This window comes from Gobius niger (assembly GCF_951799975.1).
Source record: "Gobius niger genome assembly, chromosome: 9".
NCBI lineage: Eukaryota > Metazoa > Chordata > Actinopteri > Gobiiformes > Gobiidae > Gobius > Gobius niger.
Window position 1 is genome coordinate 1817963 of NC_136860.1, and position 121896 is coordinate 1939858.

Consider the following 121896-nt stretch of genomic DNA (forward strand, 5'->3'; position numbering starts at 1 on the left):
TGAGTTTAGCCCTTCATTCCCGGAGTTTAGGGACGGCTCCAGACAGGAAACGCTGGGTCTGAAAACACATTTACATTCACAGACCAGACATTTCTGAAGGATTTAAATGAAAAACCACGGATTAACCGGGTCACAGCGTTTAACCGGAGTCTGAAACGTGAAACATTACAGTCACAGATACACCAACATTACAGTCATAGCAGACATTACAGACATTCTTCAGCTTTTACTCACCTCAGCGCTCCAGTCCTGCGGATATTGGAGTCGTTTGTGATGATGCAAGTCTGTCCTACATCCTTTTAATTACACAGATTATTACAGTTTAACCTCTTAACCCCCACCTGAACCGAGCACATCGTCTCCTGTTTGGCTTCACTGGACCCACATCTAAAAGCTTTGTGAAAAAAAACAACGTCAAAATAGGGACAAAAACGCCATAAAAAAGTGATGAAAAAGCAGTGAAAGTAAAATGTGATAAAAATGTCTCAAAAACTCAACAAAAAAAGTCTCGAAGATCAAGACAAAAGTCTGAAAAAATCAAGGAAAAAGTCTGAAAAAATCAAGAAAAAATCAAGAAAATATCAAGAAAAAAGTCTGACAAAATCAAGAAAAAAGTCTGAAAAAATCAAGAAAAAAAGTCTCAACTCTAGAGTCTCAACTCTCATAAACTATATAAAAAAAAAGTCTCACAAACTCATCAAAAAAGTCTCAAAAATGCAACAAAAAAGTCTCACAAACTATACAAAAGGTGTCAAAAACTCAACAAAAAAGTCTCGAAGATCAAGGAAAAAGTCCGAAAAAATCAAGGAAAAAGTCTGAAAAAATCAAGAAAAAAGTCTGAAAAAAGTCTGAAAAAATCAAGAAATAAGTCCAAAAAAATCAAGAAAAAAGTCTGAAAAAAACCAAGAAAAAAAAGTCTCATAAACTATAAAAAAAGTGACAACCTCATCAAAAAAGTCTAAAAAATGCAACAAAAAAAGTCTCACAAACTTTACAAAAAGTGTCAAAAACTCACCAAAAAAGTCTCGAAGATCAAGAAAAAAGTCTGAAAAAAGTCTGAAAAAAATCAAGAAAAAGTCTCAAAAAATCAAGAAAAAAAGTCTCAAAACACTAGAAAAAAAAGTCTCATAAACTACAAAAAAAAGTGTCAAAAACTCACCAAAAAAGTCTCGAAGATCAAGAAAAAAGTCTGAAAAAAGTCTGAAAAAAAATCAAGAGAAAGTCTCATAAACAAAAAAACAAAAAAAGACTGACAAACTCATCAAAAAAAGTCTAAAAAATGCAACAAAAAAAGTCTCATAAACTATACAAAAGGTGTCAAAAACTCAACAAAAAGGTCTCAAAAACTCTTTGTCATAAACATGGGCCTCTCATATATTTGTAACAAAATCACCCATTATTATCTTTATTTTGAGTTAGAAGCTTAGCGTAATAACTGTAAGCCTTGAGGGCACTGAGTAAAGCCCCCTAAGGCCATTACTATGTATTTAGCTTGTATTCATTATATAGTTTATTCCTATACACTGAACGTATTATAATCTTGTGGATTGTATTAACCTGTGTTTGACCGTTAAATCACCTTAGCGTCTGCCTTATATGGAAGAGTGAGCGGCTACACCTGTTTATCTGTTCTGACTTATGCGACGATGACACCGGGACCTGTCTGTGACCGTCTGGACATTGGTTTCAGTCTGACTGCAGTTCCTGATCGAAGTTTGAGTCAAACGGACACTAGTTCCTCATCTGAATATCAGCTAAAGGTCCCTGGGGTTTATGTCTGTGATGTATAGAAACCACAATGTAAGGCTATATAATGTGAGGTGAGGATAAATAATGTGATGTGAGGATATATAATGTGATGTGAGGATATATAATGTGATGTGAGGATAAATAATGTGATGTGAGGATATATAATGTGATGTGAGGATATATAATGTGATGTGAGGATATATAATGTGATGTAAGTAAGGGATAATGTATAGAACGCTGGTCATTATCGGGAAAATAAGTACCGACAGGGCGAACCGTGAAGGTACTTATTTTACCGATAATGACCAGCGTTCTATACATTATCCCGCTTATTATACGGCCATTTGCCAACTGAACACACACAACATAAACTTCGTACGCTTTTATGAAGGTCCAAAGGTTTATTTAATGACACCCGCGACAAATAGTTCCCAAAAGTTTGCGCGTTGCGCTGCAGCGTTTGGCTAGGCTAGAAGCAGCAAGGCTAGTAGCTAGCCTAGCTACTTAGTTGAAGGCGCAGTTGGAGGAATGGTGGTGAATCTTTGGGTAAATTGAAAGTCAGACTCACGCTAACTTCACGAGCAATTCCCCCAACTTCTCTCTCAGTGACGGGGACAGAGAGAGTGTCCGCTACTACGTACGCGCGGAGTGATATGAAAGCACGAACTCCGTTGCCATTGGCAGCGTCATTATTTTTTTCAGAGGTCCTTTATCAGAAAATAATGACCGGTAGAACGTTGGGAAATCCCATTCAAATCAACGGAGCTTCTACTTATGTTGTGAAGAGCCGTATAATAAGGATATATAATGTGATGTGAGGCTATATAATGTGATGTAAGGATATATAATGTGATGTAAGGATATATAATGTGATGTAAGGATATATAATGTGATGTAAGGATATATAATGTGATGTGAGGCTATATAATGTGATGTAAGGATATATAATGCGATGTGAGGATATATAATGTGATGTAAGGATATATAATGCGATGTGAGGATATATAATGTGAGGTGAGGATATATAATGTGATGTGAGGATAAATAATGTGATGTGAGGATATATAATGTGATGTGAGGATATATAATGTGATGTGAGGATAAATAATGTGATGTGAGGATATATAATGTGATGTGAGGATATATAATGTGAGGTGAGGATATATAATGTGATGTAAGGATATATAATGTGATGTAAGGATGTATAATGTGATGTGAGGATATATAATGTGATGTGAGGATATATAATGTGATGTAAGGATATATAATGTGATGTGAGGATACATAATGTGATGTAAGGATATATAATGTGATGTGAGGATATATAATGTGATGTAAGGATATATAATGTGATGTGAGGATATATAATGTGATGTGAGGATATATAAGCGTTGTGAAGGCTGGTTACTCGTCTCTCTGCCAGCCCAGTGCGACCTGTAAATAAAGCATGGATTAGTAGGAAGAAATCTTAACACTCATCAAAAAAAGTCTCAAAAAATGCAACAACAAAAAAAAAATCCCCAAAATCATCCACAAAAAGTCTCAAAAACTCATCAAAAAAAAAGTCTCAAAAACTCATCAAAAAAGTCTCAAAAACTCATCAAAAAGTCTCAAAAACTCATCAAAAAAGTCTCAAAAACTCATCAAAAAGTCTCAAAACTCATCAAAAAAGTCTAAAAACTCATCAAAAAGTCTCAAAAACTCACTTTGGGTTGGTCTTAGCTTTCAAATGAGGCGTAACACTGGCCTATAGGCTGTAATAGCCAGTCCAGAAGCTTTTAGATTCGGGTAAACCTGGAAAATATGCTCGGTTAAGGCGGGGATTAAGAGGTTAAGACAGTAAAGTTTTCATGTTTCGCTAATTACTTCAATATTTACTGATGTTAACTCCTAATAAGATAGATTTAGCGTATTTAATCCACAGGAAGGCAGTGCTATTTGACAGATAACGTGACAAATGACCAGAATAAAGGCTAATGTTCTGATTTCCGCACCACTTCTTTTGTTGATCTCTGGCGCCCCCGTGCGGCCGCTCTGTCGTCACAGCACTTCCTCTTCCGTATGTGGCGTTTTCTTTGGAATCCGCGCTTAAACATTTATGTGTAATATTTTAAGAAACACTCAGCTCCCCAGCGCTCGCTATTTCAGCAGCTTTAACGCGTTTTAAGCGCGATGTCGAGGAAAAAGCTGCCATTTAAATGACGTCACGGACACGTTAGTAAGAATCAAGTCACGGTGGCCGAGAGGTTAAGGCGTTGGACTCGAAATCCAATGGGGTTTCCCCGCACAGGTTCGAATCCTGTTCGTGACGATTCACTTTTCACCTTTTTAACCTTTACAAAACACGCAGGATGGATCACGACGTACGTTTTACGTTCTGTGTTTTATATCAACGCGTTAAATAAACGACCTCAGCAACGTAACGGCAAACGTACTTACTTTTTCTGTTGTTAATGGTTTATTTAGTTAGAAGTTTACCAGCCGCATATTTGAACTATTTGTTGTCTTAACCCCCGCCTTAACCGAGCACATTTCATCCAGTTTGGCTTTACCCAAATCGAAAAATCGTGAAAAAAAAATAGCGACAGAAAAGTCACAAAAAAGTGACAAAAACGTAGCGAAAACCCGACAAAAAAGCAACAAAAAAAACGATGGAAAAACACCAAAAAACGACAAAAACATGGCAAATAAGTTGCAAAAAAGACAAACACAAAATCATGATTTAAACGCAATAAAAATGCGACAACAATTAACATAAACACCAAAAAATCGTCAAAAAAGAGAAGAAAACAAGACAAAAAACGCTTTAAAAATGTGACCAAAATTCGGAGACAACACCACAAAAAAGTTCAGTTTTGTAGGTCTTAGCTTTCAATTGAGGCGTTACTCTGTTGCTCTCCAGTCTAGAAGTTTTTAGATTTGGGTAACGTCAAACTGGAGATAATGTGCTCGGTTTAGGCGGGGATTAAGAGGTAAAAATGCCATACAACTAATTAAAAGTCACATTTATTTAGTAAAACTTCGTAGCCTCTTCGACAGCACCAGCTCATCGAAGGCAACGTAATCCTTTCACAGAGGTGTTTGCAGGGACTACCTAACAACAAATCGCTCTTACTTGAATGTCTACTACCACCATTCTGTTATAGTGTTGTTAAGATGTGTTATTGACACACAAAAAGTAACTTAACCCGCTTTAAAATAGGTACAAGATACATAGAAAAGTTAAATCATTGAACACGCACCCCTATTTTCGGGAATAAAATGGTACAGCCCGGATTCTATAAAGTCAACCGGCAGCCGCTGCTACGTAGAGTCTGTCCTGTACTGGAAGCATGTGAACTCTTTCTACTTCTAGACTCAATTTTTACGGCGTTTTTAGGCCTTTGAACCACAATTTCGCCTCTGGCCTACGTGTTTAATATCTGCCTCTGTGACTGACTTTGCACTTTGGCCATACGAGGCTTGAATATCTGTAAAAAGCAGTTTAAAGGCGGCTAACAGTTGGCAGCTAGCAGTTAGCGGCTAAGTGGGGCTACACAAAAGGATGCGTTTGTCAAACTATTTCTAGTTCCAGACTCAATTTTTACGGCGTTTTTAGGCCTTTGAAGCACAATTTAGCCTCTGGCCTACGCGTTTAATATCGGCCTTTCTGACTGACTTTGTACTTTGGTCGTACGAGGCTGGAATATTTGTAAAAAAAACAGTTTAAAGGCTGCTAACAGTTGGCAGCTAGCTGTTAGCGGCTAAGTTGCTAAGTGGTGCTACACAAAAGGAATCCGGTTGTTTGCATTGACAATACAAACAGATGTGATCGAAATAGTTACATTAGCTTGACCTCAATTTTATTTTCAACTATATTTGCTGTTTGCCCTTTTGGTGAAGCAGAAACACCGATTTTTTTCAGCAACTGTCAGCTCCCTAACGTGACAGCAACGCCGGTTTAAAGGAAATGAAGCGATTGATATGGGCATAACTCTTAAAATGGAGCTTTACAGACACAAACGTCCTGACAGAAGAGGAAGCTAACGAGAGGACAGCTCGTTTTGACTCGTCCCAAAAAGCCTGTCAATGTTTCCGTGGCGCAAAGTTGAAGGAGAATTGCGTTATTTGGCTGAAAGCTGAAGTTCCTTGACACATTTGCATCCCCGGAAGAGACTCGCACAGCTGTTGAATTATTGAGGAAAAACAGAAAGCCATGGCCACCACAGCAAACGAGGGCCTATTTCTGCTAAAGGACGTGAAGCCTGGATCTAAAAATCTCAATATTGTGTTCATTGTTTTGGAAATAGGTGAGTAGCTGTGCGATACAGGTGGGCGAGAGTGACGGGAAATTATATGACGATAGTTTTGGGGACGAAAGATGATAATGAGGTCATAAATATGCATATATGTGTTAGCAAGCATCTTAATTTATATTTATTTGTCCCTCAAGAAGATAATTGACCTGACAAAAAAAATAAAAAATTGGTGCCGATTTTGCCCAATTTACTCCCCATTTTTTCCATTTCATGTATCATTATTTTTTAAATTATGTATTTTTTAAACACATTTTTCAAAATTTCTTCAGAGCTATTTTATGAATTTTCCCCCAATTTTTTTTTTATTTTTTTTTTATTAACAGTTTTTCTTTTATTACTCTTTTAAGTTGACAGGACAGTAAGTAGATACAAACAACAATTTTCCCCCAATTTAAATTTTTTTTCACAATGTTTTTCCCCCTTATTATTTTTAAAACCTCATTTTCTACCATTTTTTTTCCACATTTCTTAGCATTGGAGATAAACTCGATATTGTAAATTTACATATCTTCCAAACAGCTATTTCGATCATTGCCTTGACAGCTTTTTTCCGACTCATAGGTAAAATGTCACTCGTTGTCAGGTGGTACAACCAATGTAAATGTCGGAAAATATTATTTTATTATAAACATTTTTAATTAGTTTTAAAAGTAAATGCTTACCCATGCTAACAAATGCTAAAGCTACTGTTAGAGTCCACTTACAGGCCAATTTAGTTTTAAATTAGTTGCTAATGTAAAGAGTCAAGTGGTGCAACTGCAAAAAAAAAGTCAAATTACCATGTAAACATTGTAGGGAAGCACTGATCCAATACTGGTGTAAGTATCAGAGTCAATACTAGGGAAAAAAAGATCAGATATCGGTTTAAAATATCTGAGACTGAACCGATTACTGTTTTGGGCTGACACCGAGCCCGTCCCCTGATGCTTGAATCAGCAATAAAACCAGTCAGTTACGAATTACAGATGAAATGTTCAGAGGAGAAAGGCTCTAAGACGGGGGCAACATCAGGCCCGGCCCTCCATCATCAAACTCTGGCCCTTGAGATGATTTTGAGGAATGTTATGACCCAAATCAGAGATCAAACGCCTGTTAAATACTCTAGAAATGTGAAAAATACTGTCAATTCCTTCAAATGTCTCAGCAGAGCAGCCTTTTACGGTCATAATCCTAAAAGAATAATCATCTCAAAGGAAGACATGACTTAAATCTACTTGAATTTAGAGATTAAATCTAAAGATTGAGTAGATTTGGTCTGGCCTTAGAGCAAATAAAACTTATTCTGGCCAATTGAACAAGTACAAGTTTCTTAATTCAGGTTATTTTGTATAATTTCAAGTGAAAAATGAATATTTTTTGACAGTAAAAGTTAATTTGTCTGATTTCCAATGGGATTTTTATTTGTTCCATTGGCATTAGCATTTTTTTTTAGTTCAAAAAATAGTTCAAACCGACTCTCATTTCAAATTTATCTAATTTCAAATGGACATTTTTCCAGTGTATATGATGCACAACACTGGCATATGTAGAAAGTGATGCTTTACTTGGAGTGTCCGGCCCTTGGTCTTTTAACGATGAAGAAAACCGGCCCTCCGCCGAGCAAACTTGCCTACCCCTGCTCTAAGATAGACTTGGCAAATATTTTACTTTGTACAAAATATTGGAAACTTTTTAAATTTTAGAAAAAGCTCGGTTGCGCCACCTGACACTTTTTATACAGAGAAACTACAAATGCATAAAAAAAATACTTGTTTAAACACGTAATTATGGACTCAAACATATGCATGACACCAGTTTTAGACCCTTATGCGTCATTGACCCATATACAGAGATAACAGGGCTCTTGTGCTGGAGAATGAAAATCCGCTGAGGCTTTGGCTGCAGTTCAGTGGCACTAAAACATTTAATGGATTTGCAGTGACTCATTTTTCTACTATAAGTAGTTCAGGATGATTCGGTTTATGTCCCTGACCTCACTAACGTCTCTTTGTGTGTCTGTCTCGTTTCAGGCAGAGTGACCAAAACCAAGGACGGGCACGAGGTTCGCTCCTGCAAAGTGGCCGACAAAAGCGGCTCCATCTCCATCTCGGTTTGGGACGAGCTGGGCAGCCTCATCCAGCCGGGAGACATCATCAAACTCACCCGAGGGTAAAACACATTTCGAACCATGAGGGGCAGAAAAGTAAATAAGCTTTCATCACTTTAAAGAAATAGGCCACCGTTTTTACATACTGAGATAAGTTCTTACCTAACCTTAGACGTGTTAATATATCCGTGCGTCGTCCGGGGTGAGTTGGAAATCTGTGAAACATTACTGCACTATATACTTTCTGCTTGTTATCACAGCCCGGCACGATGCACGTAAAAGGCATCGTTCACAAGTTATCCACCTCCTTCAACTGTTCTCTGCAGCTCTACAAGTCACGCAGCTTCTACTGACGGAAGTGAGCGGGGAAGTCTTTAGGAGTTACTGCGCGGACGCTGTGCTCCTGTATCATTACGCCTCACAATATAGTTCCCCTTTTTATTTGCTTATAAAATCCACGTTACATTTCTGTGTAAATATACTTCGCATGAAAACACTTCACGTAACTTTATTTAAATAGGGAACACGTGGAAGAGCTTGGTAGCTTCTATCGTGAGCTTTTTTGGAGCTATGTGACATGTGGGAGAGGCTGCGTATGTGCTCCGTTTGCCTGACAGAGCGCACGGACAAAGACCAGACGGGGATATATTAACTCGACTAAGGTTAGGTAAGAACATATCTTAGTTTGTAAAAACGGTGGCCTATTCCTTTAACAATCAGAGCACATTTACTCCAGTTTGGCTTTACCCAAATCTTAAAGCTTCTTGAAAAAGAAGGCAAAATAGAGACAAAAATGAGCCGAGAACGAGGAACAAAACACAAAAGAGTGACAAAAACGTGATGACAAAGTGACCAACAACCAGATACAACAGAATAGAGACAAATGTGTTGCAAAAACCGCCACAAAAGAGCAAGTAAAAGGTCAAAAAAAGGCTACGACAAAATGGCAACAACGCAAAGAAAAAGATCAGTTTAGATGAGTTTTGGTTCCATGGACTGTAATACAGGCAAATAGTAAAGTAACTGTAACATGCCAACAAAAAAGGCCATCCATCCATTTTCTTCCGCTTTATCCGGGGCCGGGTCGCGGGGGCTTCAGTCTGAGCAGAGATGCCCAGACTTCCCGATCCACACACTAGGACAGGGAGAAGCTCATTTCGGCCGCTTGTATTCGCGATCTCGTCCTTTCGGCCATTACCCAGATCTCATGACCATAGGTGAGGGCGGGAACGTAGATCGATCGGTAAATCCAGAGTAAATCCCCCCGACTCAGCTCCCTCTTCACCACGACAGACCTGACGCCGCACCGACCCGTCTGTCCATCTCACGCTCCATCCCTCCCTCACTCCAACATAAAAGCACATTTTCTTTTTTAGCTTGGTCCTGCGATCATGTTCCACGCCTCCCTCTCCTCTGACGTTCACCGATTATCCAAGTCAATGCTCTCACAGTGCGTCGCGTTGGAAACATGGCGGCAGCTTCGTGAGAGCCCAGGGCGGCGCTCAGAGGCAGAGCAGGGACTGCGCCTGGACCTTCAGTGCGGCCTTCAACACGTTCCATCAAGTCTAAAAATATTCTGTAAATGACTGGAATATTTGACCTTGTTTTGAGAGATTCTGACTAAAACCTCTGCAAATAGAATCAGATGTGATTTTCATCCATTACAAAAGTAGCGTTGACTATTTTAATCATCCAAACCAAACACATGGACCGTTTACTTTGGGGATTTTATGGAAATGTCGTGGAGTAAAAGTGAGTTCTCGACACAAACACTACTAGAGTTTTCTGACTTGTGTTGTTTTTCCTCCAGTTATGCGTCGCTTTGGAAAAACTGCCTGACCCTGTACACGGGACGAGGAGGAGACCTGCAGAAGATCGGAGAGTGAGTCCCACACACTTTATTGCTTTATACTTAATGTGGGAGGAATGACTTTTGTTTCGATCTGTGGGAAAGAAGTGACAGTAAAATGGAGATCAGATGGTTTTCCAAAGTAATCCATATTTGTCTGACCCTGAACTCTGTAGTATTTAATGTTCTTCCGTCTCTGTAGGTTCTGCATGGTTTACTCAGAGGTGCCAAACTTCAGTGAACCAAACCCGGACCTTCTGGCTCAGACCAATCCATCAAACAAACCCGTGAGTCTTTTCTTTAACTGGAGCCATTCTGGCCTGGGTTTACCTCCCGTGAGAGTCGTTTCATTGTCCCGTTTTAACTGGAGAAGCACCGATACCGATTTTTCTAAAACCGATACAAGTACGAGACTTTTTCACAGCAGATTGGTTTGTAATTAGTTAATTTACTCATTTACATTTCCTTGAGTAAAGTCGGCGACACATTTAAGAGCAGTTACATCACAATTGAACAGACGCCATTTTGTTTTTATGTCTCTGTCCATCACAGACAGAACAGCTCACGTCCTAAAGCTCCTCGATGCTTGTGCTTTATTCATTTACGTTTTTATTTAACAATAGTTTTGAGACTTATTACTGCAGATAAATGGTCTCTTTTCTCCTTTACTTCAGCTCCGTGTGGATTTTCTCCTGTGTTTATAGAAACTTGTCCAGTAGCTTCAGCATTTTGATCAATATAAACATGCTGTATCTCTTTATTTTGGATTTTCTTAGGACTTTTTAGTCGCTGGGTTAGTTTTTCACATGAATAAGCCCCTGGGCATGAAACTAGACTGTTAAGAAGAACTGTTAACGGCTAGTTAGCGGCTAGTTAGCAACACTAGCCTGTTTCTTGTAAACACTGCAGACTCCACGCTGTAACTCGTTTCTCTTTTGTGTCTCAGGGAAAACCCGACCAGAACCAGACGCAGAGGGGGAACTCTCCTCCGAACCAGAGCTCAGGTACATCCACAACCCCAGGTACGTCCCGGCAGTGTTTTAGAGACATTTTTACACACATTTTTAAGACCATGTACGAAGAATTGGACTTGGCACATAAAAAGAGATAAAAACTGAAAAAAAGAGTGCAGTTTTCATGTTTGTCTCCACAGCAGAAGTTTCACATTAGCTCTACGTTTATGGGATTTTCTAGCTCACTCTTTAGCCTGAACCTTCTGCTGCATTCAGGTGATATTTCCAGTATAATCCCGACCTCTGACCTTCTGTGTCTCCTTAGGAAACGGGGCGGCTCCTTCCTTCTCCAACACCGGGCCCCCCCCTCCCTCCTCGGCGACGCCCGGCGGCTACAGCACGTCCCGACCGAACGGGCGCGCCCCCGGCAACGGCGCCTCCCAGGGCCCGGCGGCGGGACTGCCCTCCAACCCCGCCTCCAAAACCTCCGTCTCCATTAGCAACGGCCGAGACCCGCGGCGAGCCAAGAGATGAGGCGCTCGGGGGCGGAGTCACGGCGGCGTCCGGCAGATCCGTTTCTGTGACGTAGTGTTTCTATGTGAACAAGTAGAGACTAAAACACAAAGTACAGAGGCCCGGGAGGGACATGAGGAGAAGGGAGGGGCTTAAAGTGCTTCAGGGTCGTCCAAATATGGTCATTTCCTTTCTGAAGAAATGTACACAGGGACTAAACACTGAAAATATCTGCAGTTTTAGCCATTTTAATTTAAAAACATGAAATGACAAAACGCATTATTCCCCCATATTTATGTCTAATCTGTCACTAAAGTTGATTTCACAAATTTAAATGTTTTTTTCACCTGCAGAGTCTCGCCTGAAAATGAACCAAACACAAGTGGACTTTTATAGAAATGTAGTGGAGTAAAAGTAGGAACTCAGTACAAATACTACTCGAGTAAAGTACAAATTCTCACAAAGTCAAAGTATATTTGTCGCATGGGTCTCATTTGGTTCTGACTTTTATTTTCCATTTGTGCACAGATTCCACCATAAGCTAGACACATAATGTACAATAAAACAAACCATAAACAAGTAAACATGTTGCATAAAGTGGCTTAAGTATTACGTTTTTTCCCTTCACTCTGGAGCTAAAATCAGGGCCGTCAAGTTTCAAATTTAAACTTTAACACTTCCTGACTCTGCCCACAGGAAGTGATGCCATAGGACAGGAAGTACTTCAAAATATTAAGTTCACTACAATATTAACTTCATTACTAGGGCCCGATCAGTGTTAATTTCGTCGGCTAAAATATTCAGTCTTAATTTTAGTCAAGGTGTTATTTTTGACGAGTAAAATTAGACTAAAACTAAATTAAAAGTTTTTCATGAGACTAAAAATGAAAAGGAGAGACTAAAATCAGCCAAACTTCTATTGAGCGTCTGAAAGAGCCTCAGATCATGTAAATTCTCTGCTAAAGGATCAGCTCTGAGCTTTGTTCATGTGGAGCAGCTCCATGAAGCAGAGGAACAACATTAAATATGATTATCATGAAGATTATCAATGCAAAGTCGACTAAATTCGTTTTAAATTTAGTCTAAAATCGAATTACATTTTCGTCAAAAGACTAAGACTAAAACTAAATTAAAATATGATGTCAAAATTAACACTAGGCCCGATCGATATATCGGCTGGACGATACTTGGATAATTTCAACATCGGCCGATAAAAAGGCTGATATCTCCAGAAAGAGCTCAGAGCTTTAGAGACGTCCCACAACTTCCTCGGCCTCAGGGGAGAAACGCGACGGTGAAAATAGTTTTTACACCTGTTTTATATGTTTTAGTTTATAAACCTTTATGCATTTGGAACCATGAGAGACAGAGACTTAACATATTTGTTTTGGAATCCACTGATTTTTGTCTTTCGAACAAGCTCCCTCTGAAGTAACTACTAAACATAAGTACACAGCGCCCCCTGCTGTCACAGGTCAACACTGACACAGAAGCTTCATACACAGGATTATTGACAGTTATATGATATCAGTGGTGCAAACCAGCCTCTGTCAATTAAAAGAAAAAGATAATTGTTTTGTTTAGTTTATTGAAAGGACAGTGCCGTTACATTACAAAGATGCTACACCAGATTCGACCCATGTTTCTATATATTTCTATGATTGAAGCCTTTACTATAACAATAAATGTTTAACCTCTTAACTCCCATCTGAACGGATCCCATTTTCTTTTAAAAAATTAGAAGAAAACAAGGATGTAAACGCAACAAAAAGTGACAAAAATTCACCAAAAATTCAACAAAAATGTGACAAAAATTCGACAAAAATGTGACAAAAATTCGACAAAAATTCAACAAAAATTCAACAAAAATGTGACAAAAATTCGACAAAAATGTGACAAAAATTCAACAAAAATGTGACAAAAATTCAACAAAAATGTGACAAAAATTCAACAAAAAATAAACAAAAATTCAACAAAAATTCAACAAAAATGTGACAAAATTCAACAAAAATGTGACAAATTTTCAACAAAGATGTGACAAATTTTCAACAAAGATGTGACAAAAAGTCAACCAACAAGTGACTAAAAAAAAGTGACAAAAACTCAACAATAACAAAAAAAAAACATAACAAAGGTGACACAACACTGCAACAAAGCGAGGAAAAAAGATCAGTATTGTGGGTCTTAGCTTTCAAATGAGGTGTTACACAGGCCTATAGCCAAAGAGGACAGAATGCCTTCGGTTTAGGCGGGTGGTAAGAGGTTAGGTTAAATTACTTAAAATATCGGCCTTTATATCGGCCAGGCCACCCCCCCTTCATATCGGTATCGGCCCCTGAAAGTCCGTATCGGTCGGGCCCTGTTTGTCCGTGACTCTGCACTTGATCTCCCACGTCCTTCTCGCTCGTGTCGCCTCCAGGCCTCTCGTAAATCAAACTAAAACCTTTCATTTTCCGATGGCGGTTTAGTCGCCGACACAAACACGGCGTGGAGAAAAAGCTCCTCCTCTTCACGGAGCTCGAGCTTTTTTCTAGACTCCCAAACTCCAGAGAAGAAACGTCTGGAGCCGTTTCAGTGCCATAGACTCCGTCACACCAAATCATTTCTGTTTATTTCACGGCTCCTTTATTCCTTTGCTTCTGCTTCATTTCCTCCACAAAAGTCAAACTGTGCCCGACTTGAAACACTAGACGCACTTTTTATTCCAGAGAGAACTTTGTGGCCGAAGGAAGCGGGCGGTGGATGTTTTGGATGTTTTTGTTTTTGAGGAGAGAGCGATAAACGTGTCGTCGGAAAAGGGTCGCTGGGTTTGTGTGACGTACGACGGGAGTTCTGGTTTGTGATGTTTGAAGGAGCAGACGGGACGAGACAGAAACAGGATGAACTAGAGGAGGAGGAAGTTTAGTGTCTGGTTTATCTCCAGTGTCGAGAAGTGTGGAAGGAATGGAGGAAAATGGGGACAGTTGGGGGGAAAAAATGGCCGAATGTTGGGGGGAAAATAGGTAAAAAATTGTGGAAAGTTGGGGACAGAAAGTGGGAAAAAATCTAAAAAATGGGAAGAAATTGAGAAAAAATTATGGAGAAAAAATGAGATGAAATGTGGGGGAAACAAATAGTTTTCTGCCCTCATTCTGTCTGTCCTGGACCATTATATTTGAGAAACCATTTTTACATATTTCTAATGACTTCCAAAGATAATTGCTTCGTCATCAAGAGTCCCAGATCAGCAGCCATGCTTCTGTCTGCCTGTCCCACGGCAGCTGTAGCCATTAGGAGATTACAGAAGCCATTTTGAGCATCTCTGTTATTAGGAACATCATCGTTCTTATAATCTACGGTAACACTTTATTTTATGCTACTCATGACATTGTTCCTGCCAAATTTAGCACAATGTCATGTGCTTGTAACAAAGTGTAATAACTTGTACCTTCATTTTCATTCAAACTTAACTTCTATTGCAGAGAGATGTATTTTCTTTACTTAAGTGTGAAAAACTGGCAGATTTCTTTGACTTAACCCCCCAAATCAAGGGTGAATTTACTTATTTCAAGCCAATTATATTATATTTAGAGTAAATCGTTTCTTGCTCTGTGCCTCCCGTCTGCTCCTCTAACTCTGCCGTGACAAATAAAGCCTTTCCTCTTGTTCTTGGACGTGTGTGACTAAAATGTGGCCCGTGGGTGGACTCGCCTTGTCTCTTTTCACAGGTGAACGTAAACCAAGCACTCGCACACATAAAACGATAATAAAAGCTCATTAAAAACCTCCCCCGAGTCAAATAAACTGTGCTCTGCCCTGTGATGGCCCAACAGCGCCTCCCAGTGGAGACATGACTGCAGCAACATGGAGTCACAAAAGCATTTAGTGAGAAATAAAGGAAGTGCAGCTTTAGCTTTACGTTTCAGAAGCTGTTCATGAGTAAATGTTTTTCTACTAAATGATGAACCTCTTTTTGAAGGGCCTGAACAGGAGCAGGAGAGAGTGGCAGGAGTGGAACCAGAGACGACTCAGGCAGGGGCAGAAATGAGGCCAGACTCAGAGGCAGAGACAGACCCAGGATCAGGATCAGACCCTCAGCAGCAGATAAGCAGCAGAATCATCCCTCTGTTATTACAAACGCACAGTTAAACCTACAAGAGTCCACTTTACACCTTTCTGAACATGAAGGTTTTACTTAGATTAACTCGGTTTTGAGTGATTTTGCAGCTCAGGGTTTTGCACTATCGTTGATACGTGGAAAGGTAAGTCTAAAAGTATCTGTTTATTTAACCACTTAACTCCCGCCTGAACCGAGCACATTTTCTCCAGTTTGGCTTTACCCCCAGTCCAAAAGCTTCTGGAAACAAGGTGTGAAAATTGCAACAAAACTGAGACGAAAACAAGGATGGAAATGTGACAAAAATGTGAGAAAACATTGACAAAAAAGTGACGAAAAATTGATGAAAAAGTGGCAAAAATGTCACAAGAAATTGACACAAAATGGATGAAAAAATGACTAAAATATGACAAAAAAATTACAAAAATGTGATAAAAATTTGGCAAAAAAATTGATAAAACTTTTACGACAGAATGAAAAAAAATGCGACAAAAAATGACAAAAATGTGACAAAATGTGATAAAAATGTGACAAAATGTGATAAAAATGTGATAAAAATTTAAAAAAAGACAAAAATGTGACAAAAATGTGATAAAAATTCAAAAAAAAGACAAAAATGTGATAAAAAATGTGACAAAAAAAATGACAAAAAAGTTACAAAAATGAGTTGAATACCCAACAATAAAATGATGGAAAAAAAATCTGATGTGAGGAAAAAGATCCTCTCGGTTCAAGTGGGAGTTAAGAGGTTAAATTAACCTGGGTTTTGAGTGATTGTGCAGCTTGGTGTTTCGTACTATCATTGATACGTGGAACGGTAAGTCTAAAGAAAGTATCTCTTATTTATTTAACATTGGACAGACCAGATTTTAAATGTGCTCAATGTGCGCTTATGTCACTAGATAAAACTCATGATTTAAAGCAGTAACTCCTGCCCCTAGAGGCCGTAAGCGCCACTGCAGGTGTCGTACATGTTGTGTTTTTTCCTCATTAATCGTCCGTGAGAGTAAATCCTACACTGACAGAAAAGACAAAGGGACAGAGGGATATTGTTCATCCAGTTACACAATGGAGATCATTGTTTTCACTCAGACAGAATTATTTAGTTTTTCTGGGAATTTTCTTTTAAATGTCACAGTTTCCACAGGAATGTTTTGTTTTGTTTCACACAATTTGGCGTCATTGAAAAGAAATCAGACTTTTTTGCTCAGTTACTCACAGTAAAGTACTTATAAGTTATAAGTTATAAGTGATTTGCCTCAGGTGCTCTGTGGAGCGGGTCAGACTGTTTTTAACCCCTTAACTCCCACCTGAACCGAGCACATTTTCTCCAGTTTGGCTTTACCCCAATCCAAAAGCTTCTGGGAAAAAGGTGAGAAAATAGCGACAGAACTGAGACGAAAACAATGATGAAGATGTGACAAAAAACTGACAAAAAATTGACAAAAATTAGACAAAAAAATTATGAAAAAAAGGCACAAAAAAAAGGGCACAAAATGACCAAAATGTGACAAAAAGTGACAAAAAATGTAAAAAAAAAAGATGAAAAAGTGGCAAAAATGTCAGAAAAAATGTACAAAAAAGGACAAAAAAAATGTACAAAAAATGTACAAAAAACTGATGAAAAGATGATGAAAAAGTGGCAAAAATGTGATAAAAATTTGACAAAAAGACAAATGTGACAAAAAGTGACAAAAAATTTACTATTTGACAAAAAAATTACAATAAAGTTAAAAAAATGAGTTGAAACCCCCCAAAAAATGATGGGAAAAAAATCTGATGACATGAGGAAAAAGATCCATTTAGATGAGTTTTGTAGATCTTAGCTTTCAAATGAGGCGTTTCACTGGCCTACAGGATTTGGGTAAAGCTGAACTGGAGAAAATGCTCTCGGTTCAGGCGGGAGTTAAGAAGTTAAGATGGTGGTAGAAACTCTAAATGCATCTTTATTATTTTTTACTTTTGTGAGATTAAAAACATGGAGTTGATTCAAAGCATTAAATTCTGCTCCGAACCCTGATGTTTCTGAGATCACAGCCGAGACAAAAGAGACTTTTTAAAAACATTTATTAAAAATATACTTTCAGCACAAAAACAGGATGAAATGATCTGTATGGAAACCGTAAGAAGGAAGCGTTTACTTGAACTTTACACAAGCTCCGGTTTCTTCACAGTAAACATAAAACCCTCAGCAGACGTGTTTCTACAGTCGGGCTGTTCGTGGAGAAACTCTGCGGTGAAATTGCGTCGGAAACTTGAGAAACTGCGTCTCAGTTCCACAACAACAAACCTAAGACTTTACATTATTACGAAAACGTTTACTGTAAGAAAAACATAAATGTCACGGGTTCAGGGCGAGACTCTGCAGGTGAAGAAAGAGAAACTTAAAGGTTAAAACATCAATGTGAAACTCCGGCTGTACAGACTGAAGGTCAGGTTTAAGTGTGTGGTTTTATTTTGTGACATATTATTCCCACACTGTCGTCGTGTCCTTGGGCAAGACACTTCCCCCTCCTCGCCTCCAGTGTCTGGTCTGTGTGAGTGAGTGAGTGGCTCCATGAATGTATGTGGAAGAGCTCTGTGACCTCCAGTGTCTCCAGTTCTGCTTTACCGAAATCCAAACGCAGCAGCAGAGCCACAGTGCCATGCCTCATTTGAAAGCTAAGGCCTACCAAACTGATTGTAGCATTTCTGGCGAGTTTTTGTTGCTCTTTGGATGCTTTTCTGAATCTCCCAAACCGTGGGAGTCTCTGTGGGATAAATCTCAAAGCCACAAAACGTCAGAGACTGTTTTTTGCTCCGACTGAGTTAAAACTAAGACGTTCAGGAGAAAACTCGGGCCTTTCCGAAGTGGGTGAAAAGCTCCTTCGCAGCGAGTCTGCATCGATGCTTAACAGGCGGGGAAGGACTGGGACTGAAAAACAGCCCTGGACTCTGACCAGCCTGGCCCAAATCAGTGTAATTGTGACTTCCACAAATCCATATTTTAAGCTCTTACCACACGCCATAACAATTGGCTTGTTGCACAATGTGGCTACGCTAGTTCCTCTGAGCTGAAGTTGTGGGTGCTAGTACTTCCTGTTCGTATTAATTTCCATTAAGATTAGCTTAGACCCGTTCGAATCATCGTATTTCATACAGATTCTGTGGTGGACAGTGAGTTCCTGGTAGATGATCACTTGCTGTACAGTGTAAATGTTTCCGTAGAGGAGACGTCTATGTTTATGAGGATCAGTGAGTTTGTCTTGAAGCTAAAGGCTAACATTCATTTCATGTAATATACAATTTGAAATAGTGCCGTTTATTCAATTCTTTTATAGCATGCTAGCCTTTAGCTTCAAGACAAACTATCAATCCTTTATGATCACAGGCGTCTCCGCTGAACTCGCTACATCAAGATTTGAACACACAGTAAATGATCATCGACCGGGAACTCACTGCTCACAACATCTTCAAAATCTTAGAAAATATGATTATTATTCCAGGAAAATAATAAAGACAGGAAGTACTGGCGCTCACAACTTCAGGTCAGAGGAGCTAACATAGCCATACCGTGCAACAAGCCAATAACGAGTGCTTTTTTTCCCAGTTCGGCTTTTTATTATTATTTTTTTGACTGGTATCATCAGCAAAAAGAGCGGGAAAGGCGGTCGTAGAAACAGAAGCAAAATCATTCATATAAATAATAAATAATAATGGTCCCAAAACTGAACCTTGTGGTGCACCATACTCCACGGAATTCCTTTTAGATTCATGTTTTTTTATACTGGGCTTTACCCAAATCTAAAAGCTTCTCGACTGGAGATCAACAAGGCAACGCCTCAGTTGAAAGCTAAGACCTACAAAAGTGACGGAAACTTTTCGTCACGTCGCCACATTTTTGTCATATTTTTGTTGTTTTTTAAATTATTATTTCTATTATTTTTTGTCCGTGTTTTTCTCATGTTTTTGTTGATTTTTCATCCTCTTTTTCTCGCTATTTTGATGCTTTTCTTTTTAGCTTTTAGATTTGGGTAAAGTGTTAAAGCGACAGTGAGACCTGATATGACTTTACTGGGAGAGGGAAAGTTCTCACTTGTGAGTTTGGAGAAGTGAAATGATATAATGTAAATACGACATATTTGAATCAGAATTACTTTGTAAACTCATAAGGGAACTTTTTTTTTTCATTTAAAAGTATGATCAGTCAAACTTGTGATTTTTGCCACATTATGAAGTAACAGCTGTGCAGTTTGTGAGGGTGAGAGAGACTGAAAGGCACAGCTCGAATTCTCCTGATGAGTGAAGCTCTGAAGGCCATCACTGAGGCCTGAGGGGAGGGTGATGGGGAAGGGTGTAGGGGACGGGTGTAGGGGAGGGAGGAGGGGACGGTTTCGGAAAGGTCCCTGAACAGTAACAACACTGCAGGAAAAATCCATGTGTTCACCTGCAGCGTCTCAACTTAATGTGATCGAAGAAAACTTTACTTTTGACGATAGAAAACCTTTCCAAACAGACTTTGTCCTTTGAGTCTTTCGGTTTCACATAAACGAGATGATTTCGGACGACACCGAAGTCCGACTGGAGCGCGACACCGTCTTCTTCCTGACGATCCCGACCTTCCTCAGGATCTTCATGAACCTCCTCCTGAACTTCTCGCCGACGAAGGCGTAGAGCACGGGGTTGACGCAGCAGTGGAGCAGGCCCAGGCTGTGCGTCCACACCAGGGCCTGGTCCACGGCTAAGCGTGCGGGGCAGCCATACGGCACCAGCTTCGTCCGGAAGAACGTGTCCGCCATCACCGCCACGTGGTACGGCGTCCAGCACAGCAGAAACCCCATGACCACGAAGACGATGACCCGCATGGCGCGCTGCTTCTGGAAGCCTCCGCGGATCTGCAGCAGGCGGCGGATCGTCACGCCGTAGCAGACCAGCATGACGCCTAACGGGACCAGGAAGCCCAGTGTGTGGCGCAGGAGCCGGGTCGCCAAACGCCAGGAGGCGGCGCTGGTCGGGTCGAAGCGCTCGCCGCAGACGACCTGACTGGAGTTCTGCGACGCGTAGGCGGAGCTGAAGAGTCCGGGCAGCGACAGGAAGGCGCCGAGCAGCCACACGGCGGCGCACACGGCCCAACTCAGCAGCTTCCTGTTCATGCGCCGCGCCTCCATCGCACGCACGATCACCAGGTACCTGAGGGTACACAAGTATTTATATATATGTTCAAGCTCCTAAGTATTTTATCTGGAGCTGGACACGTCAATGCGAGCTAGTGCTGTGATGCTAATCCGGATAAAGCTAATGGATCGATGCGAGCTAGGCTACTCCCGAATGCTAACATATCGGATATGAGCAATAAAATAGACCTCTTCCACCTCCACCTCGGGTGATGCAATAGATCGCAGAGCTACTGACACTGTGACTCTGCATATGTACGATTAGCCTGCTGTCACGCTGCCATTACGGTGAAAATGCCATGTCAATCACAGCCCAGGCCACGCCCAACTCTTAGCCCCCCTCGCCTGGTCCGCTGACCAACGCCCCTTTCAGATAGAATTTTCATTTTTTTCTTGAGGGCGGAGTTAGGCTGGGCCCTGATGTTTAGTTTATCTTTAAAGAGGGGGTGTTCTGCTTTTTTCAGTCCCATAGCACCAGTCTATATCTCACTACAATGATGACAAACCTTCTGTTGGTCTGTAAATGCAGTAAATTAGAATAACTGCCTTGTCTAAAATGTCTCTATCAAAATGGCTGTAGTGAATGTCTTGAAATAGGCCTCTGTCTCTTTAAGAACCTCTGAGCCTTTAGACACGCCCCCTCCACACGCTGTCTGTGGCATCAGTGGGGAGGGGGTTCTGCTGAGGAGCAGTGGTTGGTTACTCGGCTGGTGATGAAAGCTCGGAGGCGTCTCCAGGAGGTGGGGGCGTTCCTAGGAGGACTCAGGCAAACCTATCCCTAAAATGGCCGCCGTCAGAGTTTTTACAGATTACTCCAAAATACGTGAATGTGCCAAGGCAACACTTCAGGCATGTTTTTAATGAGGGAATGACAGAATAACATGATGGAAAGCTTGAAAAAGTCAATTTTGCATAATACCCCCCTTTAAATAAAGTCGTATGTGTGGAATAGATGATCACCACATGATCAGTGAAAGTCTCACCTGTCGAGGCTGATGAAGGTGAGGAACAGGATGCTGGAGAAGAAGCTCAGCTCCTGGAAGACGGTGATGACTTTACAGGCGGCGTCTCCGAACACCCATCCGTGCGTGGTGGACGTGGCCCAGAACGGCAGCGTGGCGGCGAGCAGCAGGTCGGCGAGCGCCAGGTGCAGCAGGTACAGGTCTGACGGAGGCAGCGGCTGCTTGGTGATGGCGATGACCAGAGACACGCACAGGTTCCCGGGCACGGCCAGCAGGAACACCAGGCCGTAGAAGGCGGTGGTGAGGATCGTGGCCATGTTGGACATGGAGAAGTGCGGGCACGGCTGAGTGTCCGGGTCCAGCACGAAGTCATCAGTGTAGTTATACAGCTCGTCGTAGAAGTCTACGATAAACGAGGTGATTCCGTCTGGAGGCACAGAACGGACAGGTTTAAAGTGTTAAATATGTTTCTGTAGCGTCGTCTTACAGGTCAGTCACAGACGGCTCTGACTGGATCATGTTACGCTCATGCTGACTCAGATCATTATTAAATAATCAATCACAAAAGTTTCTGTTAGCAGATATTGAGCCCGATTTTTCTTTCATCAGTTAAAACAGTATTAAGTAACTCTTGCCCCTAGAGGCCATAAGCGCCACTGCAGGTGTTGTAGCATGTTATGGTTTTTTACTCATTGATTGTCCGTGAGAGTAAATACTACACTGACAAAAGACAAAGGGACAGAGGGATATTGTACATGCAGGGGCGGATCTCGAGGGGTGGCACGGAGGTCTTTCCACCCCAGCTGCCACCCCACTGATGTGATGTCTCACATCTGCTCTGAAAGCTCCCTCTCAGTTAGTACTTTTTTGGCAGGATAAAGAATTATAACAACTTTATAGCTAAATAAGGAGCCAAGTTCCAGCTCCTGTGGCTTTATCTGAGTTAGAAACACCCAGCTTATATTATGGACAATGTTGCTCTTTGTATATCATTTTAGGAAAAATTGCCTTGCGATCAAGCAAAACCTGCGTACCCCCGCTAATAACATTCCACATTGTAAAATGTGTTGCCACCCCAGAAATGATCCCTGACCTGTTTGCAACTCCGTGATTTTTTTTCTAGATCGTCAATGGAGGTAATTTTTCTCACTCAAACATGGCTGTAAATACTGTTTAAGTGGTGCTAGCCCACAGTTAGCTTTGCCCGTTAGCCTGTTAGCTTCTTCTTCATGATTCCATTTGTGTGTATTGGTGACTCCGACCCGGTGGCAGGGAAGCTGCAATTGTGGTTTTCTGGCCCGAGACATCAGGGGGAGATGAAAGACCCTCCAATCATCCCTTTAACACTTGTATTACCCCCAGAGGGACTACGGGAAGGATTTATTAAGGTAAACACGTCACTTAGTGCTGCTTTAAAAGTTTCATTTGGTTAAATTCACTTTGGACGCGATGGCTCCCCCTATTGGATTTTATATAGACAGTAAAAAATGTAGTCCAAGGTTCAGCTTTATTAAAAAGACCCTCGTGCTCCGTCAGGCGCGTTTGTTTCATTTGAGGTTAAATCCTGATATTCATGAGCAAATTCAACCCGACTTTGGAGCAAAACATTGTGTATATTTTCTTTACAATTTCAGCCAAAATTGCAGCTGAATGTGTCTGTGGATCATCTTTGCGTTTTTTCTAAATATATACTATAAATATAGTTGAACCATGGAATTCATTAAAAACAACAACATTGGATTCAACACCAGCGTGAATCCAATTTAAGGCTTTTTATTCATGTTTAAGAACTTAATTTTGGCATAATTCATTTAAGGACTTGTCTCGCAGAAACCCTGGATAAAACGGTTTTGAAATACTGAATACCCAACATCCTGGTAAAGTAAGTATTCCGTAAATAAAACGTTGAGTAAATGACTTACCGGACATAATGATGACGGTGTCGCTGCTGCGTCGCTGATGGAAACGAAAGAAAATGATTGAAAACTGAAAAGAAGCCGCTTTGTATTTACCTCTGCTCCTCCTCTCTTCTGCTTCAGGCCTTACATCATCCTCCACTCAGTCACTTCTGCTTTTTTAAAGGGACAGGCCAACATGCTGAGATATGTTCTGACCTGAGCTTAGACGAGTTGATGTGTACCTGTCTGGTCACACAAAACAACCAAAGATGTTGTCAGCATTTGGCCTCTAACTGCTAAGCTCTCCCCTCTCCTTGAAACAAAGGACTCCTACGTTAGAATGCTGTTTTTAGACCTCAGCATTCAACACTATAATCCCACAGCAGCGAATACACAAACTGCTCCACCTGGGGGTCAACACATCACTGTAGCTGCTGGACCTTCTGACGGGGAGACCACAGGCTGTACGTGTCCTCCAGAACCATCACACTGAACACGGGGGCTCCCCAAGGCTGTGTGCTGAGCCCCCTCCTGTTCACTCTGCTGACCCCAAAGTACGACTCAAACCTCTTCATCAAGTTTGCAGACGACACAACAGTGGTGGGCTTCATCAGCAACAGAGACGAGTCAGACTACAGGAGTGAGTGAGCAGTCTGGCCATGTGGTGCTCACAGAACAATCTCTCTCTAAATGTGGAGAAGACAAAGAGATTGTTCTGGACTTTGGAAGAGCGCGGGTCCAGCTCCTCTGACAATCAACGGTGCTGCAGTGGAGAGGGTGACATCACAGAGGAGCTCTCCTGGACCATGCACACGACATCACTGGTCAGGAAAAGTAATCAGCGTCTCTACTTTCTCCGCAAGTTGAGAAGAGCCAGAGTCCCAGCCTCCGTTATGTGCAACTTCTACAGAGGGACTATAGAGAGCATCCTGACCAGCTCCATCACTGTGTGGTTCTTCTACAGAGGGACTATAGAGAGCATCCTGACCAGCTCCATCACTGTGTGGTTCTTCTACACAGGGACTATAGAGAGCATCCTGACCATCACTGTGTGGTTCTTCTACAGAGGGACCATAGAGAGCATCCTGACCATCACTGTGTGGTTCTTCTACACAGGGACTATAGAGAGCATCCTGACCATCACTGTGTGGTTCTTCTACACAGGGACTATAGAGAGCATCCTGACCATCACTGTGTGGTTCTTCTACAGAGGGACTAGAGAGAGCATCCTGACCATCACTGTGTGGTTCTTCTACACAGGGACTATAGAGAGCATCCTGACCATCACTGTGTGGTTCTTCTACAGAGGGACTATAGAGAGCATCCTGACCATCACTGTGTGGTTCTTCTACACAGGGACTATAGAGAACATCCTGACCAGCTCCATCACTGTGTGGTTCTTCTACAGAGGGACTATAGAGAGCATCCTGACCAGCTCCATCACTGTGTGGTTCTTCTACAGAGGGACTATAGAGAGCATCCTGACCACCTCCATCACTGTGGTTCTTCTACAGAGGGACTATAGAGAGCATCCTGACCACCTCCATCACTGTGTGGTTCTTCTACAGAGGGACTATAGAGAGCATCCTGACCACCTCCATCACTGTGTGGTTCTTCTACAGAGGGACTATAGAGAGCATCCTGACCAGCTCCATCACTGTGTGGTTCTTCTACAGAGGGACTATAGAGAGCATCCTGACCAGCTCCATCACTGTGTGGTTCTTCTACAGAGGGACTATAGAGAGCATCCTGACCACCTCCATCACTGTGTGGTTCTTCTACAGAGGGACTATAGAGAGCATCCTGACCAGCTCCATCACTGTGTGGTTCTTCTACAGAGGGACTATAGAGAGCATCCTGACCACCTCCATCACTGTGTGGTTCTTCTACAGAGGGACTATAGAGAGCATCCTGACCACCTCCATCACTGTGGTTCTTCTACAGAGGGACTATAGAGAGCATCCTGACCACCTCCATCACTGTGTGGTTCTTCTACAGAGGGACTATAGAGAGCATCCTGACCACCTCCATCACTGTGTGGTTCTTCTACAGAGGGACTATAGAGAGCATCCTGACCAGCTCCATCACTGTGTGGTTCTTCTACAGAGGGACTATAGAGAGCATCCTGACCAGCTCCATCACTGTGTGGTTCTTCTACAGAGGGACTATAGAGAGCACCCTGACCAGCTCCATCACTGTGTTTCTTCTACAGAGGGACTATAGAGAGCATCCTGACCAGCTCCATCACTGTGTGGTTCTTCTACAGAGGGACTATAGAGAGCATCCTGACCAGCTCCATCACTGTGTGGTTCTTCTACAGAGGGTCTATAGAGAACATCCTGACCAGCTCCATTTTCTCTTGGTCGTTTCTATATCTAATTCCTGCCTGATTTATTGAGCTTCAAAGCCAAAACAACAATTGATTTTTTGCAGATCCCCCCCCCCAAAAAAATGTGTGTGTGTGTGTGTGGCAGATTTCTTTGACTTTGATTGACTTATTTCAAGCCAGCGTTGCATATTTTCCAAATGATGGATGATGTTTCTAACTGTGTTCCTCCCGTCTGCTCCTCTAACTCTGACGTGACAGATAAAGCCTTTCCTCTTGTGTTCTTGGACTATCCTCCCTGAGTCAAACAAACTGCTCTGCCCTGTGACGGTCAAACAGCGCCTCCCAGTGGAGACATCCATGCACTGACAGAAACATGAGCACAATGATTTAGTGGGAAATAAAGGAACAGATGAACAAACTTATAATAATAATAATTAAAGGCACTAAATTGACCTGCTGCTGCCTGTAGAAACCTGCACTAGAGCTGAATGCATTTTCATTACAGATTTTATATTGTAATGTCATTTCATGAGGCACTGATGTAGAAGTGAGGACATGGTAAAAGTGGTGCTTTTTTCGTATAAAATTGTGCTTTTTTTTTTAAGGAGTGAACCAGGGCGGGAGAGGAGGAGGTGAGACGACAGGAGGAGGAGGAGAGATGACAAGAGGAGGAGGAGGCGGAGGAGACCTGGACAGAGGTAGAAGTAAGACCAGAGGCAGGAGCAGAGACAGACCCAGAGGAGGCGTCAGAATCAGACCCTCAGCTTCAGATAAGCAGCAGAAATATCCTCATATTACAAACACACAGTAAACAGGGGTGGAAGAAGTACTCAATATTCTTACTGCAGTAAAAGTATAAAAGCATGCCGTGGAAAATGTACTTTATAAGTGAGTTCATTGTGGCGGATTCTTTAGATCATTGTAAGTTCAGTGGGTCATGAGTTCCACAACCTTTGCACTTGTATATGTAAAGTCTGGCGGTGGGAACTGTGCAGCTGTGACTCTGCTGCTGTTTTGTCTCTGTGTGAATGAACTGAGGCTCAGGTGCAGATTATGCAGACGTCTGAAAGTTAGTTTGAGAAAACATTAATCACTAAAGCTTTCAAAGCTCAACAATCTGTACTTCTGGAGAAAACTGCAGAGATGGAGGCGGATCGGCTTCTTGTCCATGATCTTTGTACCTGATGTGTTTAGTGGCTTAAAGGAACAGGCCACAGTTCTTCCAGACTCAGATCTGTTCTTACCTTTGTGTCCGTGGAAGAGCTCGGTCGCTTCTAACTTCAGCCCGTTTGGAGCCATAGGAATATACTGGGAGAGGCCAAATGCTAACAACATCTTTGGTCTGTTTGTGTGACTGAGGGCACACACACAGACAGACAGGTACACATTAACTCGTCTAAGCTCAGGTAAGAACATGTCTCAGTCTGGAAAACACTGGCCTGTTGCTTTAAAACTGCTTTTTACTTTTACTTGAGTACAGTTATTTTAAAGTAATGTTACTCAAGTCATTTTTCCTTCTCCTCCCACTTCTGCAGGTCAATTATTTTGTATTTGCCTGAAAGTTGCCAAAGTGAATTTTATTTTATTTTTGCTTTATTGACTTTTACTTTTAGTTCATTTGACAGGGACAAAATGCAAAATACTGATCTTAAAGAAAAGCTGCTTTGTACCAGATTTAACTCCATCTGCAGTCCCGGCAGGAGCACTCGGGATTTGAATACGACTTAAGAATCCATAATGAGCCCTGAGTTTTTATTAATTAATTTGTTCCCGTGACGTCACCAGGCTCAGGCTCCTCGTGGGACTTGAGGAAATACAAACAGTTTGATCCAAATGTAGAAAAGAAGTCCTGGATCATCATCGTGACGGTTCTTTTGCAGCTTGTTTTGGTTGACAGGACCTTGTGTTACACCTACACTATTAAACACGACTTTATCTGCTTTATAAACACCAGCCTTTTTCTAAACAAACCTCAGGGGTTTCCTCACATCAGTAACAGGACAAATTAACCCCCGCCCAGATTCAACCCAGGGGTTTAAAATAGCCTAGGCCAGACTATACCCCTCTGGGCCAGAATATACCTGTCTAACTTTTCACAGTATGAACAAAAATATTAATAAAACAAATAAGATATAGTAAGCAACACTCTGAATTTGCTAAGTATTTGTTGTTATAATTATTTGTTGCATGTATGTACAATAGCAGACCCAGCTTGTTCTAATCTCATCTAAATCATAATATACTATAATAATTTACTCTGATTTCTGTGTGGAACCATTGAATTGCTTCATATAGGAAATCATGATTTTAATTTCAGATTTTTTGTCACTAATTTTACCCAATGATAGTGAACCTATATCAAACAATTAACCCCTTAACTCCCACCTGAACCGAGCACATTTTCTCCAGTTTGGCTTTACCCCAATCCAAAAGCTTCTGGAAAAAAGCTGAGAAAATAGCAACAAAACTGAGACGAAAACAATGATGGAAATGTGACAAAAAAGTGAGAAAACATTGATGAAAAAATGACAAAAAATTGACAAAAAATGTGACAAAAATTTGCTTAAAAAATGGTTGAAAAAATGACAAAAATTTGATAAAAATTTGACAAAAAAAAAATACAAAAAATGAAAAAAGTTACTAAAATGAGTTGAATGTCCAACAAAAAAATGATGAAAAAAAAATCTGATGACGTGAGGAAAAAGATCCTCTCGGTTCAGGCGGGAGTAAAGAGGTTAATCATTGACAAATGTGATGCACTGGTTAGTGCTTTTTGGGACACTGGAAGACACTTATTCATCTACTCCATACCTCAGGGGGCAACGTCAGGCCCGAGGGCCAAATCCGGCCCTCCAGCATAGAAGCTCTGGCCCTCAGGGTTTTTTTAATGATATTGAAGATGATATTATTACACAAAGTCAAATGCCTGTTTGAATACTCTAAGAATGTGCAAAATACAGTCAAATACAGTCAAACAAAACACCCAATGTGAAAGGGAAATAAGGTGAAATAAAGACAAATCCAGTTTTGGGGGGGCAAAAATAGGGAATCAATTTAGGAAAATTAGTAAGAAGGAAAAAACTATTGTGAAAACAAGAAAAAAAAATGGGAAAAATAAGAAAGAAAAAAAGATTGGGTGAAATCTGGGCAAGAAACTGAAAAAATGGAAAAATCATTTGATTTGAGCTGAAACAACAAAGTCTCTTCCTTTAATGTCGTCCCTGAACTAACGGCATCAAAGCTTGTTTTTTATTTTTTCGTGCCTGCTTTAGTATCAGCCTTAACCTTAACCTTAACTTTTTCTCCCGATACCAGACTGGTGTCGTGTAACGGTACGGCCATAATCATGTACAGACAACGCTGGCATTTGTAGAAAATGGTGCTTTACTTTGCGCTAAAATTGGCAGGTCCAGCCCTGGGTCTTTTTACAATGAAGAAAATCGTCCCTCCGCCAAGCAAACCTGCCGACCCCTGCCCTACCTGATGGTGGTAACCTATAAGCCCAACTAAGGTGGAACTTCCTGACCGTCCTGTCAGGCCCGAGTCACATTTGTGTTTGGTAAAGCTCGGCTGCAGCGTGACTCGAGGACACGAGGACACGAGGACACAGGAAACAGGAAACACACGGCCCGAGTCACAAGAGCAACTTCCTCTCAGAGCAAAAGAACTGTCATTATGATGAACCACTTTCCCTCAGTCAAAGAAACACAAGTCCCTACAGTTTACGTTTGTCACCAAGAGCGTGTACTGAGGATGGGAGTGTGTGACCACTGTGCAAAGCCTTCTCCAGCACATCCCTAAGACTCCCTGTGACTCCAGTTTCCCAGTTGTTATTATTATTATGGTGTTTTTAGGCCAGGTGTTTAATGTAGAGACGAGTGCTTGTCCCGATCAAAGAAACCAAATAAATAATAAGTGACTGACTTCACAACATTGTAAAAAGCTGCTGAAGGACTTAAGTTCACTCTGGAGTCCATTAATCGACGACTAATCGATTATTGAAACAGTCGACACCTCTGTTAGTCGATGAATCGTTTTCTGGTTCACACAGACTTCAATGGAGCAAAGATGTAGTGTTTTTAATGAAAACCTACAGTGTTTTCATAGTTTGGGTCTGTAGTGTTTTGTACATTGTAAATTTCATGAATAGAGCCTCCAACAAACATTTCCCTTTAGTTTACTCCATCGACACATCCTCAAGCAGCGCCACTTAAAGGAGCCGGCCTTGATTTTTTAATTTTCTGTATTGGAATAAAATGTGTTTTGTCCTTTAGTATATGGTTAAAGCACATTTATCCAAAAAACACTGGTTTTAAAGCCTTTTAAACAGTCACCAAATGTCAGGCTTGTAGGCATTTTTTACAGTGAAGTGACAGTTTTCCCTGAAAGTTGTGAAACCTGGTTTAAACTCAGTCCCTGTGATGAATGTTGATGTTGTAAAAGCATTAGGAAAGTTTGAGATGAGTTTGGACCAGAAAATAGCAAGCTTTGTACAATCAGGTACAGCTCTTTTAACCTCTTAACTCCCATCTGAACAGATCCCATTTTCTTTAAAAAAAAATTAGAAGAAAACAAGGATGTAAACGCAACAAAAAAGTGACAAAAATTCAACAAAGATGGGACAAAAACTCAACAATAAAATGACAAAAACGAAAAGAAAAAAAAACATAACAAAGGTGACACAACACAGCAACAACGCGAGGAAAAAGATCAGTTTTGTGGGTCTTAGCTTTCAAATGAGGTGTTACACAGGCCTGTAGCCAAAGAGGACAGAATGCATTCGGTTTAGGCGGGTGGTAAGAGGTTAAGCTTTCCTGCACCATTCACAGCCAAGCGATTAATCGTAAAAATAATCGAAAGATGAATCGATTACAAAATAATCGTTAGTTGCAGCCCTGCTCTGGAGGAGGAGAGTTCTTGATGAGGCCAGAGACCATTCTGTCTGTTCTGTTGATGAAGATCTTTGTTTATAAATGTCTTGTATGAATGTAATGTCACCTTACATTCACTCACACATCATTCATCCTGACCTATTGTACATGTTTTTAGTGGTAGGGGAAACCGGAGTACCCGGAGGAAACCCACGCAGACACAGGGAGAACATGCAAACTCCACAGAAAGGCCCGTCCAGGTGGGAATCGAACCCGGGACCTTCTAGCTGTGAGTGCTAACCAATAGGGCTGCAACTAACGATTATTTTATCATCGATTAATCTATGAAATATTTTTACGATTAATCGATTAATCGCTTGGCTGTGAATGGTGTAGGAAAATGGATAAAAAAAATAAAAAATCACATAAAGCTAAAGTGGCGCCGCTGAGGACGTGTTGATGGAGGAAACTTAAAGTAAAGGTTTGTTGGAGGCTCTTGGCGCTAATTCTGCTTCTGATTGGACGAGACACAGACGGATATTTATGAAATTTACAATAAACGAAACACTACAGACACTTACTATGAAAATTTTCATGTCATTTTTGCTCTATTTGAGTCTGTGTGAACCAGGAAACGATTAATCCATTACAAAAATAGTTGTCGACTATTTCAATAATCGATTAGTTGTCGATTAATCGATTAGTCGTTTCAGCCCCACTAACCACTGCTAGGTGGCGCTATAATGTACCAAAGACTGTCATCTGTTGTGTATGAAGCTGCTAAACCAGGATCATTCATGTGTCGTCTTTAGTCTGGATGTTTTTACTTTGCCTGAACTTTGCCTGATTGTAATTTGCATATGTTCTTTTATAAGGCACATTGAGTTGCCTTAAAGTTGACTTTATTTATCTCTGTGGAGGCGATCGGGAGCTGAAAGGCTGCGTGTTAAACTAAACCAGTCTGGTATCGGACAAAAGGTTCTACCGGAATCAAGAAAATGAAAGAATCGAAGCAGGAACCGAAATAAAACCTTGTATATTTAGATCCAAGTTTTGATCCCGGGACTGGATTAAAGGAAGTGACTTTAAAAAGTTCATTTAATAAAAAGAAAATTGCCAGTGTTTCCCCCGTTTTCCCAACATTTTAAATTTTTTTCTTGTTTTTGCCCATTTTTTATTACTAACATTTTCCCTATTATTCCCCTTTTTTTCCCCATATTTTGGCCCAATTTTTTCAAATGTTCCCAATTGTTCCACTAATTTTTGCCTTTTTTTTATTTAAAATATTGCCCCCCATTTTTTTCCAATTTTTACCTCAATTGATTTTCCTCCCAACCATTTTTACCCAAATTATTCCCATTTTTCCTTTTTTCTGCTGCATATTTTTCTCCTTTTCCCAATTTTTTTCCTAACAATATTTTCCTATTTTTTTACTGAAATTATTCCCATTTTTTCCCTATTTTTGCCCAGTTTGTACTAATGTTTCCCCTTGTTCCCCCAATTTTTTGTGTGCCAATTTTTGCCTGTGTGTCTCGCACTGAGGCGCCGCCATGTTTGGAAGTTCTATAACGGGGGAATAATGGTTTGTCAATAATGGTTTGTCATTGTCGACCAGTTGTTTGTTTTGAAAAGTCCCGTCACTTTCAGTTTGAGCGACTCTCATGACTCGGGACGTCCTGTGGTTTTTGTGACTCATGACTTCAGCGCAACAAGACCTCGTGTTACATTCACTGAAGTCACGTTTTTCTGTCACTCAAGTCAAATCCTCTGGAACCACAGTGAAGGGAGCTTAGACAAACATGAGATTTAAAGATTTAAAGGCTTTATTAACATCAGTGTGATCTAAGTAAACTCAATCTGAGGAAGTTTCCTGGATGGGGAGTGAAACATTGTCATCTCTTTATTAAAAAGCAGCAGTGACTGGACAATGATGTAAGAAGTCAGAGGGAGGAGAGAGAGAGATACAAAACTCCTTCCTTTTAGTTTTCAATCATTTTCTTTCGTCTCCATCAGCGACGCAGCAGCAGCGACACCATCACCATGTCGGGTAAGTCATTCTTACATTATTAACCTTTAATTTACGCTCAACAGAAATGATAGTTAACCCGACTCAGGACCGTTTTATTATCGGGTTTTGTATTATCTCATTGTAATTATTCATTTGCCTTTTTGGGGGCGACAATCGGCTCAGGATGTTATGGACACTTTTATATGGAGCTAAATCCACATTTCTTAAGATTCTTTAAATATTTGAAAACTGTAAAGCATCCCGTCTTTTTGGTCAGTTTTTGTCATTTTTTTGGTCACTTTTTGGTCATTTTTTTGGTCACTTTTTGTCATTTTCTTGTAATTTTTTGTGAGTTTTTTGTCTTTTTTTGGTCATTTTTTGTCTTTTTTTTGGGTCACTTTTTTGTAATTTTTTTGGTCACTTTTTTGTAATTTTTTGTCTTTTGTCACATTTTTGTCATTTTTTCGTCTCTTTTTTGTCAAAGTTTTCTCACTTTCTTTGTCACATCTTCATCATTGTTTTTGTCTCAGTTCTGTCGCTATTTTCACACCTTTATTCCAGAAGCTTTTGGATTGGGGTAAAGCCGAGCTGGAGAAAATGTGCTCGGTTCAAGTGTGAGTTAAGGGGTTAAGAGATCAAAACAATCAAATAATATTAATTTTAACAGACTCTGGTGTGTTTCCATGCAAGAAAAAAAAACGGTTCCCTTGACCCACTGAAAATGGTTCCGCGACCCACTTTTGAGTCACTGTTTTACGTTACATATGTCCAAGGGGGATGTTCTGCCCGGACATTTGAAAAATACTGCATTTTTAGAGTACTTTATCATGTATATGATCTCTTATTTGCATAATAATGTTTCTCAAAATCATCTTAGGGGCCAGAGGTTCTGTCCTGGAGGGCCGGATTTGGCCCCCGGGCCTGACGTTGCTGTAAAGTCTCCATCTTAACACATTGAGTGCCTCGCTGTTTTTTAGCTGTTGAGCGTTAACAATCCAGACCGTGGTCATGACATCTGTAGCTCCACAGCGTATTATGGATCATACGGAGAAACACTTTATTAAAACCTGTCCGTTCTGTGCCTCCAGACGAACTCACCTCGTCTTTTATCGCAGACTTCGGCGCCATCTTCGACGAGCTGAACTTCACGTATAACGACTCGGGCGTCTTCGTGCCGGACCCGGACACTCGGCCGTGCCCGCACTTCTCCATGTCCGACATGGCCACGATCCTCACCACCACCTTCTACGGCCTGGTGTTCCTGCTGGCCGTGCTCGGGAACCTGTGCGTGTCTCTGGTCATCGCCATCACCAAGCAGCCGCTGCCTCCGTCAGACCTGTACCTGCTGCACCTGGCGCTCGCCGACCTGCTGCTCGCCGCCACGCTGCCGTTCTGGGCCACGTCCCTCATGAGCGGCTGGGTGTTCGGAGACGCCGCCTGTAAAGTCATCACCGTCTTCCAGGAGCTGAGCTTCTTCTCCAGCATCCTGTTCCTCACCTTCATCAGCCTCGACAGGTGAGACTTTCACTGATCATCTGTTAACCTCTTAACTCCCGCCTGAACCGAGAGGATCTTTTTCCTCACGTCATCACGTTTTTTTCCATCATTTTTTCGCTGGGTATTCAACTCATTTTTGTAACTGTTTTGTCATTTTTTTCTCACATTTTTGTCTTTTGTCATTTTTTCATCAATTTTTGTCATTAAAAAAAAAAAATTGTCACATTTTTTGACATTTTCTTTGTCAATTTTTTATAATTTTTTTGTCACTTTTCCATCATTGTTTTTGTCTCAGTTTTGTTGCTATTTTCACAGCTTTTTTCCAGAAGCTTTTGGATTGGGGTAAAGCCAAACTGGAGAAAATGTGCTCGGTTCAGGTGGGAGTTAAGGGGTTAATCATCTCCACACATACGACTTTATTTATTAAAAAGTTCATTTAAAAAAAGAAAATGCCCAGTGTTTCCCCCGTTTTCCCAACATTTTACAGTTTTTTTTCTTATTTTGCCCCAATTTTGTTTTTATTTTCTCAATTGTTCCACTCATTTTTGCTCATTTTTTATTTAAAATATTTTCCCTATTTCCCCCCAATTATTCAATTTCCTGCTGTATTTTTTTTCTCTTCCCAATTTTTTTTAACCATAATTTTCCCTATTTCTCCCTATATTTTCAATTTTTTTACTCAAATTATTCCCTATTTTTGCCCAATTTTTGTTAATTTTCTAGTACAAATATTTTCCCTTGTTCCCCCAAGTTTTTTTTTTAACAAATCTTTGCCCTATTTTTCACACATTTCTTGACATTGGAGATTAACCTGATAAATTTGCAAATCCTCCACACATTATTGTTCTGTTTTCTGGTTCTAGACGACACATAGTCTAGTATAAGTATCGGAAAAGTATCGTTCAGGTATCAGGAAAAGTATCGTTCAGGTATCAGGAAAGTATCGTTCAGGTATCAGGAAAAGTATCGTTCAGGTATCAGGAAAGTATCGTTCAGGTATCAGGAAAAGTATCGTTCAGGTATCAGGAAAGTATCGTTCAGGTATCAGGAAAAGTAACGTTCAGGTATCGGGAAAAGTATCGTTCAGGTATCGGGAAAAGTAACGTTCAGGTATCGGGAAAAGTATCGTTCAGGTATCAGGAAAAGTAACGTTCAGGTATCGGGAAAAGTATCGTTCAGGTATCGGGAAAAGTAACGTTCAGGTATCGGGAAAAGTATCGTTCAGGTATCGGGAAAAGTATCGTTCAGGTATCGGGAAAAGTAACGTTCAGGTATCGGGAAAAGTATCGTTCAGGTATCGGGAAAAGTAACGTTCAGGTATCGGTATCGAAAACCAAGTATGGTTAAAGTACTGGTATCCTATAAACGTGTCCAGCTCCAGATAAAATACTTAGGAGCTTGTACATATATATAAATACTTGTGTACCCTCAGGTACCTGGTGATCGTGCGTGCGATGGAGGCGCGGCGCATGAACAGGAAGCTGCTGAGTTGGGCCGTGTGCGCCGCCGTGTGGCTGCTCGGCGCCTTCCTGTCGCTGCCCGGACTCTTCAGCTCCGCCTACGCGTCGCAGAACTCCAGTCAGATCGTCTGCGGCGAGCGCTTCGACCCGGCCAGCGCCGCCTCCTGGCGTTTGGCGACCCGGCTCCTGCGCCACACGCTGGGCTTCCTGGTCCCGTTAGGCGTCATGCTGGTCTGCTACGGCGTGACGATCCGCCGCCTGCTGCAGATCCGCGGAGGCTTCCAGAAGCAGCGCGCCATGCGGGTCATCGTCTTCGTGGTCATGGGGTTTCTGCTGTGCTGGACGCCGTACCACGTGGCGGTGATGGCGGACACGTTCTTCCGGACGAAGCTGGTGCCGTATGGCTGCCCCGCGTGGCTGGCGGCGGACCAGGCCATGCTGTGGACGCACAGCCTGGGCCTGCTCCACTGCTGCGTCAACCCCGTGCTCTACGCCTTCGTCGGCGAGAAGTTCAGGAGCAGGTTCATGAAGATCCTGAGGAAGGTCGGGATCGCCAGGAAGAAGACGGTGCCGCGAATCGGAGTCTCCAATCGGACTTCGGTGTCGTCCGAAATCACCTCGGCGTTTATGTGAAACTGAACCGAAAGACTCAAAGGACAATGTCTTTGTATCGTCAAATGTTTACGCAATGTTTCTGGCACCAACCAGCGTTTTTATAGACGATCTTAAGCCGAGATGCTGCAGGTGAAAACATGTAGTTTAAAGATAGGCTAGGTTTGGTTAAAAGCTTTTCTTAAAACGGTTCGTGTGGCTTATTGGGATCAAAAACCTACGCCCAGATGGAAGTAATCGAAACTCTGAATGCAAAGGATGCTCAGTGTCTTTTACGATGCTTCGTGCTTTCCTCTGTTTATCATGCAGAAAGTCCAAACTGGTCTGAGGCCGATGACTTTACTGGACCAGCTGATTCAGGGGAGCTCCCGTACCAGGCGACCAGGCAGAAAGCTCGGGTCGCTTCGATGAATGCCCGATAAAAAGTGTCATCACAGTTTTATCTCCATGAAAGAAGGACAGTTTCCGAAGACAATACAGTCGTTGGTGACCTTTCAAACAACAGCACAGTTTTCAAACAACAGCACAGTTTTCATTAAAATTCAGTTTACAATCTATAATTGTTCCAAGATGCCTGTAGGACTCCACACACTCCACTGTTTGTCCCTTTATATCAGTTAAGTCATGTGGAAGTGCGCTCTTCCTGAAGTCGACGATCATATCTTTTGTTTTTGCAACGTTTAAGAGAAGATACGACTCATCACAAAGTCCTCAACAACTGGGTCACGCTGACTCTCATTTTTGTGAAGTAGACTTACAATAACTGAGTCATCTGCGTATTTTAAGATTATTCTGTTTTCATGGTCACTCTGACACATGCTACTGTACAATATAAACAACAGGGGTGAGAGAACACAACCTTGGGGTGAGCCTGTCGAAACAGTGAACTGGGCAGAGAGTTCATTGACTCTCACTCTTTGATTTCTTTGTTGAAATTTGTTGAGTTTGGAAAAGTTTTGGACTAGGGCTGCTCGATTATAGAAACAATGATAATCACAATTATTTTAGTAATAATTGAAGTCCCAATTGTGTGTTGCCTTTAAAAACACTAAATACTGTATCTTCTTTGGACAATTTAAAAAGTCAAAATTATATTAAATCTGCTCACGTTTCAGAACTAATCATCTATTAAGAGGTCTCTGGCTCACCTGCCCCCTGCTGGTCAGCCCTCACACCTGCCCAAGCAAACCAAGCGCACCGCCTGATGACATCATCATACAGCGCCGCTTGTTTATGTCAAACCAAAGCATTTGCCACACATTCACCTGCAGCGTCTCGCCTTTACTCTTATGTATATTTGTATATTTTTTGTACTGTAAATAAAGCTATTTTTGTAATAATGTAAAGTTTTAGTAAAAATGTTAAGAAACCTGTGTATTTTTGTGAACTTGTGTACAGTTTGAGCAGACGTTTCCTTCTTGTGGTTTTGATACAAAAAAGTCATCTTGTTTTTGTGCTGAAAGTATATTTTTAAATAAATGTTTTTTAAAAGTCTCTGGTGTTAACGTTATAACTGTCAAAAACCCAGCTGTGATCTCAGGAAAATATCAGGGTTTGTAGAAGAATTTAATTCGTCAAAAGTCAATATGTTCAGTGGAGACGTCACAGCTCGACTTCCGGGTTCACAGATGTGCGAGAAACTCAGAAACTCAAACAATCAGTATTTGTGAAACTCAACAGAGAGTTACTGAACATACTTATTTATCAGACCCATGCTAAACCTGCTGCTATAAAAGTAATATTTACCAAAATCGCTACATCCGGGTTAGCGGAGATAAATGCTAATGGCGCAGCAGCTACGCTAACCCCGGCAGTACCGACTTTAGTAAATATTGCTTTTTTAGCAATAGGGGCGGCATTTTTGGCTAATGAGTCTGAGGAATAAGTAGGTTCAGTAACTCTCCGTTGAGTTTCAGAAATATTGATGTTTTTTTTTAGAGTTTTTTATGTTTTTTTCTCGCATATTTGCCGGTCTGCTACGACCTGGAAGCGGAAGTCATGACGTCACACTTAAATGTATAAATGCATTTTCAATGACATCACACATAGTTCCGGCGGCCATTTTGAATACTGAAGTATCATTATGCATTACTACAAGATGTAACAATATCACTCAGGATAAAAATGAAAAACAGTAAAAACACGGACCCAGAGAGGCACTTTTATGTGATGTAAGCAGCAAATGTGGCAAAGACGCAGCCGCTCTGTCTGTGGAGCTACAGCAGGATTTACTAAACTCTCTGTGATTTTTACAGTTTGTCATGTTAACAGAGTCTCAGTCTGAGTCAGTGTTTAAGCTGCTCAAGACGTTAGCATGCTACCGGTTAGAGGTCAGAGCTGAGCCGTTGAAGCTAAATGCTAACCGGGAGCATGCTAACATCTTAAACACTGACTCACTGACTCTCTGGGGCCGTGTTTTTAGTGTTATCTTCTTGAGCAATGACTACGAGTACATAAAATGAATTGTCTTTCTTTTATATCCTGAGCAGAGATATTGTTACATGTTGTAGTACTGCATAATTGTATTCGGTATTTGAAATGGCCGCCATAACAACAAAAGTCACATGACCGAAAGGCATGTCATATTTTTCATGGCGTTACCATAGCGATGACCAGAACTCCCCATTTACTGTAATGGAAAAATTGTATAATTTTGCCAAATGACAATGGCTGATGAATGAAAAACCCAATGCTAGCTCAAAACAACTCGCTAACTTCATTCATTAAACAGAGTTAGCTTTGAAACGCTCTTCTTTTGCGCAGATGTAATTCATTTTCCAAGTTGTTTATTTCTTATATTTTGCAGTTGGAGTTCAAATTGATTATTTCTTTTTCTGCTGTTCTTGTTACAAAACATTTGGATCAAAGGATTAGCTGTAAATTAGCCCTGATGTTAAAAAGTAAAAACCCAATGCTAGGTCTAAATAACTCGCTAACTTCTTTCATTCAACTGAGTTAGCTTTAAAAGGCTAGACTTTATGTTTTACTGTTTTGGTTGAAGTGTTGTCAAAGCAGAGTTTAAAAGTAAAACCGTAATGCTAGCTCTGAAATAATCCCAGCTAACTTGACGCTCTCTTCATTTGAGCAGAAATTGTTAATTTCTCCAACATATTTTTTATTGTATTTTTTATTTTGAAGTCCAACTTTAATTGATTTTAGTTTTTCTACTGTTTTGGTTGAAGTGAAAAACCCAATGCTAGCTCAAAACAACTCGCTAACTTCATTCATTCAACCGAGTTAGCTTTGAAACGCTCTTCTTTTGCGCAGATGTAATTCATTTTCCAAGTTTTTCTGTTGTTCTTGCTTGGATTTGGATCAAAGGATTAGCTCTAAATTAGCCCTGATGTTAAAAAGTAACAAAGCTAGCTTAGAAGGACTCGCTAACTTCATTCATTTACCTGAGTTAGCTTTAAAACACTCTTCTTTTGTGCATAAGAAATTTATTTTTTAAGATTTATTTTTTCTTTTTCTACTGTTCTTGTTAGAAAACGTCTGGATCAAAGATAAATTAGCCCTGATGCTAAGTGAAGTTCAAACCACCCGACGCTAGCTTGATAAAATAGTTTCATCCGATCCAACCAAACATAATTAAAGACTTGAAGAGGCTGAACGATGCGGAAGGTGGAAGTCCAGATGACGCTGAAGAAAGGCGTATAATTTTGCCAAATGACAAGGGCTGATGGAAATATTGTTTTTCTCATTGCTTATACCATAAGATACCAAAAATATATAGTTGTCATTCTCTCCATGAAAATCCCACAACATAGTGAACCGGACTATTACAGTAAATTGTTCACGCTGCTTTATTTCCCGGCCTTGCATCATTACGGCGCAACAGATGATCCCGTTTCTATTTATAACCCGACTATCGCGAAACACTATGTCGGAACAACGGGCCCTTTAAAGTCCCACTTATCAATCTGTTCAACGCTGGACTCACATAAATCTGCAGCCCCTCATTCCTCCGCGCTCTGCCCCACACATGTGATCTCTCGCCGGGCTAAATTTACCCCGGCGGGCGGTGGGGGGCGGGTGTCTGGAGTTTTTTTGGGGGGGGCCACAGCTGTCATGTAGCCGGGCTGGTGCTGTCACTTCCCCCTTTGGACAGTTCCCCTCGGCCCAGGAGCACCATGGAGCGCCCGCGGACCGGCCCGTGACACGCGGATCTACCACTTTTAGGATCCGTTTCCGAATTGGGACGATCTTTGGATTTGGCGCCAGATTTTGACCCGAAGATCGTGTGAATTTTGGCCAAGTGACACGTTACAAAGAGGATCTCAATGCAACGCGAGCCACCGGGGCTAAAAATACCACCGTTTGGACGCTGGCTTCAACTTTAGGAAACAGCTCGCAGACTTTTCTGGTGCGGTTTAAGTCAAACAACGGCTGAATTTACTGTTTTCATTGAGCGCAGATCAACGGTTGACCAGATCAAGCTAGCGCAACGTAAACTTCGTATTACTTTGGGTGGAATCGCATGTTAAATTAAACTTTAGCAGAAGTTAGCTGCAGAGAGAGGTTGTTGAAGTGAGTCAAAACTAGGTGACTTGTTAATGCAACTTGATCCTTTGGCTTTAAACTAAAAATACCACAGCACCAAGGACTAGTGGCTAACTTCGCAATTAGCAGAGAGAGTCTAGCTAATGCTCTTTAAGCTACGTGGAAGTTCGGCTTTTGTCAAACTTAGACTGTGGCTCATTCGCTCTGCATTTTCAAACCAGTTGAGATAAGCTAAATCTCAAAAATCTCCCAAACTGTCGAATAAACTGACAAACCCATCCCTGATCCCAATTTCAGGAAGCAGAAACTGTTATAAGTGCTAAAATAGTTTTACCAAGTCAACAACACAAGCTAATAATGCTTTTGTTAGCTGCAAACTTCAAGCTAACTTCATTCATTCAACCAAACTAGCTTTCATTTGCGCAGAAATCATTTATATCCAAGTTAGTTACATATTTTTGTTGTATTTTGACATTTAAGTTTCATTGATGGACATTTGAATTTGAATTTCTATACTGCGCTGGAAAGAAAACATTAGAAGACGAGGATTAGCCCAAATTAGCAAAAGTAAAGCCCAATGCTAGGGAGATCAAAACAGTTTCATCCAATTTTGTCAAAAATAATTGATTATTAGACGTACAGACATTTAATATTTTGTTTTTCTACAGTTATTGTTGATTAGCTCTAGGCTAGCCCTGATGCTAAGTGATATCAAAAAGTAAAAACCCAATGCTAGCTCGATAAAACTCCTAGCTAACTTCATTAAACCAAGCTAGCTTTGAAACACTCTTTGAAACAACACTTAGTTTTGAGCAATTTTTCAGTTTAATCGATCGACAATTTACTTTGTTTTTCTACTGTTCTGGTTGAAGTGAAGTCAAGGGTTAGCCGTAAATTAGCCCTGATGCTACGCAAAGTAAAAAAGTAAAAAACCCTCTCTTCCTTTCAACATATTTCCGTCCCCCCCCCCCCCCCCCCCCCCCCTCCCCCTAGACATTTTACTTTAGTTTTTCTACTGTTTTGGTTGAAGTGAAGTCAAGCTGTAAATTAGCCCTGAAGTTCAAAAGTAAAAACCCAATGCTAGCTTTGAAAAACTTCTAGCTAACTCGACACAAATAGTTTATTTTTCCAACAAATTTCAATTTTTTTGTTTTGTTTTTTTGCCGGTATTTTGGAGTCCAAGTTTATTTGATAGACTTTATATTTTACTGTTTTGGTTGAAGTGTTGTCAAAGCAGAGTTTAAAAGTAAACCTGTAATGCTAGCTCTGAAATAATCCCAGCTAACTTGACGCTCTCTTCATTTGAGCAGAAATGGTTAATTTCTCCAACATATTTTTTATTGTATTTTTTATTTTGAAGTCCAACTTTAATTGATTTTAGTTTTTCTACTGTTTTGGTTAAAGTGAAAAACCCAATGCTAGCTCAAAACAACTCGCTAACTTCATTCATTCAACCGAGTTAGCTTTGAAACGCTCTTCTTTTGCGCAGATGTAATTCATTTTCCAAGTTTTTTTTTCCAGTTGGAGTTCAAATAGATTTTTTCTTTTTTGTTGTTCTTGTTTGGATTTGGATCAAAGGATTAGCTCTGATGTTAAAAAGTAACAAAGCTAGCTTAGAAGGACTCGCTACCTTCATTCATTTACCTGAGTTAGCTTTAAAACACTCTTCTTTTGTGCATAAAAAAAATATTTTTTAAGATTTATTTTTTCTTTTTCTACTGTTCTTGTTAGAAAACGTCTGGATCAAAGCCCATAAATTAGCCCTGATGCTAAGTGAAGTTCAAAGTACCCGACGCTAGCTTGATAAAATGGTTTCATCCGATCCAGCCAAACATAATTAAAGACTTGAAGAGGCTGAACGATGCGGAAGGCGGAAGTCCAGCTGACGCTGAAGAAAGGCGCGGACGAGGCGGCGGCGCCCCCTAGCCCCCTCATCCCGCCGAAGCGCGCCAAGGCCAGCTCGGACCAGGCGGTGCCGGGGGGTCTGTCGGGCCAGCCCAGCGCTCCGGTCTTCGCCAGGAAGATGCGAAACGCGGCGGTGGGGACGGGCTGCGACATCCGGCTGAAGGTGAGCGTGACCGGGGACCCGCAGCCCTCGCTCTACTGGTACCACAACGAGGAGCTGCTCAACATGGACAACCAGGAGTACGGCGGCCTGTGGATCCGCGACTGCAAACCCAGCGACGCCGGGCTGTACACCTGCATCGCCAACAACCACCAGGGGGAGGCGAGGAGCAGCGCCGTGCTGGCCGTGCTGGACCTGGGAGAAGGTGAGTTCATTCATGTGGCAGGGAGCGCGTTTGACGTTGAACTAACTCACAGCGGTGTTTAAGTGCTTTAGTTCAAATTGGTGCCGTCTAACCCAGTGTGCGATTGTGTGTTCGAGCGAGTGAAGAAGAGAAAGGAAAAAGGCAGACAAAGGTAGAAAAGGTGGACGAATAACATACATTTTTATTGACATAACTTGGCACTGATGGTGGAGTTGTATCAGGCTCTGACTGTGTGTGCAGCGGCCCATGTGGAAAAAGAAATTGCTAGCTGACCCTTCTCATCCTGGACACGGACTGTTCACCCCTCTCCCTTCAGGCAGGAGGCTACGGTCCATCCAGAACCAGACCTCCAGACTCATGATCGATAGCAACACTGCAAAAAGTACCCTACTAAAAACAAGTTTTAAGGAAAAAATTCTGCCAATGGGGTCAGAATTTTTTTCTTGCTAAGAATTCTTATTTCCAGAATATCTTTCTCATCATAAAACAAGAAAGAAACACTAAATTTAAGCAAATAAATAGCTAGAATTAAGCAAAATGTCCTCAGAAAATGGAATAATTTAAGGAAAACATTCTTATTTAGTGAAAAATTGTGGGATATTTTACTTAAATGTTGCTTGATTTAAGTAAAATGTTCTAAATTACACACATTTTTGAGCAAAATGTTCTTAATAAATACTAATATTGAAGGAAAACTTTGCCGGCGCCCGGGGACCCATCTCCATGATGTGGAGCCAGAATCACCTATTGTACATGTTTTTAGCGGTAGGGGAAACGTATGCAGACATGGGGAGAACATGCTCCACACAGAAAGGCCCCGTCCTGGTGGGAATCGAACCCGGGACCTTCGAGCTGTGAAGCCGAGGCTCTAACCGCTGTGCCACCGTGGCGCCCACTTTAAAAATAAGCAAAAAATATTGTTTGTCTAAAGCTGAATAAGATTCAAAAAGCTTTTCTTTCTTGTTACAAGAAATGTTGTTTGTTCTGAACAAGAAATGGCTAGATTTTATTTCCTAAAATAAGATATTTTTTTCTCAAGAAAACTTTGCTCAGTTATTTCTTAAAGACATTTTTTACTTGCTTAGATTCCACTTTCTGCAGTGAAGACCCAATATCTCAGTATCAGACTCACAGACCTGTTTGTACCGCTCTGTGTCTCTGTGTTGTCTGTCCACACTCAGATCTGCTGCTAACACTTAATGCACATCTGTAACATCAGGCTGTTGTTCTCGACCACAGAGGCCTCTGGGATGTGACCTGGGTTTAAGTCGCTTCAAGGATACGTTTCTTTACGACACAAAGACAGCGAGGGACACAGACATCCAACTGCCTTAGCCCTAACTTTAGAGAGGGGGGGGGCGCAGTCTTCACACGCATGCCCTTATAGTCATATAGTTTTAAAGCAGTACTAAGTAACTCTTGCCCCTAGAGGCCATAAGCGCAACTGCAGGTGTAGTAGCAAGTTACGATTTTTTAACTTATTAATTGTCTTGGAGAGTAAATACTGCGCTGACAGGAAAGGCGAAGGGACAGAGGGATATTGTTCATCCAATTATACAAAGGAAATAGCTTTGCCCGTTTGCCTGTTAGCTTCTTCTTCGTGATTCCATGAGTGTGTATTGGTGGCTCCGGTCCAGTGGCAGCCAAGTTGGAAACATGGTTTTCTGGCCAGAGACACCAGGGGGCGATGAAAGACCCTCCAATCACCCCATTAACACCTGTATTACCCCCACAGGGACTACGGGGAGGGTTTATTAAGGTAAACACGTTACTTAGTACTGCTTTAAGTTTTTATAGTTTATTATATGTTTTATGTTGCATAATTGCACTGAAAAATAATCCTAGTTGTGAACAATGGCCAATAAAACACTTCTGATTCTGATTCCATAGGAACTCGGGTCAATCTAAATCTCAAAATTCCCAGGCCCAAATGAGGTCCTGATCCGGCCCTTTTGACTGAGGGTGCTTCAGGGTTACAAAGAGGTGCAAATAGAGATTCCTGTAAACAAATGACATCGCGATGCAACTAAACCTGAGGTGCAAACCTTTTGGAATGAGGTTGCGATGCGCCCTTTGGCACCGCTGCAGAAGCAGGCGTGTCCATCAGAACCACCAGGTCCTCCACAGGCGGCTGCTCGGAACTCGAAACTGCTCATCGTTAAAGCGTCTCGAGTTCTTGTTTCCGTCACTGCTCTCCTGATGACGCGTGTGTTGTCCCGTTACTGAAGTGATCTGATGTCACGGCTTCTCTTTCTGGCTCAACAAGAAGCATTGAAGGTCGGTTCACTGCCGGGTTACAGCCTTAGAATGATAGATCCATTCATTCATTCATTCATTCATTCATTCAAAGGTGGAATAGGAGCCTGGCGTGGGTCGTGAGGGCCGGTTTGGTTACACTCACAGGCCACATGAAGGACTCACTGACCTGTTTACGGCTGGACCGCACTGACCCCATCAGAGCACGGAGCAAAACACTGCAACCTCAATCTGTCTGAATCATATCATAAATAATAATGAGTGCAGAAGGCCAGTGCCATCATCTGCTCTGACCTGAATGAGTAAACGTTTGCCAGACAGTGTTTTGTGCCGATAGATGGAGGAATGACAGAGATATTGACCACAGTCCCGCGCTCTCCGGGTTCAGCATGGGCTCTGCAGAGTCATGTGACCGCCCGCCCGCCCCCCCCCCCCCCCCCCCCTCTCTAAAGTTAGGGTTAAGGCAGTTGGATGTCTGTGTCCCTCGCTGTCTTTGTGTCGTAAAGAAACTAATCCTTAAACCCAGGTCAAATCCCAGAGGCCTCTCTGTGGTCAGTGTTTAGGTTCACGGCTTCACTGCGGTCGAGTCAGGGCTGGGATGAAGCCACAGACGGACTGTGTGTCTGTGTAGTGATGTAATGATATGATGATGTGACCACACTTCTGTTATTCATGCTGTTTCAATGTGATGCTGGATCTCAGTCAGGCCGAACTGATGAGATACAGGTTAAATCATGACGACCTTTTTGTTTTCCTGATTGGCTTGATCTCTGAGCATTAAAGCAGCACTAAGTAACTTATTTACCTTAATAAATCCTCCCCGTAGTCCCTGTGGGGGTAATGCAAGTGTTTATGGGATGATTGGAGGGTCTTTCATCTCCCCCTGGTGTCTCTGGCCAGAAAACCATGTTTGCAACTTGACTGCCACCTGTGCGGAGAAAGCAATACACACTAATGTAATCACGAAGAAGAAGCTAACATGCTAACGGGCAAAGCTAACTGCGGGCTAACGTCACTTTAAACAGTATTTACAGCAAAGTTTGAGTGAAAAAAAATATTTCCATTGTGTAATTGGATGCACAGTAACCCTCTCTCCCTTCGCCTTTCCTGTCAGCGTAGGATTTACTCTCCAAGACAATTAAGAAGTTAAAAAATCGTAACTTGCTACGACACCTGCAGTTGCACTTATGGCCTCTAGGGGGAAGAGTTACTTAGTACTGCTTTAACAGACACTTATACGGCTCTTCACAACGTAAGTAGAAGCTCCATGGACTTGAATGAGGTCATTATTTTCTGATAAACAATGACCGCGGCCAATGGCAATGGAGTTGGAGCTTGTAATACAGGTCTTTATATCAGTCCACACGTACGTACTGTAGTAGTGGACGCCGGACACTGTCTCTGTCCTCGAGATTCTCCACCCTTCCTCCAACTCCATGAGCGCTGCTGCTCTGCTTTATGACCACGACACTGGGGGCCGCCATTGCTGTAGTACCTCCATATTGCCGCTAGTCCCCCATTGAAAAGCATTGGAGTTTACACACCTTAAAAACAACTTTAACACCTGGTTTCTATTTTTTCTGGTACTTAATGGGGCTCGGACTGTTAGCATTGGAGCAGCGCGAGCTCCACGTCACGCAAGGGCGGAGTCTACGGTGAAGATCCCGCCCTTATGCCCTTTTTAGGAACATGCTTCGTCAGAGCTGGGGAGGAGGAGTCTGTGAATCCGCCATGAGCAGAAGACATCCATTATATATACAGTCTATGCTCCAACTGCACCTTCAGCTAAGTAGCTACAAGCGCAAACGTTTGGGAACTATTTGCCGTGGAAACCATTAAATAAACCTTTGGGCCTTCATAAAGTGTGTGTTCAGTTGGAAAATGGCAGAAGAATAAGTGGATGATGTTTAGAACGCTGGTCATTATCGGGAAAACAAGAACCTTCAGGGTGAAACACGACCCCTCCACTTCAGTGTAGCATATGATGACAATGATGGGGTAAACTGACAGAAGTGAGGCAACCAGTCTGTGCCATCCGCCCCTCCGACCATTCATTCTGGCCTATTGTACATGTTTTTGGTGGTAGGGGATAAGAAAACATGTATTTATTATTTTTACAAATGATGCCAAAATCTCGCCTCGTCTTGTGGGATTTGTGTTTGAATCCATCAGTCTACTCTTCCGGTTCTTTATCGACTTTCTTCTTGATTTCTAAGGAATAAAAATGCAGATAGTTTTACAGACGAACACGGCTAATACATTCGGACCCGGTTTATTTGAAAGCAGAAACAAAACGCTGTTATTAAATGATGAAACCTACAGGATTTGAAGGTTAAATGTTGAGCAGCAGGAGACGCTGATCTGAATAAAATGCTCTTTTGATTTAACCCGGTAACATTCACACGGACACAGGAGACTGGTCAACACCGTCTCTCAAATGTCCGGCTGTAATTATCACTTGTTCATGTTCTTCTCACTCCCTGCTCAAAAACAAAGTCCTGACAGGGCTGGATGATACTGACGAAAATGAAAGTCTCAATATTTTTGGAGATAAAGTGGAAGAAAATGGATGGACCTTCATATTTTTCCCCATTTTTCCTCAATTTCTTCCTAATTTATTCCACTTTATGTCTATTTTTCCCTTTGGTTTTTTACATTTTTAAAGTTCTCCATGTTCTGAGGTGTTTTACGGCAGCAGGAGCAGCAGGAGCAGCAGGAGCAGCAGGAGCAGCAGGAGCAGCAGGAGCAGCAGGAGCAGCAGGAGCAGCTGAGCCTGAGTCCTGCAGCTGTGACTCGGCTCAGCTCTGAGACGGACTGAACAGCTGCAGGAGAAACTGCCCCGTAATGACCTGCACTACAACCACCACGTCACTGCAGATCCAGTTTCTGAGCCAGTAAATGTACTGCAGGAGTACTTCAGGAGAGTTCCTGAGGAATAAATGTACTGCAGGAGAGCTCCTGTAGTACATTTACTCCTCAGAAACTCTCCTGAAGTACTCCTGTAGTACATTTACTCCTCAGGAACTCTCCTGAAGTACTCCTGCAGTACATTTACTCCTCAGAAACTCTCCTGAAGTACTCCTGTAGTACATTTACTCCTCAGGAACTCTCCTGAAGTACTCCTGCAGTACATTTACTCCTCAGAAACTCTCCTGAAGTACTCCCACAGTACATTTACTCCCTTGGAAACTCTCCAGAAGTACTCCTGCAGTACATTCTTCAGGAGAGTTTCTGAGGAGTAAATGTACTACAGAGCTGTACTTCAGGAGAGGCAGTTTTCTGATGATTTTCCTGTCCGTGCATGGATGAGGCGTTTTCAAAGTGATGCTTTCAATGAGTGTGTCTGATCCTCCTCTGTACGGCAACACGACAGGGACAAACCCTCTCCTTTGTCCTGAGTCCGTGACATTGACAGCACGTCTGCACAGCGCCCCCTGCTGCTCAGAGTGTGCATTATGGAGCAGAAAGTGTTGTGTTTGTCTGGTGTTTCTCCTCCTGCTCCTCCGCTCGGCCTCGTCACAGCAGCAGCAGCAGCATCGGCGAGTGCGAGAGCGAGAGCGTCAGAGCGAGAGCAGAGAGAGAGACGGCAGAGAAACCCTCCCTCTCACGGTGTGTAGGAGCAGCTCTCCTCTTCAGCACAAACACGCTCCTCATCCTCAAACAAGTGCCTTTCCACGCCGACGGTTCCCAGGCACGAGAGCGAGAGCGAAGAGCGAGAGCGAGAGCGAGGTCCGGGGAGGAGGAAACCCAAAGCGGCTGTTGTTTTTTTGGGGGAATACCCTGCAGACGCGAGCGGAGGGGGAGGACCGGGCATGGAGCAGGCAAGTCCTCGCAGAGCTGCTGTTTACCGTCAGTGTTCTGGGGTTTCTCTCCCATGTGCAGGAATGTTCTGCATCTTCATGTAGATCACTGTGACATCGCTCAGACACAGAAACGATGAGCTTCAGGACTAAAGTGTAGCAGTTTTAGTTTTACTCCATATTGTATTTCCAGATTTTGCTCAGCACTGGTCGTACAGCATGAGACATTTGTAATACTCGATCATGATATTCGAGATGCACCGACCCGGGTTTTGTGTGTGATGCCGAGACTCGGGGTTTCAGTATCGACCGATATCTGATGAACTGATCCCAATGACTGTCTTAGAAGTGGCTCATGTTGATATTCCAGAGATAACATGTGCTCTGATCAGTCTGGGACCGGCTTGAATCACACGTTTTGGAGTTTTAGTTGTTGTTTTTTTAAGTTATGTGTGTTGTGTTTATTCTGTGATCGCTGCTCTGTGAAATAGTGTCTATTTTTGCCAGAAGCAGTTTTAGTTCTGTGTGAACGGTGAAGGCGGGAGCGGTTTTAGACTCTTGTGTGTTTGTAACTCACAAATACCAAGACACTTCATCTTACTGTTAATGTAAAAAAGTGTCTGCTGTGAGTGAAACAGTGAATGTTCCTCTTTTCTCCAGCGTCAGATGATGAAAGTGGTGGCGCAGCCGTTAGCGCTCAAGCCTCACAGCAAGAAGGTCCCGGGTTCGATTCCCACCTGGACGGGGCCTTTCTGTGTGGAGTTTGCATGTTCTCCCCGTGTCTGCGTAGGTTTCCTCCGGGTACTCCGGTTTCCCCTACCACTAAAAACATGTACAATACATTCCCCCCTGGGGCCAGGACGACCCCTGAAAAAGAGATTCTTAATCTCAGTGGTGCTGTCCTGGTCAATAAACAATAATAAAATAAAGGGAACTATGTTACGGCTGCAGTACCTTAAATCACAATTAAGGTTTTGGCTTCTGCAATAACCGAACCAATAACTGATCCAATAACTGATCTCAGGATAAAAGTGTGTTTCCATAAAGCAGATGGAAGTGTTTAAATAGACGCTCTGGTCAAATGCAGAGGATGAATTTGCCTACGGGGAGTAATAAGGTAAACCTAACCTTAAAGGAACAGGCCATCGTTTCACATACTGAGATACTGTATGTTCCCCCGTCCGGAGATCAAACCTGGGACCTTCTGCCCAAGTGAGGAGAAGTTACTGGGAAGCCATTTATCAATCTCTTGAACTTGCTGGTTAGTTTTTGCCTTGGTTTATGATTAATACCTCTGTAACGGCTGGACCTTTCCACATGAAACAAAAACTGTCCCAAAGTCCAGCGTCTTCTCTCTCAGCACAGATGAACGAAGGTCACATGACTGTCTCATAAAGACGTCTGAAAGTGACGAATGTGGCAGGTTTGTGAATCCAGTTGCTTCCAAATAAAGGAAACATTTGGACGTCTCTCTCCAAACCTAAGTTGTATCTTCTCCTGGTCCGACCCACATTCTCACACCGCGTTCTCCAACTCGTCCCACCTGATCCTCGACTAAGCCTCTCTCTGTTCGGTGTTTCCGTTTCCAAAGCGCGTCACTCCCGCTGTGCCGTCGCTGATGGTGTAACGCTGTTTTCTAAAGGATCCTTTCTGAAGCACATCGCTATGGAAACAGGAGCGCCTGACGAGTCGGGCCGGGGGAAGCCCTTCTCTGCAAAGCCAGGACGAGGCTTTCAGGGGAGGCGCGGCGGGGGAGGCACCGAATGGTTTAGGGAAGGGTTTACGGAAGCTGACGTCTGTACAGGTGACATGAGAGAGCGGAGACGCCATGATGAAGTGAGGAGGTGCTCTCTGCTTCTGTGGGTTCAGGGCGTTTGGGGAAGCCCTGAGAGAGGGAGGGAGAGGAGCAGGGAAGTTTAGGATAAATAATCTCTCTGGCAACAAAGCAAAACAGAAACAAGATTAACCTCTTAACTCCCGCCTGAACCATGAGCATTTTCTCCAGTTCAGTTTTACCCAAATCCTGTAGTCCAGTGTAGCACCTCATTTGAAAGCTAAGATCTACAAAACTCATCTGAATGGATTTTTTCCCTCACTTCATCAGATTTTTTTTTCATTTTTGGGGGGGTTTTCAACTCATTTTTGTAACTTTTTTGTCACTTTTTGTCACATTTGTGTTTGTTTGTTTTTTATCGCATTTTTGCCACTTTTTCAACATTTTTTCATAATTTTTTGGTCAATTTGTTGCCACTTTTTTGTTCTTTTTTCGTCATTTTTTCGTAAATTTTTTGTCAATTTTTTGTCACATTTTTGTAACATTTTTGCCACTTTTTTCGTCATTTTTTCATCATTTTTTGGTCAATTTGTTGCCACTTTTTTGTTCTTTTTTCGTCATTTATTCGTTAAATTTTCATCATTTTTTTGTCCATTTTTTGTCCGTTTTTTGTCTTAGTTTTCTCACTTTTTGTCACATCTTCATCATTGTTTTCGTCTCAGTTCTGTCGTTATTTTCTCACCTTTTTTCCAGAAGCTTTTGGACTGGGGGGTAAAGACAAACTGGAGAAAATGTGCTCGGTTCAGGTGGGAGTTAAGGGGTTAAAAGAACAACAGATCAACTACATTTCAGTCCAGGGCAGCGTTAACTTCACCTTCTGTCTAAACCAGACCTGGGCAGTATATAAACAGTATAATTTTAACCCCTTAACTCCCACCTGAACCGAGCACATTTTCTCCAGTTTGGCTTTACCCCAATCCAAAAGCTTCTGGGAAAAAGGTGTGGAAATAGCAACAAAACTGAGACGAAAACAATGATGGAAATGTGACAAAAAAGTTTGTTTGTTTGTTTATTAAGATCCCCATTAGCCATTTGAAATGGACAAAAAAATTGAAGAAAAAATGACAAAAATGTGAATAAAAAATGACAAAAATGTGACAAAAAATTACAAAAAATGTGCAAAAAATAAATAAATAAATAAAAAATACAAAAATGTGACAAAAAATGACAAAAATGTTACAAAAATGAGTTGAATACCCAACAAAAAAATGATGGAAAAAAAATCTGATGACGTGAGGAAAAAGATCCTCTGGGTTCAGGCGGGAGGGTTAAAGATGCTTTTCCACAGTGCGTTTGCCGCGCAGCTTAAGCCCTGTCGTCATGTAGTTTATCTCCTCGGTCCTGCCGCCGCACACATCACCATACAGTTTCCCACGTGTCGCGTTTCCATCGCAAAAGAACCGCCATTGTTGTTGGCGATTTTGTGAGCTGCGATGAGAACAATGTGTCATGGTGTGAGGTGGAACGAAGAAAATATAAACCCAAAATGCAGGACTGCAACAAAACTGGCGATGTTTAATGAACGAAAACCAAAATAACAAAATCCAGAGACAAAACTAAAACAGACCGGGGCTGACATAGACAATGACGCGACAAAGGACAAGGGAAACACAGGGGTATAAATACAAGAGGAAACGGGGCACAGGTGAAACACATCAGGGCGGGGCAGGCAATAACGAGAGGAGTAAAGCAAAATCACAAGAACAGAACACATGTCGAAATAAAACACAGGACAAGACCAAACACAAGAAAACATACGAACAAAAGACGAATCATGACACAATGGGGACAAGTGCGGCCTTTAGGTGGAGTTTATAGAATTATTCAGAGCTGCCAAAGCAAACCGTAGAAACAGTTTAAGACGAGCTGTGAAGGTGAGCTTCAGCAGCAGTTTCTAATGACCCGGCTGTTAGTGAGGGTGGTCCAATCCGAGGCCAGCGCCTGTTCACGTAACGTTAGCATCAGCTCAGAGCTTTAGCCCTGGTCCGAGTCCTGGCCTGGGCAGTGGAGACACTCCCTTAAAGGGCCGACCAGGCTCTGGGGCCGCCAGTGGGAATCACGCTGGTTGAGCATTTGACAAGTGCATTCCTTTCCCTTTGACTCCGTCTGTGTTTGTGGGAAACCTGAAGGTCAGCTCAGAGGGTGATGATGGAAGTGAACAACTAAGTAACGTTGAATACACTTGTGCACTTCCTGTGGACTGTCACTGTCACTGTCACTGTGTCACTGTCCACGTGTCTGGACTTGGAGCGGCTCTACAGACCGGTGCAGGGGGGGCGAACATGCAGCTGCGGCTCTTGGCCAATCAGAGTGCGGCTCTTTGCATGATGGACATGTTTAACACAATGCGGCTCTTTACAAAAGAGTTGGTTCATATTTCCCATAATCTGTAACAGTCTTTAAAGAGGGGGTGTTCTGCTTTTGTCAGTCCCATAGCACCAGTCTACATCACACTACAATGATGACAAACCTTCTGTTGGTCTGTAAATGCAGTAAATTAGAATAACTGCCTTGTATAAAATGTCTCTCTCAAAATGGCTGTAGTGAATGTCTTGAAATAGGCCTCTGTCTCTTTAAGAACCTCTGAGCCTTTAGACACGCCCCCTCCACACACTGTCTGTGGCATCAGTGGGGAGGGGGCTCTGCTGAGGAGCAGTGGTTGGTTACTCGGCTGGTGACCAAAGCTCGGAGGCGTCTCCAGGAGGTGGGGGCGTTCCTAGGAGGACTCAGGCAAACCTATCCCTAAAATGGCCGCCATCAGAGTTTTTACAGATTACTCAAAAATACGTGAATGTGCCAAGGCAACACTTCAGCCATGTTTTTAATGAGGGAGTGACAGAATAACATGATGGAAAGCTTGAAAAAGTCCATTTTGCAGAATACCCCCCCTTTAAGAATCTTGACCAAAAATCCACCCATAGTAGACCCTGTTTCCATCTCTACACGCATGAATGAGAGTCTGTATCTCCCTCCTTTTGGAGGCGGTGTGTTAAAGGTGCCTGTGCACCCTCACTCACAGCAGGATGTGGGTTAAACCACAGTGAGGCAGATCGTGGCTCTGGGATCAGCTTCTGATCAGCTGCTCTTGATCTGATGAAAGTCGGCCTCACATTCACAGAAAAAGATCTAAATTAGGAAATGGAAAAAGTGGAGCTCTGATGAAGCTTATGATGTGAAGCGCGACATCGTAGCACGGAAATACGCACAGTGATCGCCTTTTCTTCCACAGGTGACTGAAACGGTTACAAATGCAACATAAAACAGACTCTCAGTCGTCCAGAGGCTCCTGATTAAACTTTGTGCAGCCGAGAGTGTGTTCTCTGCACAGTCAGGACCAAGCTGCAGGCACTGGATCTCAGGAATGATCGGTGCCTTTGTGGCTCTTCATAAGATGAAGGTTTAAAGTTTGAGCTCTTGGTCTGTGAGGGGACGGGTGCTTGGTCAGCTTCTGCCCGCTCAGCTGTAGGAGCGAGAGGCGTGTGGTGTGAAGACCTGTTTTTGACCTGGTTTACATGTGGTTTAGACCTGATATGGTTAAATATCTGTAGCTCTACCAAATACAATTTACAAGAGGATGAAGGTGAGTAAGTTTGAGTTATTGTTGGTGCGGCTCAGACTCAGGTTTCTCATGTGGCCCGGATCTAAACCATTCTCAACTTTACGAATGTGCTTTAACGACGGTGTGTTTTCTCCCTTTAGAGTCGGAGTCTGAGGAAGAGGAGGGAGAGGAGCAGGAGGAGCGTCCCGACTCTGGTAACGTTTAACATTTGGTTCATTCATGATAAAAGGTTTCGTCTCGAGGCTCATTTTACCAAACCGGGCCAATCCTTTCAAACCCAGCTGTGGTTTGTACAGGAGGCGACGTAGGACAAACCTGATCCATAAATACAGACGAAGCTGCTCAGTTTATCACCAAACCATCGCTCTCTCAAAGCTACATGTAAACATAATAAGGTCATGTTTAGTTCTGTTTTAGCCTGGTTTCGGTCCTGGTTTAGTGATTTTAAAGCCTCATATTGGTGATGTATTTGTTAAAAGTGTCAGATAAAAGGTTAGTTTCTGTGACTTATTGTGTTTTCTTGTGTCAGTGATGGAAACTGGTGCAGACGTGGACACAACACGACAAGGTTATGAAGATCTCTCCCAAACAAACAGGTACGATTGTATATAAACATTAACATTAAAGGATTATAGTATTTGGGCATAAAAAGCATTAAATATGACTTTGATTATTGAGTATTGGTCTATAGAGATTCACCAATCCAGCTTTTTACTTCTGATACCGATACTGAGGGTTTGAGTATCTGCAGATATCCGATATTAACCGATACCAAGACTTTTTTTTTAAAGATAAAAGAGGTGAATGGTCTCTTTTCTCCAGTATCAGATCAATAAAGTCTGATATTTTCTTGCAAACGACTTGTTACATCGGCCTATGAACAAACCAGTGGAAAAACATTAGAGACACTGGACTTTTCTACTAAGTATCCTTTGGGCTTTTAGGTCACATTAAATCAAACAACTCACAAAAGTGAATCTGATCATTACAACTTTTACAACAGTTATTGTTCAAGAGCATTTCATAAACACTTGGCAGTGGCTTCTTTATTTTATGGTGATTTGCAGAGGTTAAAACTACTGTAGCCACACTGTAAGTCAGCAGGTTCTGAGCCTCAAAGGGATTTACAGCAGGTCCATATTCACTCAGATTTCGGTCCTGCCCACGAAGTCCAGCTCAGAACTAAACGCTCAAATATCCAGAGTCTCATCCAGACGAGTTTTGGAGGTCTGTATATGAACATTTTCCAAACCAGGTCCCAGAGTGGAAAGATCTGAAAACGCCGTTTACGTGGCTCAATGGGCGAGGATCGCGCTTGTTTTGCTGAGCATTGATTCTAATGGGACTTCAAAACGTCCCAAGAACGGCTTAAAGGCCTGGCTCCAAAGAGTTTTCCTTTTTCTAAAAATCGCTTTGACCCATGTGACCAGAGGTGGGAGACTCGAGTCACAGGACTTGAGACTTACTTGACCAAAGCTCCAAAAAGACTTGACTTGACTTGGGACTTGCTGTTTGTGACTCGAGACTTAACTTGGACTTGAGGCCAGTGACTCTCAATGACTCGCTGTGACTTTATAGTTTTTATTTATTTGAGTGAAACTGTCGAAAGAAAAGGATTCATTTCGTAAAAGCGGCGCATCTTTGTTTACATATGGTAATTAGCCACATGCGTGTTCGGTTTCCCCACGGAGCGTCTGATCAATACAGCGTTTAAAGGCAGGAGGAAATACCACGTGTTTCCTTGGATGCATTAAAAGTTTTCTAAAGACAGTGAAGAGGAGGAGATTTACGGACAGGAAAACGTTTGAAACAATGGGCTGGACCTACAGCGCAGACGGAGCCTCCAGAACCACCATGTAAGAGCTGATTCATCAACAGGAATCTCGGGGCTTTTTGATGTTTTAATTCATTCACACAAAGTTTACAGGATTTAGAGGCTAGTTTACGCATCCGCCACAGCCCAGTGACAGCGGGACTGAAGGCTACGCGGAATCTACTTTGAGCAGGGGCGAATCCGAGTATACAGGGGCTGGGGCAGTACAGGGGAACCACTGACAGAAAAACTGCCAGAAACTAACAAAAATAAAAATATTATTTTATATTTATGTTTCAGACTGCAGGGAAAAGCAGCTCATGTTTAAAAGACTTGGTTTCATTTTTTTTAAGTCCCCCCCCGGGCCCCCTTCCTTAAAATGCTGTCCCGGTAATTTTGTACATAGACTGGAGCATTTAAAATATATATAGTTTGAATTTTTTGGTGATTGAATATTAATTAAACTTTAAATCCAAATCTATGAGATTTTAAAAAGTTTGATTTTAGCCTAAATGTTCAAAATCGCTGTATCTTGAGAAAGCACTTGTTATTTTCTAGATTAAACACATTTTGAAAAGTAGACACGCTGGCGTTTGTGACTTGCCGGCTAAAGCAAGACTTGACTTGACTTGACTTGACTTAACCCATGACCGATTGACTTGGACTTGCTTGGGACTTGCATTTAGTGACTTACTCCCACCTCTGCATGTGACCCATGTGACCACGCTGGGGGAGGTGAAATATTTTAACCACGCTAGTTTTTGTTTATCAGCATGAAATTTCAAAGCATTTTCAGTGCATTGACTGGTTCCAGAGCCTGTCAATCAAGCTCTGGAGCTCTGTGGAGGCTCCGCCCACCCCATGAGTGCAGGGCTTCCCGCCTTTTGCCCTTTTAAGGAACAGGCTGCGCATTAAGGTTCACACAGGACTCTGGGGCTGAATGGGACCCGCTCATCTTTATTATATTATATCTATGACGTGGTTCCATTCTCTCTACAACCTTTACTGTAACGATGACCTGTTGTCCATAATCTACTGACCTGAGACTGAGTTTTACTCCGCTCCCCTGCTCCACGACGGTCCGCGAGCCTCAGGAGACAAACCACAGCAGAGTTCTAGTCACATGACCCCGTCATCACCGTCGTCATGGAGACAAACCCTGACTTATTCCTTTATATGGCCCTGGTATCAGTGCGATGTGTCCCGTCTTTAACACATGTCCCGTGCCTTTGCTAAAGTCTCCTCTGGTTTCCGTCTCAGGGACTCTCCTTCGCAGGTGCTGCCCCCGCCCTCCCCTCGCCCGGGCAAACGCGCGCCCTCCTCGCCCATGCCCTCTCGCTCCAACACTCCGCTCGGCTTACGTAAGAAGCCCGCGGCGCCCACAGACTACCAGGACACGGTGCCCGGCGAGTTCGAGGAGAAGGTGAAGTCGTCCCGGTCCGCCCTGCCTCAGGACGCTCGGCCGCAGACGCCGCTCAGCGAGTCCCGGCGGGAGGCCAGGCCCTCCCCCAAACTCACCCGCGCCAGCTCCAAGGTGTTCGAGAAGGTGCGCGGGCTGGAGGAGAGGAGGCGGAGCTTAGACATCCCCGAGGGCTCCGTGTCGGGCCGGTCCTGGGCCGGGTTCAACCGCGCCGGCTCCGTGGACTCGGACGACGGAGGGAGTCGGCTCGGCATCTCCAGGGAGAGCTCCAGGGAGGATCTACGGGAGGCGCTGAAGGAGGATGCGGCCGAGAGGAGGTCCATGTTCAGGCAGAGAGCGGCGTCACTGGAGGATAAACCCAGATACTCACAGAAGGTAAGTCTGTGACTCCGGGCCAGGGTCAAGGGTCAAGGTTATTCATACAGAAACATCTCCAGAAGATAAAGAACTAAAAGCTGAACCCCAAAGGACCAGGCCTGTGTGGAAGAACAAACCTGACACTGTGGCGTCTGATTCTCCTTCACAGGTGCAAGACATCGAGAACAAGTTCACGGAGGAGCTGCAGCGGATCAAGAAGCTGGTGGGCAAACCGCACATGAAGAAGTCCTTCTCCACGGAGCAGCTGACCCTGAAGGCCAAACAGCGACAGCCGCTCCGCAAAATCGAGCCCATCCCTCCACAGGTTCTGCAGAAGCTTCAGGAGCGAGAGCGCGCGCAATGGGCCAAAGAGCAGCGCGAGAAGGAGCTCCAGCAGACGCAGGGCGGCGGAGGAGGAGGTCTGGGGAGTCGGCTCGGAGACGTCCCGGGACCGCCCGAGCCCAGAGGTGAGACTATGTCCAGTTTATCTCCAGTGTCAAGAAATGGGGAAAACGTGGAAACATTTGAAAATGGGGACAACAAAGGGTAAAAAATGGAGGGAAACGTTGGCGATAAACAGGAAATAATGGGGAAAATTAGGAAACAATTGGTAAAGACTGGGGAAAACAAGGGAAAAATGGGGGAAATGAGGGAAGAAACTATGGTTAAAAGTGGAAAAAATGGGTGAAAACAATCAGGAAAAACTGCATAGATGATGCAGAGCTGTTATAATGTCACTCCCACCTAAGGGTAAGTTCATTAAAGAGAAAGGCAAGAAATGACGGCTTCCAATATAACCAAAATGGCTGACCCCTGTTTGGTTGCCTAGCAGCCACGTAATATACTTTATTGTTTGGACAGTCATGGTGCACGTTGTCTACGATAAAGTTCACTTTTATTCTTCCATTCATTTTTATATGGTGCTCTGAAGGGGGCGCTATCGTGCTCATTTTCAAATGTCCTGTATCACAACATGTGGGCTAATGACGAACGATTCAGGTGACAGTGAAATCAGTCACAGTACGTGCGAGTTATGGGATGGCGTTTCATCTGGAGCGACCGAGGAGTCGCTGCGTTCACGCCGAGGACGAGCTTGTTCAAATGAATTATTTAAAAGTATCATTAGAAAATGGGTGCAATAGCGCCCCCCCTTGGAGCAAACAGAAAATAACCCGGGATGATTAAGTTTGGTGGGGCAGCGCCGTGGTCATTGCGGCGGCGCCGTGGTTAACTCTGATGTTTGTAGCGGCTCCACCGTCGTCATGGAGATGTGACATGTGTTCACCGTCGTCATGGAGATGTGACATGTGTTCACCGTCGTCATGGAGATGTGACATGTGTCTCTGTCCCCCAGCCCTGCCTGAGTCCATGCAGCTGTCGGATTTACCGGGCCAGCGGGCGCTGGGCGGGTTGACCCGGGTCAGCCCGGTCACAGAGGTGGCCCAGAGGTCGTCGTCGCCGCTCGTGCACCAGCTGGACCCCGTGCGTAAGGTGGACAAGAGGCCGCCCAGCCCGCTGGTGCAGAGGGGGGACGACTCGGGCAGACGGACGCCCATCGAGGTGGCTCTGCGGAGGCTGGAGGCCCGGCCCGAGAGCCCGCTGGTGCAGAGGCGAGACCCGCTGCCACCGCCGCCCAAACCGCCCCGCGCCGGGCCCGAGGAGCGCCCGCCGGAGGGGGTGAAGGTGCCCCGCATCGTGGTGGAGGAGGAGGAGCGAGCGGCGCCGCAGAAAACACAGAGGAGGAAGAAGAAGGTGCGGCCCATGTCTCCAGAACAAGGTGAGGCCTTCAGCTCTGGAGGAGCAGAGGAGGACTCTTCAGCTTCATGAAACACTCTGAGGAGAACTCTGAGCAGAAGGAGAACGAGGAGAAGAGAACGTGTCGTGATCGGCCTGGAGACTAGACTGGAGTCGCTGCAGGTCACAGAGACGTCTCCAGGAAGTCTCAGTGAAGACAGGTTCAAGTTCAGTGGAGAGACCACTCAGAGACTTTTCTAGTCTCTGAGTGGTCTCTGTGAGACGTTTCTGTGACCTCCTCGGTCTGACACTGAGGAGATCTCACACAGTCCGGAGTCTCCCTGAGAGCTCCCTGGAACATAACTCTATTGTGTGTTTATTCAGTAAAACAAATCTAAGCAAGAATATTAACATGAAGAAGTAAATGGAGAATAAATAACATTATACAGTTATTTATTGAATATGATGAACTTTATTTAAATATAATAACACAGTGTTAAACATTAGACAGATGCCCCTGAAGAGTTCATCTATGAACATTTTAACCAGTAACTTTAACCAGTGAAATAATAAATAATAAAGTGCTAAAGAATATGTGTTTAAAGTGATAAATGTGAATAATGAGCCGCTCCTGCTCAGACTCGTCCGACGACTCGTACGTGTCGGCCGGCGAGGACCCGCTGGAGGCGCCGCTGTTCGAGTTCCCGCTGCAGGACGTCGTGGCGTTTACCGGCGCCGACGCGGCGCTTAAATGCATCATCACCGGCACGCCCACGCCTGAAGGTACCGCCCCTTTAACCTGCAGATGTTCTAAAGGTTCTAAAGGTTCTAATGCTGCTGTGCTCTGTGTGTGGGAGGTCAGAGGTTAAAGGTCAGATGTTCTAAATGCTCCTCAGAGGTTAAAGGTCAGATGTTCTAAATGCTCCTGTGCTGTGTGTGTGAGGTCAGAGGGTAAAGGTCAGATGTTCTAAATGCTCCTGTGCTCAGTGTGTGTGAGGTCAGAGGTTAAAGGTCAGATGTTCTAAATGCTCCTGTGCTCAGTGTGTGAGGTCAGAGGTTAAAGGTTAGATGTTCTAAATGCTCCTGTGCTCAGTGTGTTTGAGGTCAGAGGTTAAAGGTCAGATGTTCTAAATGCTCCTGTGCTCAGTGTGTTTGAGGTCAGAGGTTAAAGGTCAGATGTTCTAAATGCTCCTGTGCTCAGTGTGTGAGGTCAGAGGTTAAAGGTCAGATGTTCTAAATGCTCCTGTACTCAGTGTGTGAGAGGTCAGAGGTTAAAGGTCAGATGTTCTACATGCTCCTGTGCTCAGTGTGTTTGAGGTCAGAGGTTAAAGGTCAGATGTTCTACATGCTCCTGTGCTCAGTGTGTTTGAGGTCAGAGGTTAAAGGTCAGATGTTCTAAATGCTCCTGTGCTCAGTGTGTTTGAGGTCAGAGGTTAAAGGTCAGATGTTCTAAATGCTCCTGTGCTCAGTGTGTGAGAGGTCAGAGGTTAAAGGTCAGATGTTCTAAATGCTCCTGTGCTCAGTGTGTGTGAGGTCAGAGGTTAAAGGTCAGATGTTCTAAATGCTCCTGTACTCAGTGTGTGGGAGGTCAGAGGTTAAAGGTCAGATGTTCTAAATGCTCCTGTGCTCAGTGTGTGGGAGGTCAGAGGTTAAAGGTCAGATGTTCTAAATGCTCCTGTGCTCAGTGTGAGGTCAGAGGTTAAAGGTCAGATGTTCTAAATGCTCCTGTGCTCAGTGTGAGGTCAGAGGTTAAAGGTCAGATGTTCTAAATGCTCCTGTGCTCAGTGTGAGGTCAGAGGTTAAAGGTCAGATGTTCTAAGGCTGTATCCGAATGTCCACCCTACTCCCTAACCCCTCATTCACTACATAGGCCCGCACTATATAGTCACTATATACTCACTGATTCTGTTGGCGATTCGGACACAAGACACGACTTTCTCCGCGCTGCGTGACGTCACGCGCGCTGCGGCTGCAGATATGTGTTTTTTTAGTTTTTTTATATGAATTTATTTATTGTTACAAACGTTTATTTTATGAAAGAGAACGACTGTTTTGGCACTTTTACAGGCGTTACTATCATCAAAAAAAAGGAAAAAAAAAAAAAAGTCACCCCAGCGTGAGCTCAGAGACGCCGAAAGTCGGTCACTGGCAGGTGTCCGAACACCAGCAGATTGAGTGACTACATCTGATAAAAGTTCGCGAAACTCCGGGAATAATGTATTTCTGCGATAAAGACCAACCAGACTCATGAGACAGTGGAATATTTATGGATTAATAGAGTCAGATACGCTTTTACTTCACATGGATTTTACATGAATGGATTATTCGAGAGGAGGCTGTCGGTCATTTAACAGCGCAAGCTAAAGGTTAGCAGCTAACGTTAGCATCTTTTCACCGTAACCGTTTATATTTTGGTCGTTTATTCATGAGAAACACAAACACACGACTGAAACAGCTGATTTACTTCAGTCGTGTTGTTTAGTTCAAAGACCTGTCTCTGTCAGGCTCTTCTCCGACTCTCGCAATGCATTGTGGGAAATATTGACCCGTTTAGTGACCATCGATGCTCACTACTTTTCCAGATGCATTGTGGGAAATTTCGAGTGCACTACTTTTTTCTCTCTGGACATTCGGACACCCCTACAACATGTGACCACTATATAGTCACTATATAGTCACTATATAGGGAATAGTGTGGACATTCGGATACAGCCTCTATGTTCCTGTGCTCAGTGTGTTTGAGGTCAGAGGTTAAAGGTCAGATGTTCTACATGCTCCTGTGCTCAGTGTGTTTGAGGTCAGAGGTTAAAGGTCAGATGTTCTAAATGCTGCTGTGCTCAGTGTGTGGGAGGTCAGAGGTTAAAGGTCAGATGTTCTAAATGCTCCTGTGCTCAGTGTGTGGGAGGTCAGAGGTTAAAGGTCAGATGTTCTACATGCTCCTGTGCTCAGTGTGTGGGAGGTCAGAGGTTAAAGGTCAGATGTTCTACATGCTCCTGTGCTCAGTGTGTGGGAGGTCAGAGGTTAAAGGTCAGATGTTCTAAATGCTGCTGTGCTCAGTGTGTGGGAGGTCAGAGGTTAAAGGTCAGATGTTCTAAATGCTCCTGTGCTCAGTGTGTGGGAGGTCAGAGGTTAAAGGTCAGATGTTCTACATGCTCCTGTGCTCAGTGTGTGGGAGGTCAGAGGTTAAAGGTCAGATGTTCTAAATGCTCCTGTGCTCAGTGTGTGTGAGGTCAGAGGTTAAAGGTCAGATGTTCTAAATGCTCCTGTGCTCAGTGTGTGGGAGGTCAGAGGTTAAAGGTCAGATGTTCTACATGCTTCCAGTGTGCTGGTTCAAAGACTCCGTGGCGCTGACCTCGGGCCTGAACCTCACGGTGAAGGTGGAGGGCGAGCGCCACAGCCTCCTCATCAGAGCCGTCAGAGCCGCCAACGCCGGCCTGTACCGAGTCTCCGCCCACAACCAGGTGGGCAGCGCCTCCAGCTCGGCCACGCTCTCCGTCAAAGGTGAGGGACACAAGCAGGACCGTCCGGAACTCCGCTCACAGCCAATAGTGTGCCCCGTGTGGCTGTAGTGAAGCTACGCGAGTGTGTTTACTCCGCGATGAAAGGATGAAGCTTAGAGATGGAGAGGGGAGGAAAGCAAAGCAAGCATGCTAGCGTTAACCGTGAGCTAACGGCTAATTAGCGTCTATGCTAACGTCTCTTAACTCCCGCCTGAACCGAGAGGATCTTTATCCTCACGTCATCAGATTTTTTTCCATCATTTTTTTGTTCGGTATTCAACTCATTTTTGTAACTTTTTTGTCATTTTTTCATCAATTTTTTTTCTTTTTTTTCCTTTATCAAATTTTTATCAAATTTTTGTAATTTTTTTGTCACATTTTTGTCACATTTTTGTCGTTTTTTCTTCAATTTTTCATCACTTTTTAGAAATGTTCTCTCACTTTTTTGTCACATTCCCATCATTGTTTTAATCTCAGTTTTGTTGCTATTTTCTCACCTTTTTTCCAGAAGCTTTTGGATTGGGGTAAAGCCAAACTGGAGAAAATGTGCTCGGTTCAGGTGGGAGTTTAGGGGTTGACTAAGCATCACAAAATAACTCTTGGCAGTTAAACAGATGGTAAATTAGATCGTTTCTACAAAGGTACAGGCTGCGGTTTAAGACACAGCTGAGGTACAGACGTCGGTCTGACTGACGTCTGTGTAGGCTCTCAGTCGCACAGGAGTTTCCCATCTTCAATGATGGTTCTTGAGTCAGCGGCTGTAACATCGTCTTCAGCTTTAGTGTTGCTGACGAAGCCTTTTGGATGAAGAGGCTTAAACGACAGAGTCCAGGCGACGACTCAAGAACCTTCATTGAAGATCGGTCGAACTGACGAAAAGGGATATTTCAGGATGTTTGTCACAGGGCCTCATTTCCTCGTTATCCAGAGTGTTGCTGGAGATAATTTTTTTTGTAATTCATGCAGTTCTTATGTTTGAAGAGTTTCGTGGCGCTAGGCTAGTGCAAGGCTAGTGCATGTCTATGGTATCAGCTAGCCTGCATTAAAAACAGTGTGACCCGCTCCACAGAGCACCTGAGGCAAATCACTTATAACACCAGACTAACCATATAAATGTCTGTGTCCATAGAATCATGTCTGGAATATAACTGACCTGCATCACATGAATGATCGCATTTTGAGGGACTATTTTCTAGCAGATCACTCCACCGCCGCATAGCTTATACAACCACGAAGCTGATGCTGCTCAAATATAAGGTATTTTAAATGATTCTATGGACACAGACATTTATATGGTTAGTCTGGCCTCCGAGATCGGGTGAGGAGCTCAGTTACCCGGGAGGAGCTCGGAGTAAAGTCGCTGCTCCTTCACGTCGAAAGGAGCAGCTGAGGGGCTCGGGCATCTGTTCCGGATGCCTCCTGGTCGCCTCCCGCGGGAGGTGTTCCAGGCATGTCCTAGTGGGACAAGGCCTCGTGGAAGACCCAGGACACGGTGGTGGGACTATGTCTCCGAGCTGGCCTGGTGTCGCCTCGGGGTCAGAACAGCTGGAGGAGGTGTGTGTGGATCGGGAAGTTTGGGCATCTCTGCTGAGACTGCTGCCCCGGATAAAGCGGAAGAAAATGGATGGAAAATGGATGGATAGTCTGGCGTTATAAGTGATTTGCCTCAGGTGCTCTGTGGAGCGGGTCACATTGTTTTTAATGCAGGCTAGCTGATACCATAGACATGCACTAGCCTTGCACTAGCCTAGCGCCACGAAACTCTTCAAATATAAGAACTGCATGAATTACAAAAAAAAAATATCTCCAGAAATCAGCAACACCAGCAGCACAACAGGATAGAAGCAACAACTGAACACAGATAAACTTAGGTCAGGTACAACTTTCATTTTATTTCACGGTTTGTAGTTCGCCGCTGACCACAGGCGGAGGAGGCGGGACCTGGTGTATCATTTCCATTTTCCTAAAAGTGAACACTCAGACAAAGCCTCAGATTCCTGTTGTGTCTCCTCTTTCTCCTCGCTCTGGTTTATTCTTGTATTGTCCTCTCGCTCCGTTTTATTCCTGTGCCATAACTCTGAACTCTATAGTTTCCATAGCAACCGAGCATCTCTCTCCTCCGGCTCGCGGGAAACAGAGGCCGTTGTTTAAACACCACAGAACTGTTCAAACACCGAACCACAAAACTTTCCTTCTCTTTAATGGCCTCCAGTTTTCAGTTTCCTCTCTCTTCACAGACTTCACTGATGTCTTTCCCTTTGCTCCGTCCTCCAGAGAACGCTCCGGCGCTGAGGGGGAACCTGGGGCTGCCCCGGGACATGAGCAGCCCCATCACCTCAGACGAAGAGTACCTGAGCCCCCTGGAGGAGGCGCTGGAGCCGGCGGCCGAGTCGGGACGAGGGCTGGACCCGCGCTTCAGACAGCCCCCCGCCTTCCTGGTGAGAGACATGAAGTACAGATACTACGGGTCAAATGTTACTGCAGTATCTGTACTCCCACCTTCGGGCAGTTGGACGCACTTGGACACAAGGGGGCGCCCTTCCAACCTCCTCAGTGTAAATGTGAACTGACTTTCTCCAGAGTTAGACTTTAGGTCAGACATGAGTCACAGTAACGTGAGGCTAAATACAGTGAGCTCTTTGTTTCCAGTAAAAAGGCTGAGGCCTCATTGCTCTTCAGGCACAGACTGAGAAGTGAAGAAGGAAGTCATGGAGCTTCTGCTTTAGAACATTACACTTCTGCTGGATATAAGAGTTATATTATATTCTGAAACTCAAAAATATGGTAAAAACAACAACAAATATAGGAGATATTATAATTACAATTACAGAAAACAAACATAATTGATGTTTATAAAGGTTGAAGAAATATTCATATATATGACCTGCTGTAGGGTCCAGCACAAGTGTAATGTTCTAAAGCAGAAGCTCCATGACTTCCTTCTTCACTTCTCAGTCTGTGACTGAAGAGCAATGAGGCCTCAGCCTTTTTACTGGAAACAAAGAGCTCACTGTGTTTATTGTCATGTTCCTGTCACTCATGTCTGACCTAAAGTCTAACTCTGAAGCCAATCAGATCACAGAGACTCAGAGTGGGCGGGGCTTAAATGTGACCAAAGTGGCCAAGATCCAAGATCTGAGACTAAAATGATTAAACCCAGGGCTTAAGAGCTTAACTGAAAACACTAAAACAATGAGTGAGAAATAGTAAAATGAGCTCATGTCTTTGTTGAAATGTCGTCATGTTTATGATGTTTTAAAAAGTCGATCTTTCTCTCAGACGACGCTGAGCGACCAGTCGGTGATCGAGGGGCAGGAGGTGTCCATGTCTGTGCGGGTCTGTGGTCAGCCCAAACCCATGCTCTACTGGTACTGTTCACACGCACACGCACACACACACGCACGCACACACACACGTTATTACGTCTGTCTACTTCCCTCATCACAATGTCTGTGAATTGGTCAAAACCCCAGAAACTCTTTGAAAACTTGTGTTGATGAGACGTTACTTTTTGACATAGGGCCATAATTCATGCAGTTCTTATGTTTGAAGAGTTTCATGGCGCTAGGCTAGTGCAAGGCTAGTGCATGTCGATGGTATCAGCTAGCCTGCATTAAAACAGTCTAACCCGCTCCACAGAGCACCTGAGGCAAATCACTTATAACACCAGACTAACCATATAAATGTCTGTGTCCATAGAGTCATTTAAAATACCTTATGTTTGAGCAGCATCAGCTTCTTGGTTGTATAAGCTACGCAGCGGCGGCGTGATCTGCTAGAAAATAGTCCCTCAAAATGCGATCATTCATGTGATGCAGGTCAGTTATATTCCAAACATGATTCTATCGACACAGACATTTATATGGTTAGTCTGGTGTTATATGTGATTTGCCTCAGGTGCTCTGTGGAGCGGGTCACACTGTTTTAATGCAGGCTAGCTGATACCATAGAAATGCACTAGCCTTGCATTAACCTAGCGCCACGAAACTCTTCAAATATAAGAACTGCGTGAATTACAAAAAAAATATCTCCAGAAATCAGCAACACTCTGGATAACGAGGAAATGAGGCCCTATGTCAAACATCCTGAAACATCCCTTTAAGTTCCCATGGGAGTCCGTCCTCTTGGTCAGATGATGCTCCAGACTGTGGTCCAGACTGTGGTCCAGACTGTGGTCCAGACTGTGGTCCAGACTGTGGTCCAGACTGTGGTCCAGGTGTGTTTGAAAGGATAATGTCAGACCTCTCGCTGCAGCTGCAGGACTCCCCCGGCTCACGTGGACATCAGAGCCGAGGCCTGACGTCGGTGCGGGTCCGGGAGACTCTCTCCTCCAGTTTCCATGACGACGGGAGACTCCGGTCGCCATAGAAACTGGGGATGTCCTCCGGTTTGAACTTTTGATGGGTTTATTTATCCGGAGGGTTTCCCAAACAGAGGTGCTTGCTATGAGCTGTGATTGGTCGACGGGCGTATTTGGGGGCGGGGTTTAGCGAAAGGTCAAATATGTTCTGGACCCTGAGCCACTGCCTGAGTGAAGAACGTTTCCATCTCTGTTCCCAGGCTGAGAGACCGGGTGACGGTGAAGTCGGGCGCTCGCCACGTGGTCCGAGAGCGAGACTCCGACACCTTTGAGATGACCATAAAGTCTGCGCAGAAGTCCGACTCCGGGATCTACACCTGCAAGATCATCAACGAGTACGGCACCAAGCAGTGTGAGGCGGCGCTGCAGGTCAAAGGTACAACTCTGCTCTTCCTCGTCTCTAACCTCCCTGTCCTCGCTCCACAGCGCCCCCGGTGGAGCCCCCGGTGGAGCCCTCCCTGGCCGTGGTGCTTGTTCTCTCCTCTTCCTCGTCTCTAACCCCTCTCCTCGCTCCACAGCGCCCCCGGTGGAGCCCTCGCTGGCCGTGGTGCTTGTTCTCTCCTCTTCCTCGTCTCTAACCTCTCTCCTCGCTCCACAGCGCCCCCGGTGGAGCCCTCCCTGGCTGTGGTGCTTGTTCTCTCCTCTTCCTCGTCTCTAACCTCTCTCCTCGCTCCACAGTGCCCCCGGTGGAGCCCTCCCTGGCCGTGGTGCTTGTTCTCTCCTCTTCCTCGTCTCTAACCTCCCTCTCCTCGCTCCACAGCGCCCCCGGTGGAGCCCCCGGTGGAGCCCTCCCCGGCCGTGGTGCTTGTTCTCTCCTCTTCCTCATCTCTAACCTCTCTCCTCGCTCCACAGCGCCCCCGGTGGAGCCCTCCCTGGCCGTGGTGCTTGTTCTCTCCTCTTCCTCGTCTCTAACCCCTCTCCTCGCTCCACAGCGCCCCCGGTGGAGCCCTCCCTGGCCGTGGTGCTTGTTCTCTCCTCTTCCTCGTCTCTAACCTCTCTCCTCGCTCCACAGCGCCCCCGGTGGAGCCCTCGCTGGCCGTGGTGCTTGTTCTCTCCTCTTCCTCGTCTCTAACCTCTCTCCCCGCTCCACAGCGCCCCCGGTGGAGCCCTCGCTGGCCGTGGTGCTTGTTCTCTCCTCTTCCTCGTCTCTAACCTCCCTCTCCTCGCTCCACAGTGCCCCCGGTGGAGCCCTCCTTGGCCGTGGTGCTTGTTCTCTCCTCTTCCTCGTCTCTAACCTCCCTCTCCTCGCTCCACAGCGCCCCCGGTGGAGCCCCCGGTGGAGCCCTCCCCGGCCGTGGTGCTTGTTCTCTCCTCTTCCTCGTCTCTAACCTCTCTCCTCGCTCCACAGTGCCCCCGGTGGAGCCCCCGGTGGAGCCCTCGCTGGCCGTGGTGCTTGTTCTCTCCTCTTCCTCGTCTCTAACCTCTCTCCTCGCTCCACAGCGCCCCCGGTGGAGCCCTCGCTGGCCGTGGTGCTTGTTCTCTCCTCTTCCTCGTCTCTAACCCCTCTCCTCGCTCCACAGCGCCCCCGGTGGAGCCCTCGCTGGCCGTGGTGCTTGTTCTCTCCTCTTCCTCGTCTCTAACCTCCCTCTCCTCGCTCCACAGCGCCCCCGGTGGAGCCCTCCCTGGCCGTGGTGCTTGTTCTCTCCTCTTCCTCGTCTCTAACCTCCCTCTCCTCGCTCCACAGCGCCCCCGGTGGAGCCTCCGGTGGAGCCCTCGCTGGCCGTGGTGCTTGTTCTCTCCTCCTCCTCGTCTCTAACCTCTCTCCTCGCTCCACAGCGCCCCCGGTGGAGCCTCCGGTGGAGCCCTCGCTGGCCGTGGTGCTTGTTCTCTCCTCCTCCTCGTCTCTAACCTCTCTCCTCGCTCCACAGCGCCCCCGGTGGAGCCCTCGCTGGCCGTGGTGCGCCCGGTGCGGGACCTCACGGCTAAAGCGGGGGACACGGTGCTGTTCGAGTGCCACGTCCTGGGCCCCAAAGACACGGACGTGGACTGGCTCTCGGACGGGCGGCTCATCCAGCCGGCGCTGCTCAACTGTAAGATGCACTTCGACGGACGGTGGTGCCGCCTGCTGCTCAACTCTGTGCACGAGGACGACTCCGGGACCTACATGTGCAAGATCAGCTCCGCCAAAGGTAAAACAAACACTTCAGACTTGAGGTTTGCTGGGCCTTCGTTGGTGAAATGTGAAACAGCTGGACTTACATTTAAACGTGAAGCTTCCCCAGCTCTCACACGCCGGCAGTTTCACTGTCCGCTCTGCAAACACAAACACAAATGATGACCCTTACCTTCAGGTCTTTGTAACGATGAATTAGAGCTGGGCAATATATCGGAAAAACTGCTATTTCCAATGTCCAGAAAAGTGGAGAGGGGGGGAGAATGAGGGGGAAATAGGGAAATAGTAAAAAAAAGAAATTATGAAGAAAAAGTGGAAGAACAATGAGGGAAGAAACTGGAAAAAAAGAATTGAAAAAGGGAGGTAACAATGGAGAAACGTGGGAACAATTGGGTCGAGGGAGTGGAAAATATAGTGGAGAAAATGGTAAAATAAAATAAAAACATGGGAAAGAATTGGGGAAAAAAGCAGGGAAAAATGGGGTGAAAATGGAGAAATGAAGGGAGAGGATGGGGGAAAATGGGGAATAGATTAGAAAAAAATTAAAATAGGGGGTAGATACAGTAGATAGATAGATGGATAGATAGATAGATAGATAGATAGATAGATAGATAGATAGATAGATAGATAGATAGATAGATAGATAGATGGATAGATAGATAGATAGATAGATAGATAGATAGATAGATAGATAGATAGATAGATAGATAGATAGATAGATAGATAGATAGATAGATAGATAGATAGATAGATAGATAGATAGATAGATAGATAGATAGATAGATAGATAGATAGATAGATAGATAGATGACAATGATCTAAGTCAGGGGTGCCCAAAGTTCATTCTCAGTGGTTAATATGGGTGCAGTACACTTTTTGACCACCAGCGTCAAATTGGGGGCGCTGTTTCACTCCTTTCACAAAGTTAAGGAAACATTGTTGTGGTGTCTTAGCGTTTATCAATTACAGAGCTTTGTAGCATCAACTTTCACAGTTTTCCAACTTTTATTGCAAAGGTTGTTGGCGTCAACATCAGTATATGTTAAAAACTGACTTATAAAAGAATTGATGCTGAACTGACACTTTCAAAATAATCTAATGTGGCATTTTCTTTGAGTTAATGAATGAATGAGGTAAAGTTACTGTAGGTGCTGCAGATACAGGTGTGTTTTTTTTTTTCTTACATTTTGCACTAAATTGCTACAATTGTTGATTTTGTTTTACTAACACTAGGCTTTTGCCATAGTTTGCATGGATAGAATCAAAGGCAAATGTAGGCTATTGGAAAAATAAAAAGTAAATAAAATAAAGTAACTATTATTATTTGTAGTTATATGTGTTTCGTGCTTGACATCACCGTGTTTGGTCCGCGACTCACAGGCACTTTTTCATTTTGGCCTTGGAGACAAAAAAGTTTGGGCCCCCCTGATCTAAGTGATGTATGTACGACTCTAAGTCTATGTCGCTTGTATAGAAAGGGAAAGGCCCCGTACCTCAGATGTAACGTTATAACAGCGGCTTTGTGGTTTAAATGGGTTACTGGTTGAATTGAATCGTGTACACGGGTCAGTTTCGATAATTTTGTCAATATCGCCCAACGATGCATGCAAGGAAGTGCACTTTCCAACAACATGGTGGAAAATGCAGAAAACAATAAATATCCATAGTTTGTTCAGCTCAGACCTAAAGGAACCATCAGATTTAGTCAGAAAATGAAACAAGAGAACTCGGCTAACCCCGCCTGAACTGAGCACATCTGCTCCAGTTTGGTTTTACCCAAATCTAAAAGCTTCTTGAAGAAAGTGAATAACAAAAATGAGATGAAAAAGTGACACAAATGTGATAAGAAGTGGCAACAAAGTTTAAATGAGTTTTGTAGGTCTTAGCTTTCAAATGAGGCGTTATACTGGGGCTTTTACCTTTTAAATTTGGGGAAGATGAACCGGGGGAAATGCACTTGGTTAAGGAGGGGGTTCAGAGGTTAAATCAAAGCAGCTGAACATTTCAACAACAGGCGTTTCTCCAGAGCCAAAACCAAACCTGGAGACGTCAGCCATTTTGTTTGTGAGGAAGTGTTCAGCTGTGTCGATCTGTTAGCTTTAGTCAGAAACGTCTGTGCATGAACATCTGACTTGGTTCCACACTGCAGACGTCCCTCTCCTGTTCCCTCAGAGGAGGTGACGTCGAGCGGGAAGCTGAAGGTGCTCCCGTCCATCGAGCCGCTCTTCACCAGGAAGCTGGACGTGCTGGAGGTGATCGAGGGACGCAACGCCCGCTTCGACTGCAAAGTGAGCGGGACGCCGGCGCCCAAAGTCGTCTGGAGCCACTTCGGTGAGAACCAGCTTTTTCACACAGAGCGGTGAAGATGAGCCCGCTCCTCACGTTCCTCTCCTGTGCAGACCAGCCTCTGGTGGAGAGCGAGGACGTGCGGATCCTGCAGGAGGGCGGCCGGCACTCGCTCGTCCTCTCTCACGTTTCCAACGACGACGAAGGCTTCTACACCGTCATCGCTCGCAACGGCCACGGCGAGGCCGAGAGCTCCGCAGAACTCTACATCCAGGAGCCGCGGCCGGCCATCTCCTCACAGATGTAACTATCTATGTCTCTGACGAGTCACACACGGGTCAGAGAAGATCATCCGCTAATGATCTCACAGCGGAGAAGATCATCCTCTAATGATCTCACAACCGAGAAGATCATCCTCTAATGATCTCACAACCGAGAAGATCATCCTCTAATGATCTCACAGCGGAGAAGATCACTAAGCATTCAGTACCATGCAAACAGTTACATAGTAGAAACAAGAGGTCTCTTATGTACAGTAAGTCTTACGGGTCGGAATTATAACAATAAGGAAATAAGAATTAATAAAAATAGAAAAAAAAACTAACAGGCTATATAAAAAGTGGAATATCGAGGTGTAAAGTTACAGTCTAGTGCAGGATGTCAATAAGTGATACTGGTACAGGGAATAAAGTGCAGCTGATACAGAGATTATTACACGTTTGCACAGTGGTTATTGCACATGTGACTTTACAGTCTTGTTCAGTCTGAGCAGTGTGGATGAAGGACCTGAGGGTGCCTCAGTCTTCCACTGAAAGAGCTGCTCAGCTCCTCTACAGGCCGGTGCAGTGGGTGGGAGGTGTTATCCATGCTGGAGGTGAGCTTGGCTAACACCCTCCTGTCCCCCAGGGGGCAGCCCAGGACGGAGCTGGCCCTCCTGTTCTTGTTCCGCTCTGTGCGGCCCAGGGCCCAGCAAAACGGCAGCGCAGTGGAGCAGAGGCTCCACAGAGTCATAAAGAGGCTGACTCTGAAGGACCTCAGTCTCCTCAGAAGGACCTCAGTCTCCTCTGAAGGACCTCAGTCTCCTCTGAAGGACCTCAGTCTCCACTGAAGGACCTCAGTCTCCTCTGAAGGACCTCAGAAGGACCAAAGGCTGCTTCCGAAACGGTCAGATTGCTAAGAGCTCTTACGCCAAACTGGATGTGCGTCAGCGTCCGCCATGGCAAGTTGCCTCCGAATTGGTAAGTCAGTTAGGAAGTAGTTAGGAAAAGGAGCCTTGATGCTAACTATCATGTCCACTTTAGCATAGGGACCTCTGATGCTAACTATCATAGCCACTTTAGCATAGGGACCTCTGATGCTAACTATCATAGCCACTTTAGCATAGGGACCTCTGATGCTAACTATCATAGCCACTTTAGCATAGGGACCTCTGATGCTAACTATCATGGCCACTTTAGCATAGGGACCTCTGATGCTAACTATCATGGCCACTTTAGCATAGGGACCTCTGATGCTAACTATCATAGCCACTTTAGCATAGGGACCTCTGATGCTAACTAACCAGTGATTAGGAGCTATGTGCCATCCCACAAGCCACTGCGCCAAATCCCCCCACCCCCCTCGCCCCCACCCTCGAGTGATTCATGCGCAACCACTGTTGATTGACAGGAGCACATTTAATAATAAAAATAATAATAATCAAAAAGTAAGATTCTGCACAAGCCAAACTTTATAAAGTGATAAATCCATGTTGTCGTCCCCACAGCTCAGTCACATGTCAGTGTTAAAGAGGAAACTCAGGAAACAGATTAAATGCTTTTGTTTTCATTTAGTAGAAACTTAAGCCACATGGATCATTTGCTGCTGTCGCTTTAAGAAACAGCTGCTGAAATAAAATAAGACTAAAGGGAAATGTTTGGATCATTTGGATTTATTTTTCTCCTTAAATGTCTTTGTTTGGACACTATGTTGTTGTTGGACACTGTACACTAGGGGGCGACATGCACTTTTGTTTGGCCTGCACTCCACCAATAACTTTAAAGAAGAAGAAAAGCAGCTGTTGGTGATGTCACTTCCCTTTCCCCTGTTTAAGGACGGACGGATTGTGCAAATTCTGCCAAAGGTTTAGTTCACTAACTGCATAGAGGTCTAACAGTTGACCCCATGAAAGGTTAAGGAGTTAGTTGCTAGTGTTAATGCTTAGAGGCTACAATTTGATGGTTTCGGATTGAGCCTCAGTCTCCTCTGAAGGACCTCAGTCTCCTCAGAAGGTGGAGGCGAGTCTGGCCCTTCTTGTTGGTCCAGTTTATTGTTGAGGTGAACACCCAGATACTTGAAACTGTCCTCCTCCTCAATGTCCTCCCCCTGGATGTTCAGCGGTGTGTGTGATAGTGTCTTCCTCCTGACATCCATCACCATCTCCTTCGTCTTACTGGTGTTCAAGCTCAGGTGGTTGCGCTCACACCGGGTTCTCCAGGTCGTTCCCCTCAGACACACAGCCCACGATGGCGTTGTCCGTGTTGTGTGTGAAGTCCGATGTGTAGATGGTGAAGAGTAACGGTGAGAGGACGGTGCCCTGAGGGGCCCCGGTGCTGCAGACGACCACCTCAGACTCACAGCTGCAGGAGTTTTCCATTTAGCACTAAACTCTCTCAGTGAACAACAGTCATATAATAATAAATCCTTAGAAACGGTCCTGTTTAAGTACTTCTTGTGCCGTAGTATTGAAAGTCCTCCTTGTCTCAGGGCGAAGCTGGAGAAGATGCCGTCCATCCCGGAGGAGCCCGAGGTGCCAGAGTCTGAGATGGAGCGCTTCACCATGCCGGACTTCACCAAACCGCTGTTCGACCTGGACGTGGTGGAGGGTCGCGAGGCCGTGCTCAAGTGCCGCGTGGCCGGGCTGCCCTATCCCGCCATCTGCTGGTTCCACAACGGCCAGCGCATCGAGAGCACGGAGGACCGCAAGATGATGCAGTGTGAGTCCCGGGACGGCTCCGTGTCTCTGGGCTCCTGCTGGTGCTTACTCTGACTCTCTGTTTCAGACCGGGACGTGCACAGCCTGGTCATCAAGTCCGTCTGCCACTCGCACGGAGGCGTTTACAAAAGCGTCATCTCCAACAAGGTGGGGAAGGCCACGTGCTACGCCCACCTCTACGTCACAGGTTCGTGTCGCTGTGTGAACATGTACAGGACGCAATACACACATTAAAACCTCAGATATACAGATATATATATCCTGCAACTTATTATCGTCAGGAGGTGTCAGTGCTGAGCCCTGGTCTGTCTGTGTTAGCCGCTAATGCTAAACTCTGACTGTGTTAGCCGCTAATGCTAAACTCTGACTGTGTTAGCCGCTAATGCTAAACTCTGACTGTGTTAGCTGCTAATGCTAAACTCTGACTGTGTTAGCTGCTAATGTTAAACTCTGACTGTGTTAGCCGCTAATGCTAAACTCTGACTGTGTTAGCCGCTAATGTTAAACTCTGACTGTGCTAGCCGCTAATGCTAAACTCTGACTGTGTTAGCCGCTAAAGCTAAACTCTGTCTGTGTTAGCCACTAATGCTAAACTCTGACTGTGTTAGCCACTAAAGCTAAACTCTGACTGTGTTAGCTGCTAAAGCTAAACTCTGACTGTGTTAGCCGCTAAAGCTAAACTCTGACGTGTTAGCCGCTAATGCTAAACGCTGACTGTGTTAGCTGCTAATGTTAAACTCTGACTGTGTTAGCCGCTAATGCTAAACTCTGACTGTGTTAGCCGCTAATGCTAAACTCTGACTGTGTTAGCCGCTAATGCAAAACTCTGACTGTGTTAGCCGCTAATGCTAAACTCTGACTGTGTTAGCTGCTAATGTTAAACTTTGACTGTGTTAGCCGCTAATGCTAAACTTTGACTGTGTTAGCTGTTAATGTCAAACTCTGACTGTGTTAGCCGCTAATGCTAAACTCTGTCTGTGTTAGCCGCTAATGCTAAACTCTGACTGTGTTAGCCGCTAATGCTAAACTCTGACTGTGCTAGCCGCTAATGCTAAACTCTGACTGTGTTAGCCGCTAATGCTAAACTCTGACTGTGTTAGCCGCTAATGCAAAACTCTGACTGTGTTAGCCGCTAATGCTAAACTCTGACTGTGTTAGCCGCTAATGCTAAACTCTGACTGTGTTAGCCGCTAATGCTAAACTCTGACTGTGTTAGCCGCTAATGCTAAACTCTGACTGTGTTAGCCGCTAATGCTAAACTCTGACTGTGTTAGCCGCTAAAGCTAAGCTCTGACTGTGTTAGCCGCTGATGCTAAGCTCTGACTGTGTTTGTTTCCGTTCCCGCTCAGACATCCTGCCGGACCCTCCGGACGGCTGCCCCGTGGTCGACTCCATCACCGGGAAAACCATCTCCCTGAGCTGGAAGAAGCCGCGCAGACTCGACCCCTCCATCGGTAACTCCGGTGTTTCCTCTGTGGGCTGTGGGGTAACGTGTGATTAAAGCCTTGTGTCCCCCCCCCTCGCCGACCCCCCTGTGGGCTGTGGGGTAACGTGTGATTAAAGCCTTGTGTCCCCCCCCCTCGCCGACCCCCCTGTGGGCTGTGGGGTAACGTGTGATTAAAGCCTTGTGTCCCCCCCCCTCGCCCCCCCGCAGACCCGAGCTCCCTGATGTACGCCATCCAGCAGCAGGCCCTGGGCTCCATCCAGTGGACCATCATCGCCTCAGGCCTGAAGGAGACCAGCTTCACCATCCAGACCCTCAGCAAGGGCGTCCGGTACAGCTTCAGAGTCCTGACCATCACCAGCAAAGCCTTCAGCAAACCGTCTCCAACCACGGAGCCCATGCAGCTGCTGGACAGAGGTACTACTACTACTACTACTTATACTACTGCTACTACTATTACTGATACTACTGATACTACTACTACTACTTATACTACTACTACTACTACTGATACTACTACTGATACTACTACTGATACTACTACTACTACTACTACTACTACTACTGCTACTACTACTACTACTACTACTACTACTACTACTACTACTTATACTACTGCTACTACTGCTACTACTACTACTACTACTGATACTACTACTGATGCTAATGCTACTGCTGCTACTACGATAACCTCACCTTCAGCAAACCGTCTCCAACCACGGAGCCCATGCAGCTGCTGGACAGAGGTACTACTACTACTACTACTACTACTACTACTACTTATACTACTACTACTACTGCTACTACTGCTGCTGCTACTGCTACTACTACTTATACTACTTATACTACTGCTACTACTACTTATACTACTTATACTACTGCTACTACTACTGCTACCACCACTACTACTACTACTACTACTCTGCAAAATTACAATATCAATGTCAAAAAATGTGTCAAAATGTTTTTTTAAAAAGAATTTAAAAATTGGGGAAAAGAGTAAGAAATGGGGGGAAAATAGTGGGAAAATGGAGAAAAAATGGAGGAAGAAAATAAGGTTGAAACAAGGGAATAAAATGTGGAAAATAGGCTAAAACCATTTGGGGAAAATATGGAACAATATGGGAAAAATTGGGGAACATATTTGGAAAAAAATAGGCAATAAATAGGAAAGAAAACGAGAGAAAATAGGACAAAAAAATTGATTTGAGAAAAAAATAGGGTATGAAATAAAGGGGGAAATTGGGAAAAAATTGGGGTGGAAAGTATTTTGTCTGTTCATCCATCATCCTTGTTCATCCAGAAAGTCACAAAAATATTGAGAACTTGGCCCTGTCCTTCTTTCCGCTCTGACGAGTTCTGTGATTTGTGTGATTTGTGTGATTTGTGTGACTTGTGTGACTTGTGTGATTTGTGTGATTTGTGTGACTTGTGTGATTTGTGTGATTTGTGTGACTTGTGTGATTTGTGTGATTTGTCTCCTGTGAGGTTCTCCTCGGTAACGTCCGCTCCGTCCTCAGGTCCGTATCTGACCGAGGCTCCGGTGATCACAGATAAACCGGACGTGGTTTATGTGATGGAGAATCAGTCTGTGACCATCACCGTGACCATCAATCACGTCAACGCCGCCGCCATCTGGAAGAGGTACTACTACTGTTTATATATACTATATATATTACTGTTACAGACGGGAAGTATGTCGTCTATTACACTGAAATTACTGTTTAGAAGATTTTTTAATTCCGATAATCTATCAAATTTTGAGAAAACATTTAGTGGAAATAATTGAAATTATTTCTGTAAAATAAAAATTTTTTTTTTTTTAAAAAGCCCCCAAAAAATGGGGGGAAATGTGGGCAAACAGCAAAAAAAAACAACTTGGAAAACAGTGGAAAAAATATAAAAAATTGGGAAAATGTATAAAAAATTGGGGAAATGGTTAGTGGAAATAATATGGGAAAATTTTGAAGAAAAAAAATGGGGGAAAAAATGGGGAGAAAAATAAAAAAAAGGCACAAAAAAAATAAAACTGGTAAAAATGTGGGGGAAAAATTATAAAAAATTGGAAAAATTGAGAAAAAAGGGGCAAATAATTACCCAAAAAAATATGAAAAATGTATTTAAAAAAAATCAAAAAATTTAGTGGAAATTAAAAAAAAAAGTAAAAAAATAAAAATAAAATTGTGGTAAAAATAGCCCGTTTTCTCTACGCTTTCATAGTCTGCTCAGGATAACGACCGTTTTCAGCTGTGGCTCAGAGTGACTCTGAGGGACAAGATCAGCTTCAGTGTTTCTAAAGTCTCGTCTCTGGTTTCCCAGGCGTGGCTCCATCCTGTCGAGCCGCCCGGGGCAGTCTGAGATGTCGATGCCTGACGACGACCAGCACCAGCTCCGACTGTTCAGAGTGAAGAGCGCCGACGCCGGGGAGATGGAGTTCATCGCCACCAACAAACACGGCTCGGACAGCTGCAAGTTCAGCGTGGAGCTGGCAGGTACCGCAATGTCAACAAGTGTGGAAGGAAATGGGAAAAAGGTGTCAAACAAAAGAAGCAAAAATACTGAGAAAAAAAATATAAAAAATAGGTAGTATAGTAAGTAAAAAAAAACACTTATCTTCTATGTTTCAGCTCCTCCAACGTTTGAGTCCATCATGGAGGACCTGGACGTGTGCGCCGGAGAGACGCCTCGCTTCGCCGTCGTCTGCGAGGGAAAACCCATCCCCGACATCCTGTGGTTTAAGGTGCGTCAGATGCCCTTCCATCCTCCTGCACCGCTGTGGGGCTGAGGGAGGGTCTTTGGGAGGTGGTCAGTAACAAAGTAAATGTGTTTAAAGACTGTTGGTGATGGGTGGGCGGAGCCTCATAAAGCATTGAGCTTCTTTGCCAGAATGTTTCAAATGTATCGAAACTTCTAAGCTCAGTCTATCTTGTAACACTGACATCTTGTGGACAAATGTAATCATTGCAGTTTCTGAACAGGAAACTCAAGAAGTGGTTGTGACATTGTTCCGGCATCAAACACCAACAACTGTGTTGTAATTTTAATTTCATCTTCTCACACAACTATGACAGGAGAGCCACCCTTCTGCAGCAAAACATAGGCCTATATACAGCCTATATACACATATACACTATATACAGCCTGCAGCCAATTGCTGTTATTAATTTGAAAGGAATCCTTAAATTGAATACACGTTTACATGTAGAAACAATTTACAGAAGCAAAGGGATTATGCTTAGATTACAGGTTTTTAACAGTTGACAGTTTCAGTCTGCTTCCTTATGGCTCACCAGCTTTAGAAACATTCTCTCACATGGGAGAGAGGATTCTGGGAAACATACAGTAGATATATTTGAGCCAGTATACGCAGTATAGGATAGTGTCTTTTTTGTGTGATTCCCTGTATTTTTTCCAATTCAAGTACCTATAAAAAAGATACAATGTGTTATATTAGTATAATAAATCACTTTTTAAAAAGGCCAAATGCATGTTAGCCATTTTATACTCACTACTGCCACCTCAGGTCATACGTGTAACTGCACCTTCTATATTAAGCTCGTGCATGACGGCACTTCAGACCCGCAGTAACACAGTTTTTAGTGACAGTGCAGGATTTTAGAGGCAGTTGTGGTGAACAGGTCTGAGCTGAGCTCAGGGTTAGGCTGTTTCCCTCCAGGCTCCAGGACAGAGTTTACACATCACTAAATGCTGTACTCTTCTCAGTAGTATTTAATCTGCAGGAAGATCTTTAACTTTCCCGCCTTCGCTTCTGGCTTGACTCTGTGGTTTCCCCGTGTCTGTCCTCAGAACGACGCCCTGCTGGCCGAGAGCAGCCACTACACCTTTGTTTACGACGATAACGAGTGTTCCCTGGTGGTGCTGAACGCTCGGGTCGAAGACTCCGGCGTCTACACCTGCACCGCCCGCAACTTAGCCGGGTCTGTGTCCTGCAAGGCCGAGCTCACCGTGCACGAAGGTAACTTTACTCCTACCGCTCATGTACTGTAGTATATACAAATACTCAATACTGTCCCTCGCAGTGAAAGTGAAGGACGAGCCGATGGAGGACGAGGAAACCATCATGAGGAAAATGCGGCGGCTCACGGATTACTACGACATCCACAAAGAGATCGGACGGTACGAGAGGAGCTCCTCACACGCCGGCCCGCGCTCCGATGTGAGTCACTCTGACTGTCGCTCTGACTGTCGCTCCTGTGTGGTTTCAGCGGGGCGTTCTCCTACATCAAGCGCGTGGTGCAGAAGGCGGACAAGGCGGAGTACGCGGCCAAGTTCATCTCGGCGCGAGCCAAGAGGAAACGCTCGGCCCTGAGGGAGATGAGGATCCTGTCGGCCCTGGACCACGAGAGAGTGCTGTACTTCCACGACGCCTTCGAGAAGAAGAACGCCGTCGTCATCGTCACCGAGAAGTATCCTTCATCACGGTTTTACTGGGCCTGGTTTAGTCCTGTGGAGATCCTTAAGAAGTCTCCCTTTTGGTCTGTTGTTTTCTCGAACTCTTGTGAACCCTTAATGACCTTGTGAAGATGCCACGAGGAGATGCTGGACAGGTTCAACAGGAAGTCGTCTCTGCTGGAGTCTGACGTGAGTTCACTCTCTTAATCTTACTCCCTCCTTTTCACTTTATTAAGTCCCTCTTCAGGTCCCATCATGTCCTGTCCTGGCTACCGTCTCCCTCTGACTCTGCCTCACTCATCCTCTCTCTAGCCCCCACCATCCCTACCTTTTACCACGTGATGTGTATTATCCAACTGTGTGTATTTGTCTGTGTATGTACTGGCTTTATTGCTTTTGAGTAAAATTCCTACTTTGTGAACCTGTTCATAAGAGTGGACCAGAGCCCTGCGGTCTGCTGACCAGCTCCTCCTGGTTGTTCCCAGGACCAGTCGCAAAGCTAGAGGAGATAAAGCCCTCTGTGACTGGGCCTAAGTTATGGAATGGCCGACCTTTGCACATTAGACTTGAGCACTTTAAATCTTTTCTTAAGACACATCTTTTCTCACTGGCTTTCGGTGCCGATTAATGATGTGTCTTTGCTTTGCTGTAAGTGTAAACTCTTGTTTTGTGATTATTTGCTCTTTGGTAAAGCTTTGGCTGTTTTTAAATGTGCTAAATGGAAATAAACCTCTTCTGATTCTGATTGTGGCTAATGAAACCTCAGGGAGTAACTAAATATCCACCGGTCTCTCCTGAATCCTCCAGGTTCGCTCGTGCGTCCGTCAGGTCCTGGAGGGAGTGGCTTATCTTCATCACATCAACATCCTGCACTTAGACATCAAGGTAACACTACGGACTTTGGTTAGTTTTTGAATAAACTCATTATTAGTGCAGTGGTTTTTATTTATTTGGACAAAATATACCAGAAAAAACCTACTGTCATATCTACATGTTGCTTTTGTATGAGATGTAGAATAATAACAAATTTGAGTGGAGTAAATTATTGTAATTTGGGGATCCCCGAGAGATTTTTGGATCGATAAGAGGGCTCGATACCCTGGACTTTGGGGGTGGCTCTATAGGCTTATGCACAGTTTCCCCACGTGACGTCTTCCTGGACAGTCAGCCAGACCTGGACTTCCTGTCGCTGATCGTTTACATTCACAACTAACAGGTCCCACACAAATAAAGAGAAGCTCAGGATCTGGTTAAGGACAGAGTGACTGATGGAGTCACAGAAACGTGTTACAAACATCATGTTCACTGTGAATCTGCCCCAAAGGAAACGCCAGCTGTCGTAAGGGGCGGAGCTTTTATCTCAGAGCTAAAGGCTAGTGTTGAAAAATGATAATATCACATGTAAACAAGTAAATATTATTCAAACTACTAACAGGACGATTCTTTTTTGCACAGGCTCGTTCTAAACTTTGCGCTAGTTTTATTTTTTATTTTGTGTTAGCCGCGTTAGCCGCGTTAGCCGCGTTAGCCTCAAGACAAAAACATCCACGTTATGAACACGGAGTTTCCTCCAGTGAAGTCGTTACGTCTCATGTCATATTTTCTAACCTGCTCCGTCACATCTGAACTTTTACTCGCTGTCCTTTACCAGATCTTAAGCTATTGCTTCATTTCTGTGGGACCTGCTCATTTTTAATGGGAAGAGATAACGGACAGGAAGGACAGCGTCTGGTTTACTGTCCAGGCGGAAATCAGCCCATTAGTGAGGTTCAAAGCTCAGTACTTTTTCCCTTCAAAAATATTTCAAAAAAATTCAAAACTATTCCAAAATGTAAAAAAAAAACTGTTGCAAGCTTACTCTTTCCAAACTGTTACACAATTTCCCAAACTGTTAGAAACTTTTCCAAACTGTTGCCAAATGTTAGAGTTACTTCCTGGATAAATCTCTGGCTCAAAGTGACAAAACGTCAGAGAATAAACCTCGTAAAGAGAGAGTTTGGGCTGTTTTTACTGTGAGTTAAAACTAAGACGTTAAAGGAGAGGTGTGATGTTGATGTTGATGTTGATGTTGATGTTGATGCTGCAGCGTCTCCTTTGTGACTAAAACAAGCTCCGCCTCCTCCTCTCTCCTCTCAGCCGGATAACCTGCTCATGGCCGACGCCCACACTGACCAGGTGCGTATCTGTGACTTTGGGAACGCGGTGGAGGTTTCCCAGGAGGAGATGCAGTACTGCAGATACGGCACGCCCGAGTTCGTCTCCCCGGAGATTGTCAACCAGAGCCCGGTCTCCAAAGCCACAGACATCTGGTGACGCTTGGCCACGTTTACACTCGTTTAGAGGATCTAACGCAGAGTTCACGTCTCGCTAATGTGCGTTTGTTTACCCTCAGGCCCATCGGAGTCATCGCGTATCTCTGGTGAGACAGTTTATTTACTCTACTGGGGCAAAGGAAGCAGTATTGTGGAATCAAACTAGACCACAGGCTAACTTCAGCTGTAGCAGATACTGTTTAAAATGTATATTGACCTTTCCCCAGCCTGACGGGCGTGTCTCCGTTCGCGGGGGAGAACGACCGCATCTCGGTGCTGAACATCAGGAACTACAACGTGGCGTTTGAGGAGAACATGTTCTCCGAGTTGAGCCGAGAGGCCAAAGGTTTCATCATCAAACTGCTGGTGCCGGACACGCTGTGAGTCAGAACGAAAGAAATACATTTAGCTGAGTGGACAATACTCACCAAGCTGCCTTATTGTTGTCCTTTCAGGAGACCGGACACTCAGGAGTGCCTCAGACACCCGTGGTTCAAGGTGAGATCCCTCTGAAATGACCTCTAAAATACAGTTCATTCTAAATAATGACTCTGCTCCAGACGCTGAGTAAAGGAAAGGCGATCAGCACCGAAGCTCTGAAGAAGTTTGTGGCTCGGAGAAAATGGCAGGTGAGAAAAGAAGAAAGAAATATCCACATTAGTAACAAGGAGACTATATTTACCCAACAACACCTCCCTTTACCAGCCCCACGTCACACAAACACAAGGGGGTCATTTATTTGTTACTCACCTTCTCATTTACCAGTCTGACTATTGTAGCACACACACTTTCAAGAGGTAAAGTAAGTGCAGCACGCTGTTTTTCGGGGGTCGGCTCGCGGAGGCAGCGTCTGAGCAAACATGCCCAGACTTCCCGATCCACGCAGACCTCCTCCAGCTGTTCAGACCCCGAGGCCACACCGGGCCACCTGGGTCCTCCTCCCTATGGGACAGGTATCTCCAACCAGTAGCTCGCCAAGCCTCTCCAGATAGCTCGCCAAAGACTTTCTACATCTCTACACGCTTTTTAGGTACATTTTCTGTTTGTTCAGTTGGCTCAATACAGTGAAGTATAAGGACTAAACTCAAGTCACTTTCTTTGAAATACCATTTTGGCAAGTAATTCTTCTGGGTGAACTCCACCTAAGTTGCAATTTTCATGTGTTTTTGAACATAAGTAGCTCTTCGATGTTCATATTGTGTAGAAGTAGCTCGTCAGGTAAAAGAGGTTGGAGACCCCTGCTATACGAGCGATCGCTGTTATTGTTTACTTCCGCAATTTTTGCCGGATGTTTTGGTGAATGGTAGGCAACAGCTGATGCAGACAGGTCTCTAACTCGGTTTTATAAAATAATAGATCTGTTACAGCACAAGAGAAGCAATGCCCTGTTTATGGACATTGTTTTTGCTGATTATAGGATTTTAATAAAATGTTTGTCAAATATGAAAATGTAAAATGCCTACCACGGACGGATGTGACGACATCGCGATCGCTCTTATTCACCTTATTCCGCCCCGCCCACTTTTGCCTCTTTTTGCGTTGTCTCGGCACCTCGTTGTCCAGACTCTTCCGGTCGAGCACGAAGCCCGTTCATTTAAACGGAAAACTCCGCTCAAATCTGATGTTTAGTCGATTGATTTGTGTAAAATGTTCAATGTTCATTTGCACCGACATGTCGACACTGCAGCGTTTCCCGAAAAACGGCTTTGTTTTCATGTAGGGACTGATTTTATATGGACTTCTCCGGCCCCATGTTAACACATAGGAGAAAAGGGGCGGGCACAATTCATGGCGGCGCCAACGCGAGCCTCCGGAATAAGGTGAATAGGACATGCTCGGAACACCTCCTGAGGAGGCGACCATAGGCATCGAGCCACCTCAGCTGCTCCTCTCCACGCGAAGGAGCAGCGGCTCTACTCTGAGCTCCTCATCCTAACCCGGCTCGGCCTTTTGTGGACCCACCACCCACAGAGGGAACCGTAGGGTTCTGGGTGTCGAAGGCGGTCCACGTACACAGCTTCTGACCGTCACACATGAATAGGAATCACTCCATCTAGTGATTTTTAGGGGCGGGGCTGTCACGATAAAGGGGCGTGTCTGTTCCGTGGGACAAGGGAGAGTCTGTGTGAAAGCCACAGTTCCAAGTCTCTCCTGAAGGAACTTCTAAAGATGCCTTCCCTGAGGGACTAGTGGAAGTGTCTCGGGGAAGGGAGGGCCTGGACACACGGAGACAGGTTTGTGATTGGCGGCTGTAGCTGAACCAATCACAGCTGTCGCATGGAACTGAGTAGAGAACGTCACTGGATGCACGGTGCAGGTGAAGTGTTCACCACCGTAACACACTGAGAAGTTTGAATCCAAAACAGACCAGGACAGAGCCAGGGTTCCCTCACAGTGAGTCACGTCGACGCTGATGCTGAACTGACTTTATGTTTGTTTTCCAGCGTTCTTTGATCAGCTACAAATCCAAAATGGTGATGCGCTCCATCCCTGAGCTCCTGAACGACTCCTCCAGCCACATCTCGATCGCGGTGCCCAAGCACGCCGCCAAAGGCTCCGCCCTCGCCTCCTCCTCCTCGGACTCGGACGAAGACATCGACGAGCTGCCCTTCATCCCGATGCCGCTCAACACCGAGTTCTCCGGGTCCCGCGTGTCGCTGAACGAGATCCAAACGCACGAGGACAAGGGCAAAGAAAACGGGAGCAAGTACGGGAAGATCGAAGAGGAGCCGATGGAGGTGGACGCCAAGGAGCGGGAGGAGCGCGAGGAGGAGGCGGAGCTCATACGGAGGGCCGCCCTGCAGAGGAAGCCGCTGCAGCGAGGGTCCAGCGTGGACTCGGAGAAGCCGGACACGGGCCGGCGCCGGGGCGAGCTGAGGCGCGGGGGCTCGGCCGACAGCGCTCTGCTGCTCAAGATCACGCCGGAGGAGGGCGGCGCCGGAGAGAGCGAGTCGCCGCAGGAGGACGGGAGGAGGGTCCTGAAGAAGGCCGTGTCCATGGAGTTACCGAGGCGCAGCGCGAGCCCGAAGATGAGTCAGGAGGATTACGCGCTGAAGCTGGAGCTGATGCGGCAGCGGCTGCTCCGGGGCGGCTCCGTGGACAACAAGATGAGCGGCTTACGAGGCCCCCTGCTGGAAACGTTAGGGATGGGCGACGAGAAAAGGGCGTCAGACAGGTATCGCATGAACAGGCTAGCTCCGCCTCCGCTCACGAGGGCGGCGTCCAGCGACTCCCCGAGAGACGAGGCGCCGAAAGCCAAAGTGTTACGCAAGAGCGCCTCGTTCAGCCAGGGCGACCAGGAGCCGATCGCGCTGCACAGACGCATGGGCGCGCCGCTGGAGATCCCGCTGGCCACGGTGGAGGAGCGGCGGCTGAAGGAGGCCATCTCCATGTCCTCGCTGACGGAGCAGGTCAAGTTCGACTCCAGGCCGGTGACGCCGCGGGAGCCGTCGCCCAAGCCCTCGCCCAAGCCCTCGCCCAAGCCCTCGCCCAAACCCTCGCCGACGCCGACGCCGGAGTCCACGGACAGGCAGGAGAGCCCGGCCAAAGCGGAGAGCGAGGAGTCGTTCTTGGACAGAGAGCCCAAGCAGCAGGACGAGGCGGTCAGCGAGAAAACCGCCACGGACAGCAACTTCGACGAGCGATCCAGCACCAGCGGGTTTTCAGAGAAGGACATGAGCATTTCCGAAGAACCCATCGCCGAGACTGACGCGAAGGAAGAAAGCGCTCCCAAAATGGAGGTGGAAGAAGCAGGTGTGGAAGAAGACAAGCCAAAGGAAGAAGACATGAGTGCAACTGTTGTGGAAGAGAATGCTGAGAAGGAAAGTGAGGAGTTCAAAGCGAAACCTGCGGAGATGGTCATCACGACGAGCTCGGTGTTAGTGAGGCCGACCGACGAGTATCCCAACGCCCCGGAGGACGACGCCGCTTCGTACGTGGAGCCGTCTTCCCCGACCAAAACGGTGCTTCCGGACGGCAGGACGTCGGCCTACGCCAGCATCATGCAGACGATAATGGTGCAGCCGGCGAGCGACGGGACGTTACCGCCCTCCACGCCCGTCCAAGTCCCGCCCAGTCTGCAGAAGGAGCAGCAAGCGGCGACGCCAACGCAGCGAGCCGGCGTGTCCACCACCGAGCATCCCGCCGTGTTCGCCAGAGTCGCCTCCCCAGAGACGATCCCGAAAGAGCCGAGTCCACCGAGAGGTCCGGGACAAGGCGCCACGTCCCAGCCGGACCGGGGCGACTTCGAGGACGTGGCGTCGGAGGAGCTGTTTGAGGCGCGGTTCAAGAAGCGCGAGTCGTCGCTCACGAGGAGCTTCAAGTTCCTGACGAGATCGAGGAACGAGGAGAAGCCGCAGCAGACGGAGCAGGACGAGGCGGGGGAGGACATCTACAGGCCCAGTCCCACCGGCGCCCCGCTGGAGCTCGGGTCCCGCAGGATCGAGGAGAGGTCCAAGTCGGTGCAGGATCTCAGGGAAGCGCAGAAGGACCAGGGGTTCATGAAGAGGCTGTCGCTGAGGCTGAAGCGAACGCCGTCCATGGAGAGGAGCGAGCAGAAGGAGGAGGACAGCTCGCGGAGGAGGCTCTCCTGGACCCTCGGGAGGAGAGGGTCCCAGGAGAAGAAGGAGGCGGAGACGGGCAAGGTCGACGGAGGTAGGTCACAGGATCCACTCCCATTTCATCTTTAATAACTTAGAAGATACACATCTATAAAACACCTCCAGGACTTAGCACCTGGAGTCAATCCTCCTGCAGAGAGAAGCACTTAAAGCATCATTCTGGAGCCTCAGCTTTTTTTTTTTTATGTTTTATAATTGTAAATTGAAGTGTTGAAAATGATGTCTCTGTAAGAATGAAATAGTAACAATGAAATCCAGGTCTAGAGCTGGAGAAGACTATGGGCTTCTTTAGGAGTAACTTTCAGGTTAGATTCACGGCCTGATAAATCTCTCTGAGCCGATATCATGTTGGATTATGGGCTTTAAGAATGTGGACGGTTTTGAGAAGAGAGAAGAAAAGTCCTCAAAGATAAACTAGACATTCTGCCTCTTGATGTTTATAAATGTCTTTATTCCGGGTCCAGACGTGGCGAACGGAGCGGCCGAGAAGGAGGAGCTGAAGAAGCCGAACGAGTCTCCGGTTTTGGCGATGAGGAGGAAGATCGAGTCGACCGTGGCCGGGATCTCCACACGGATCCGCAGTTACTCTGAGGAGAGGAAGGTCTCAGAGGAGAAGGACCAGAAGAGGACGCCCATCCTGTCCATGCTGCGCCGCGCCACCTCCGAGAACCGCGGCGTGAAGTTGGCGCCTCAGAACCAGCTGGCTCAGCAGACGGCCAACGGAGCCTCGTCCGAGTCGCTCGACTCCACCAAAGGTCAGCGTTAAAGGGCAAAGCTCCTCTTCTGTTATAACTGCAGGTTATAACAGAATATATATCCAAGATTTCACTCAATCATTGGTCAATGTCTTTGCAAAACGTTAAATATTTGAAGGTTTGTCTTTGAGTGTTTTAGATCCACACATTTGTATTTATTAGTTTCCTGTAGTAACAAGTCTGCGCTGTCTGTTTCCAGGGGTTCCAGAGGAGCGCAGGTCCCGCTGGGATCGCTGGGGTCTGACCAGAGGACGCAGAGACAAAACCGTGTCTCAGCCGGACATTCCCTCCGCCATCAGCCGTGAGATCTCTGCGCTGAGGACGCGGCAGTACAACAAACTGGCCTCAGGTACGGCTTTCATGTCACTGTTAAATTGTTTTATATACACAGTTTGTCAGAGGCGTCGGGACGGGAGGGGGATCTTATTGTCTTACTGCCTTTCACATGTAGGACAGTGACAATGTTCAAATGCAGACTGAAAACGGCTCTTCTGTCTATGACACTTTTATCTGCACTCTTTGCTTTTGGTGCATGATTTTTTAAAGAGGGGGTGTTCTGCTTTTTTCAGTCCCATAGCACCAGTCTATATCACACTACAATGATGACAAACCTTCTGTTGGTCTGTAAATGCAGTAAATTAGAATAACTGCCTTGTATAAAATTGCTCTCTCAAAATGGCTGTAGTGAATGTCTTGAAATAGGCCTCTGTCTCTTTAAGAACCTCTGAGCCTTTAGACACGCCCCCTCCACACGCTGTCTGTGGCATCAGTGGGGAGGAGGTTCTGCTGAGGAGCAGTGGTTGGTTACTCGGCTGGTGACGAAAGCTCGGAGGCGTCTCCAGGAGGTGGGGGCGTTCCTAGGAGGACTCAGGCAAACCTATCCCTAAAATGGCCGCCATCAGAGTTTTTACAGATTACTCAAAAATACGTGAATGTGCCAAGGCAACACTTCAGCCATGTTTTTAATGAGGAAGTGACAGAATAACATGATGTCGATTTTGCATAATACCCCCCCCCTTTAATGAATCCAGGACACTGAAGAGAGAGTGTGTGTTGTTTTAAACGTGTTTGGTTTGTTTCCAGACTTTCCTCCAGTTTTCCACATCAAACTCCGAGACCACGTCCTGCTGGAGGGAGACCCGGTGACGCTGAGCTGCTTCCCCGCGGGCAGCCCCCACCCCAACATCGCCTGGATGAAAGGTGAAACGCTTTACTCAGCTTAAAACATGCACACTAGCCTCCCAGCCAATGAGTCATTATAAAGATGTCAATCTTCCATTCATTGCACTGGAACCATTCTGTCAGCAAAGATGTAAGGTTGGAAATAATGTGGTTTCATTCACTTTTCAAGGTTTGGGCAGGACATTGTAAACCATTAAATATATTGAACCAAAAGAATAAGCCCCAAGTGTTACTAAAAAAACTTAAAATTGGATTCCAACTGGATTTATATCAAGATATGTTGGAAATCAACTGTTTTTATTGTGTAAGTTCATCAAAAATACCCAAATTATGGCCTAGAACAGTTACAGTTACAGTTACAGTTACAGTTACAGTTTGGGCTGATATTTTTTTTACTGCTCAAATGTTGCTTGTTTTGTACAGTTCTGCAGGTGGTCTGTCCTCCCACCTGCAGGAGGCGCCATAGGGGCTGGTGCAATGTAATTTGGGCTGCCCAAATCACATTGCACCAGCCCCTATGGCGCCTCCGACAGGTGGGAGGACAGAAGGACGGCCTCATGGTTTAAACCGGGCCTGTCGGTCTCTCATAAGGGGCTTTAAATCCCGATTTCTTGGAAAATTGTGACATTGCTCAACCTTTTCTACTCCGCAGGTTTGATTCAGTTTGAGTTTTTGGCTAAAATTCTTAACGATTTTGTTTCAAAACGTTTGAAATAATTAAGAAGTTTGTGGTTTTGAATATTGAAACTTCCGTCGTTCCTCGGTTTGCAAATCTAAAGAAATAAACTGCACAGATTAGTTTTCCGTTGGGGCCATAGGAATGTAGCTACAGGTCATTAAGAGCCTTTGACCTTTGACCTGCAGATAAGAAGCCCCTGGAGATCGACGCCCGCATGAACATGATCGCGTGTCCGGACGGGCGACAGCTGCTGATGATCATGCAGACCACCAAGAAGGACGCCGGCGTGTACGAGTGCGTGGCCACGAACCCCCTGGCCGCCGTGTCCAGCTCCTGCACCATCTCGCTCGCACGTACGATGCTTTTACCTCTGCTGCAGTATGTTCCCTGTGACCTCCGTGACCCCCGTGACCTCTGTGACCCCCGTGTGATCGCAGGTCTCCCGAACCGTCCCGGGACGCCGGAGATCCCTCAGAAATACAACAACACGGCGCTGGTTCTGTGGAGGCCGTCGGACACGATGGCGCCGTGCACGTACTCCCTGGAGCGCCGGGCGGAGGGTGAGGGTCATGCATTTATACAGGAGGAGGTTAGCGCCCCCTGTGGGTGAAACACAAACTCTCATCCATTAAAGTGAACTTCTAATACACATCTGAAGAAACGTACTGGTGGAACTTTGACTTTTGTTGGTTTATTGGGGTTAAACCAACAAAAGTTTATCCCCAATAAATGTTTGTGAAGGCTCTCATTCATCCAGGGAGAATCCATCATAGAAAAGGTTGTATCATCGACTGGACTGAATGAAATGGGGTCAGTTTAGTTTAGTTAGTCCCCATGTTGGTAAGTAAGTCTGGAACTTATAACTACAGCTGACATTTACAACCGTCTTAACAATTTGGCCCAGGCAGTTGGACCCTAACTCAAATATGGTAAAAACAACAAATATAGGAGAAATTATTACAATAACAAACCCATGATTGATGCTTATGAAGGTTGAAGAAATCTCCATATATCTGATCTGCTGTAGGTCATGTGTGAGTCGTGGTGGGTCCTGGTGGACCATGACAGATGTGGACAGGACTGTGGTAGATCTACTTTTACTTTGGAGAAAATAGTTACTATAGTAACTGTTGAAGAAATGAACCTCATGAGCTTCTTCTGTAACATCTGTCCACATCAGTCCTGCTGCACCACGACTCAGAGAAACCGGGACAAACATGACTCTACAGCAGATACAAGTGACATGGGTTTGTTTTTGTAGAATGAGAGTTATTAATAATTAACTCATATTTTAATTATATACAGGATTATTCACACTTATTATGAAGGAAAACTAGAATTTCAGTCTTTTATTGTTACATCCAGCAGAAGTGTAATGTTCTAAAGCAGAAGCTCCATGACTTCCTTCTTCACTTCTCAGTCTGTGACTGAAGAGCAATGAGGCCTCAGTCTTTTTACTGGAAACAAAGAGCTCACTGTATTTAGCGTCATGTTACTGTGACTCTCGGTGTCTGACCTAAAATCTGACTCTGAAGCCAATCAGATCACAGAGACTCAGAGTGGGCGGGGCTCAAAGTGACCAAACGCCAAGATCCAAGATCTGAGACAAAAGTAATGTTTCAACGCTTTAACAGGTTAGTCTCTCGAAAGGACTTCCAGCCAAAAGATGAATATTAGGGATGTTCATGATGAATCCATTATTGATTAATCATCATCATGAGCTTAATCGATTAAAAAGTACATCAACAATCATTACTCTGTATGTTAGGGGAAAATACAGTACAATCAAAGGGCAAATAAGCATAAACTTGTTCACAATCCTATTATTTGTATCAGCACATTCTAGAACATTAACACAACCTATTAACTAGTCACTTTTGAATAGGACTGGACTCATGGCTGGTGAGTGAAAAGTGGTTTACGGCGCTCCTTTCCAGGGGAACCAGACAGGGCTGTCCTTTGTCTCCTATGCTTTTTGCTATAGCATTTTGAACCACTCGAAATTCTATTGTTTTGAATAAATATGTCCCCATTACAGGAGCAGGCAGCAAAAGTCTCATGATGCACATGATGTTTAACAAGTGTGTATTTCAAATTCTCCAATGCAAATAATGTAAAATATCAAATTACAAATATAACATTGAAAAAAACCTGCAATATTTATAATTGAACAAACATTTTCTAAAGGTTTATGGGCATAGATTAATCAAATTTCAGCATAATCAAAACTACTTTAACTGATTTTTAACGCAGGGTATTATCTGACTTTAACGGACAAATAAAACACTGTAATAAATGTGACTTCAGGTGAGAGTAACTGGCTGATCGTAGCGACCGGAGTGGCCGACTGTTACTACAACGTGACAGACCTTCCAGGAGGGGGCGCCTTCCGGTTCAGGGTGGCCTGTGTGAACAAAGCCGGACAGGGCCCCTACAGTAACCTGTCTGCGGCCGTGCAGCTCGAGACCACAGGTTCGTATTCACACTTACATTCTTACAAAACCTATTTTTAAAAAACTGCCGCCCGCTCTTCCTCACGTTCTCCTGTTTCCTCAGAACCAGCCAAATCCACAGCGACGGTCGTGGTGAAGACAGCGCCCTCTGCTGCTGCCCCCATCGTGGTGAAGTCCTCCATGACGGTTCCCCCGATGAAACCTGCTCCACCCAAACCCTCCCCGCCGTCTCCCACGGCCGCTCCCTCTCCTCCCTCCCCTGCGGCCGCTCCCTCCCCCGCCCTCCCTCCCTCCTCTCCCTCCTCTCCGCCTCCGGCCGGACCTTCTGAGCCCCCGCCCGTCGCCAAGTCCACCCTCAGCATCAGCGTGTCCAAGCCCAAGCTGGCGCCTCCTCCCGCGGTGCCGCCCAAACCGCGAAGCCCGGTCACCACCAAGCCGCCGTCGCCCTCGCCGTCTCCTCCCGTCATAGGTAACGCCGGAGTCTTTCTATTGGATCAGCTCTGTAGGGTTTATACGGGCAAAAGTCACATGTAATGTTTATTAATGCTCTTTTTCATGCCCAAACACTATATTCACCTGCGGCGCCTAACTCCCACCTGAACCGAGCACATTTTCTCCAGTTTGGCTTTACCCCAATCCAAAAGCTTCTGGAAAAAAGCTGTGAAAATAGCAACAAAACTGAGACAAAAACAATGATGGAAATGTGACAAAACAGTGAGAAAACATTGACAAAAAGTGACGAAAAATTGATGGAAAAGTGGCAAAAATGTCACAAAAATGTCACAAGAAATTGACAAAAATTTGACAACAAAATATCAAAAATTTGACAAAAAAAATAAAAAAAATATGACAAAAGGTGAAATTTGATAGAAAAATTTCAAAAATGTGACCAAAAAATGACAAAAAAAGGTCCAAAATGTGGCAAAATATGACAAAACAAATGACAAAAATGTGAAAAAAAAATAACAAAAAATTTACAAAAACATGACAAAAACATGACAAAAATCTGACAAAAATCTGACAAAAATCTGACAAAAATCTGACAAAAATCTGATAAAAAAAATGGACAAAATAATGACAAAAAAGTGACAAAAATGAGTTGAATACCCAACAAAAAAATGATGGAAAAAGAATCTGAGGTTTTAAATCACACATGCACACAGCGCCCTCTGCTGCAATGGTGCCAAGTTTCTGACAATATTTCCCTCTCTCTTGTTCCAGGCAAACCCATCTCTTCAGTTCCCATGTACATCCCGGCGGCGTCTTCCAGGAAAACGCCTCCTGCCCAGCCCGGCTCCACCCCCGCCCCGGCCTCCTCCGCCCCTCCGCCCAGCGTGGTGGTGTCTCCCCCGGTGGTGGTGTCGCCCCCGGTGGTGGTGTCGCCCCCCGTGGTGGTGTCGCCCCCCGTGGTGGTGGTGCAGAGCCTGACCCCGGTGCTGCAGGGCGGGGCAGAGAGCCGCGGGCCGCCCTCCGGGAGGGTCACCCCCACGGGCAGGATGACCCCGTCGGGACGCAGGACGCCGCTCCTCCCCAAGGCTCCGGGAGAGGGAGGCCTGAGGCAGGGAGTGCCCCAGAAACCCTACACCTTCATGGACGAGAAGGCCAGGTGAGGGAACACCGACAAAAGTCTCGAGGAAATAGTTTAAAGGTGCATTATGCAACTTTTTTATTTGAGAAAGAAGTTGATATTTGTGCGTATTTGACCTCGTAGTGACCCAGCGGCACCTTTATTTTCCATCACAGTGGTCTCTACAACACTCCAGGATCCACTGTTTTGTAGGTTTTCTGGGGAGAGGCTCCGTCTGCAGAGAAAACCTTCCAAACAGTTGGTCCTGCAGTGTCCGAGAGGCCACTGTGATATACTGTTGTCAACAACCTTGGCAATAAAAGTTGGAAAACTGTGAAAGTTGCTGCTACAACGCTCTGTGATTAATAAATACCAAGACACCACAACGGTCTTTCCAAAAGGAGTGAAACAGCGCCCCCAATTTGACGCTGGTGGTCAAAAAGTGTACTGCATCCATATTTACCATTGAGAATGACTGGGAGAAGTAGGTCACTCTCTGGCGGGCCAACAGAATTGTTTCGCCGGGCGGGCCCCACTTTGGGCATCCCTGATGTAGGGGGAGGAAAATATTTAGTTTTAACATTTTTTAACTCTATATAGTCCCTTTAAGGTGAGACACTGTTGGTAAAAGTCACGATGTTTTGTTATTTGGGTAATTGAAATTTCAAGGGTCATTTTCTCAAAATGCATTTTTCTCACATTGGTGCGACAGTATCTCCAGTTTAGCAACTCCTACAGACTTTAAACTTTTTGTCTTGAACTGAACAATATTTTAATGATTTTGTCAGAGTCTTTTTATACCTATTACCCAACCTGATTTACTGAGTGTGGAATTTAAAAAAAAATTAGCTTGTTTTGAAATGAAACATGATATCCAAAATCTCCTCTGAAAAAGTAAAGTAAGAATATTCAGACGGTGCTGCAGAATCATCAATAAGCCCGACTTGTGACCCTGTTTCCCCCTCCGTTCTCTCAGGGGTCGTTTCGGCGTGATCCGCGAGTGCCGGGAGAACGCCACGGGGAACCTGTTCATGGCGAAGATCGTCCCGTACGAGGCGGACACGAAGCAGTCGGTGCTGCAGGAGTACGACATCCTGAAGTCGCTGCATCACGAGCGCGTCATGGCGCTGCACGAGGCGTACGTCACGCCGCGGTACCTCGTGCTCATCTCCGAGTACTGCAGCGGCAAGGAGCTGCTGCACAGCCTCATCGACCGGTAACCACCCACAACATGCACAATAGGGCCTCCTCTGGGTCTGTCTGGAAATCAGTGGGCTTTTCTGGTTAGAGAACGGTTTGTGAGGTTTTAAAGTCATCAAGCGTATTATCTTATAGACGACATATTGTCCACCTCTATGGACGACCAGATCATGCAGGGCTTGGACTGTATTTGACTCCCCTCTCTTTAGGTTATACATGACTCCCCTCTCTTTAGTTCATACATGACTCTCCTCCCTTTAGTTCTTACATGACTCCCCTCTCTTTAGTTCATACATGACTCCCCTCTCTTTAGTTCATACATGACTCCCCTCTCTTTAGTTCATACATGACTCCCCTCTCTTTAGTTCATACATGACTCCCCTCTCTTTAGTTCATACATGACTGACCTCTCTTTAGTTCATACATGACTCCCCTCTCTTTAGGTTATACATGACTCCCCTCTCTTTAGTTCATACATGACTCCCCTCTCTTTAGTTCATACATGACTCCCCTCTCTTTCGTTCATACATGACTCCCCTCTCTTTAGTTCATACATGACTCCCCTCTCTTTAGGTTATACATGACTCCCCTCTCTTTAGTTCATACATGACTCCCCTCTCTTTCGTTCATACCTGACTCCCCTCTCTTTAGTTCATACATGACTCCCCTCTCTTTAGTTCATACATGACTCCCCTCTCTTTAGTTCATACCTGACTCCCCTCTCTTTAGTTCATACATGACTCCCCTCTCTTTAGTTCATACATGACTCCCCTCTCTTTAGTTCATACATGACTCCCCTCTCTTTAGTTCATACATGACTCCCCTCTCTTTAGTTCATACATGACTGACCTCTCTTTAGTTCATACATGACTCCCCTCTCTTTAGGTTATACATGACTCCCCTCTCTTTAGTTCATACATGACTCCCCTCTCTTTAGTTCATACATGACTCCCCTCTCTTTCGTTCATACATGACTCCCCTCTCTTTAGTTCATACATGACTCCCCTCTCTTTAGTTCATACATGACTCCCCTCTCTTTAGTTCATACCTGACTCCCCTCTCTTTAGTTCATACATGACTCCCCTCTCTTTAGTTCATACATGACTCCCCTCTCTTTAGTTCATACATGACTCCCCTCTCTTTAGTTCATACATGACTCCCCTCTCTTTAGTTCATACATGACTGACCTCTCTTTAGTTCATACATGACTCCCCTCTCTTTAGGTTATACATGACTCCCCTCTCTTTAGTTCATACATGACTCCCCTCTCTTTAGTTCATACATGACTCCCCTCTCTTTCGTTCATACATGACTCCCCTCTCTTTAGTTCATACATGACTCCCCTCTCTTTAGTTCATACATGACTCCCCTCTCTTTAGCTCATACATGACTCCCCTCTCTTTAGTTCATACATGACTCCCCTCTCTTTAGCTCATACATGACTCCCCTCTCTTTAGGTTATACATGACTCCCCTCTCTTTAGTTCATACATGACTCCCCTCTCTTTAGTTCATACATGACTCCCCTCTCTTTAGGTTATACATGACTCCCCTCTCTTTAGTTCATATATGACTCCCCTCTCTTTAGTTCATACATGACTCCCCTCTCTTTAGTTCATACATGACTCCCCTCTCTTTAGTTCATACATGACTCCCCTCTCTTTAGTTCATACATGACTGACCTCTCTTTAGTTCATACATGACTCCCCTCTCTTTAGTTCATACATGACTGACCTCTCTTTAGTTCATACATGACTCCCCTCTCTTTAGTTCATACCTGACTCCCCTCTCTTTAGTTCATACATGACTCCCCTCTCTTTAGGTTATACATGACTCCCCTCTCTTTAGTTCATACATGACTCCCCTCTCTTTAGTTCATACATGACTCCCCTCTCTTTAGGTTATACATGACTCCCCTCTCTTTAGATTATACATGACTCCCCTCTCTTTAGTTCATACCTGACTCCCCTCTCTTTAGTTCATACATGACTCCCCTCTCTTTAGGTTATACATGACTCCCCTCTCTTTAGTTCATACATGACTCCCCTCTCTTTAGGTTATACATGACTCCCCTCTCTTTAGTTCATACATGACTCCCCTCTCTTTAGTTCATACATGACTCCCCTCTCTTTAGGTTATACATGACTCCCCTCTCTTTAGTTCATACATGACTCCCCTCTCTTTCGTTCATACATGACTCCCCTCTCTTTAGTTCATACATGACTCCCCTCTCTTTAGTTCATACATGACTCCCCTCTCTTTAGGTTATACATGACTCCCCTCTCTTTAGGTTATACATGACTCCCCTCTCTTTAGTTCATACATGACTCCCCTCTCTTTAGTTCATACATGACTCCCCTCTCTTTAGGTTATACATGACTCCCCTCTCTTTAGTTCATACATGACTCCCCTCTCTTTAGTTCATACATGACTCCCCTCTCTTTAGTTCATACATGACTCCCCTCTCTTTAGTTCATACATGACTCCCCTCTCTTTAGTTCATACATGACTCCCCTCTCTTTAGTTCATACATGACTCCCCTCTCTTTAGTTCATACATGACTCCCCTCTCTTTAGGTTATACATGACTCACCTCTCTTTAGTTCATACATGACTCCCCTCTCTTCAGTTCATACATGACTCCCCTCTCTTCAGTTCATACATGACTCCCCTCTCTTTAGTTCATACATGACTCCCCTCTCTTCAGTTCATACATGACTCCCCTCTCTTTAGGTTATACATGACTCCCCTCTCTTTAGTTCATACATGACTCCCCTCTCTTCAGTTCATACATGACTCCCCTCTCTTTAGGTTATACATGACTCACCTCTCTTTAGTTCATATATGACTCCCCTCTCTTTAGTTCATACATGACTCCCCTCTCTTTAGTTCATACATGACTCCCCTCTCTTTAGTTCATACATGACTCCCCTCTCTTTAGTTCATACATGACTCCCCTCTCTTTAGTTCATACATGACTCCCCTCTCTTTAGGTTATACATGACTCACCTCTCTTTAGTTCATACATGACTCCCCTCTCTTCAGTTCATACATGACTCCCCTCTCTTCAGTTCATACATGACTCCCCTCTCTTTAGTTCATACATGACTCCCCTCTCTTCAGTTCATACATGACTCCCCTCTCTTTAGGTTATACATGACTCCCCTCTCTTTAGTTCATACATGACTCCCCTCTCTTCAGTTCATACATGACTCCCCTCTCTTTAGTTCATACATGACTCCCCTCTCTTTAGTTCATACATGACTCCCCTCTCTTTAGTTCATACATGACTCCCCTCTCTTTAGGTTATACATGACTCCCCTCTCTTTAGTTCATACATGACTCTTCTCTCTTTAGTTCATACATGACTCCCCTCTCTTTAGTTCATACATGACTCCCCTCTCTTTAGGTTATACATGACTCCCCTCTCTTTAGTTCATACATAACTCTTCTCTCTTTAGTTCATACATGACTCCCCTCTCTTTAGTTCATACATGACTCCCCTCTCTTTAGTTCATACATGACTCTCCTCTCTTTAGTTCATACATAACTCTTCTCTCTTTAGTTCATACATGACTCCCCTCTCTTTAGTTCATACATGACTCCCCTCTCTTTAGTTCATACATGACTCCCCTCTCTCCAGGTTCAGATACTCGGAGGACGACGTGGTGACCTACGTGGTGCAGATCCTCCAGGGCCTGGATTACCTCCACACGAGGAGGATCCTTCACCTGGACATCAAACCCGACAACATCATCGTCACCTTCATGAACACCGTGAAGATCATCGACTTCGGCAGCGCCCAGTCCTTCAACCCCCTGTTCCTCAAGCAGTTCAGCCCCGCCATCGGCACCCTGGAGTACATGTGTGAGTACAAGTACACATTTATACTTTCTACTTTGAATACGAGTATTTTCTACAGTATGTACTTCTGACTGAGATCAGCAGTTTGCAGATGAAATCAGTGGAATCACTCCTGCTCCTTGTCTTGCAGCTCCGGAGATGCTGAAGGGGGACGTGGTGGGTCCTCCGGCTGATATCTGGAGCATCGGAGTCCTCACGTTTATCATGTGAGTCTGAACCAGGACTAAACCAGGACTGAACCGGACTGACAAACAAAGACTGAGCCAGGAATTAACTAGGACCACACCGAATTCAGGAGTAATGAAAAGAGATGTTTTCAGTATTCATTCCAAGTTCAACACACAGTAGATCAATGGTGGACCTAAAACGAGGCCCTGTGGCACACCGCAAGATGAGGGAAAGCAAAACCTGACATCCACTTCTTGGAGCCTCTACAGAAGAATGCCTTTCTCCCAAAGACTTCTGTTACAGTAGTCTTTGAATCAGAATGAAGGTTCCGTTTGGTCCAGGTCCAAACCGGGTCTGACCCAGGTCTGTGTCTGCAGGTTGAGCGGCAGGTCCCCGTTCCTGGACATGGACCCTCAGGAGACCGAAGTGCGGATCCAGGCGGCGAAGTTCGACCTGTCCAAGCTTTACCAGAACGTGTCCCAAAGTGCCTCTCTGTTCCTCAAGAAGATCCTCTGTAGCTACCCCTGGTGAGAACTTTAACTCTATCTCTACACCCAACTGAAGAGCATAGTTTCTCCTTAACATCTTAGTATTAATGTAGTATAGTATTTTGGCTAGTGGGTGCTGAGAGACAAGATTGCCCCCAAAACGCTATTTCTGTGCTTATTTCCTATTCATTTAATATTGCCTGTAATGCGTAAACTGTCCACCAGGGGGTGCTGTAGCACTCTCAGCACCCTGGGTTCCCACAGCCTTGGCTGCAACGGTCTGTGATTGAAAAACACCAAGACACCGCAACAGTGTTTCCTTAACTTTGTGAAACAGCGCCCCCAATTTCACGCTGGTGGCCAAAAAGTGCACTGCATCCATATTTACCTTTGAATGAAAGGCTGTGAACGAGATGACGCTGTAATCCAAATATGGGCATTTCCTTTGTGGGAGACAGCAGTGGCTAAAGACGGTTACTCCTTTCTGCATCTCACTTTGTCTTTCTTCCCTCCCCCACCTCTCCATCCTCCCCCACCTCCCCCTCCTCTCCTTCCTCCCCCTCCTCTCCTTCCTTTCCTTCCTCTCCTTCCTCCCCCTCCTCTCCCTCCTCTCCTTCCTCCCCCACCTCTCCTTCCTCACCTTCCTCTCCCTCCTCTCCATCCTCCTCCTCCTCTCCTTCCTCTCCTTCCTCTCCTTCCTCCCCCTCCTCTCCTTCCTCCTCCTCCCCTCCTTCCTCTCCTTCCTCTCCCTCCTCTCCTTTCTCTCCTTCCTCTCCTTTCTCTCCTTCCTCTCCCTCCTCTCCTTCCTCCCCCTCCTCTCCCTCCTCTCCTTCCTCTCCTTCCTCCCCTCCTCTCCTTCCTCCCCCTCCTCTCCTTCCTCTCCCTCCTCCCCTCCTCCTCCTCCTCCTCTCCTTCCTCTCCTCTCCTCTCCTTCCTCCCCCTCCTCTCCTTCCTCTCCCTTCTCTCCTTCCTCCCCCTCCTCTCCCTCCTCCCCCTTCCTCTCCTTCCTCCCCCTCCTCTCCTCTCCTTCCTCTCCCTCCTCCCCCTCCTCCCCCCTCCTCTCTTATGTCTCAGGGCGCGTCCGTCCATCAAAGACTGCTTCAGTAACTCGTGGCTGCAGGACGCGTACCTGATGCGACTGCGGCGTCAGACTCTCACCTTCACGACCACGCGGCTCAAGGAGTTCGTCTCCGAGCAGCAGAAGCGGCGCCACGTGACCGCCACCAAACACAAGGTCCTCCTGCGGTCGTACCAGAGCTCGGCCACGCCCGCCTTAGTCCCGCCCCCTGCCTCCACGCCCGCCAGTCAGTGACGAGGGACGAGTTGAGACTTTGTCGCCGGAGGGCTGGGGGCGAGAGGCGGGGTTTCTAAGCCCTAGTTTCTCGAGAAGACGTCGAACTTTGTGCCGGTTTTTGCTTCACGTGGATAAAACCAGAAGTTACGCCGATATTTACCGAAAACAGCAGATCCTACCACCGCTGTCCTCCATTTTGGCTCCTGGGATTAGCCGCGACGCCACACGAACCTACGAACACGCAAAGACGATTCCGCGAAACCGCCGCAGCTCCTCGGACGCCGTTTTGGCTCCGCGGGTGGAGGCGCGTTTCGCCTGAGATTTCTATTTTTGTAACCTGGACTTTCTTTGTACCTGGACTCGTCTCGTCTCGTACCTCAAGAGTTTGTAGGTTTTTTTCGAAGTCTATTCTTGTACAAGTCGGAAAAAAAAAAAGAGTATTTTGAACTCGCGCGCGTGTCTCCGCACAGTCTGCCTAAGCTAACGCTCTCGTACTGTTCGCGCTAAGTGTCTCACGGCTTTTGGATGGAAGACGCTACCATGCTAACGATGCTAACGATGCTAACAAAGCTAACTGATAAACACTTCCCGCCCAAACGACTGTTTACAAAGACGTACAGTGGGTTCAGAGGGTTTTCACACCCGTTTTAATCACCTATGCTTTATTATGTGGCCGTCCTTACGATGATGATAGACGTTTATTTTCTCACGGTAAAAATTCTGCATAAACTCCCCAACAAAAAGACACTAAAGATAAAAGTATTAAACTTTATTTAAAAATGGGAAAAATTTGAATATATTCAAACCCAAAACGACCACTTTATTTGAAAGGTGCAGGCTTCATGTAAACGTACATGAACAGGGCCGGATTTATGCAGGGGCCTACAAGGGCTAAGCTCAGGGGCCCAGCAGGTTGAGGGGCCCCTGGGCATAATGAGAACGAGACTAAACCAGGTCTAAACCGGGACTAAACCAAGACTAATCTGGGTATAAACCAGGTCTAAACAAGGTCAGAGCCATTTTGATTGCGTTGACACTGGGAAAAAAATGTACCTATTGGTCTGTTAAAATGCACCATTAAAATAAAAAAAATCTCTGTGGGAGGACCCCCAGACCCCCCTTTTAAATGTGTCCCCCTACCAGTAGCAAAGGTTCTTCCGCGAGTACTAGTAGTAATAGTACTTATTAATTTATCGTTTCATTGCAGAGAGAGAGAAATCCAACAGACAGACATATAGTATAAGAGCAGATGTTGTTCAGGCGCTATAAAAATAAATAAGTATATGGGGGGCCCTGAAAAAAACTTAAGCCCCAGGGCCCATTTTACTTAAATCCGGCCTTGTGCGTGTCAATACTTTTAGACATAATTCATCATTTGAAAAGTCAGATTTTATAGGTTTACCTGCAAATGTCAGACCGAGGGGTGTGAAAACGTCCTGAACCCGCTGTACAATTTATATACTAAAAACTTCAAATATATTTTTATCAAGTACGTGCAGGACCTTTGTAGACATTGTGGAGTAAATATATAGTATATCCTTAGTAGAAGCACACGGTTCTTTTTGAAATTCCAGAATCTTCCAGGCTTTAATTCTAAAAGGGCTAAAACTAAATGAGGTCACTGTCCCTTTAAGACACAGGAAGCTAAAGATAAAGAGTTCACAGAGGGCTTGGAGCTTCCACAGGTCAGTTTGTTTATCGGAAACGCTGAATAACGTCACCTCTTCTGCTTCTGGATCTCTGGATGTAAGATGTTCTTCTCAGCCCGAGGTCAGATCTGACGCCTTTAATCCATTCCCACGAGAGGAAAGAAGTACCATTATGTTTTGGAGAACCTGACACGTTCATCTGACGGCTGATTGTCCTGTCTCCACTTCGGATGAGGAGAGATGATTCTTTTTACAGAAAATATACTCATTCTAGTTCTAACCTGATAACATAAAGAGATAGATTTGTCTGTGAGGTTCCTCTGGCCTCTCTCACCGGAGGAGATGTTGCAGAGACTGCTCTGACAGGAAACGTCTCTGCAACATCTCCACAACCTGCACTGATTGCTCCTCTCTCACCGGCCTGGAGACTAGTTGGAGACTCAAGTTGCCGCTGGTCACAGAGATGTCCCTGAGACGTCTCCTGGAGATAAGGCGAGTCTCCAGGTCTCGGTTGAAACCAACAGGTTTGATTTCAGAGGAGTCTCCGAGAGGTCTCCACAGTCTCAAGCAGCTGTGGCAATGTAGCGACCACGGGTAGCACAGTGGTTAGCGCCTCTGCTTCACAGCTAGAAGGTCCCGGGTTCGATTCCCACCAGGACGGGGCCTTTCTGTGTGGAGTTTGCATGTTCTCCCTGTGTCTGCGGAGGTTCCTCTGGGTACTCCGGTTTCCCCTACCACTAAAAACATGTACAATAGGTGAATCCTCCAGCCAGGTGATTCTGACCGCCAGCCTGGCTCCACATCATGGAGACGGGTCCCCGGGCTCCTTACGGGTCACCCCAGCGCCATCGAAGGATGGGTTAACTGCAGAGGACACATTTCACTACGGGGACAATCAAACTATTTATTGTCCTCAACCTGCGAGACGTTTCTGTGACGTCCCTGCAGTGTCTCCGAGACCTGTCGGATACTTGGAAAAGTCTCAGCTGAATTCAAACCTGTTCTCCAGCAGCACCTGGAGTCTCCAGCGAGTCTCAGTCCTTTAATCTGATCGATGTTTGGTGCGGAGCTGCTTCTTCTCACTCGAGCAGCTTTACTAGTCTTACTCATTCACAGAGTTTTGGTTTATTAAACCCCCCCCCTGTTGTGACCTGATGATCCAGATGTTCGGTCTGACCTCAGACCATGTTCCAGAAGAACCTGGTCCAGGAGCAGAACGTGTGACGGAAACTGAAGCTCTTCTTCTCAGACGCTGTATTTTCATAAACGACGAAGAGGACGGTGTTTATTTAAAGACCTATATTTTTATCCGCTTACGTAACGTTTCCATGACGACGGCTCGGTGCAGGAAGCGGCCCGGAACAATCGTGCAGAAACAGTGTTTTATAATCATGTGTAAAGTAGAGAAGAGGAACGTCACGGCTTTGTGTGTGTTTCATTTTCGCTGCTTTCGCCTTAAAACCAGCTCCAACAATCAGAGGAAAGAGTTTCAAACATGTGCAGTGTGGACGATCTCCACACAAAACATGAAGAGAGAACATCAGGGTGTTTTAGCTGAAGATGCACCGATCCAGAGCCGATATCGGAGATCGAGGCCGATCCAGGAAAAATACAGTTTCAGGGATCGATTCCAAACATCTGATGCTTCTTTTGGCTGACGCTGTTTGGAAAGGAAATCTAATGCTTTGTATTTAGGCGCCTTTGTTTGAACCAAATGTGGATTTAACCTTAACTAACCTTTTCTCGAGTTCGACTTTACCCAAATCTAAAAGCTTCTTGAAAAAAAAACCCTCAAAAAACGAAACAAAAAGCAAAGCAGGCGACAAAAACACAGCGATAGCGAGGAAAAATCGTAGATCCGTTGTGTAGTTCTTAGCTTTCAAATCAGGCTCCAGTCAAGAAGCTTTTAGATTTGAGTAAAGCTGAAGTGGAGAAAATGTGCTCAGTTGAGGTGGAAGGTCAGAGGTTGTGATATATTGCAAACCAGTCCCAGCCGTAATATTCAGAGTCAGAAAGATCCCGAACGTTCCAGTGACATCACAGTTTATAAACGAGATGTTTCGGACCCAGGGGATTCTGTAAAGTATCGAACATCGGTCAGAATCGGTATCGCCAAAAAGCTGGATCGGTGCATCTGTAACTTTAGCTTCCACACTGTAAGAAGTGTTTCCTTGAATAAAAGCAGTAACATTGAGTTAACCTCGTCAGGGTCCTGTTATGTTCCGGGCATTTGGACGCACTTGGACACCAGGGGGCGCCCTCCCAACCTCCTCACTGTAAATGTGACTTTCTTCAGGACTTTAGGTCAGACATGAGTGACAGTAACATGACGCTAAATACAGTGAGCTCTTTGTTTCTTCAGGCACAGACTGAGAAGTGAAGAAGGAAGTCATGGAGCTTCTGCTTTAGACAGAACTTCAAAGGCAAATGAAACCACTTAACTCCATGTTTTTGCTTTTATTCAAGGAAACACCTCTTCCAGGGCATTGCTTGAAGCAGTGGTTCTCAACCCTTTGTTTCAGGCGTGACCCCGATAAAAACGGCCTTGTGAATGTTTCTTTTGTATTTTGACCAGTTGCTTCACTGCCACAGTTTCACAGACGTCACCTCCTGCTTCAGACTTTAAGAAACATGTAATCCATCTGTTTTCCCCCCATGTTGGGAACCACTGGTCTACAGTTCTATAACAGAAATAAACCCTTGTCTCTTCACAAAAGCCGCTCAGATCCAGATGTGACGGGTGTGAACATCTGTCTCCTCTGGAATGCGCTGCTGGGAAACGTGGCCTCAGAAAAGACTTTTCAAACCAAACGACGCTGTTGTTTCTTTGTGAATGTGTCGCCGAGTCGACGGCTCCTGTTATTTATTGAGTGAGTGTTTTGTCAGTTTTTATTTTTGTGGCATGGAAACGGCATGAGGCTCAACACGGATCTAATAAAAACGCAAACCGTGGACCGTGTGGCGTCACTTTGTGGGTTTTACATGAACAAGTTAAAGGTGATTATTCAGTCAACATGACTCAGGTCTGAGGTCTCAGGTTTGGTTTGAACATTAGTTTCTGGACCTGGACCTGAGCGTCAGAACAGTGACATCACTTTGTCACACAGAGGATCAGATTTACGACACGGCCTGAGGGGTTTTAATCTGGTTACACCAGGGGGGCCCAATTTTTTGTCTCCGAGGCCAAAATGAAAAAGGGCCTGTGAGTCGCGGACCAAACACAGTGATGTCAAGCACGAAAAACAAATTATAAAAACTACAAATTACAAAGCTACTTTATTTATTTACTTTTAATGTTTTCGATAGCCCACATTTGCATTTGATTCTATCTATGCAAATAACATGCTATATTAAAACAAATGGTAACTTTGGCAAAAGCCTAGTTTTAGTTAAACAAAACCAACAATTGTAGCAATTTAGTGCAAAAAAAAACACCTGTATCTGCAGCACCTACAGTGACTTTACCTCATTCGTTAACTCAAAGAAAATGCCACAATAGATTATTTTGAAAGTGTCAGTTCAGCATCAATTCTTTTATAAGTCAGTTTTTAACATATACAGTTGTTGACGTCAACAGGCTTTGCAATAAAAGTTGGAAAACTGTGAAAGTTGATGCTACAACGCTCTGTAATTGATAAATACCAAGACACCACAACAGTGTTTCCAAAAGGAGTGTAACAGCGCCCCCAATTTGACTCTGGTGGTCAAAAAGTGTACTGCACCCATATTTACCATTGAGAATGAATGGAAGAGAGTAAGTATTGACCACACTCAGCGCAAAAGTAGGTCACTCTCTGGCGGGCCAACAGAACTGTTTCGGGCCCCACTTTGGGCACCCCTGGTTTACATCCTGGGCCAGTTTCTGAACACTTTGTTTCTTTGATATTCTCTTTGACATTTACAGCGAAGGATCATCTCCCAGGTGTTGTTTCCACAGATCGTTGCCTCGATGGACGTCCGTCAGTGACAATAACACCTGAGTCATCTCTTGGATCCAAAGAGGTCCCACTCGCTCCTTGTTTGTGTGGATGGAAGTCTAGAGCAGAGCGTCCACTATTCCTACTGTACTACAGTTAGTGTCACGGTTCTGTCTGTCCACGCTCTGTTTCCCCGTGGTTTTGTTTAGGTCCTGTCCATATGAAGTCCAGCTGAGGACCGAACGCAAAGATATTTTATCAGTCCAGAGTATCGTCCAGACGAGCCGGCGTTTTGGGCGTTTCTGTAAACCAACATTCTCCAAACCAGGTCCCAGAGGAAAGATCTCAAAACGCCGTTTACGTGACATCACAGCTCCAGAGTCTGATCCATAATCTACTGACCTTATGCTGAGTTTTCCTCATGGATCTATGATGGTTTGACTCCGCCCCTCTTTGCTCCACTGCCGTCCACAAGCCACAGGTGACAAGTAGAAAAACACGAGTCAGTCTGTGTTTTTGGACTGACAGAAGAATAAACTCTCCTCCTCGTCTCCTCTGTAGATCCTAAATCCTTCACTTTCATTTCCACTGTTTACATTCTGCACATGCGCCTCTACATCCGGTTCTATTATCTGTGTTAGCGTCACAGCGCCTCACACAGGCCTGGAGGATGAATCACAGACCTGAGTCGACCCATGTGGACGCTCACGTTTACTGAGCTGCTCCAGGCTCACAGAGGAGAGTGTTTTGTCTGTGTGGATATAGTCTTAGTGTTCTAGTCCCTGTCCTTGTCCTTTTTATTTTGATACGTCTGTTCTGTCCCCTGTGTTGATGACCTGCCCCGCCCTAATGTGTTTCACCCGTTCCCTGTTCCCTGTGTATTTAGACCCCTGTGTTTCCCCTTGTCCTTGTTGGATCATGGACTGCATGGAAACACCGAGACCTGGAGACTCGCCTCATCTCCAGGGGACGTCTCCGTGACCAGTTCATCTCCAGGTCTGTGAGGGGCCCTTTCGTCGCCAAAGAGCCGGGTTTAGCCCCCGATAAAGCCCGTCTCTCCAGTGCAGCTGCAGCCACAGCCTCGCTCTGAGGAATGTCAGAACTCCCAGGTCTATTAAACCAAAGTCTAAATCAGTATCAGCTCCGGAGCCGACCACAAAGACCCGAAGATCAGCTCCAAACATGGACAAGACTCAGCTCAGGCTGGTCCGGACCCGCAGGACCCTCAACAGCCCCTGAAGACCGGCTGGAAGTGCATAAAGAGAGACCAGCCCAGTATAAAGAGACCAGCCCAGTATAAAGAGAGACCAGCCCAGTATAAAGAGAGACCAGCCCAGTATAAAGAGACCAGCCCAGTATAAAGAGAGACCAGCCCAGTATAAAGAGAGACCAGACCAGCCCAGTATAAAGAGACCAGACCAGTCCGGATTCAGGCTTTGGAATAAGAGGTAAGAGATGGAGTGACTTTATGATTATTAAACTAATGTTTTACTAAACTTTAACATCATCTCGCCTTCAGTCGCTCCATAAGATCCACACAAATCTAATTCCTCACCGATTTATTGAGCTTTGAACCCAAAGAACGAGGAGAAGTTTGGGTGTTGGTTATTCCCCAACACCCGCTTAACCGAGCACATTTTCCATCAGAACCAACCATTGATCCATTTGTTGGTCTTAGCTTTCAAATGAGGCGCTACTCTATAAACTGTGGGCTCCAGTCGAGAAGCTTTTAGATTTGGGTAAAGCTGTTAACCCCTTAACTCCCACCTGAACCGAGCACATTTTTCTCCAGTTTGGCTTTACCCCAATCCAAAAGCTTCTGGGAAAAAGGTGTGAAAATAGCGACAGAACTAAGACGAAAACAATGATGAGGTGACAAAAAAGTGACGAAAAATTGACGAAAAAGTGATAAAATGACAAAAAAATGATGAAAAAATGTAAAAAAAAAAGATGAAAAATGACAAAAATGTGATAAAAATTTGACAAAAATGATGAAAAAAAGACAAAAAATGATGAAAATGACAAAAAAATTATGAAAAAATGTAAAAAAAAAAAAAAAAGACAAAAAATGTGATACAAATGTGACAAAAAATGTGAAAAATTTGACAAAAAAAGACGAAAAAAAGACGAAAAAAAGACGAAAAAATGACGAAAAATTGACGAAAAATGGACAAAAAATGATAAAAATGTAATAAAAATTGGACAAAAAAATGTCAAAAAATGACAAAAAAATGACGGAAAAATGACAAAAAATTGACAAAAAGTAAAAAAAAAATTAAAAAAAAATGACTTGAATACCAAAATAAAACGATGGAAAAAAAATCTGATGACGTGGGGAAAAAGATCCATTTAGATGAGTTTTGTAGATCTTAGCTTTCAAATGAGGCGTTACACTGGCCTACAGGATTTGGGTAAAGCTGAAGTGGAGAAAATGCTCTCGGTTCAGGCGGGAGTTAAGAGGTTAAAGTGTTCTGGATGTGGACAGAGGAGAGACTGGCTGTGCGTGTAAAAGCAGTCAAAAAAGGTATGGAGGCACTCCGGAGTAGCAAAAATTAAAAATCCTTCATTAAAGCCTGGACATGAAGATTAAAAAACGCCATACTGACACGAGCACTGGTGAGAGGACGGCAGTGAGAAAGACCATCATGGTGTGTTCTGGATGTGTTTCAGATGTCTGTGAAAGTGGCGCCCCCTCCTGGCTGCACCATCGATGTCTCTGACCCTCAGGTCCAGGAGGCGGCCATCAGGATCCAGGCCTCGTACAGAGGACACAGGTCTGACAAATACGGTGTGGTATCCACGTGTAGCAGGACAGGCTGTGACCGAGACCACGCTGGAAGCCAAATATGGGCATTTCCTTTGTGGGAGACGAGACAACAGTTTTTAGTTTAAGAAAATCGTGAGAGAGTCTGGAAAAAAACAGATTTTTATATGGCTAGCTACTACTATAAGTTACACAAGAAAGCTACAACTATCCACTCTGAGTATTATTTTTTTTTAACTAATATATCAACAATATAAAAGTTTAAACCTGGCTCTGTCCTTTTTTCGATTTCGTCGCTGAAAACATACAATGACAGAAAACTTGCAGTACATTCAAAGTACATTCAAAAGTGTGTTATTTCTCGTTCCGGAGTCTTTGTGTATTTGAGCCTCTGAGGTCAAACCGTCCTGACTCCTCCTGTGCTGAAGCAGCTCTGCAGACAGGGGGCGCCAGTGAGACGATCTGTTACATGAGCAGCCTGTGGGAATAAGACCTGCTGCTCCTGTGTTAAACACGGATGATCCACTTTTATAAAGCTTTTTACCAGGTTACAAAACTCACCCAAAACAGAGCGAGTAATGATGTCATTGAAACATATACACAATAGACATTTAAATAATGCACACCGTGGGCCTGGGCCTGTTATTAATGGGACGTTTCTTTGGCAGAAACAGATCCTAGATTTGATGTTTGGACGAGACGATGGGAGTCCAAGTTCACGAATCAGCTGCATGTGTTTATTTAGATCACGAAAAATCGAATCGAGATTGATCAATGTAAGGAAGAAAATTGTGATTTTTTTCACTGCCCATCTTCAAAAATAAATGTACAAATAAAATAAATATTCAAAGTTGATAAAGGAAGGAGATCTGGGGAACGTCTGGTAGCAACGGTTGCCATGAGGTCTTATTGGACGATGAGCGTTTTGGGGCGGGGCTTTGTAAAAGTGATTTAGGGAAAGTACTCGTCAGATCTTCACAGGGTTTATTTTCATTTCGATTCTCGTCTTTGTAACCGTCCTCCTCGTCCCCCTGGTCCTTCTACTCATCCTCCTCGTCCCCCTGGTCCTTCTACTCATCCTCCTCGTCCCCTTTGTCCTTCTACTCATCCTCCTCGTCCCGCTGGTCCTTCTACTCATCCTCCTCGTCCCCCTTTGTCCTTCTACTCATCCTCCTCGTCCCCCTGGTCCTTCTACTCATCCTCCTCGTCCCCCTTTGTCCTTCTACTCATCCTCCTCGTCCCCCTGGTCCTTCTACTCATCCTCCTCATCCCCCTGGTCCTTCTACTCATCCTCCTCGTCCCCCTGGTCCTTCTACTCATCCTCCTCGTCCCCTTTGTCCTTCTACTCATCCTCCTCGTCCCCCTTTGTCCTTCTACTCATCCTCCTCGTCCCCCTTTGTCCTTCTACTCATCCTCCTCGTCCCCTTTGTCCTTCTACTCATCCTCCTCCTCCTCCTGGTCCTTCTACTCATCCTCCACGTCCCCCTTTGTCCTTCTACTCATCCTCCTCGTCCTCCTCGTCCTTCTACTCATCCTCCTCATCCCCCTTTGTCCTTCTACTCATCCTCCTCGTCCCCCTGGTCCTTCTACTCATCCTCCTCCTCCTCCTGGTCCTTCTACTCATCCTCCTCGTCCTCCTTTGTCCTTCTACTCATCCTCCTCGTCCCCCTGGTCCTTCTACTCATCCTCCTCGTCCCCCTTTGTCCTTCTACTCATCCTCCTCGTCCCCCTGGTCCTTCTACTCATCCTCCTCCTCCTCCTGGTCCTTCTACTCATCCTCCTCGTCCTCCTGGTCCTTCTACTCATCCTCCTCGTCCTCCTCGTCCCCCTGGTCCTTCTACTCATCCTCCTCGTCCCCCTGGTCCTTCTACTCATCCTCCTCGTCCCCCTGGTCCTTCTAATCCTCCTCGTCCTCCTGGTCCTTCTACTCATCCTCCTCGTCCCCTGGTCCTTCTACTCATCCTCCTCGTCCCCTGGTCCTTCTACTCATCCTCCTCGTCCCCTTTGTCCTTCTACTCATCCTCCTCGTCCCCTTTGTCCTTCTACTCATCCTCCTCGTCCCCTTTGTCCTTCTACTCATCCTCCTCGTCCCCTGGTCCTTCTACTCATCCTCCTCGTCCCCTTTGTCCTTCTACTCATCCTCCTCGTCCCCTTTGTCCTTCTACTCATCCTCCTCGTCCCCTTTGTCCTTCTACTCATCCTCCTCGTCCCCTGGTCCTTCTACTCATCCTCCTCGTCCCCTTTGTCCTTCTACTCATCCTCCTCCTCCTCCTGGTCCTTCTACTCATCCTCCTCGTCCTCCTGGTCCTTCTACTCATCCTCCTCGTCCCCCTGGTCCTTCTACTCATCCTCCTCGTCCCCCTGGTCCTTCTACTCATCCTCCTCATCCCCCTGGTCCTTCTACTCATCCTCCTCGTCCCCCTTTGTCCTTCTACTCATCCTCCTCATCCCCCTGGTCCTTCTACTCATCCTCCTCCTCCTCCTGGTCCTTCTACTCATCCTCCTCGTCCTCCTCGTCCCCCTGGTCCTTCTACTCATCCTCCTCGTCCCCTGGTCCTTCTACTCATCCTCCTCGTCCCCTTTGTCCTTCTACTCATCCTCCTCCTCCTCCTGGTCCTTCTACTCATCCTCCTCGTCCTCCTGGTCCTTCTACTCATCCTCCTCGTCCTCCTGGTCCTTCTACTCATCCTCCTCATCCCCCTGGTCCTTCTACTCATCCTCCTCGTCCCCCTTTGTTCCCCTGGTCCTCCCCCTCGTCCCTCTCGTTCCTCTGGTCCTCCCCCTGGTCCTCCCCCTCGTCCCTCTCGTCCCCCTCGTCCTCCTCCGTCCCCCCTCCAGGTCCCGCTCGGAGCTGCGCGCCCGGGGGCCCCCGCGGATCCTGCAGGAGCTCCGGGACGTGGTGCTGGTGGAGGGCTCGGCGGCTAAGCTGGAGTGCCGGGTCAGCGCCTTCCCCGACCCCTTCATCGTGTGGTCCAAAGGGGGCGCCGCGCTGCAGGACGGGCCCAAGTACCGCTACGTGTTCGAGGACCCGGACGTGGTGGCGCTGGTGGTCCGGGACGGGGAGCTGAGCGACCTGGGCCGGTACACCGTCACCGTCAAGAACCCCTTCGGAGAAACCTCGGGGTCCGCCAGCATCCGGGTCCAAGGTGAGTCATGACGGGGTGAGCGCCCCCTGGGGGAGGAACAGGAGCTCTGGGCTCTTCAGCAGAGAACATTTACATCTACCAATAAACCATTATTCTATTGGATACACAAGAAGATAGTTTTCAGAACAGACAAAAGGGAGGAAAAAAAACACTTTCCACAGTTGTCTTCATTCTTTAAGTCGCTGACCCACATTTTTCCCCCACTTTTTCCCAATGCTTTCCTTATTTTTTTCCCAATTTTCCTCCTATTTTCTAATTTTCCCTCCTTTCCCCAAAATGTTCCCTTTTTTCCCACATTCATTCCCAATGTTTTCCTTATTTTTTCCCAATTTTCCCCCAACTTCTTCCCCATTTCCCCCCCTATTTTTCTTCTTTATCCTCCTGTTTTCCCCCATTTTTTTCACCTTCTTTCCCCCCAATTTTATATTTTCCTTATTTTTCCCCAATTTTTCCCCATTTTTGCAGATCTTCCAAATGATCTTATATGATCTTGTCGACCAGGGGTCTCCAACAGGCGGCCCGCGGGCCAAATCTGGCACACAAGATGATTCAATCCGACAATTCCTGAGTCAAAAAAGAAAGTCATTCAGTCTTTAGCCCATTCCTTTGCAGAGTTACGATTGTTTTTAAAGAAATAACCAGAATGCTCACTCCAGCCACTAGGGCAGTGGAAGGAAGGAAGGAAGGAAGGAAGGAAGGAAGGAAGGAAGGAAGGAAGGAAGGAAGGAAGGAAGGAAGGAAGGAAGGAAGGAAGGAAGGAAGGAAGGAAGGACAGGAAGGAAGGAAGGAAGGAAGGACGGAAGGAAGGACAGAAAGGAAGGAAAGACAAAGGACAGAAAGGAAGGAAGGAAGGACAGAAAGGAAGGAAGGAAGGATGGAAGAAAGAAAGGAAGGAAGGAAGGAAGAAAGGACAAGAAGGAAGGGAAGGAAGGGAAGAAAGGAAGGAAAGAAGGAAGGAAGGAAGGAAGGAAGGACAGGAAGGAAGGGAAGGAAGGGAAGGAAGGGAAGAAGGAAGGAAGGAAGGAAGGACGGAAGGAAGGACAGAAAGGAAGGAAGGACAAAGGACAGAAAGGAAGGAAGGAAGGACAGAAAGGAAGGAAGGAAGGATGGAAGAAAGAAAGGAAGGAAGGAAGGAAGAAAGGACGGAAGGACGGAAGGACGGAAGGAAGGAAGGAAGGAAGAAAGAAAGGAAGGAAGGAAAGAAGGAAGGACAAGAAGGAAGGGAAGGAAGGGAAGAAAGGAAGGAAAGAAGGACGGAAGGAAGGAAGGAAGGAAGGAAGAAAGGAAGGAAGGAAAGAAGGAAGGACAAGAAGGAAGGGAAGGAAGGGAAGAAAGGAAGGAAAGAAGGACGGAAGGAAGGAAGGAAGGAAGGAAGAAAGAAAGGAAGGAAGGAAGGACAGGAAGGAAGGGAAGGAAGGGAAGGAAGGGAAGGAAGGGAAGAAGGAAGGAAGGAAGGAAGGAAGGACGGAAGGAAGGAAGGACAGAAAGGAAGGAAGGAGGGACAGAAAGGAAGGAAGGAAGGATGGAAGAAAGAAAGGAAGGAAGGAAGGAAGGAAGAAAGGACGGAAGGACGGAAGGACGGAAGGAAGGAAGGAAGGAAGGAAGAAAGAAAGGAAGGAAGGAAGGACGGAAGGAAGGAAGGAAGGATGGAAGGAAGGACAGAAAGGACAAAGGAAGGACGGACAGAAAGGAAGGAAGGACAAAGGACAGAAAGGAAGGAAGATCCACACGTTTCCAGCAGAGGGCACTGTCAGAATAAGAGATCAGGATCCAAACAATACTTTATTATCCTGTGGTAAATGGACAGTCCGTCCCTGGGCAGCTGTGGCTACAATAGTAACTTACCAATCCTAAATGAAACCATAATAATGACTCTTCTCTCTGGGCTCCAGTGCCGGCGCGAGTGTCCAGAGGTCCGGAGAGCGCCCGGTGGAAGCGCGGGGGCACCGTGGTCCTGAAGGCCGACATCAGCGGAGAGCCCCCCCCACTGGTCGCGTGGCTGAAGGACGGGGACGACGTGGACGAGGACGAGCGGTAACGGACACGGGCGTCTCAAAGTGTGGTCTTAACATTCTCTCCAGTTCAGCTTTACCCAAATCTAAAAGCATCTGGGGGAGAAAAAAAAGGCATTAACAAAGAGACAAAAAACAACAAAGAAGTGGCAAAAAATGACAACAAAAAATCAAAAGTAACGGCATCAACACAAGGAAAAAGATCTGTTTGGATCTTAGCTTTCAAATCAGACCTTACACTGGCCTGTAAGCTTCTAGATTTGGGTAGAACTGGACAGAAGGCGAGGGTTAAGAGGTTCAATCAAATTACTATTTAAATTAAATTTGACTTAAAAAAAGATCAGTCTGTTCAACATTCAAAGATAAGTTAAATAAACTTAATCTTATTGGTGTTACCGATTCATTTTTTAAAGTTGGTTCAACAAAAAACACTTTTCAGAGTTCGTTTTCAAGTTAAATTAAGTTATGCTTTATAGATCTCTGTAGAGAAATGAGTTCTGCCGTCAGGCTGGTCAGAAACACCTGGCTGGAAGATTCACCTATTGTACATGTTTTTACCACTAACCTGCTCAGACACAGAACATGCAAACTCCACAGAAAGGCCCCGTCCAGGTGGGAATGGAACCCGGGACCTTCGAGCTAATACAGAGCGTCTGTTTCAGGGTTTTCTTCGACGTGGGCGACAGCAGCTCCATCCTCACCATCAAGAACGCTCGGCCTCAGGACTCGGGGAAATATGAGGTGTTTGTGGAGAATCATCTGGGCTCCGACCAGTCCTTCGCTCGACTCGACGTGCTCTGAGGTCACAACGTCCTCTGAGACCTCCACCTCCAACACCACCACCTCCAACACCGGCTCCACCAGACCGAGCTGAGACCTCCAACACCAGCTCCACCAGACCGAGCTGAGACCTCCACCTCCAACACCAGCTCCACCAGACCGAGCTGAGACCTCCACCTCCAACACCACCACCTCCAACACCGGCTCCACCAGACCGAGCTGAGACCTCCACCTCCAACACCAGCCCCACCAGACCGAGCTGAGACCTCCACCTCTAACACCAGCTCCACCAGACCGAGCTGAGACCTCCACCTCCAACACCAGCTCCACCAGACCGAGCTGAGACCTCCACCTCCAACACCAGCCCCACCAGACCGAGCTGAGACCTTCACCTCCAACACCAGACCCACCAGACCGAGCTGAGACCTTCACCTCCAACACCAGCCCCACCAGACCGAGCTGAGACCTTCACCTCCAACACCAGACCCACCAGACCGAGCTGAGACCTTCACCTCCAACACCAGACCCACCAGACCGAGCTGAGACCTTCACCTCCAACACCAGACCGAGCTGAGACCTCCACCTCCAACAGCAGCCCCACCAGACGTTATGATCATTATGACTTCTCTGTACATTCATTATCACCAATAAACTTCTTTTACAGAAACATGTTGTCCTTAAGTATGTTCTGTGATTGTAGTTCATAACATGTAACATGTAACATGCTACATGTAACATGTAACATGTAGCATGTAACGTGTAACATGTAACGTGTTTTTGCACAGACTTGATCTCACAAACATCGTCTAAAACCGTCCAGCTCGTCCTGACGAGGTCGACGCTCTGCACTGTTGGAATCAGCCACAAAGTATTTCATAACTGCCCCCCCTCCCTCTCCCCCCCCCTCGTCACCCCCCCCCCCCCCCCTCGTCACCCCCTCCCCCACGGGCTCGTGTTTCTGAACAGCTGAAATGAGGGCGGGGCCTCGGCCTTCACACTGGAGCCACATGTGAGAGAGAGAGAGCGGGGTGAGTGGTGTAGATCAGTGTTCCCCAAAGTGGGGCCTCAGACACTACATGGGGGGGGGCCCTAAAGCTCGTTTGTAAAACAAGTACAACAACTTTGCACTAGTATTTACAGACATTTAGATTTTGCTTTTTCTGTCATTAGCTGTAAAAAATCATAAATATCTTTGAATAGAGTCAGTCATTATTATTTACTCCTAATGTAAAGAGGTTTGAATGGACAGGTTTATTTGTAAAACACTAACTGTCCGTGTGGCGCAGTGGTTAGTCAGATTGTGTCATATGCAGCTAAAGGAACTGGATTTGAACACGGTCAGAATCGAGGCCTGAAGTTTGTTCCAGATTATCCTTTTACTCCTGGTTTAGCCCATTTTCAACCTGTGGTTTATCTCCTTAAAGCTCTGGATCCTACGGAGCCCTGGAAGTGACAGACAAAAATAAATAAAATTGTGTTTATTTATTAGTTTATTTTTCAGGGACAGCTCACATGAATGAACATTGTGATAAATGTGTTAGCATTAGCTGCAAAGCTAGTTTTCAACTGTTGCCCCTGGGCGAGGTGTATAATGCCAATAACAATTTTAAAAGTTGAGGCTACATACTGTACTTACATAACAAATGTTGATGCAAATAATAATCATTATTTTTTTGAAGATATATAAAAATGTAAATATATGAAAAATAAATCTTTTTCTTATGCCACAAATTATCTTATTCCCCTGAGAAAATCATCACATTCCCCCGACATAACTATCTTGTTCCCCTGAGAATTTTTTTTTATTTTTTTTACCCCAAGATAATTTGTGGACACACTTGGATGTGGATACATTTTAATATTACTTCAAAACATTTTTATTTTTTTATTTTTATTTTCACCCCCCAACATTTTTTTTGTCTGTCACTTCCAGGGCTCCGTGTCCCCTGCTGTCTCGTCCCCCCAGGTCTCCTCCTGGTCTCCCCCAGGTCTCCCCCCTGTGCCCGTGTCCCCTGCTGTCTCCGTCCCCCAGGTCTCCCCCTGTGCCCGTGTCCCCTGTTGTCTCCGTCCCCCAGGTCTCCCCCAGGTCTCCCCCAGGTCTCCCTCTGTGCCCGTGTCCCCTGCTGTCTCCGTCCCCCAGGTCTCCCCCAGGTCTCCCCCCTGTGCCCGTGTCCCCTGCTGTCTCCGTCCCCCAGGTCTCCCCCCTGTGCCCGTGTCCCCTGCTGTCTCCGTCCCCCAGGTCTCCCCCAGGTCTCCCCCTGTGCCCGTGTGCCCTGCTGTCTCCGTCCCCCCAGGTCTCCCCCAGGTCTCCCCCAGGTCTCCCCCTGTGCCCGTGTCCCCTGCTGGCCGCCGGGGGGAGTGCGCGCCTTATCGGTCAGTATTTTTAGCCGAAGGCGACAGCTGTGGAAGCCTTTAACCCCGGTCCACAGACTCTCCCGGAGCTGCCCGGGCCGGACGCCGCACTAACAAAAAGCCTTAAACCTCCGCGACTGGAGACGTGGACCTGCCATGGACTGTCCCTCTCGGACCAGCGTTCGGGGGGTTTCCTGAAGCTTTTCTTCACGGGGAGTAAGAGCCGCCATGGGGAGAGACTGAGCGGAGGTGAGTCACGTGACACCGGGGGTCGTTCCAATTAAAGTGCGGCGTAAACACCGGCGTCCGGACCGGGCTCCGGGTCACTCAGAGGAAACACTTCAGAGTCTGTTCTCTGAGCTGCGGACAGACTTTAGTAGAATTTAAAGTGACATTTACAAAGAAAACAGGACGATGTGGGTCAGACTGTGAAACACGTGACGCTAAATGATGGTTATGGTGAGAAGAGGCACAAAACAGGAAAGTTACATCTTTAATCTGAATTTACCTCATTTGTTTCCTCCATTTTGTCTTGATTTTTTCCATGTTTTGACTCAATCAGACGAGAAGAGAAAAACACTAAACCCAAAACCCTCAGCAAATCTAAATGTTTGTCCAGATATTGACCATATTATCGGTCAATGTTTTTTACAGTGTGTTTCATGTTGACTGCAGCTCGTGTGTATTTTAGGACAGGGGTTCCCCATTGTACAAAGGTGTCGCCTCTTTTGTCTCTTGTGCAGAAAAACATCAAGTTTATATATTTTTAAAAGAAAAATGCTGCTGTTTTAGCATATTTTTCAGTGTAAAACAGCCGAGAATTAATGAAATCCATTCAGTTATTCAAAATAAACTGTTTAAAAACATATAAATGATGTTTTTCTGGTCTAAAGCAGCATAAGAGGCAATACCTTTGTACAATGGGGGCCCCGACATGTTTATGTGCCAATTTTGGGGTCCCCAGGGTTCTGGAACAGTCACTTTCCTTTGTGAGGGTTTAAGATACAGCTCAGTCACATCATTAGAATATCATGAAAAAGTTCATTTACTTCTGCTATACTAATATATGATACAGACTCGAGCCTTTATTTGTTCTAATGTTGATGATTTTGGATCACAGTTTTAATTTGTGTTTAACAAACTGAGCCTTAATCATCAAAACTATAACAGATAAAGGCTGTACATGATCTCACTTTGCGTGTGATGAGTCACATATTAGTTTCACAGTTTAAGTTGAATTACAGAAGTTTCTGATGTTTTACTTAGAACGTTTAAAGGAATGAACTGACCGAATAAACTGCTACTACTTCCTTTATTTGATCAGGGACAAGAAACAAACCTCAGTCTGAGACAGAAGACGTGTTGTGTCCCCGACAGGCTGATGTTATACTTACAACAAATCACACATGTACACAGAATAATACATCAAATATACACAGAATAATACATCAAATATACACAGAATAATACATCAAATATACACAGAATAATACATCATATATACACAGAATAATACATCAAATATACACAGAATAATACATCAAATATACACAGAATAATACATCAAATATACACAGAATAATACATCATATATACACAGAATAATACATCAAATATACACAGAATAATACATCAAATATACACAGAATAACACATGAGTTTGTCTCCTTAAGGAAAAGGAAAACCTCACAGCTCAGTCAGGTTTTAGCTCCTCATTATGAACCTCTTACCCCCCGCCTTCACCGAGGGCATCGTCTCCAGCTCGGCTTTACCCAAATCTCAAAGGTTCTAAACTGATCTGTTTCCTCACATCGGTGTCGTGTTGCCATAATTCTTATCACTGTTTTGGCGCTTTTTACAAGAAGCTTGTAGATTTGGGTAAAGCCAAACTGGGGGTGAAGAAAACATTGACCTGTTTTTCCTCCTAGAATGACACAAACACGACTCAGGTGCTTTTGCCACTGACTGACAGAGTTCCTAATTATTGGTAAATATGTTTATCAGGCGTTCAGTCTGTTTGTGATTATTCACCAGATTTATACATAAATGTCATCAAATCAACGTTCAAGTATTCTACGTAATTCAGCAACTAAATACAAAGTATTCTCCCCAACACTACCTTTTGGTTTACTGAAAGTATCTTTAGAGTCAGTTTTATCGTTTATCGTGATATTTTCCTGCCTCAAAACATCGAACTTCAGAATGTGCTTTTGTGACACTTATGTATCCAGACTTTTGTGTTGCAATATCCCGCGGTGTGTCACGTCACTGTGTGTTTGTTTGTTTGTGTGTTTAGATGCAGGTTGTGTGTGTGTAATCTGAGACGTTGCTCTGAGCTGGAGCTGTTACTACGATACAAATACTCGTCTCCTCCTCAGATTTGAATCACTTTGTCCCTGTGGCTTCGTAGTTTGTCGTTTGTATCAGTGTAGTTGTATCGGTGTAGTTGTATCAGTGTAGTTGTATCAGTGTAGTTGTATCGGTGTGGTTGTATCGGTGTGGTTGTATCAGTGTAGTTGTATCGGTGTAGTTGTATCGGTGTAGTTGTATCAGTGTAGTTGTATCAGTGTAGTTGTATCGGTGTGGTTGTATCGGTGTGGTTGTATCAGTGTAGTTGTATCGGTGTGGTTGTATCAGTGTAGTTGTATCAGTGTAGTTGTATCAGTGTAGTTGTATCGGTGTGGTTGTATCGGTGTAGTTGTATCAGTGTAGTTGTATCGGTGTAGTTGTATCAGTGTAGTTGTATCGGTGTAGTTGTATCGGTGTAGTTGTATCAGTGTAGTTGTATCGGTGTGGTTGTATCAGTGTAGTTGTATCAGTGTAGTTGTATCGGTGTAGTTGTATCAGTGTAGTTGTATCGGTGTGGTTGAATCAGTGTAGTTGTATCAGTGTAGTTGTATCGGTGTAGTTGTATCAGTGTAGTTGTATCGGTGTAGTTGTATCGGTGTGGTTGTATCAGTGTAGTTGTATCAGTGTAGTTGTATCAGTGTAGTTGTATCAGTGTAGTTGTATCAGTGTAGTTGTATCGGTGTTGTTGTATCAGTGTAGTTGTATCAGTGTAGTTGTATCAGTGTAGTTGTATCAGTGTGGTTGTATCAGTGTGGTTGTATCGGTGTGGTTGTATCGGTGTGGTTGTATCGGTGTAGTTGTATCGGTGTGGTTGTATCGGTGTGGTTGTATCGGTGTGGTTGTATCGGTGTAGTTGTATCGGTGTAGTTGTATCGGTGTAGTTGTATCGGTGTAGTTGTATCGGTGTAGTTGTATCGGTGTGGTTGTATCTGTGTAGTTGTATCGGTGTAGTTGTATCGGTGTAGTTGTATCGGTGTGGTTGTATCTGTGTAGTTGTATCGGTGTAGTTGTATCAGTGTGGTTGTATCGGTGTAGTTGTATCGGTGTAGTTGTATCAGTGTAGTTGTATCGGTGTAGTTGTATCGGTGTGGTTGTATCGGTGTAGTTGTATCGGTGTAGTTGTATCGGTGTAGTTGTATCGGTGTGGTTGTATCGGTGTAGTTGTATCCGTGTGGTTGTATCGGTGTGGTTGTATCGGTGTAGTTGTATCGGTGTAGTTGTATCGGTGTAGTTGTATCGGTGTGGTTGTATCGGTGTAGTTGTATCGGTGTAGTTGTATCGGTGTAGTTGTATCGGTGTGGTTGTATCGGTGTAGTTGTATCGGTGTGGTTGTATCGGTGTGGTTGTATCGGTGTGGTTGTATCGGTGTAGTTGTATCGGT

At 45.0% G+C, this 121896-nt stretch overlaps 5 protein-coding genes across 7 annotated transcripts; 4 read left to right on the forward strand and 1 right to left on the reverse strand.

The window, feature by feature from the left end:
• Nucleotides 1-5074: 5074 nt before the first annotated feature.
• On the forward strand, nt 5075-11662 carry nabp1a (nucleic acid binding protein 1a). 2 transcript variants are annotated; one of them, XM_079562990.1, is made up of 6 exons: nt 5075-6038; nt 8057-8195; nt 9944-10015; nt 10185-10269; nt 10929-11004; nt 11261-11662. In XM_079562990.1, the coding sequence occupies exons 1-6, from the start codon at nt 5945-5947 to the stop codon at nt 11467-11469; spliced, it is 675 nt and encodes a 224-aa protein (XP_079419116.1). In that variant the 5' UTR covers nt 5075-5944; the 3' UTR covers nt 11470-11662. The 2 variants fall into 2 exon arrangements, with proteins under 2 accessions (XP_079419116.1, XP_079419117.1); XM_079562991.1 differs by having other exon boundaries at nt 10929-10986.
• An 8240-nt stretch (nt 11663-19902) lies between these two features.
• Nucleotides 19903-23588, reverse strand: LOC306968253 (C-X-C chemokine receptor type 1-like; the record flags this gene model as incomplete). Its single annotated transcript, XM_079563596.1, has 3 exons — nt 19903-20713; nt 21681-22086; nt 23582-23588. The coding sequence occupies 3 exons, from the start codon at nt 23586-23588 to the stop codon at nt 20065-20067; spliced, it is 1062 nt and encodes a 353-aa protein (XP_079419722.1). The 3' UTR covers nt 19903-20064.
• Nucleotides 23589-32765: 9177 nt separating this feature from the next.
• On the forward strand, nt 32766-36424 carry LOC306967892 (C-X-C chemokine receptor type 1-like). Of its 2 annotated transcripts, none has more exons than XM_079563086.1 (3): nt 32766-32804; nt 33881-34280; nt 35695-36424. In XM_079563086.1, the coding sequence occupies exons 1-3, from the start codon at nt 32798-32800 to the stop codon at nt 36353-36355; spliced, it is 1068 nt and encodes a 355-aa protein (XP_079419212.1). In that variant the 5' UTR covers nt 32766-32797; the 3' UTR covers nt 36356-36424. The 2 variants fall into 2 exon arrangements, with proteins under 2 accessions (XP_079419212.1, XP_079419211.1); XM_079563085.1 differs by having other exon boundaries at nt 32767-32804; nt 33854-34280.
• An 18265-nt stretch (nt 36425-54689) lies between these two features.
• Nucleotides 54690-101596, forward strand: spegb (striated muscle enriched protein kinase b). Its single transcript, XM_079563005.1, has 44 exons — nt 54690-54747; nt 55083-55149; nt 57627-58161; nt 58313-58610; nt 59498-59920; nt 60517-60660; nt 63199-63378; nt 65652-65815; nt 66657-66745; nt 67938-68113; nt 69606-69866; nt 72023-72181; nt 72250-72439; nt 74882-75111; nt 75178-75297; nt 76460-76564; nt 76765-76971; nt 78075-78198; nt 78874-79046; nt 79182-79294; nt 80362-80530; nt 80595-80691; nt 80781-80981; nt 81099-81156; nt 81775-81852; nt 83104-83276; nt 83360-83386; nt 83507-83659; nt 83735-83777; nt 83840-83908; nt 85724-87932; nt 88378-88653; nt 88853-89002; nt 89737-89853; nt 90700-90867; nt 90952-91074; nt 92822-92986; nt 93071-93436; nt 94189-94573; nt 95511-95750; nt 99376-99599; nt 99727-99802; nt 100142-100291; nt 101327-101596. Exons 2-44 carry the CDS (start codon nt 55085-55087, stop codon nt 101562-101564), a joined length of 9711 nt encoding a protein of 3236 aa, XP_079419131.1. The 5' UTR covers nt 54690-54747; nt 55083-55084; the 3' UTR covers nt 101565-101596.
• An 8186-nt stretch (nt 101597-109782) lies between these two features.
• On the forward strand, nt 109783-115835 carry LOC306967908 (SPEG neighbor protein-like; the record flags this gene model as incomplete). Its single annotated transcript, XM_079563107.1, has 4 exons — nt 109783-109886; nt 112715-113022; nt 114915-115056; nt 115697-115835. 4 exons carry the CDS (start codon nt 109783-109785, stop codon nt 115833-115835), a joined length of 693 nt encoding a protein of 230 aa, XP_079419233.1.
• Between the last annotated feature and the right edge of the window lie 6061 nt (nt 115836-121896).

Excerpts from the sequence above, each read along its gene's own strand:
- LOC306967892 (XM_079563085.1), top strand. Across the intron at positions 34,281-35,694 it reads ACCTTCATCAGCCTCGACAG|GTACCTGGTGATCGTGCGTG; the intron begins GTGAGACTTTCA and ends GTGTACCCTCAG.
- spegb (XM_079563005.1), top strand. The coding sequence starts at position 55,085 with ATGGAAACTGGTGCAGACGTGGACACAACACGACAAGGTTATGAAGAT. Across the intron at positions 68,114-69,605 it reads GGCGGCGCTGCAGGTCAAAG|CGCCCCCGGTGGAGCCCTCG; the intron begins GTACAACTCTGC and ends CTCGCTCCACAG. Across the intron at positions 76,565-76,764 it reads CAGACTCGACCCCTCCATCG|ACCCGAGCTCCCTGATGTAC; the intron begins GTAACTCCGGTG and ends GCCCCCCCGCAG.
- nabp1a (XM_079562990.1), top strand. The coding sequence starts at position 5,945 with ATGGCCACCACAGCAAACGAGGGCCTATTTCTGCTAAAGGACGTGAAG. Across the intron at positions 6,039-8,056 it reads GTTCATTGTTTTGGAAATAG|GCAGAGTGACCAAAACCAAG; the intron begins GTGAGTAGCTGT and ends GTCTCGTTTCAG. Across the intron at positions 10,016-10,184 it reads GACCTGCAGAAGATCGGAGA|GTTCTGCATGGTTTACTCAG; the intron begins GTGAGTCCCACA and ends CCGTCTCTGTAG.